Source organism: Sus scrofa, chromosome 17 (genome assembly GCF_054392235.1).
Source record: "Sus scrofa isolate SSC_HxYL_T2T_F1_AM1 chromosome 17, Sscrofa_HxYL_maternal_Yorkshire_Landrace_v2.0, whole genome shotgun sequence".
Lineage (NCBI taxonomy): Eukaryota > Metazoa > Chordata > Mammalia > Artiodactyla > Suidae > Sus > Sus scrofa.
The window spans coordinates 44,065,354-44,183,165 of record NC_139399.1 but is presented as its reverse complement, the minus strand read 5'-3'; the positions used below and the strand labels follow the sequence as shown (position 1 = coordinate 44,183,165).

The 117,812-nt window shown below is 48.9% G+C and overlaps 2 protein-coding genes across 24 annotated transcripts; both read right to left on the bottom strand.

Annotated features, from left to right (window-relative positions):
• Positions 1–20,335: 20,335 nt before the first annotated feature.
• Positions 20,336–78,767, bottom strand: EFCAB8 (EF-hand calcium binding domain 8). Of its 19 annotated transcripts, XM_085003551.1 has the most exons (28): positions 78,595–78,743; positions 73,700–73,808; positions 73,444–73,495; positions 70,208–70,376; positions 63,358–63,476; positions 61,853–61,956; positions 58,380–58,515; positions 56,387–56,492; positions 56,084–56,168; positions 55,428–55,552; positions 53,507–53,580; positions 51,570–51,700; positions 47,437–47,504; positions 46,976–47,127; positions 45,210–45,347; positions 43,556–43,669; positions 41,955–42,182; positions 40,861–40,931; positions 39,563–39,767; positions 38,277–38,486; positions 37,144–37,275; positions 33,147–33,368; positions 32,448–32,585; positions 28,728–28,896; positions 23,763–23,895; positions 22,105–22,309; positions 21,919–22,017; positions 20,336–20,962 (listed from the first exon to the last, which is right to left on the bottom strand). In XM_085003551.1, the coding sequence occupies exons 3-28, from the start codon at positions 73,483–73,485 to the stop codon at positions 20,627–20,629; spliced, it is 3,711 nt and encodes a 1,236-aa protein (XP_084859677.1). In that variant the 5' UTR covers positions 73,486–73,495; positions 73,700–73,808; positions 78,595–78,743; the 3' UTR covers positions 20,336–20,626. The 19 variants fall into 19 exon arrangements, 13 of the variants coding, with proteins under 13 accessions (XP_084859677.1, XP_084859676.1, XP_020933738.2 ...); XM_085003550.1 differs by lacking the exon at positions 73,700–73,808 and having other exon boundaries at positions 78,595–78,767; XR_014832173.1 differs by lacking the exons at positions 73,700–73,808; positions 78,595–78,743 and having other exon boundaries at positions 38,277–38,491; positions 73,444–73,692.
• A 6,848-nt stretch (positions 78,768–85,615) lies between these two features.
• On the bottom strand, positions 85,616–117,148 carry MAPRE1 (microtubule associated protein RP/EB family member 1). Of its 5 annotated transcripts, none has more exon segments than NM_001044613.1 (7): positions 85,616–87,379; positions 89,032–89,184; positions 95,000–95,121; positions 98,381–98,588; positions 101,635–101,780; positions 111,509–111,632; positions 117,073–117,146. In NM_001044613.1, coding segments are annotated over 6 exon segments (807 nt in total). In that variant the 5' UTR covers positions 111,630–111,632; positions 117,073–117,146; the 3' UTR covers positions 85,616–87,322.
• Positions 117,149–117,812: the final 664 nt, after the last annotated feature.

The following is a 117,812-nucleotide window of genomic DNA, read 5'->3' as shown; positions in this document are numbered from 1 at the left end:
CTGAAGAAGCAGACTCAGACACGTGGAGAACAGACTTGTGGTTGCCAAGGGGTGGGCGGGGAGGGAGGGGGATGGACTGGGAGTTTGGGGTTAGTAGACGCAAACTATTCCATTTAGAATGGATGAACAATAAGGGCCTACTATAGAGCACAGGGAACTACATCCAATCTCTTAGAAAATGATTGAAGATAATATGAGAAAGAGAAGAGATATATATAGATAGATAGATATCTCTATATATATGTATATACAAATATATCTATGTATCATGACTGGGTGACTTTGCTGTACAGCAGAAATTGACACAACACTGTAAATCAACCATACTTTAATTTTTAAAAATTAAAAAAAAAAACAGGCAAAGACTTTGAACAGATATTTCTCAAAAGATACACAAATGGGGAGTTCCCATCATGGCGCAGTAGTTAACGAATCTGACTAGGAACCATGAGGTTGCGGGTTCAATCCCTACCCTTGCTCACTGGGTTAACGATCCGGCACTGCCGTGAGCTGTGGTATAGGTTGCAGACGCGACTCGGATCCCGCATTGCTGTGGCTCTGGCGTAGGCTGGCAGCTACAGCTCCAGTTCAGCCCCTAGCCTGGGAACCTCCATATGCCATGGGAGCGGCCCAAGAAAAGGCAAAAAGACCAAAAAAAAAAAAAAAAAATACACAAATGGCCAATAAGCACATGAAAACTTTCTCAGAATCATTAATGATTAGGGAAATGAAAATTGAAACTACAATGAGATACCACTTCACACCCATTAGGATATCTAGTACCAAAAAAAAAAAAAACAAAAACAAAAAAAAACAGAAAATAGTGTGGATGAGGATGTGGAGAAACTGGAATCGCTGTGCCCTGTTCAGGGAGTGGGGTAATGTATGTACAGCCACCGTGGAAAACAGTACGGAAGTTCACCCAAAAATTAAAAATAGAATTACCATATGATCTAGCAATCCCACTTCCAGGTGTATACCCCAAGGAATTGAAAGCGGGGTCTCAAACAGGTATTTGTACACTCGTGTTCATTACAACAGCTGGAACCAACCCAAGTGTTCATTCACAACTGAATGGACAAAGCAGATGTGGTCTATATCAATGGAATATTATTCAGTCTTAAAAAGGAAGGAAATGCAGCACATCCATATGCCACAACATGGATGAACCTTGAGGACGTTATGCTAAATGAAATAAGCCAGTCACTTATCTTAAAAAAGACAAAAACTGTATGATTCCGTTTATATGAGATGTTTGTGAGTAGTCAAATTCCTAGAGACAGAAAGTAGGGGGGTGCTGGGGGAGGGGAGAATGGAGAGTCATTTTGTTTCATGGGTAGAGATTCAGTTTGTCAAGATGGAAAGATCTGCGAGGATGGATGGGGTGATGGCTGCACAGTATCATGAATGTGTTTAATACCACTGAACTGTACCCTTCAAAAGGGTTAAGATGATAAGTTTTATGTTATACATGTATTTTTTTATCACAATTTTAAAAATAGAAAAAAGTTTAAAATATCTTAAATCCTATCAGGGAGAAACTCTGAGATATTTTGGAAATGTCATAAATTAATCCCATAAGTTTTTTTTTTTTTTAGGTTTGCACCTGCATCATATGGAGGTTCCCAGGCTAGAGGTCAAACAGAGCTGCAGCTGCCAGCCACAGCCGCAGCAATGCGGGACCTACATCACAGCTCATGGCAACACCAGATCCTTAACCCACTGAGCAGGGCCAAGGATGGAACCCTTATCCTCAGGGATACTAGCTGGGTTGTTACCCCTGAGCCACAACGCGAACTCCCGCATAAGTTCTGTTCCATGTCAGCATTGCATACTCTTAAGAATGCAGATGTAATTTTTTTGCTCTCTTCCCTAAGCCAGTTTTTCACACTTTATGTGCATAATCTTTGTCATAGCTGAGTCCTACCTGTTCTAGTATTTACTTAAGAGCTTACAGAAGTGCTAAAGCCATAATCTACCCTCATTCCACTCACGAAGCTCTCAGCACAGAGCAAGGCACACAATAGGTCTGGATAAATGATGAATAAATGATCACTGGCAACCTCGGGCCCCAGGCAGGTGATCGGATGAGCAGTCCTCAGGGAGGGAGTGACGCTACCCCTAGGCAGGGCCCTACAGGGGGTAGGCTGGCCAGGCCAGAAAGGGCTCAGGGCTGAAGCCTGCAAGGCAGGGACTTCATCAGGCAGCGGCAGGCATGGGGAGAGGCTGGCAAGAGTTCAGCTGGGCATTAGAAGAGCAGATCAATACAAATAATCCTTGTCTCCTTGGAGAGCCCTCTGGACAGGCCCCTGCCCTGCCGCAGAGGCTGCCCCTCCGGCCATCTGCCAAGCTCTTCACCAGCCCCTGGGGACCCTCCCTCGGCCGCCCCAGGGCCTGTCCTCTGATGGTCTCCGTGGTGGGGAGGGCTCCAAGGGGTCACCATCCTCCTCACACTCCCTGTCCCCTCTCAGCAAGCAGTGGACATGGGAGCCACAAACATCCAACCTGGCATTATTCCCACAAGTTTTATGAGAACCATGCTTGTTAGCAACTGAGATTTGGTGCAAAAGGAACCGGGAGACGCCCCACCTCCTCCCACAAAATGCTTCTCCCAGTCTCACTCCTCCAGCTGTGCCAGTGTTTTCCCCTGGTCATTTGTCTTTTAGCTTTGGGTAAAGTGTCTTTTGTTGAACAGATTGTCTTTTTGAAAATAATGTGTACATGGTCCTGCACCTAGTGCCTTTATTGCTTCTAAGTTGTGTGTGTCGTCAGGAAGGTCCTGCCCAGTTCCAGGATTATAACAATATATTCCCATATTTTCTTGTACTAATTTTATAATTTATATATAATATAAATACACTATACACTATAGTATATACTGTACACTAAAGATATAGATATATGTTCTTTAAGAGAGCATTTGTGAGATTTAGATGTATCTGGAATTTATTTTTTGCATGGTGTGAGGTAGGGATTTTGTTTGATTTTTGCTAAATGGCTACCCAGAGGCCACAATATTGGTAGAGTCTTGTGGCTTGGAGACAGTGCACAGCTTCTGGTTTCCTTCGCTTTGTTGGGCCCCCTGCCTTGTCCTGAACCAACCCACACTCTTCACGTTCCTGTAGCTTTGGACCATGTGTTCATTTGTGCTGTACTGAGTCCCCTTCTCGTAATATCTGTTGTTCATGCACTTTCCCTTTCAGGCAAACTTTTTTTTTTTTTTTGGTCTTTTTGCCTTTTCTAGGGCCGCTCCTGTGGCATATGGAAGTTCCCAGGCTAGAGGTCCAATTGGAGCTGTAGCCACCTGCATTCATCACAGCCACAGCAACTCGGGATCCGAGCCACATCTGCAACCTACACCACAGCTCACGGCAACGCTGGATCCTTAACCCACTGAGCAAGGCCAGGGACCGAACCCGAAACCTCATGGTTCCTAGTCAGATTCGTTAACCACTGTGCCATGACAGGAGCTCCACAGGCAAACTTTAGAATCAGCTTGTCAAGTTGCGTTTTTGCTGTTCGCTAACCTCACCCAGGTTTCACGGATTCATATGGGGAGAACCCATGTCCTGGCCATGTCAGCCCCACTCTTCCTGGACCACAGGAGCGTCCCCCGCTGTCTTCCAGCTTTCCTTCAACACCCTTGGTAAAGTGTCGTTGCTTTCTTCACATGAACTCTGTGCTTTTCTGGTCAGATTGCGCTCTGGATGTTTTGATCCGTTGTCAGTGACGACACATGGGATCCTTACATTCAGGGACCTTCTCTGTGGTCAGAGCCACGGTGGTGGCAACTCGGGTGGCCTTGCCCCTCCGTGGTCCCCACCCTCTAGAGAGTTTAGGCACATTCTCTCCAGCGTTCTAGAGGGACGCATGTGTCACCCACAAGCTTTCTACTAGAGCGTTCACACCATCTCCTCCTCACTATGGGGGTGAAACTTCCCCACAGGTGAGGCAGCTGAGGCACGGAGAGGGGCAATGACTTCCTGAAGTCACACAATGGGTCATGGTGGGGCTGTGACACCAACCCAGACCTTCCAGGCCTGAAGCGCTTGCTGATCCCCCAAGCCTTCTCCCAGTCCTTTCAGATTCCAGTTGGTTCGGGTGGACCGACTATGGAACCACGAGGAAGGGCACAAGTGCTGGGTCTGTCCCCGCTGTGCCCGGGACAGCAGGGTAACTGCCCCACTTGAGGACCCTGAGACGTCACCCAGACCTACAGGAAGGGCACTGCCGGGAGGCGCTCCATCCACGGCGGTCCTGTCCACGAGGGGGCCCCAGTGTGTGTGGCTCACAGCCCCCTGGTTGGATCGTCAGGTCCTCCTTATCCCCCACAAGTCCCCTTTACTTGCCCCACACGCATCCCCCCACGACCCGCAGCCCCGGCCTTCCAAGATCCATAGGCCCTGCGCTGGGCACTGCAGTCCATGTGCTGTTGAATGACCCCTCTCTACGACAAAGAGATAGGCCCAAGAGGGACCCAGGGTCACCAAGGCCCACAGAAGAAACCTGTTCAGCCCAGCGTGGGCCAGGGCCCTCCTCCAGCCCAGAGGGGCTCCTCTGCAGTGCGGGTTCCTGCAGGGCATCCTGCCCTGGGCTGCGCACCACTGTCCCCCCTCCAAGCCCACAGGGCACAAGGCTGGCTGCCCGCCCACACACTTGACTGGAGCCAAGCAGTGGGCGGCCGGCCAGGGTGGGAGTCAGCTCTCTGCGCTGACCAAGGCCGACCGGAGGCACAAGGCGCCAAGCCACCCCTGCAGCCCCCAGAGTGGCGCCTCCAGTGAGCCTCGCTCCAGCCTCAGGGTTTTCATTAATCCCGCTAATCCCTGGACACCAGGCCAAGCAGGGCTGCGGCAACGGGCAAGACTCGGAGGAGGCCCCCTGGACCCGTGACGAGACAAAGCCCAGAGCCCCACCCCTGCCTGGGCTTCCTCACTGTATGACCAGGAGGGAGTCGCCCTCTCAGCCTCACTTGCTCCGTATGTGCCCAGGAGATGCCCGCCCTTCCTCCTCCCAGAGGCCAGAGGTGAGCTGAGGCCCCAGGAGCCTGGTGCGGAAGCGCTCGTCGCCTATGATGGGGTATGAGCCCCACGCCACAAAGTCAGGGAAGCATCACATTCTCTATTTCTCCAAATCAGACCCAGCTCTGAGGCCAGTGGGAAGCCCTACAGTGGTCGCAGAGCTTTTTCAGGTCACTGTCACTCTCCCAGGGCTCTGGAGGTGACTCAGCCCTGGAGAGGAGGGGTCAAGGCTGCTGGTCACCACATGTTTGGTCACAGCCTGGGAGCCTAAACTCGAGCACCCCGATCCACCCTCTTCTCCGCCATGGGACCTAAGGGCTTATGGAAGCTCTAGGAAGGTTGACTCAGACTTTGGGGCCCCTAGAGCCCCCTCCAACCTGGGTGTGTGGACACTCAAAGTTGCTCTTGGAGTTTCTGTTGTGGTTCAGCAGGTTACGCGCCCCACTAGTATCTGTGAGGATGCGGGATCAATCCCTGGCCTCACTCAGTGGCTTAAGGATCTGGTGTTGCCACGAGCTGCAGAGTGGGTCACAGATGTGGCTTGGATCCTGCATGGCTGTGGCTGTGGTGTAGGCCGGCAGCTACAGCTCTGGTTAGACCCCTAGCCTGGGAACCTCCATATGCTGTGGGGGCTGCCCTAAAAAGCAAAAAGGAAAAAGAAAGAAAGAAGCAGCTGCTCCTGCCCCTTACACTGGTAAAGTGCTTCCTGCTCTGTTTGATCCTCGGGCACTGGCCCTGGGGCAGTCTGCGCCCAACACACTTTGAGCCCCTCGGCTTTTGCAGCAGGTCTGGAGTGGGAAAATGGGGGAAGGGGATGCCTCGTCCACATACACCCCTGCCGGGGCTCAGAAGAACACAGCTCCCAGAGACACCTCCCTTCTTAAGCTGCCAGATTGTCTGCCACCAACTAGCCATATGGCATCAACTACAGAAGGTCCCTCTGTGACAGGAGGGATGTTTCCAGATGGCCCTTCCAATTAGCCCAGATATGTCATGTGTCATCCTAGGGCTCTCGAGACCCTGGGATTTGCAAAGGGATTGAGAAATAAAAATGGCAAACAATAAGCACCCTCTGTGGAGGGCTTACCCCGCTAGGCCTGGAGATGGGAGCTTGCTGTGTATCCCCAACGTCCTCCTCTTGCCAGCCCTCAGGGAACCCACAGGGCCTCAGGACAGAAACGCCTCCCTTCCTCACACTTCCGCTCTGGCACATCTGCATCCTGCCACCCTCAGCTCCTGAACATCCTCCTCAACCTCTGCCCTCTAAGAAGAGGTGGTACATATACACAATGGAATACTACTCAGCCATGGAAAAGAACAAAATAATGCCATTCGTAGCAACATGGATGCAACCAGAGATCCTTATACTGAGTGAAGTAAGTCAGAAAGAGAAAGACAAATGCCATATGATATCATTTATATGTGGAATCTAAAATATGACACAAATGAACCTATCTATGAAACAGAAACAGACTCACAGACGTGGAGAACAGACTTGTGGTTGCCAACGGGGAAGGGGTTGGAGGAGAGATGGACTGGGAGTTTGGGGTTAGCAGGTGCAAACTATTACATTTAGAATGAATAAGCAATGAGGTCCTGCTGTACAGCACAAGGAACTATATCCAGTCTCTTGGGATAGATTATGATGGACAATAATAGAAGAAAGGGAAGGTATATATATATGTATGACTGGGGCACTTTGCTGGATGGCAGAATTTGGCACAACATTGTAAATCAACCATACTTTAATTTTAAAAAATGACATTTAGGATTAAAAGGGGGGGGTACTTAGAGTTCCCGCTGTGGCACAGCAGAAAAGAACCCGGACTTGGATCCATAAGGATGCAGGTTCAATCCCTGGCCCCACTCAGTGGGTTAAGGATCCAGCATTGCCATGAGCTGTGATGTAGGTCTCAGATGGGGCTTGGATTCCTCCCGGCTGTGGCTGTGGCATAGGCAGGCAGCTGTAGCTCCGATTCAACCCCTAGTCTGGGAACCTCCATATGCCACGAGTACGGCCCTAAAAAGCAAAAAAAAAGGGGGGGGGGTGCCTGCTGAGAGTGGGATCTAGTGACAGGGCAGAGGGAGGGGGCTCTACCGCCCTTGCTCATGGCAGCCTCATCCTTGGCCCCGCTCTGATCAGACCGTGCTGCTGCCTGGCTCCGAATCCTTTTCAAGATCTGCAAGTCCCCGCCCGTCGGCTGACCTCCTCTCCTCTGCTGCTGCCCCAGCTCACAGGGCACCAGCCACCTCACTGCTCCCTAAACACTGGCCTCAGCCCCAGGTCAGGGTCATTGTCTCAGCTGTGCCCCTGCCTGGAACTCTTCCCCCGAATGGTCCCCCTGCTGGCTCTTCAGTCCTGCAAGTCTCTGCTCAGATGTCACCTCCTCGGAGAGTCCTTCCCTGATCACATGTGCTACTTAACTCCCTGTCACCCCGCCACCACTGTCTTGCCCACCCCCTGCTTGGTTAGCCCTCTCAGCACTAGGGGCTCTATGGACGTTATTCGATTTTTTTTACCCATCTCCCTCATTTGCTGCATGTGGGGTCCTTGAGGGTGGGCACCACAGCAGTCTCATCCCCACCATGTCCCCAGAGCCCAGTGCAGCGCCCGTCACACAGTAGGTGCTTCATCAAGACAAGCCAACAAATGAACAGCACATAGGAGGGGTGCTGACACCCTGAACCACCCAGCAGTGGGGACAGAACAGGCTCAGGCTCTCAGAATCAGGGAACAGACAAGGCTGCTTATGTGCAACATGGTCCAGATTAAGGGTGAGCAGGGGTCGGCACTGCCTGGCCTCCGTCAAGAATCTGGGGTCAGGGTCACATCAGCAGTGTTCCCTGGAAAATATGGTGGCTCACCCAAAAATGGACAGGACAGAGACAAGGGTTGGAAAGTGGGAGGCCTAAAGTCTCTCTTTAGGCCTCAGTTTTCTCATCTATACAATGGGTGTGCGGACTCCTGCCCTTCGGCCGCATCCGATTGATGAGAAGTAGGAAAGGTCTTTGGAGAAGCAGAATGCTGCCATTTCTCATCTGAGAAAACGGAGGCACCACAAGCCAGGGATTTGAGAGAGAGCCCGGAGCTCCTGCCTGCAGGCAGCCTGCGCCCTGGGGGCTTACCTGACCAATCTTCAAGCTAACATCAGCATCTTGATACCCAGGACTGTGGGCAGAGGGATCCCTGCACCAGGCAGCTCACAAAGGATGGGGGTTGGTGCCAGGCCCGCTCCCCAGCCTTGCTCCTGACAGCTTCGTCTCCACCAAGTCCCTCGCTTATTGAACAACCATCTCCGCCGCTCCATCAACCCTCCATCACCCGTGTCTGAACCAACACCTGCATGTTTGGATTTCAGCTGCCCTGTCAACACTTCCTGTCCCTAAGCCTGCTGGGATTACCCAATGTGTCTTCTCTAGCTGGGGGGTCAGGAGCAGACCGGGGGGAGAAGCCACAAGGACCCCTGGGCTCCCCCTGTTGAGAAAGAAGCATCAACCCTGTAAGTCCTACTGAAAGGCAGCGAGAGCAAAACCATGGGGACAGAAACTTAGAACCTGCTCCCACCACATCTGAGTCAGCCATGTCACCATGTCACCCCACTGACGCCCTAAACAGGGCACGCCACAGCTGAGCCGGTGAGATGGGAAGTGACAGGAGGGACAGGGTGACAATATCTGCAGAGACTTAGGGACAGGGGAAGGTAAAGTGATTTACCTGTAAATATCTCATCTGTTTTTAAATTGTATTATTAAGTAGAAGGCAAAATTACGCCGACTTTTAAGAGAACCAGAGCCCTGCGCTGAGCGTCTTTGGGCTACACCTCCAGGGTGGGGCGGTCCCTGCTGGCTGCCTGCAGGGAGGCTGGGGACAGCCTTGTCATCACCTGCTGCACATCCCTCCCTTGCCCTCATTGGCTGGGGGCTTTAGCCACCAGGGGCACCAGGCTCAGGTCCCACACTCGGTGTTTACACGGTCCAAGGCTCACTCATCTCTGAGCTGCCTCAGAACAGCCCAGGGCAGGGGTCCAACGCTCACCCCCACTCCAGCACCACCTGCTGTGTGACCTAGCATTAGTCTCAACCTCTCTGAGCCTCGGTTTCCACCAACAGGGCCAGAGGCGCAGGGAGCAAGGGGCAGGGGAGTTCTGGCCTTGCTAGGCTCACAGCCAGCCCCTCAGACCTCCAGGGACAAGGGACGGAGAGAAAGCATCTGACCAGTAACAACTGGTGACTGTGACAAGGCAAGCCTGTCACCTGCCTCATCCCCCTCCCCCCACCCTGGGAGGTCAGTGCCTCCGCTTTCCCCCCGTTTGACCGTTGAGGCCACTGAGGCCCTTAGAGGGGCAGCAACCTGCCCGTGTCACACTCAGGATTTGGACCCAGATCAGTCAATCACCAGAGTCTGTGCTCTTAAGCCAAGGAAGGACCCAAGGCACCTCCTCAAGCCCCCCCGAGTGGCATCAGGACGGGACCCTCCATCCCCAAGACGTCTATACCCTGAAGGGGTAAGGAGGGTCCCCCTTTCTCGGAAGGTTTGGGGGGACATTTGGCTCCTCCTAAGTCTTAGTTTCTGGGACTTGGGTGGTGAAAGGGCAGCTGGAGGTAGGGCTAGGGAGCAACACGCCCAAGGCCAACACTGCTCCCCCTCTGTGTCCACAGCGACCGTGAGTTTGGATCCATAAACCAGGAGCATGGTCCTGCAAAGGGTGGAGAGGAGGCAAAGGGGGGGCTCCCAGGAGTTGCCCCCCAACAGGGCCCTGGTCACCCCCAGCTCCCACTGGACTTTCCTGTGACCTACCTAAAGGTGCAGCTCCCAGCGGGCCTGCTGGCACCATCATCCAGCCACTAGCACCGTGTCCCTTTGGCCCCAAACTCTGTGCCTGCTCTGTGCTGCTCTCAGTTACTCACACCACAGTGGGGAAGAGTCCAGCAGAGACCTTCCTAAGAGCCACTGGCTCAGGGACCGTGACTGAAGGAACAGCAGGGCAGGGGTGCCCCTCACAGCCCTCACCACCTTGAGAATAAGCGGTGGGAACCACCTGCCATGGGGCCAATGAGGCAGCCAACTCCACGAGGGTGATGGACCAGCCCTCCTCCAGCAGCTCCAAGGGGCACCCTGGCACCAGGGTCACTGCGCAGGCACAAAGGGCACTAGAGGGCATCGGCTGCCATCCTCAACCTCTATGAGAACCCAGAGGCTCTGCTGCCAGGCCATGCCCGCATCCCCCAGGGAATTCAGGCACCAACCACTTATGCCCATTTTATAAACGTGGAAGCTGAGGCTCTAAGGGAGTTAGACACTTGCCCACAGCCATTCCTTTGAGCAAATCTGCAAGCTACCTCTTCTCTTAATAACTTAATAGTTTTCTCTAAATTGACTTTTTTTAAGTAAATTTGTTTTTGAAGGGAACCATATCCACCTAGTATGAGTGGAAAATTAGAATCATTCTTCAGAAATAAAAGGCAACTCTAGTGTTAATAAATTTCCTCCAAAATGTAATTAAATTATAATTGGACGCTAAAGGCCTGATCTGCACTTGCACCCTATCTCTCTCAAAAAGGGCAAGTAATGAATATCAGAGCTGTTTTTGAAGAATAGTCAGCACCAAACACAGATCTCTTCTTTATCTTTCAAGAAAAAGACTGAAGGAAGGAAAACTGAAAATTGATACTGGGAGATCCTGTTGTGGCTCGGCGGCTTAAGAACCCAATTAGTATCCATAAGGATATGTTCAAACCCATGTTCGATCCCTGGCCTTGCTCAGTGGGTTAGGGATCCAGCATTGCTGCAAGCAGTGGTGTAGGTCACAGATGCAGCTCAGATCCGGTGTTGTTGTGGCTGTGGTGTAGGCTGGCAGCTGCAGCTCCAACTCAACTCCTAGCCTGGGAACTTCCATATGCTGCAGTTTGGGCCCTAAAAAAAAAGAAGAGAAAAAAATATAAGTTCTTCCATCCATTCTCAAAATTGTTACAATTCAGATAATAAATTGTACAGTTGCCTACTTATAAATAAACATTTTTAAAAAAAGAAAATTGATACCTCTAGCTCTTTCGATCAAGACAAAAAGAAAGAGAAGATACAAATGATCAATATCAAAGTCAAATGGTCCATCACTACAGATCCCTACAGACATTAAAAGAAAATAAGGGAATATAATGAACAACTTTCAGCCAATAAATTCAACAGCCTAGATAAAAATGACAACTTTCTTAAAAACCGTAAGTGACCAAAAGTGACTTAAGAAGGAATAGAAAATGTGGTCATTTATTAAATTTCAATTGCTAATGTTTTCACTGGTGAAAGCTTTCAAACATTTAAGGGAGAAATACCAATTCTATGCAAATATTTTAAACAAGAAAACTAAAAATAGGAGTTCCCCCATTGTGGCACAGCGGAAACGAATCCAACTAGGAACCATAAGGTTGCAGGTTCAATCCCTGGCCTTGCTCAGTGGGTTAAGGATCCGGTGTTGCCGTGAGCTGTGGTGTAGGTCGCAGACTCGGCTCGGATCCCACGTTGCTGTGGCTGTGGTGTAGGCCGGTGGTGACAGCTCCGATTCGACCCCCTAGCCTGAGAACCTCCATATGCCATGGGTGCGGCCCTAGAAATGGCAAAAAGACCAAAAAGAAAAAAGAAAAAGAAAAAAAGAAAGAAAACTAAAAAGAAATACTTGTCATTGTCCATCAATTGTTATTTAACCCCATATCCACCTAAAATCACCTCATGTACCATGTTTGTTCAAGGAACTCACTTGGGGAAACACTGATCTAATTCAAGCCCCACACAGCAAACTGAGGCCCAGGAAGGGACAGGACTTCCCTGGGGATACTCAGCATGACTGTGGCAGAAATAGGCATGAAACCGGGCCTCCTTGGCCTTTTCTTCCTGTAAGTCTACCACTGGGACACGGATTTGGGAATTCTGAGCAGTGAACATGCCAGGCCCTAATAGTCAAACTCTCTCTGGGCCCCGATACTAACAGGTTCTACCAGAGGCAGAGTCTGACCTCTCTGTGCGCCCCAGGCGTGTGAAACCAGAGCAAGCGTGTCCCCGGTTGGTGTGTGTGAGCAGTCCAGCCTGGGGATGGAGGTTAGCACAGGGAGCTAGTGTGCCATCAGGCACGTCACAGCGCCCCTCCGAGCCTCAGCTTCCTAATCCATAAAATGAAGCCGTCGTTCTGCCTGGCAGGGGCCGTTCTGAGGCTCAGACAAGACTGCAGCTCTTAGACATGCGGGGCAGCTCCGTGTTCTTGGCAAACATCAGAAGGGCGTTAGCAGTCACCCTTTCATGACTGTGTCCGCATGTCAACTTCCTGCCCTCACGCCATAGCTCTGGCAGCGTCACATCTCTATTTATTCTCCCTATCTTGATGAAATTCTTTCCAAAAAGGATGTGGCTCCTCCAGGCACAGAGAGGAGCTCTTAACCCCTTCCCCACTGAGCCTCCGAACCATCTTCTGCCCACACACCTGAGTTCTGCTTTTCGTCTGTCCTGCCCGATAATCAACAGCTTGTCACCTCCAGCTTGCCACCTCTAGTAGCAATGACAATAATAATAGCTCATAATTATCACGCATTAGGTACCCTCAGAGAACACAGATAATGTGCTAATTGAAAATATAAACTATTTTAAAAGGAAGAAAAAATAGGCTCTGCATCCAGGCTACTTCTAGGTTTGAACCCCAGCCCACCATTAACCATCAAGACACTTCTCTGTGCCTCAGTTTCCTTACCTAGCAGATGGGATCATGCTAGTTAGTACCCAGGTCTCAGAACTGTGAGAATTAAAAGTAAAGACTTGGATTTCCCACTGTGGCACAGTGGGTAAAGAATCCAACTGCAGGGAGTGCCCGTCGTGGCTCAGTGGTTAACGAATCCGACTAGGAACCATGAGGTTGCAGGTTTGATCCCTGGCCTTGCTCAGTGGGTTAAGGATCCGGCATTGCTGTGAGCTGTGTGGTGTAGGTTGCAGACACGGCTTGGATCTGGCGTTGCTGTGGCTCTGGCGTAGGCCGGTGGCTACAGCTCCAATTGGACCCCTAACCTGGGAATCTCCATATGCTGCAGGAGCAGCCCTAGAAGAGGCAAAAAACCAAAAAGCCAAAAAAGAAAGAAACAAATCCGACTAGTATCCATGAGGATGCAGGTGTAATCCCTGGCCTCGCTCAGTGGGTTAAGGATCTGGCATTGCCATGAGCTGTGGTGTAGGTCGAAGACATGGCTTGGACCTGGCGTTTCTGTGGCTGTGGGGAAGGCTGACAGCCTTGATTCGACCCCTAGCCTGGGAACTTCCATATGCTGCAGGTGCGGCCATAAATAAATAAATAAATAAAATCCAACTGCAGCAGCTCAGGTCACTGCAGAGACACAGGATTGAGCCTGGCACAGTGTATTAAAGGATCTGGTGTTGCCACAGCTGTGACGTAGGTTGCAGCTGCAGCTTGGATTCAGTCCCTGGCCTGGGAACTTCCATATGCCGTGGACAGAGGAAAAAAAAAAAAAAAAAGTAAGCACTTTAAAACATATAAAATCTTTTGAACAGTACCCACACATAGTAAGTGCTCAATAAATGTCAGCCATTACTATTACTGCAGAGGTAGGATACTGGCCTGGCTAGGAGTATGGCTACTTCCTAGCTGTGTAACCTTAAGTCAGTCACCGAACCTCTCTGAGTCCCAAGGTTGTGAGGGTTAAATGGCACAAAATAACCACTCAACAAAAAGTTATTACTCTTCTATGTCAGGTACTGCAATGATCTCCGTGCATTTTCACAACATCTCATGAGCCCTATTCTACGAGGCCCCAGCGGGATTGAGCCCCAGTAGCCACCATGGTAAGGTGTTACTAATGAAGCTTTGTTGACTAAGTGGACTGACTTCCTGTCCCTCCTCTAAGTGGGGACACCCCTGAACTGACTTCAGAGCAGAGCTGGCCTCTCAGGGAGCAGGTGGCATGGATGGCCGCATTTAACCTCAAGTGTTCAGTGGCACTGACTAGAAGAGGATGCCTGGGAAAGGATTCTGAAGCCACCACATCCAAGTTTAGCAAGAAAGTGTTTAATCCATTAGTGATGTCTGCCATGGGCAAGAGGTGAGGCGATGGTACATCAGTCTGCCCACCCTTCATCTTGGAACAAATAAAATGTATAGGAGCATGTTGACTTTAATATTCCTTAATGCTGTGGTTAAGAAGTAGTGATTGAGCACTGAGAACTTTGTCTGGATACTCATGTTGCAACAGAACAAAGGGTGAGGGGAAAAATGTAATTGTAATGTATACATGTAAGGATAACTTGATCCCCTTGCTGTACAGTGGGGAAATTTTTTTTAAAATGTAAAAAAAAATCTAGATTATTTGAACAATAAAAAAAAAAAAAAGAAGAAGTAGTGATTGGCGAGTTCCCATTGTGGCTCAGTGGTAATGAACCCGACTAGTATCCATGAGGACACAGGTTCAATACCCGGCCTTGCTTAGTGAGTTAAGGATCCAGTGTTGCCGTGAGCTGTGGTGAGCGTCACAGACATGGCTCAGATCCCGCACTGCTGGGGCTGGGGCTGTGGTTGTGGTGCAGGCCGGCAGCTAGCCTGGGAACTTCTATATGCCACAGGTGCAGCCCTAAAAAAGAGCAAAAAAAAAAAAAAGAAGTAGCAATTGGGACAGCGTTGGGTGAAGAGGTTTCTGTCTAGTTCTCCGGGCTCCTGTGACTGAGTGAGTGAAGAGAAAACTGAGGTTGGAGGGTCCACACAGGACACGTGCTCCCTCCTCAATTCCTCAAATCCGAGGCCAGGCCTTGGAACCCAGAGGCTTGCTGCCATCTCTACAAAGGGAAAGAAGTCATGAGACGGCATCTCCAGGCACAAGACTTCCCCTCAACTGCCCACACAGGTCCCGAGTGCCCCAGGCCAGAGCTCAGGAGAATGGACGCCCTCTCAGAGAAAGTAAGTGACTGCCCAAGGTCACCCAGCTCTCCGGAAAGCTCGTCAACATTGTGACGGAGTTCCCATCGTGGCTCAGTGGAAACGAACCTGACTAGTATCCATGAGGATGAGGGTTAGATCCCTGGCTTCGCTCAGTGGGTTAAGAACACAGTGTTGCCATGAGCTGCAGTGTAGGTTGCAGACGCGACTCGGATCCCACATTGCTGTGGCTGTAGCTGTGGTGTAGGTCAGCAGCTGAAGCTGCACTTACACCCCTCCCCTAGGAACCTCCATATGCCATGGGTGTGGCCCTAAAAAGCAAAACAAACAAACAAGAACAAAAAATAAATAAATAAATAAAAGCCATTGTGAGGCAACAGGACACTTCCCTTTCCCTGGACCTTGACCTTGCCTGAACAAGAAGTGGGGGTCTCCTGTCACAAGGAATCTTCCCACACTCTTGTCTCCAGTATTCAAGGGATCCCCACCCTAATCCAGCACCCCCAAACCCTGAGCATCTCAGAACCATCTGATATCCCCGGTTAGAATCCTAGCTCTGACATTTCCTGGCTGGGCGACCCCAGGCAAGTCATCCCTCTGTCCAAGCCTCAGTTTTTTCATCCATAAAATGGGGATAGATGACGTACCTCATAGAAACTTTGTGAGAACGTGTGTGTGAAACATCTGGCAAACTGGAAGTTTGTGTAGCACCACCTTCTCCCCCTTCTCCCCAACAGGTTCCAGGGAGAACTTGAATCCCTGGAACCCTCAGTCCCCTCCACCAGCCCAGTTCCTCTCCCAGCAAAGGAATCCCCTCCTGCATCTTTAAAGGGGGCTGGGGTTGTGATGGAATCTCACTCCACAAGGGGGCGCTCCCTTTCCAGCAGGATTGACGGAACCACCCTGTCTACTCAAGGATACAGTGTCAGTGCAATACCAGCCCGTCAATCCTGGGACACATTCCAACTTTTGAAACCTTTTTATTTTTATTTTGTTTTCTTTTGCTTTTTAGGGCCGCGCCCACAGCATATGGAGGTTCCCAGACTAGGGGTCTCATCGGAGCTACAGCTGCCCACCTACACCACAGCCACAGCAACGCCAGATCCTAGCCGCATCTGCGACCTACACCACAGCTCACCGTAACACCAGATCCTCAACCCACTGAGCGAGGCCAAGGCTCAAACCCACAACCTCATGGTTCCTAGTCGGATTCGTTTCTGCTGCGCCACGATGAGAACTCCCTAAATTGTTTTAATACAGTTTTAAAATTATGCCTGAGAATTGAGAAAATCTGATCATGTTTAAAAGCTCTTAACTTTAAAAAAAAAAAAAAAGGTTTTGAAGGAAAATAGCCCAGAGCCACCCCGAACACCTCTCCTGCACACCTCAGAGCCACCCCCACCAAGGCCACCTCCTGGCCATCACTGTATGCATGTTCTGGTCCAGGGCACCCAAGTTTGCCCCTCCCCGACCCCAGCTCTCCAGGACCGCTCCTGCCTCCAGAGTCCACCAGCCAGAGGGAGGTTTTCACGACCCCAATGAGATTGTGCTGTGCCTTTATTAAATGTCCCCTGGAATTCCCAGAGAAAAACAGCCCAGCGTGATGTGTCTCCAGGCCTCTCCCCCGTCCCCTCCCTCTCTCTGTTCACTCCACTGAGCCACACTGGTCTCCTCGCCACTCTATGAAAATGCCAATTCATTCCACCACTGGGCTTCTTCCCTGGCTGTTCCTTCTGCTAGAAGACCCCCCCTACAGCCCCCCGCAAAGGCCTGGGGGCGCTGGTCTGGAAACAGCCATCACAAACCCAGGCACTGCTTACTGTTCACACAAAGGCCCCTGTGACCGTGGAAGAAGTCCCTACCCTCCCGGCCCCAGGCTGGCACTTCAGGGAATGTGGCCCATGTCCTGGGGGCAGGTGACACACTGTTCTGGACGTGCCCTCCTCTCTCAGAGCACAGGGTGCTAATGATGCTGTCCCCACAGTGAGCTCAGCCACACAATACCCAGCAGCCACCACATCCCCATGGCGGCTCCATGGTCAGACCCTCAGAACAAAGGGACTCCCGCCGGGCTGCCAGGCCCTCCTCATTGCCCCATCCTTACTCCCACCACCTGCCAAGCCAAGACCTGCCCACCCTTTCAGGCCCCAATCAAGACACACTCAGATGTGGGGGAATCCGAAAAGAAGCCCACTTACCTCAAGGCCCCCAAACACCTCCTCTCCCCAGGGGCTCCACCACGGGCGTGGGGCTCCGCTGGGGAAGGACACTCCAAAATCCAGCCAGGACTGGCAAAGAGAGGACAGACCTCCAGCCTCAGAGGAAGGAAAACCAGGGGAGATCCACCTCGGCTCTCCTGGGGGAGGGAGACTTTGAGCAAAGAATCATGGTTATTTCTCGCACAAGTGGTTTTCCAACACCTGTGATGTGTCAGGCATGGGAACCGTGAACAAGCAGACCTGGTCCTGCTCTGGGGAGGGGCACAGTGATAAACAGACACACAAAGAAATATCGTGATGAGAATGAAGGGAGGCGGGCATTAGAGAGCGCAGGGGTGCCGGGCACTGGGGGGATGTTTGAGCAGGGCGTGGAGGAAAGGCCCTGTGACCGGGAGAAGCCCTTCTCAAGCAGACTGGACAACAAAGGTCCTGGCTGGCTCTGGGCGTAAGGGCCCCCTCCTCCAGGAAGCCGCCTCAGATTTCTTCTCCAGGTCCCCACTGCATCTGACTCCCGTCTCGCCTACCTCCCTCTGCACGCCCGATGCTTGCACTCCGTGAGATGGCCTGTTGGATAAACCAATGAGAAGAGGCGTTCACACTACAGAGGGATACCGCTGTGTCCACAGCAGGAAAGGGTTGGGTGTTCCTCATTCTGGTGTCACCAGGGCCTGGGACAGTGCTCTGCATACAGCAGGTGCTAAGGGTTGAATACATGTGAAACATAGAAGTGGTGCCAGAAAATAAGGTCAACGATGGCTTCTCTCTGAAGACAAGCTTATCCCCAATTCCTCTTGGTCCCCCTGTGCCCCAACTCCTGGTAGAGGGCCGCCCTCCCTCTGTCCTAACCCCTCAGCCCAGCCGGGCCCAGGAAACCATTTTTGCACCACTGGAGATAAATGTCGCTCCCTTTCTCTGTTACCAGGACATTGTTGGGGCCAAACAGGAGGCGTGTGCCTTCATGCTCCTTTCAAGAGCAGCCTGGCTGTCCTCCAGCCTGGAGAAGGTGATACGGGGAGGGGCTGACCGCAGCCATCACGGGCAAGCTCTGCAGGAAACTGCAGTGGTGGCATCTGCTCATCACAGAAGTGCTGCGTTCAGGCTTGAATGTCAAGGGTATGGGTTGTGTGGTGTGAATGGATGAGAGAGTGAACGCGTGTCTGTGGGGCTGAGTGTAAGTGTGAAGGCATGGCTCTGCGTGTAAACGGGTGTATGCACATAAAGACAGGAAAATATCTAGATGATGACGCATCAAAATGATCTGTGAGAAGGAGAATCCAGATTTTTTTATTGGCTTTTATGCTTTTCTGTATTCTAACTCTCTATACTCAGCCTTTACTTTTAGTATCAGAAAAGAGCGAAAGAAGTTTTTTAAGTGATGCAAAAGGCAGAGAACAGATGGCGAGGAGACAGGTGTGGCTCCATGGGAAGCAGTGGGGAGGTGGGCTGCAGGTCTGCTTTTTGGGGGGGCCCGTTTAGGTAACTCTCTGTTCCCACAGGTCCTCTGGCCCAGCCCAGGGCTCCACCCCGAGGGGCAAATGTACAGCTTCTCATGTCTTCACCTCCACCTTCCTTCTCACTCAGGTGCAAGCCCTGCCTCCCTCTGCCCTCTGGCAGGGAACCCCCTGTGTCGCCAGGCCTCTTCCCTGGAGCCACCACATTCTCTCTGCTGTGGAGAAACTGGGGTCTGAGCCTCCCCAAGCCGTGGCTTTTGGGTTATGAGTCAGGGGGCACCCAGGAGCCTGGATAATCAGGGCCGAAAGACATTTGCCTATTACACCCAGCCTCACCCCTGCATCCTAGGCCATCCGTTTGCTGTGGTAACAAAGTGCCACAAGCTGGTGGCTTGAAGCTACAGGAATGTATTGTCTCACAGTTCTGGAGGCCAGAAATCTGGGTGTTGACAGGGCCATGCTCCCCCGAAACCTGGAGGGGAGAATCCTTGCTGGTCCCTCCCAGCTCCCGGTGGTTGCTGGCCATCCTCAGCGAACCTTGGCTTAGAGCACATCAGTCCCATCTCTGCCTCTGTCATCACGGGGCCTTCCCACCTGGGTGTCTGTGTCTTCACACAGTGGGCCTGTGTGTGTGTGTATGTGTCTCCCCCTCTTGTAAAGGGCACCAGTGATTGCATGAGCCCCCCCCGCCCAGTATGATGTCCTCTTAACTCATCACATATGCACTGACCCTGGTTCTGAATCCGGTCACAATCTGAGGTACTGGGGCTCAGGACTTCAGCATAAGTTTTTGGAGGATACAATTCAGTCCAACCTCCAATTTGTAGGTCCCCTCCAGGGGTGGGGAGGGTGCCATGAGCCACAGGGACCCACCGTGCAGGACTGAGGGTAGGTGTGAAGAGTGGCTCTTCTGAGAGCAGGTGCCGCGGGGGCCGGGGGCCTGGCAGGTTGGCCAGACTTGGGCGCTCAGTCTGAGCAAGAGGCTTGTGGCCAGCAGAGGCCTGGACAGGTGCCTCCTGGCCAGAAAGGGGCAATGAGCCCAGAGACCATGAAGGACTTGAAAGCCACACAGCGGCAGAACCAGGGTGGGCTGCCACCCATCACACTTGCGGGCCTCTCTCGTTCTAGACATAGAATGGTTTGGAAAAAAAGGGTTCCTTGCAGAGGAGTGCCTGATGGAAAAGGGGACAGAAGGCAGGGGCAGGAAAAAAACAGTCACTACTGGAGTTCCCATCGTAGCACAGCGGAAACAAATCTAAGAACCATGAGGTTGCAGGTTCAATCCCTGGCCTCGCTCAGTGGGTTAAGGATCCGGCATTGCTGTGAGCCGTGGTGTAGGTCACAGACATGGCTAGGATCTGGCATTGCTGTGGCTGTGGTGTAGGCTGGAAGCTGCAGCTCTGATTGGACCCCTAGCCTGGGAACCTCCATATGCCATGGGTGCAGCCCTAGAAAGCAATAAACAACAGTCACTACCCCCTCCAGGTGGCTGCTAGGCCTCACTTTTACTGTGAGGATGAACCAAGTTTCAGAACCAAATAGCTCACCCCAGTGGCACGACCCACCCGCGCCAGGCTTGGACCTGTCACCTGTCAGAAAGCCACACAGGTGTCCTGGGGGGGAGGGACTCTCCTCCCTGCACCCGCCCAGAGCCTTGCCAGGGGAGCAGGACCCCATCTCAGAGACACCGCCCGGTGCCGAAGGGACGAGGGACCCGATCTCAAGGCCGCTGGGACTCCAACATCTGAGAACATTTATTTTCTCCTCTGGGACTCTGGTGAAGAAGGCCGGCTTCACCAGACAGGCAGAGTGGGGACAACCAGGGCAAGGTCTGCACCCTCTGGGCCTGGCAGAGGGAAGCCAGGGACAGACAAAACCCGCGGGGCTGCTGGCCCTGCAGGAGGACAGGAGAGGCGGTGGGCCACCTTGGAGCCTGAGGTGGGAACCCTCCCCCACGGGACAGAAGGCGACCTTCAGAGGCCTGGGGAGCAGGCTGAGGGAAGGGACAATGTGCCTGGGGTTCACTGGCCTCTGCAGGATGTGCCTGGATACCTGGGACAGGACAGTGCGGGGGGACTGGGCACGGGGGCTGAGCAGGGCTGCGGCAAGGCCTGGAAGGGCTGGAGCTGCGGGGAGGTGGGCACACTGAGCTCCAGAAACCCAGAGCCTGAGGTTGATGGAGAGCTCGAGGTGGGAGAGGATGCCGTGGCAGCAGATGTGCTGGCTGTGTAGTTGGGCATGGTCCCCCGCAGAGTGAGCCGGCCCTGCTGGTCCAGGACCTTGTGCATCATGAAGTCAGGCTGCTGGGTGGGCGCCAGCTCCTTGAAGTGCAGGCTTTGGTAGATCTGAGGTGAGATCTGCAAGGAACAGAGCAGGAGAGTGTGGGGGACACCCAGGACCAAGAGCAGGTGCAGGGGCAGGATGGGCCCTGGGGGCTTCCCATGCAGAAGAAATCTCCAGAATGCCGAGCTGATGACCACACCCTGCCAAGCCCTTCAGCCCACTCTGTGCCAGGCCCCAGCACCCAGCCCTCCTCTAGTGCTGGCAACAGTCCCGTGAAGGCAGCACTAGATTGTCCCCAGCTTAGAATGAAGCCTCAAGCTGGACCCCAGTGAGGTTGCGATGCAAAAAGCTCCCCAGAGGTGCCCCCACCTCTGCCGTTAGTACTCGCCCTTTGCTGGAGATGAAGCCCATCTCCAGCAAAGGGCAGGGATGCTGAGCATTCCTTCTCTGCATCGACCTCTCCCCAGCCCAGGACCAGGGGTTAGCTCGCTCATTCTGAGTCCCCACCACAGAGCAAGGGGGCTCCTTAGAGCCCCTAAGCCAGATGAGGAGGGAGAGGCTGGGATCCGCCCAAACAAGAGGCAGGATGGGACACAATGCTGGTCTTTCCCAAGGCCCTGGCTCCTTTCTCTCCCAAAGGACAGGCCCCCTTCCATTCCCTCCGTCTCTTACTGACTCTGGCACCATGAGGCCCTGTGTCTGCTCAGGAGTAGCCTGCAGTATGGAGACAGAGTTGCTAACAAACAGATTCCGGAAAATGCTTTGAATACCCATGGATGACCTCCTCCCACAGGCTCAATGAGGTCAGTTCCAAGGACTGTGTCCTTGGCCTCAACCAAGGCCTTGGCAAACAAACCAGGCAGACCCGCTTCATCCCAGGACTGTGGGTGGCCCAGAAACCTGTTAAAGGATGGATGTGCACCTCACCCCCACCGGAGGGACAAATGGGCACAAGAGTGACCCCCGACGGAGGACGGATCCCCAGGCTCCAGCCCTAGCATCTCGGGGAGCTGGCCTCCCACTGGCTCACCTGTTGCTTCATCCAGCCAAACTGCACATTGGTCAGCAGGAGTCGGGGACTCCGTGACCGCTCCTTGCGCTGGTACACGGCTCCCAGGACCTTGCTCACCTGTGGGAGTCGTGGGCGAGGGCCAAGGCTTGGGACTGAGGGCCAAGGGCTCCCCTCCACCCGCTCCCTGTGCCCCCGCAACCTCACCTGCTTGCCCTTGGACTCCCACTTGTACCAGCTGTTCTCAATGTCTTCCGGGGAGCGCTCTCCAGCCCACGGGGATGTCAGGGTTATCTTCTGCAGCCTGGCCCAAGCCTCGGCCTCTGTGTCCGCCTTCCCATTCAGGAGAGCCATGAGGGCCACCTGCTCCCGCTGCTGGTACACCAGGACCTCGGCAAGATCCCGCTCCTCCCTGATGTGAGGGGCTTTCCTTCATAAGATGCCCTCTGCACCACGAGACGGGACAGCCCTCCCAGGAACAGCAAGATGGTTTCTCCCCTTCTGGGCCTGATCTTCTCCAACCTTCTCATCCCTCCCCTGAGGCCATACAGCCCAGGGCCCATCACTGAGAAAGTGTTCAATTAACACTAGCAGAGACCTGCTTATACTGGCCCCCCAAAAGCCCTGCAACCCTTCCTACCACCCTATGTCCTCTTCTGTGGGCCTGAAACCCCGTCCTCATCTTTCCTGGGCAGCCCCTGGTAGAACACTTAAATACCCTCACCAGCCCAGCCTCTGCCTGGTTTGATATCTCCCCAGAGAACTATAAAGATTCATGTCGATAGGAGCATGGGAGCCACAGGAGTCTATGTGTGCCTGGCCAACTCCTACTTACACGTCAAAACCCAACTCCAAAGCCTTTTCTCCTGTGAAGCCTTCCTTCCTTGCTCTATCCAATCAGATGATTAGTCTCTGAGCCACCCCTGTTCTTAGGAGTCTCTTCACTTATCACATTGAACTGCAGCCATAGGTTTGCATGTCCATCTCCCCAAGGGGACTGTGAGTTCTCTGGGGCAGGACCTGTGTCTGGATTACTGTGGATGTCTAGAACCTAGCACAGGGCCTGGTCGTCAGCAGGACCTCAGTAAATTTTTTTTTTTGTCTTTTTAGGGCCGCACATGCAGCATATAGAAGTTCCCGGGCTAAGGATCAAATCAGAGTTGCAGCTGCCGGCCTACACCACAGCCACAGCAACACTGGATCTTAGCCACATCTGTGACTTAGCCACAGCTCACGGCAACACTGGATTCTTAACCCACCGAGTGAGGCCAGGGAATCGAATCCGCAACCTCATGGATACCAGTCGGATTCTTAACCCACTAAGCCACAGTGGGAACTCCTCAGTAAATATTTTTTGAGCCCAGATTTATCTGAGACTTGGTCAGAAATAAGGGTAGAGCAGAAGTAAAGGAGGAATCTGTAAAGGAAAGAACAAGAAGCAAGCAAGCAGCCTGCGCCCCTGATCAGAGAAATAACACATGTCTCTTCAGGACTGGAGCCCTGGGCACTCCCCTGCCGGGGCCTCTGGCCACACAGAAAAGGCCTCTGCAGGGAAGCCAGCCCTGGCAAATCTGAACTTGGTTCTAGGGCAGGGTCCCATCTAAGAACTTGAGTTTTAATGTTTTCTGATTTGCACTGCTCAGTCTTGCAGCTGATCTGGGCTGGAACAGAGCCTCCGGCTCCTAGGCCATGGCCACCACCTGTGGAGTCAAGTTGCCTGCAATTCCTAAGCCTGTGGCCTTCTGCGGGCCCTACTCAAATATGCTCAGCACTACCCAAGTCAGGGGGGCCACCTGGGATCTGGAGAGCTCCCAGCATCCCCCCGCCAAAGCCTGAGCTGACCAGTGACCACTGTGATAACTCACTGAAGCTGGGGATGGAAGGCGTTCTCAGCAGGGTCTACGCGGTCACCCTCCTCCTTCAAGCTTTGTCTTAGTTCATGGTCACTAATCATCGGGGCATCCTGCAGCCTTTTCCAAACATTCAGGCCAAATGTCCCTGTGATATAACCAGACCCAGTTCAGTACCAAGGACTGGCCTCCCTCCTCTGAACATTCTGCCCCTCACCATCCACCCTCAAGAGGCAGCCGGCAATCCCGTATCCCTGGCCTACACCTTATTATGCCCATCGTGTGCCAGGCTTTATGCCGGCTACTCAGCAAGCATCTGGAGGAGTCAGACACCAACCCTAGGATGTACCTGGAGCTCAGGCCTAAAGCATCCTGCCCCACAGGTAGGCTGAGATGGAGAGAGTACTACGTACTGACGGAAGGATCCTCAGTCAGGCTTTAAGCAGTTCATGTGTAAAATGGTGAGGGCGCAAGATTCTCAGGCATCTACCAGATGTGAGATTAGGAGAGGGTCTGGAGAGGAAGGGGGCTGGAGTGGAAAGTAAGAAGTGAGAACAGCGAACCATGAGTTCTGCGTCCAGGCAGGTATAGGGAGTTGTAGGCCATTCTCCTGCTGCAGGATTATTTTTAATTAAGAAAAACAAGAGAGGTGTGTTATAAGGTCATCTTTTTAAAAAAATTACTGAGAAAAATGAGATATCACCTCACATGTGTCAGAAAGGCTATCATCAAAAAAAACCCCACAAATAGCAAATGGGCGAGGATATGAGAAAAAGCAGCCCTCATACACAGTTAGTAGGAATGTAAACTGGTGCAGCCATTGTGGAAAACAGTATGAAGTTTTCTCAGAAAACTGAAACTGGAACTACCATATGACCCAACAATTCCACTCCCAGGTATATATCCAAAGGAAACAAAAGTGTTCATTGAAGGAGTTCCCACTGTGGCTTAGTGGGTTAAGGACCCAGAGTAATCTCTGTGAGGATGTGGGTTCAATCCCTGGCCTCATTCAGTGGGTTAAGGATCTGGCATGGCTACAAGCTGTGATGTAGGTTGCCAGATACGGCTTGGATCTAGCGTTGCTCTGGCTGTGGTGTAGGCTGGCAGCTGCAGCTCCAATTAGACTTCTGGCCTGGGAAATTCCATATACTGCAGGTGCATCCATAAAGAGAAAAAATATATATATATATAAATTTAAAAAGATAAAGGCACCCAATGCTCATAGCAGCATTACTTACAATCGCCAAGATAGGGAAGCAACATAAGTGTCCATCAACAGATGAACAGATAAAGATATGGGCGTGTATGGGTGTGTGTGTGTGTGTATTACTCATCCATAAAAAAGAAAGAAACTGCCATTTGCAGCAATACGAATGGACTTGGAGAGCATTATGCTAAGTGAAATAGATCAGAGAAGGATAAATAGTATATAATACTATATAGGGAGTTCCCGTCGTGGCTAAGGGGAAACAAATCCAACTAGGAACAATGAGGTTGAGGGTTTGATCCCTGGCCTTGCTCAGTGGGTTAAGGATCCGGCCTTGCCATGAGCTATAGTGTAGGTCACAGACGCGGCTCGGATCCCGTGTTGCTTTGGCTCTGGCGTAGGCCAATGGCTACAGCTCTGATTCAACCCCTGCCAGGGAACCTCCATATGCCATAGGTGCAGCCCTAAAAAGACCAGATTCTTTCTTTCTGAGGCAGGAAAGAAAGAATCACAAAGAGATGAGTAGGAGGAGGGCGGGACTATAGCATAGTCAGGAAACACAACCCCAGCTGGGCGACCCCCAAGTGGAAGAAATACCACAATCACAGAGATCCTCCCCAAGGAGTGAAGGGTCTGAGTTCGACACCAGGCTCCCTAGCCTGGGGGTCCTACGCTGGGAAGAACATCTGGCTTTGAGGACCAGCAGGGCATGTGTTTGGGAGAGCTGGGAGGTGGGGGCCATAGGAAACAGATTCTGTTCTTAAAGGGCACAAGCAAAATCTCACACGCTCTGAGTCCCAGCTCTGAGGCAGTCGTTTTAAAGGAGCCCTGGGTCAGAACCAATTGCTAATCTTGGAAAGCCTCTCAGAGAGGCAGGCGGCAACTGGGATGCCCTCTGAGGACATAGGTGCGGATGGCAGCCACTTGGGGCAACTTGTCCTATCATGATAACACTGATGCTGGCAAGCACATTTTTTTTTAATGGCTGCCCCTGCGGCATATGGAAGTTCACGGGACAGGGACTGAATCTGAGCCACAGCTGCAGCAAAGCCAGATCCTTGTAACCCACTGCACCAGGGCTGAGCTGGGGAACCTGGGTCTCCAGAGCAAACCGAGCTGCTGCACTTGGAATCTTAACCTGCTGCACCACAGCAAGAACTCCTGGCAAGCACCATTTTTAAATCCTCCCTCTAACCGATTAACCCTGGAGGCTTAACCACTCTGCAGTGGGACAGCATCAGCCTTGAGGCCACCCCCATCCCCAGGACATACAGATATACAAGAACTCACCCTCACCTTCCAGGAAACTGGCAACAGCCTTGCATCCACGAAGGCTACCCAGCCAACTGCATGGGAAGCCTACCCTGCCCTCCAGAGAGAGCACAACTGCCCTGTGAGGCCTAGCTTTGCAGCCAACCAGCCAGGAGCCAGCCCCGCCTACCAGTGAACCCAGAGCAGTTGGCCCCCCACAAAAGAAGGGCACACGTAGCTCACACAGGGACTCACATAGCACACAGCACTGGTGACCAGAGGGGAGATCATACAATGTTTTCTTTCTCTGACTCATTTCACTTAGCATTATATCCTCTTGTTAGCACAAGTGGCAAGATTTCCTTCTTCTTATGGCTGAATAGTATGTCATTGTGTATTTGTATATGTGTAATTATACACACACATACACTACTATACATACATATATGTTATATATGACATTATGTGTCACATATAATTGATCACATATATATCAAAATTTCTTTTTTTTTTTTCCTTGTCTTTTGTCTTCATAGGGCTGCACCTGTGGCATAGAGAGGTTTCCAGGTTAGGGGTCGAATCAGAGCTGTAGCTGCCGGCCTACACCAGAGCCACAGCAGCACTAGATCTGAGCCACATCTACGACCTATAACACAGCTCACAGCAACACTGGATCCTTGACCCACTGGTAGAAGGAGACATCTATAAAACATACAACTGTAAAAGGACTCGTATTCATAAAATATAAATAACTCCTATAAATCCAAAAGAACAAAATAACTCAATAGAAAAATGGGCAAAATACCTGAACAAGCACTTAGAAAAGCAATACAGCCAAGTGATCAATAAATGTATAAAGAGATTTGCAGCCTCACTACTCTGCAAATCAAATTAAAACTACAGTGAAATGCCACTACTTATTCATCGAAATGGCTAAAATTTAAAGCACTGACAATACCAAGAGTTGGCATAATTACGGCACAATAGGAGTTACTGTATATTGCTGGTAAAGAGGGTAAACTGATAACCACTTTGAAAGATTATTCAGCAGCATTTACTGCGAGTGAATGTGTATGCTCTGTGGTTCAGGAATTCCATTCTTAGATATACATCCAATAGAAATGCACATATCTGGAGTTCCCTTCATGGCTCAGCAGTTAACGAACCCAACTAGGATCCATGAGGATGTGGGTTCTATCCCTGACCTCACTCAGTGGGTTAAGGATCTGGTGTTGCCATGAGCTGTGGTGTAGGTTGCAGATGCAGCTCAGATCCCACACTGCTATAGCTGTGGTGTAGGCCAGCAGCTGTGGCTCCAATTCGACCCCTAGCCAGGGAACTTCCACATGCCACGAATACAGCCCTAAAAACCAAAAAATTTAAAAAATTAAAAAATCTGTGTAAGAATATGGAATTCCCAATGTGGCAGTGGGTTAAGGATCTGGCATTGCCGCAGCTGTGGCATAGGTTGCAGCTTTGGCCCAGATTTGATCCCTGGCCCAGGAACTTCCATATGACGCAGGTGCAGCTGCAAAAAGAAAAAAGAAAAATGTTCACAGCAGTGCTACTTTTAATGGCCTGAAATAGCCCCGGTGCCCAGACAGATAAATGATGGTGTATCAACAACAGAATACTACTCAGCAAGGAGAATGAATGAACTACTTCAGCCAACAAATGGCTGAACTTCACAAACACAATGGTGTTTGAGACAAAGAACCCAGACACAAAGGAGAAACTATCAGATGATTCTATTTATACAAAGTTCAAAATCAGACAAACCTAATCTTTGGATTTAAAAATCAGATAGAGATGGTCGGATCAGGGGATGAGGAGAGCCCCCAAGAGCTGGTAATGTGCTGTTTCTTCACACGACAGTGGACATACAGGTAAATGTTTACCTTCTGAAAGTTCACCAAGCTGGACCCTCTTGGTTTGTGTGCTTTTCTTTATGTATGTTATACCTCAACGATTTTTATTTTTTTATTTTTTCTTTTTACGGCCGCACCTGCGGCATATGGAAGTTCTGAGGCTAAGGGTTAAATCAGAGTTACAGACACCGGCCTATGCCACAGCCACAGCAATGCTGGATCCCAGTTGCATCTGTGACTTATGCTGAGCTTGCGGCAACACTGGATCCTTAACCCACCAAGCAAAGCCAGGGATCAAACCTGCATCCTCACCTACACTATGTGGGATTCATAACCCACTGAGCCACAATGGGAACTCCCAAGTTTATTTTTAAAAAGAGAAGGTAATGTACCTTATCAGATACAGGACTAGATACACAAAGGTAAATGTTATTGGGTGGATGAGTGACTGGGTGGATGGACAGTTGAGGAATGAATGGACAGACTGCTGAATGGACAACTGGAAAGACCCAGAGCTTGTAACACGAACACAGACAGCTGCTGCAGCCTGGAACCCTGACCCCATAGGAGATAATGTTTATGCAGCTTATATTCTAACGGGCGCGGGGCCAGGAAGGGCCACGGGGCACAGCCCAAGTTTCAGCAGGATCATACCAATGGCGTCACCAGAGAGTTTCCAAGCTTTGACATTCCGGTCCTGGCCAGCACTGAGAACCAGCTGGAAGCTGTCCACATACAGGATGTCTGCCACACTATCCAAATGGCCCTTCCAGGTAATCAGAAGCTTGGGCGGAACCAGGGAAATGGTTTGACCAGCCACAACCTACAGGGGATGGTACAAGAGAATTAATTACACTAAGACACAGGCTCATCAGAGGGCACCCAGGACTGGAGGCAGCAGAGCCCTCTGGGAGGACCTGGGACACGGGCCAGGGTTCTAGTTCTAGATACATTCCCACATGAACTTTCTGGTGACCTCAGGTAAGTTCCAGCCCTTCTCTGGCCTTTACTGGTCCCTTTAGTAAAATCATAAAAAGCTCTGCATATGACTATATTGTTTACCAGCTGCTTGTATACAGCTTATCCCATTTGAACATCACAACGACCTTACAGGATGTGTGTGAGTCTCACCATCTCCGCAAAGGAGAGATCAGAGATGCTCAGTAACCGTCCCAGAGCCACACAGCTAGAAAGTGACAGAGCTAAACAAGAACCCAGGTCGTCTTCTCGAGTTATTCAGTTGAGCATCGGGTATAAAATAGGGTGAGTCGGGTGGTGATACATCACGCTGCACTAAGAGAGAATTAAACTACTTAACTGGAAAACAAGTGCAAATACCCAAGAACTTTCTGGGAGCTACACGCAATGCAGGCAAAAGTTCCCAGGCCAGGGATCAAACCCAAGTCACAGCAGTAACCAGAGCCACAACAGTGACAAAGATAGATTCCTAACCCACTGAGCCACTGGGGAAATCTCCCAAATCCATTTTTAAATAAAGCAAGATTAATAAAGGGCAACCTATTTTACCATAATCAAGTATGTTAAGTTACAATAATAAAAACTAAATAGAACAACAGAAGACAATAGCTCACAAACCAACCCAAATATATATTTAAAACACTGGTAGATGATGTGAATGGCAGAGAAAATGGTGGTGATAGAGACCAGGACTCAATCGACAGCCCTGGAATTCCTGAAAAACTAAGAAGTGAAACTTAAATCACTGTCCTATACCTTATAACCTTATAAACAAACACTAGAAGGGCTGGAGAATGCTTTTTCAGGAAACCACAGAACATCTAAAAGAAAATATAAGCGACCACTTATCTCTGAATAAGAAAGTGACAGGCAATGGGAAAAATCACAATGGGAATAAAAGATGACCACAAAAAAATTTTTGTAACTTAAAAACTCATCGTAAATAAAATAAAAAGGCATGGAGTTCCCATCGTGGTGCAGTGAAAATGAATCTGACTAGGAACCATGAGGTTGCGGGTTCGATCCCTGGCCTCGCTCAGTGGGTTAAGGATCCGGCATTGCCGTGAGCTGTGGTGTAGATCACAGACATGGCTAGGACCCCGCGGTGCTGTGGCTGTGGCGTAGGCCGGCGGCTATAGCTCCGATTAGACCCCCAGCCTGGGACCCTCCATATGCCGTGGGTATGGCCCTAAAAAGCAAAAAATAACAATAATAAATTAAAAATAATAAAATAAAAAGGCAAATGGCAAATTAGGGGGTAAATATCTGCATCGGGCAGGCAATGACTTAATATCTTTCAATATATATATTTTTGTTTTGTTTTGTTTTTGTTTTTTAGGGCTGCACCCACAGTGCATGGAAGTTTCCAGGCTAGGGGTCAAATCGAAGCTACAGCTGCCAGCCTACACCACAGTTACAGCAATATAGGATCTGAGCCGAGTCTGCAGCCTACAACCACAGCTCACGGCAATGCCAGATCCTTTACCCATTGAGTGAGGCCAGGGATCAAACCTGCAACCTCGTGGTTATAGGTCAGATTTGTTTCTGTGGCACCACAACAGGAACTCCCTTTATATTTTTAGATGATTATACATCATTTGTAAAAGATGGTTACCGCAATAGAAAAATGGGCCAAGGGCATGAAGACGTAATTCACAAAAGTATATATAGCCAATAAAATAAGGAAAGATATTTTATTTAAAGGCAAAAGAAACCATTTGTACCTAAAAATCAACCAAAAGGTTTTTTTCACTTTAAAATGTATGTATTGAATGCCTACTCTAAGCAAGGCACTCTAATAGACCCAGGGGACACTCACTCAGATAAATACTGCTAGTAATAAAAACCTTATGCTGTCAAGGATAAAGCAAGGCAGGCTAATAAAGTGCAAAATTGTATAAACTTTCTGGAATGGGGTTTGGCAGTACACATTAAAGGCCTTAAAGTTATGTTCTTTTAAATACTACTTCCTAGGGATAAATTGCCAGATGTGTACATAACAACTACAAAGATTTGTGGAAAAGAGTATTTGCAGTATCATTTCTATAGCTTTTTTAAGAGAAAAATAAGTCAGTTATTATTGTTGCAGATTATTGCCTATAGCTTTTAAACACAGCTTTATTGAGATTCAATTTGCATAAATTTGTCCATTTAAAGTGTTCAAGTGCTCACTTCCATGGTTTTCAGTATATTCAGAGAGTCTGCAACCAACACCATAACCAATTTTGGACCATTTCATCACCAGTTGACCTATATCCTTGCCAACATTTGGTATTACCTGTCCTTTTCAGTTTAGTCATTCTGGTAGATGTGTAGCAGTATCACATTGTGGTTTTAGTTTGCATTTTCCTGATAATTAAGGAAAGGTTGCACAATCTCATCAGCCCTCAGGGAAATACCAAGTGATTTTTCAACTATGAAAATACATTACCTTCTCAAGAAAAGACATAAATACGGGAGTTCCTCTTGCAGCTCAGTGGGTTAAGAACTGGACTATTATCCATGAGGATGCAGGTTTGATCTCCGGCCTTGCTCAGTGGGTTAAGGACCCAGTGTTGCTGCAAGCTGTGGTGTAAGTCACAGATGCAGCTCGGATCTGGCGTTGCTGTGGCTGTGGCGTAAGCCAGCAGCTGCTGCTCTGAGTCAACTGTAGCCTGGGAATTTCATATGCCTCAAGTGCAGCCCTAAAAACACACACCAAAAAAAAAAAAAAAAGAAAAGAAAAGAAAGAAAGAAAGAAAAGGAAAGAAAAATACACAAATATTTTCATGATTTTTTAAAAAAATTCATGACTTCAGGAGTTCCTGTCGTGGCTCAGTGATTAATGAATCTGACTAGGAACCATGAGGTCACGGGTTCGATCCCTGGCCTCTCTCAGTGGGTTAAGGATCCGGCATTGCCATGAGCTGTGGTGTAGGTCGAAGATTCGGCTCGGATCCCATGTTGCTATGGCTCTGGCGTAGGCCAGCGGCTACAGCTGCGATATGACCCCTAGCCTGGGAACCTCCACATGTCGAGGGAAGCAGCCCTAGAAAAGGCAAAGAAAAGTAAATAAATAAATAAATAAATAAAATAAAAATTCATGACTTCAGGACCTTCATTACAAAGATCAAAGTCCACGGAAGGTGTGTGTGTGTGTGTGTGTGTGCGCGCACGCGCACGCGCGTGTCTGCGAGTGCATGTGGGTATATCTGGTGTGTGCATATTTGGTGCGTTTCACTGGTTAATGGTGACTTCTGGTTAATAGAAACTTTTCCACATCAACCAGACAACCTTGAACAGAAAACATGAAAGATTAGAATGAAAGATTAGAATCACAGTAAGAGAACCATGGGCCCAGCTCATTAATGGGACTCAGAGGCACTTTTCTGAGCAATTGTCCAATAATCTTCCTACCTTTTTCTCCTCTAAGGGAGTGTAGTTTGGGAGGCTGATTTGAATCCGCTCAGGAATTAAGAACTGAAACTTGTTTATTCTACCAGGATGGGTCGGTGGCTTATCAGTAAATGTGCAGTAATCCTTGATGTCCCAGATCTAGGCACAAAGTGTGAATTAACAGCCCAGCACTCCTTGACCCCAACACCAGCTATGGCTCCATGGGCTCCTCCCAGACCCTTTCTCTTCACTTTTGGGGGACAGTTCTGTCTCGAACCTCTGAGATACCCAGACACTCAGGGCCAGAAGGGGCCCAAAGGTTCTTCTACGCCAGACCCTTAGCTGGCAGGTGGGGAGGGTAGGACTGAACTAAGAAGAGGACACTCTTGCTTCATGTCACCACAAAGCACAAAATCAATTCCTGAGACAGCTGGTCACAGACTGCATGGCCTGGGGCAGGGGGAGGGAATGGAGGAAGAGAATGACAGAGCACAGGACCCATCGGGGGATGCTTCTTAGGGCCTCCTGACCAAGGCCTCACTCATTTCCCTGGGCCCATGAGAGCAGGAGAGGCCTTTAAGGTAACCCCCTACAGCTTACTGTTTTACAAGTGAAACTAGTACCCAGAAGGTGTAGGGACTAGGTGAGGACCACATATGGCAAAGGTGGCCAGAGCTTGGCATATGCCAACCCTCAATCTCAATGCCGGTACTTCCTCACCTTGATGTGTCCTTTACAATCCCCGGTGACAAGAATCCAGTCATTTTCATCAGTGGCCATGGCACCCACAACCACGTCCCCTTTGTCTTCAATGTCCACGGGGAACTTTCCCAGCAGGCCTCCGCTGCCGTGGATGGACCAGGCATAGATGTAGCCATCCATGCAGCTGCTCAGCAGGGCAGCCGTGTGGGGCAGGCGAGGCCTGGTCTGTAAGAAGATGATCTGTTTGAGAGAGGTGAGCCGGCTCAGAGATGCTGGGAGTCCGGACAAGGAAACACCCCGCACCCATTGGTGCCCCCGTTTCCTAGACATCCAGAGAAAACTGGGACGGGACAGCAGTCATCCTACCTAGCTGGTGACCAGGAACATCTGGCTGGACTATGAGCTCCTTGAGGGCAGGGATTTGTCTCTTTTTTTGTTTGCTACTTTGCCCTCAGCAACTACAATGCTGCCTAACACATAGTAATGAACCCGTGAATGGTTATTGAATGAAAAAAGTGTGATTCAGCCTAGGCTCAAAGAAGATTTTGTAAGACCAACTCAACTCAAAGTGATTTGGAGAACGAACTCATTCCCCTTCATATAGATCTACAGTGAAATGCCGTATTTTCCAGCAAATTGCCCCCAAAACATATTTTAACCAAATTCTTCCTCAAGCCTTGTTTGGATCACGCCCTTTGCTAAATCCCAGCTCTGCTCACTTTCACCTTACCCAGCGTTCCTGTGGCCCCGACCTGCCTGGCTGGTGCAAGAACAGAGTTGTTTGCCAGGCCCCCACTGGGTGTGAGGCACAGTCAGGGTGGGGAGAATCAGGCCTGGCAGGAGAAATTGGAGGCTTCTCCACTCCTGCTAAGTCAAATATGACAGTTATGAGTCCCCAAAACCTGTTGCCAACAACAACAAATGTTTAATTGCCCTTGTTGTCACGGAGACCCAAACCAAAATGCTCAGCCTGCGTCCTGTTGGCCCAGGAGCCAGGGTCACAAAACCAGGAGTGTCTAAATCAAAGACGACGGGCACCTATTTTCCCACTTTACACAAGTTTACTTTGCACGTTGTACAAAATGTGGATGGCACAGGTGAGGAAAAATCAAAATTACCCACAGAATCCCAATACCAAGAAATAATCACCACAAATATGTGGGTGCAGCCAAACAAAGAAACAAAAAAAGCAAACAGCTGAACTACAGTCTCGGAACACCCCCAGTTTTATCTGAAAACCAGAATCATACCTGGTATATATATATATATATATATAGCATCTAGGCATATAAAAATACATCTCAAAGATATACACTTGGAGTTCCCGTCGTGGCGCAGTGGTTAACGAATCCGACTAGGAACCATGAGGTTGCGGGTTCGGTCCCTGCCCTTGCTCAGTGGGTTAATGATCCAGCATTGCCGTGAGCTGTGGTGTAGGTTGCAGACGCGGCTCGGATCCCACGCTGCTGTGGCTCTGGCGTAGGCCAGTGGCTACAGCTCCGACTGGACCCCTAGCCTGGGAACCTCCATATGCCATGGGAGCGGACCAAGAAATAGCAAAAAGACAAAAAAAAGATACACACTTAATTTTTATAGTAGTCATTATTTATCATAATTTAAGGAAATTTAAAATGTTTTGTCATAAGCATATTCCAGATCATCAAATGTTCTTCTAAAACATGATTCCTTATAGATGAACAGGATGCACCAAAAAGAAGTGCCATGAAGATTTCAGGGAATCATCTTAAAGAGTTTCACTCTATCCGCTGTCCAGGTCCCCAGAGGGAAAGGACTTTGCTGCTTAAGAAGCAGCAGTGCAGGTGGGAGGCAGACCCCTTAGAAGCCAGAAGTGAGGGTCAGCATCAGAGGGGGGCCAGCCTTCAACAGTTACAGCCAGTCACATATGCACACACCCCTCTGCCAGCCAAGGTGCCTGAAATCTCACCAACAGACATTCAGTCCTTTGTGTGCAACTCTCCAATCAAAAGCTCAGTCAAGATTCATGATAGAGATCCATATTACACCCAGACCACTTGGTAACAAAATATTAACAGGTACATATATATATATTCAAACATGTATGTGCACACGTATAGGCACAGGAAAAAAGGAAAGAGAGGCCACAACATGGGCCTTAAGTCATGAGACCTCTGGAGGTTGAGGAAAGAGACAGTCATTCTGTTAGTTCACACTTTCTGATAAGGCTTGAATTTTTCAGTTGTAATGAAGGACATATATCACTTTCTAATCAGAGAAAATGCTCTTTCTTAAACATTAAAAACAAACTCTCCTGTGAGGGCCTTTGAGCCTGCTATTCCCTGCTCTTCCTGGATAACCACAGCCTTCACGCTCTGTGCAGATGCCACCTCCTCTGTGAAGCCCTCCCTGACCACCCTGTTAAAACAGCAGCAGCCTCTCCAGCTTTCATGCCATTTTCTCTACCCGCCACCCAATTTTTTTGTTCTCCACGGAACTCGCTCGGCCTGTGTCCCACCATTTATTTCACTCACTGGTTAATTGTCTGTCTCACCCCAACCAGAATGTCAACTCCACGACGGCACATATTTTTGTCTCCTTTGCTCCCTGGTACCTCCCCAGTGCCTGGCATGTGGTAAATGCTCAGTGAACAACTGCCTTGCCCTGTGGGGACGAAGTCACCAACCCGAAAGGTCAGGCATTGAGTCAGTTACTTTTGGGGGGACTGAAAAGGATGGGGTCCACTGCTTCCAGAAATCCATCTTTTCAATACACTCACACAAGCACACAGCAATGTAGGTACAAGGATGTCCAGTGCCTGCTGCCCACAAAAGTTAAAAACTGGGACTAACCTACTTGTCTCAGTGAAAGACTGGCTTCCTAGTTCCTGATACAGCCAAACAGTGGGGCACTAGGCCATTATTTAGAAGAATTTTCGAACTTAATAAAAGAATAAGTTGCATCTAAATCACTAATGTGAAAATATACCCATAATATACAGTTAAATTTGAAAAGCAAGTAGACATGGCTATGATTTTACATTGCTTCCCTAAAAAAAAAAATATGAAAGGTAAACCAATCTGTTAGTAGCAATTGCAACTACTGCTGTGGCGGTGAGAGGGAATACACGGTGAGAAATAGGGCAGCTTTATATACATTTATTTTTTTCTCCAAACCAACCAGCATTGGGAGTTCCTATTGTGGCTCAGCAGTAAAGAACTCAACTAGCATCCATGAGGACACAGGTTTGATCCCTGGCCTCAACTCAGTGGGTTAAGGTATAGCCACAGACACAGCTCGGATCCCAAGTTGCTGTGGCTGTGGTGTAGGCTGGCAGCTGTAGCTCTGATTCGACCCCTAGCCTGGGAACTTCCATATGCTGCGGATGCGGCCCTAAAAAGACCAAAAAAAAAGAGAAAAGAACTTGGAGGAAAGAAGGTGCTCTCTGCTCTGCCCCAGGACCCAGCCCTGCAAGACACTGCTATCCTGTTCTTGAGCCCCACCCCCCACCCCCGCTGCCGCCCCAGGTCCCCTGGAGCTGCGTCCTGGGGCAATCCTGCTGTGCCCTATGGCTCTGAATTGTATTCTCGCTTGACTCGTGTAAGAATTTATGAAATACAGTCTCTGAATTACCCTATCTTTGAAGATTAAAGCTGGAAAGCGCCTAAGAGGTCACCTCACCCAGGGGAGACAGCACAGGGTGATGCGTCCGGGGTCAGAGGGCAAAGGACCAGAGGAAGGGAGAACAGATGGCCCAATCCCCGCTCACATGTCATGCAAAACTCAGGAGGGCTTTTAACAGGGGGTTCTGGAAATGCCGCCTTTCCTCACCTCCCTAAATGCCCCTACCCCCCGACCCCCGACCCTGGGGAGCTCCTCCCAGACACAGCAGCTCAGCAGCCAAGAGCCTGAGCAGTACCATCATCTCCAACGTGCCTCTCCGGGCCCTGGGGAGAACCAGGCTGGGCCCCGGCCCGCCGCCCCATCCCAGCTGTCCACCTCTGGTTCACAAGCCACACCCTGCCTGAGCCTGGCCAACCTTTTCCACCGATGCACTGGACTGCAGCAACAGCTTCTTGTGGAGCTCCCCCCTTCTTTCAGCCTCTCCCAAAACTGCCCGGTTGCCATGGGGTATTCTTGACGGACGGAGGTTGCCAGTGCTGAGAGGTTTCTGGAAAGCAAAATGGGCCTCCTAGGTCATCAGGAGAAGGTCCCCAGGGAACAGAGGGCTGCTGAAAGAGCGGCCACCCCAGCCCCACTCAGTAGATACACCCTCCAGTGGAAGGTAGATCCTGGGCGTAAAGACACTCAGACGTCGGGGGAAGCGGTGCTCTCTTGTTTTAAATTACCAGCAGCTTCCACTCTCAGGGCAGAGACTGGGGCTGGCCTTCGGGGAAGCTCCCTTCTCTGTCCTGGAAGAGACACGCTGGCTAGAAGGGCAGAGAGAGGAGGGTGCAGAGCCCTTGCTCTAGAAGAAAAGAACGCAGTGGTGCAACGCGGACCCTCCAAGGTGGTGCGAAAGCCTCAGAGTGACACAGGTGCATCCATCTCACAACAGGATGGGTCCGGCAGGTCGTGGAGGCCTAGATGCAGACCGCCCTGCGCCTCGTAAGCGTTGTGTACTTGGGGAAGGTGCGGTTTCTCACTCAAGCCCCAGCTCCCAGGAACAGGAGCCAGACTTTAGTTGCTGAGACAACGTGATTGGTCCCCAGGCCCCTCACAAGAGATCACTGTTTTTGTCTGCCAAGGGTCAGAGGCCAAAGTATCCTGTGTGAGCAGGGAGAGCATGGCTCCCCCTTCTTCTTTCCTCCTACCCTCAAAATAGGACCATCAGTCAAAACTGGAAAGGTTTCTTCTGGGGCAGAGGCCAGGGCTCACACAGGAGAGGGGTGGGGGCTGCCTCTGGGCCTCAGACCGCTGCAGCCTGTTCTCTAGGTACAGGAGGCTTGTTGGAGGAGGCGGGCCAGCGGCTCGTCTCTGCCAGGGTGACATGAGCCCTGCTTCAGAGAAAGGCTTTAACCCCTAGCTGTGATCTCTGGCTGGAATTCCCTCCAGGTCCTGCCCCCGAGCCCGCAGACATTAGGTCTGTACACTGGGAAGGCACTGGGCCCAGGCAGCCATGGGCCCAAGCAGGGAGGGACCCCACCCAGCCCAACCTCCTCAGCCAGCCACCTGCAGGGGCACAGGCCCCGCTGGCTCCTTGTCTCTCAGATGTCTCATCACCGGGGGCGCCGACATCAGGTTCCGCCTCAGGCTGGTATTGGCGGTGACCCTGGCGCTAGAGCCCAGGGGCTGCATGGGGGTTTTGTATGCCCACTTGTGCTCCACATAGGGCTTGCTGAGCCTGTGGCTCTCAGTCTCGCAGTTGGCCATGTCCTGCACCTGTGCTGGGGAGGGAGACACCCCTGAGACCACAGCTCTGAGAGACAGGGAAGCTTCCCCCTGCCCCACACCAACCCTCCTGGCCCTCTGGGGCCCAGAAACCCAGTGCCCTTATGGGCACTGAAGCAGGGCCTGTCCCTGGGCCACCACCAAGTACCAATGGGCGGGAGATGGTTCAAAGGAGGGACTCAGTTCCCCATCTGTAAAACAGATAGCGGTTTCCAAATTTTTTTTTTTTTTTTTTTTTTTTTGGCTTTTTAGGGCCCACCGGTGGCATGTGGAAGTTCCCAGGCTAGGGGTCCAATCAGAGCTACAGCTGCCGGCCTACACCACAGCCATAGCAATGCCAGCTCCAAGCCACATCTGCAACCTATACCACAACACTGGATCCTTAACCCACCAAGCAAGGACAAGGATCAAACCCGCATCCTCCTAGATCCTAGTCAGGTTCATTAACCACTGAGCTCCTCCAAGTCTTTTTGAATTTGTTTCTAATCTAAAGGGAAACTCCAAAGTGTAAAATAGAAAAAAAGTCTCAGGGGCTCCAGGAGAAGTCTCCAAGCATCTCTTCACAACATGTTCAGAAAACTACTGGATGGGGTGACCCCAAAGGCCCCTTCCAGCCTTAATCTCCAACAATGTGGTAATTCAGAGGCTGTATGGACTTCCTAAGTCTTACCCTGAGCCCAGCGAGCCCAGAGCGGTAATCGGTAGCAATGATGGATAAGATGCGAGCCACCCTCAAGGAGAGAGTAATCTCCTCAGGAGAAGAGGGCCAGCACCACTAGGCTCCAGCGTCGGACTGCCTGGATTTGCATCTATCACTTCTTGGCTGTGTGACCTCAGGCAAGATGCTTAACCTCTCTGTGCCTCTTTCCCTATCTACCAAATGAAAATAATTATTTTTAAAAAAACCTACCATCTCCCAACCTCCTCCAGAACTAGTCACCGTCATTCTGTCTACTTCCCAGGGTGCACCCCAACCTCCCCCACACCCCAACCCCAATCACTCCGAGAAGCCCCACGTGATTCTGGCCCAGAGCTGAGAGAGAAGAGTGTGTTCCTGCTGACCATACCCTCTTGGGCAGCAAGGGCAAGGGGCTCCGAGAGGCGTTGAAGTTGAAGATGGGCTTTAACATGCTGATGTTCCAGAAGAGGATGTCCCCGTTGTAGGAGGAGGTCCCGAGGAACTGGTTCTGGTACCTGGCCATGCTCAGGACGTCCTCCGTGTGGAAGGTCTGCCAGTGGTAGCACAAGAGCACCGGCTTGGTCTTGTGGAACCTGCACACCTGGCCGGAGGCAGGAGGGCTGAGAGCTCCGCCTTCAAGGTCTCCTGGGAGAACAGCAAGGCCTCTAGGATTCGGAGCGCTGACTCGGAGGAGGACGCCTCCGGAGGAGGTGAGGAGCAGGGCTGAAGCTCTGCCCTGCTGAGCTCATTTACTAAGCACCTACTATGCACCTCCCTGTCCCGGGGCTTTATAAACACTGATCTTACAGACGTGCCCCATCTCAACACCTGAGTGAGGATTCAGGTTGAAAGAAGGGGAAACCACAGTCCTAGAAAGGCCCTCTGAAGAGGCAGGGGCCGTGCATGTGTTGTCCTTTCTGCATGGAATGTCCCTCCTGCCCCTAGCCCGTCACTGCTTCCCTGAGACCCCCTCCTGCTCACTCTTCAGGCCCCACCCCCCAGGGGCATCTTCACAAGAGTCTTTTTTTTTTTTTTTTTTTTTTTGCTTTTTAGGGCCACACTCGCAGCATATAGAGGTTCCCACACTAGGGGTCAAATCAGAGCTACAGCTGCCGGCCTACACCACAGCCACAACCACAGCAACACGAGATTCAAGCTAAGTCTGTGACCTACACCACAGCTCATGGCAACACCGGATCCTTAACCCACTGAGCGAGGCCAGAGATTGAACACACATCCTCATGGATACTAGTCAGATACATAAATGGCTGAGCCACAGCAGGAGCTCCATGAGCCTTTTCTGATGGTCCCTGGGACTAGATGAGATTTCTGCCCCCTCCCCCTCGAAACCTGTATTTATTTTGCCATAGCACTCCACACACTATCATTACAACTGAAATTATCTGACTAGTGTCTGCCTCCCAGGAGCTCCGGGACGGAGAGGCGTTGCCATCATTCTTGTCCTTACTCATCCCCAGCGCTTAGCACAAAGCCTAGAACACACGGGCTTCAGGGAGCGATGAATAAATGGAGAGGTGAGGAGATGAAGCCACAGACACCACCCACCACTAACTTCCTGCTGGGTGCCCCACCCAGCAGCGAAGCCAGGCATGGAGGAAACTGCCTCGGGTGCAGCTCTCCCCCGTCAGCTGCCCTCCCCTCCCCGCGTGCGCCCCAGCTACGCACATGAAGTAAGTGATTCTCTTACTCCATCCCGTCACGTAGAATACTTTGTTCATGTGGACGATCCCACTAATCTGTTGAAGATGAAAGGAAACAGATCCCTAAGGTACCTCAGAGAAAACGGCTCTAGGCCCCAAACATCTCCCTAACTGGACCAAGAAGCCACAACTCTCCCTGATGGTGAGAAGCCCCTGAGGTCATGAATACCACCAGGGATTTTTCAATTTGCTCTCAGATCACATCATCCACTCAGTGAACTTAAGGAGGCAGACTGGGCAGGGAATTCAAGTCCATCATCTAAGGGGATAGCAGGGAAACAGACAGGGACTTGGCCAAGGTCAAATAACTGAGTGATAGGACCCTGGACCAGTCCTCTCATCCCTGGCTTCTGGCCAAGTGCCCCTTCTGAGTTACCTGAAGAACTAGGTCACACAGGGGTTAGTAATGGGCTCAAGGCCCAAAGCGAGACAGCTGGCTTTGCACGCCGCCACACCCACAGACTGTCCCCATAACCCTGGCAGGCATCTCCCAAAGAGGACTGAGCAGGGGTGGCTCTGAATCACATGACCCTGATGCCAGAAATGCCATCCACAGCTCTACTCTGTCAGGTGAGCAGTGCTCACATACTAAAAGAGCAGGGGTTGCTAATAGTTGTAGTACGCCTACCTAGGACAGGCCCTGTTAGAGTTCCCATTGTGGCGTAGTGGAAACAATCCCTACGAGGATCCATGAGGATGTGGATTCAGTCCCTGGCCCCGCTCACTGGGTTAAGGATCCGGCATTGCCGTGAGCTGTGGTGCAGGTGGCAGACAAGGCTCAGATCTGGCGTGGTTGTGGCTCTGGTGTAGGCTGGCGGCTTCAGCTCTGATTTGACCCCTAGCCTGGAAACCTCCTTATGCCACAAGTGCGACTGCAAAAAGCAAAAAAAAAAAAGGTCAGGCCCTATCTTCATTTATTTTATGCAAGAGAACACAAAGGCTCAAGGGAGGCATGAAGCCAGGCAGTCCATGTGCACAGGCTTTCAGGGAGGCGTGAAAAACAGTGCGTCTCAGGGTCACGGGAGCTGTGAGGGGCCCCAGCTGAGGGACCAGACTGACCTCCATCTGGTCCGGGTTGGGGAAGGTCAGCAGGCATTCGCCAGCGGCGTGGTTCCACATCTTCACGGTGCCGTCCCGCAGACCCGTGAGCAGGCACCCCTCTGACTCGTCCAGGGACATGGCGGTCAGCTCCACGTGCTGGTCACCAGTCACGGAGAACTCCATCCTCCTCCTGCCCGACACGACCTCCCACACACTCACCACGCCGCTCAGGCAGCCGCTCACCACCTGTGGGTGCACACAGCCGGGGGTCCCGGAGGAAAGAGGACCCCCACTCCCAAGGGCAGCCTCCAGCTGTCACGACTGGGGGCAGCCCAGCCACCACTCCACGCTGAGAAGACAGGTGTTTGGGGTCCTCCTGCTGCAGGATAAGCTTTTTTTTTTTTTTTTTTTTAAGCCTGCGCTTATGGTATTTGGTAGTTCTCAGGCTAGGGATCGAATTGGAGCTGCAGCTGCCAGCCTACACCACAGCCACAGCAACACCAGAACCGAGCGGCGTCTGTGACCTACACTGCAGCTCAGGGCAAGGCAGGATCCTTACCCCACTGAGCGAGGCCAGGGATCAAACCTGCATCTTCATGGACACTATGTTGGGTTCATTACCACTGAGCCACAAGGGAAACAGGCCTTCCTCTGCCCCGGGGCACCAGGCAGTACAAACTGACACCATTTTTTTGAAGGAAAGAGTTCAGGAAAATCCCCTTTAACTCAGAAATAGCATTTATGAGAATCTATCCAGAACAAATAATCTCTACTCCAGAAAAGATGTTTACCAAAAAAAAAATAATTAATCAAAATAAAAACTGACAGGAAATACACTAACTGCCCCCTAAGCAGGGAAAAGCTGAGCGTAAAGGTGGGTCATTCCACCTAAGGCAATATTACAACTGTGACAGTGCAACAGGAGCAGGCAAGGCTATCGCAGACCAACCCTGCTGCTAAGAACAGCTAGAAACACTGGGGAAGGAGGATTTTTAACTTTCTGAAGGCACCGAAGAGCCCTAAGGTATGAGGGGGGGGTGGTGTCAGGAGCCAGAACAAGAGGGAAGCCCGAGGAGGTGAGCTCTGGCCTCGCGAACTCCAGGTCACCACACAGCAGAGGCAGCCTGCCCTGCCAGCGCCCAGGCCGGGAAAGGGATCCAGGGGGAGAGGGCGGAGGCCCCAGGAGCCCTTTCTGTCCCCACACTTCAGAAACCATGTGCCCTGCAGCCCTGCCCACCAGAGATCTCTACACAAAACCAGGGGCTGCCCGCGGCCTGGGCCTCCCTCCCCTCCCTCACAGGACCAAGTCGAACCAGGGCTTCTCTGCAAATGGCCCCTGGGAACAGCACCTGCCCTGGCAACCTCGTGTTCCCTCTCCCACAGTGTGAAGAAGGCTGCCCCGCTAGAAGTGACCCAAGGCGGTAGCCAGCCGGCACCAGGCTCAGGGCAGTTTGGTGACCTTCTGACCATGTGGTGGAGCCCCCATCTCACCTGGGCCCGCCTTCTGCGGCCCTACACCACCATCCAAGCCGTGAGAATTCTGCCCGTTCCACCCTCTGCTCGCTCCCCATGTCACCGGCACTGATGCTGGCCTCAGAGACGAGCTGCTGCCCACTCACCTGCTTGAAAACCTTGCTGTAGAGGACGGCGCACAGCGGCGAGCTGTAAGTCGTGGTCTTCGCCTCTGCTCTCCCAGGGCCCTGTGTCTCCAAGTACCCTTTCAGGATGCCAATCTGCAGGTGGGGAGGCCGTCAGAAGGGAGAAACTTCCAGTGAGACATCAAGACATCTTTGACTGCATGCAGGCCTGCTGATACCTCTCGCCCCTACTTAATGGCCCCCACACTTCCCGAGGTCAGGGCTCCTAAGCCCTAGTGTTCCTACCATCTCAAAGTCCAAGTCCAAGGTCCCTTCTATAACTCCTGAGAAGCGTAAGACCTCGATCTGGTGTCTACTCGTCCAGGAAGCCTTCCCTGACTACCCTTGCCTCAGGCCAAGCTCAGGGTCTTCTCTGTGCTCCACGAAGCACCCAGCTCACATTTCCCTCATAACACACAGCTTCTGCTACTAAATGTATCTGTTCTCCTTCCACCCTATAGGTTCCTCAAGGGAAAGGAGAATGTCTAATTAATATATACTCCCCTCCTAACAAAAGGCAAAGGGTTGATAATGTTTGATGATTTGAAATGAACTTCAAAGGTCTAATTTTTTCTTTTATTTTTAGGGCTGCACCTGCAGCATATGGAAGTTCCCAGGCTGGGGATCAAATCAGAGCTGCAGCTGCTGGCCTGTGCCAGAGCCACAGCAACTCCAGATCTGAACAGCATCTGTGTCCTACATTGCAACTTATAGCAACACTGGATCCTTAACCCACTGAACAAGGCCAGGGATCAAACCCATATCGTCATGGATACTAGTCGGGTTCTTGACCCACTGGGCCACAATGGTTACTCCCCAAAGGTCTATTTAATTCAATAAATGCTGGCAGCCAGTCTGGCACTCAGCAGAGATGAAGGAAGCCACCAACTTCCTTCTCAAGAAAGCTGCCATCTGGGAGAGCCAGCCAAGAGCACAAGGACACATTATGTGTCCCCTGGCAAGATGGCCTGGACAGCAGAGAGAAGACCTCGGTGGGGCTACCACTTCCTCTCAACCACAAAGGGAGACACTCGCGTCTCCCTTTCTAGACAGAGCCTCCCCATCCGCTGACAGCCCCTAAGCTCCCCTCTTGTCACAGGCCCCCCTGCCACCCTAGACGGTCAGCCTCTTCTGCTTCTCCCAGACCATCCTGTCTTCCAGGGTCAGGACAGGCCTCACCTGGGCACCAGCTAAATCATGGCTCACAGACAGTCTTAACACTGGGTCTTGCCCTCAGAGGGGCTGCTTGGGTGTGGATCCCACCCTCCTGGGGTTTGAGATTTGGCAAGAAAGACAATCATGTGACCGTGACAGGGCAGAGTATCGAGAGGAAATGCAAGAGCTTGGAGCAGCCGGGGTGGGGGGTGGGGTTTCTAACCCAGCATGGGGGGCTTCCAGGAGGAGGGTCAGGAGGATGAATGGGTGGGGAGGAGAGCATCGCAGAGGAGGCTGGGGGCCTACAAACAGTCCTCTGGGGGATCCCAAGAGACAGGAGCTTCACGGGCCAGGCCACAGAGCCCAGCAGCTTTGTCCTCGTGGCACAAAGCAGTCTCAGGAGGGGCATGATGGGACCACCCTCAGTGTCCCACGGACTACAGGCCCCGGCTGTGGTGGCCACCCTCCACCTAACACTCACTGAACAGGTGCTGCAGACAAGGCTGTTGTCATCCTTGTGGAAGTAGGCGCTGGTGATAGGCCGGTGTCCCAGAGCAAAAAGCTTCCCGCAGAAGGACTGCAGACATTCGTAGTCCTGCATGTCCCACACGCGAATATTCTGCAGGTGTGAAGGGGCAGAGAGGCCAAGAATGGGTCTTTGGGGATGCAGCCGACACCTAAGGCCTGGGGTTGCTCCTGGAGCAGGGCCAGGGCCCCAGTGCAAGCACTTCCAGTGCATACCCACCTCGCTAAGGGCCTGCCGCCGATGGCCACTCTGCACCAGAGGTGCTGTGCTTATGCTCATATGAGGAGAGCAAGCACCGCCCTCCCCAGCCTCCCCCAGCGCCTTTATCCTGCTTGAGCAGCAGCGGCTCACCAACTGAGGAAGAAGACCATGCAAGGCAGCAAACGCCCCTGCAGACTCTCGCTCCCACTCCAGCCTCCCCAAAGTAAAGCCAGATGAGGCACAGAGAGAGCTGCCAACCTAACTGCCCAAAAGGCCAAAAGGCCAGCCTGTCCCCCTCGAGTTCCTCCGAAATGGAGGACATGTCCCCAGAGGGACAATATCTCCGAGGCATCGGCAGCAAGCTGGCCAGGGCATGGACTTTGAGTTGACCAGACTCCAAGGCCACATCCAGGGTCTGCCCATCATTGACCACGACGGTTTGGGCAAGTCTGTTCCCGTCCCCCTGCCCACCCCTCCAGCCTCAGATCCTTCATCAGAAGTGGTGATGCCCAGGAGTTCCCGTCGTGGCTCAGCAGAATTTGACTAGTATCCATGAGGACGCAAGTTCCATCCCTGGCCTCACTCAATGGGTTAAGGATTCGGCATTGCTGTGAGCTGTGGTGTAGGTCACAGATGTGGTTCGGATCTGCCATTGCTATGGCTGTGGTGTAGGCCGGCAGCTAGAGCTCCAATTAGACTCCTAGCCTGGGAACTTCCATATGCCATGAGTGTGGCCCTACAGGAAAAAAAAAAAGAAGAAGAAGAAGTGGTGATGTCCCCCTCCCAGCTGCCAGAATTCCAGACAATGGCGAGTGTGGGGATGTGTTGCGGGGCATGGCCTGGTGATCCAAGGACCCTGCCAGCTCCTGATCTACTGAGTCCCAGGAGACACAAATTTGTCCCTTGCAGGAGGGCACCTGGAACCGTTGGCCTGCATCCCCTGCAGCCCAGCAAGCAGGGTAAGACCCTGAACCCACAGCTCAGAGGAGCAAGGTAACGGGCCTGGGCAGGGAACTCCAGGCATTTAGGAAAGGACCAGTCAGGCCCTGACAGCCAGGGCAGCTGCTAAGGGGTCACCGGGAGAGCTGGGAGGAGCAGGTTTGGACCTGGGGGAGGGGGGACAAAGGCAGGGGAATGGCTCACATGTCTTATACACCTACTGCATGCCAGACATGACACTGCTTTGACCGCCAGCTCTCCTCTAAACCACACCACACCCATGCTCTGGATGAGGAGCCCCAGAAAAGGGAAGGGCCTCACCCAGGACCATAAAGTGAGAAGCCAGGCTGGACTCCATGGGAACTGGGCTCAGGCCTCTTTTGGGATGGTCAGAAACTCATGGCCTCCTCTTGGCAGTGCCACCTGGGGTGCCTCCTTCTAGGCCTTAGGCCATGGTGGAACAAAGGGCAGGGAGGTCACAGCACTGCCCTGGGCCTCGGGCTCCTGCCAACTGCCGGCATCTTTGCTGGGGAACTGAAACTAGTGGGGGGCATCAGAGCCAAGCTCCCCGAGGGCGAGACCTTATCCTTGGAGATGCTGAGCAGGATGCTGTTGTTGTTGCTGTTCACGAGGATGTGTGTCACCGAGGTCTGGTGCCCCTTCATCAGCCACAGGGGCTTCTTCGAGAAGAAGGGGTTCCACAGGCGGATGAGGGGGTCATAGCCACCAGTCACTGGAGTTGAAAAATGGGCATCAGCCACTGGAGACCCAGGTTGAGACCTTGTCTTGGGGCCAGGCCTTGGACTCCAGCCAGGTTTGGCAGGTGGCGGCATTGCTACCATCCATCCCTCTGCCCTTCCCGCCCCACCCCCATCTGCCACCATGTCAAGCAAGCCTGTGTCACCGCTCTACTCCAGGTGCCCAGGAGCAGGGACCAGAGCGGCCAGAGGCCAGACGCTGCAAGGCCTCCTCCTCAGCCTAGTGGTCCCCATGCCCCCAGCAGCCCTCACCCTAGTTCCGCCAGACCACAAAGCTCACTCACCCAGGACGTTCTTTTCTGGGCAATAATCGAAGCAAAGAATCCCTTTTCTTAAATTCAGCACTGAAAACCTACAACAGCAAAAGAGGAGGCTGTAACTGGCAGCCTTGGAGGATCTTCTGAGCCTGGGGTATGGAGGAGCTGGAGACAGGGCTGCTGGGAGACAGGTGCGGGGGGAAAGCCATTATCTCCCCACCCAAGGAGGGGTGCAACCCCCAAAACCCTACCCTAGGCTCGCCCTGCAGCCAAGGCAGGACTGAGCACTGCAGGCAGAGAAGCAGCCCCTACCAGGCCTGAAAGCAGCTGAGCATGGAGAAGACATGCACCTGTGGCCTGCAGGTAACAGCAGCCCCAGAGCAGGGGCAGGCACTGTGGCCATACCATGCTCACCTTGTTCCAGGGGAAACTTAACTGCACCTGCACCTTGGCTATATGGGGACAGATGTCCTCCCACTCCAACCAAAAGGGGAGGGGAGCAAAGAACAAAGATCCTGGGTGCTGTGTTCCTGTTCGGGGTGCTGTCTCGTGGGTCACCTGGACTCCTCACACCACCCTGAAGACTATCATCTGACGAGTGCCACAAGGAGGGCAGGGAAAGGAGAAGTTAAGGAGCTGGCCCAAGGGCACGTGCTTGGCAAGATGGGGGTCAGGATTCCAATTCCGGGTGAGCACAGCAGGAAGAGGCAGGAGGCTCAAGAACTGGAGCTCCAGGAAAGGAAGAGGTGTAGCAGGGCCAGGTAGGGCTCAGGAAGGCCAGGGGGACCCAGGCAGGGGTCCTGGGAAAGTCAGGGGGGAGGTCAGGCCAAGCGGCCCTCAAAGCCTGAGAACCCTGGAAGCTCTGGGCCTTTGCACATGCTGTTCCTTCGTATGCACACATCCTGCCTTGCCAGTCACTTTTACTCAAACTCTTCCTTCAAACTCAACAAAGGCCCCCACTGCAGGGCACTCCAGCCCTCTACCCAAGCACACCCTCACTGAACTTGCCTCTGCACTGCTCCTCTGTCACTGCCCAGGGGCCTAAGCCATTTGCCTGGCTGTCATCCTGGAGGCTCCTCTCCTGCCGTCCCTCCCTTTATTCAGCTGGGCTCCAAAGCCCTGTTACCCATGTCCCACCACAGCCCTAGCCTCTACTTAATTTAGGTCCCCTGCATGTCTGCATCGGCCTCCCAGTGTGGGGGTGGGGGGTGGGGGTGGGGTGGTGGTGTATCTCTCAACCTCCAGCCTTGCTCCCACTCCCCTGTGCTCGCCACTCCACAGCCAGAAGGATTCCTCTAAAAATCAAGATTTCAAAAAAAAATGTATCAAATACATGTATTGTCAAACCAGATACCCCCTCCCTCCATGCCTATATGTACAGAGAAACAGTCTGGAAGAATAGTCACAGAAAGTCACTAGAAATTATTTCAGGCTGATTCACCCATTTATTCAACCAAGATTTCCTGCCTCCTATACCCTTCCAGGATGACCAGAGGCACAGACGCGATGCCCCCGCCTGCACTGGGGCTTTCCTTCTTGAGGAAAACAGCAGGACCAAGTAAAGGAACAGAGGGACAGGGAGAAGGACATGTACACACCACGGCAAGTCCTGCAGGGAAATAAACAGGCGGTTTTGACACAAAGGCTGGAGAAGAGCAGGTGTGCAGGTGGCTGCTGTGCAGAGAAGGGATTGGAAGTTCAGAGGGGACACGGGGAAAAAGTCCCCAGCAAGCAGTTCAGGTTGGAGAGGGCAGTGGCTTCAACTAGGTGGTTGTGGCAGAAATGGGAAGAAAGCAGGGGAGATGCTGTGGGTCAGTCCACAAGCTCAGCACGGGCTCCCTCCACCCCCACCCTGGCTCCTCCTCCTTCAGATTCCCTGCTGATCTGAGCACCTGAAGAACTCAGCTCAGGCCAGCTGCCAGGAAGCCAGACCCTGAGGCCCACACTCCCTTGGAGGCTAAGGCCGATTCCAGAGGCAGGGTTGGCAGTGCCAGGTTCTCTCTGCAGAGGCCATGCTCTAAGAGGTCATCACCAGAGCAAGAGACTAGCCAGCATTCAATGGTGCCACCTACTGGCTAGTGTGTGGACTGCATTCAGACAAGAAGGAAGGGGGTTCAACCTACCCACAAAATACATCTTAAATCCCTCCATCTCCACTCGGGGCCACCATCACATGCAGCCTCAGTTATTACAATGGCGTCCTCACTGGTGTCCCATCTCCCCTCCTGCCCAAAAACTTGCATCATTACACTGTACACCTGAAACTAATACAATATTATATGTCACTCTACTTGCAACAGAGCAGTGACCCACAGACACTCTACTTGCAACTTATGTCCCCTCCTGCCCACATATATACAGTCTACTTGCAACAGAGCAGAGCCTCTGCTCAAAACTATCCTAGAACGTTGTCCATATCTGATTCCAAATTATTGTAAAAAGATATTTTTGGGACAACTGCGGTAAGATTAACTTGGAATGGGTACTAGTGATATTAAAGCATTATACTATTTCTCTACTTTTGTGTGTTTGAGGTCTTTCATAATAAAAATGTTTAAAAAACAAAAACAAACAAACAACAGGCAGAGAGGAGCAATGCAAAGGCCTGGGGGTGGGAACATGCCTGAACCACAAGGGGGCAGTGTGGCCAGAGTGGGAAGGTGGCAGGGCCAGACCGTGAGGGCCCTCCTGGCCAGGATGAGGTGATCCCCTTGATGTCCTCCTACCATTGAGACCCAATAAAACAAGAAGCTGAATGAAACGCACATCACAGACAAGAGGTAATACTCCCACCAAAGCAGAGAGACGGAGCTCAGCAAACCTGCTCTAAGCAAAATCCCACCATACCACCCCTACTCAAAGCACAAAAACCAAGACTGAAGCACCCCCAGCCTCACCTCCCACCTCCCGCACCCCTCCCACCCTCACTGCCTCAGGCCTATACTCCCCTCCCCCAACCCACAGTTAGTTTCAGGACTTGGATTGAATGGGAGGTAGGGATGACACAGATTCCATCTTTATTTATAATGTTGATTTTTTTAAGAGACAATGTATGCACATACACTTGTGTGACTGATAGCTGATTTTAAAAATAAAAAGAAGAGGAAAAGATTCACTCTGGCTAGAGGAATCTAGAATGAAGGAAATAAATTAGAACCACCTCCAAAGAATTCATGTGGCCAATCATTGACCACACACCATGTGCAGCACTCACTCAAGTCAGCCTTGGGTAAGTGAAGGGCTGTGAACACCCCTATTTTACAGAGGAGGAAATAGGGTTCACAGAGGTGAAGCAACTCACATTCATTCCTTCCCTCAGAAAACATTGTTCAGACTCTCCTCTTACACTGTGCCAGCTTCTGTGCTGAGTTTTGTGTATAAATTGGTGGATAAAAGAAGCCTCATATTTTTGCTGCTGGTGACAGTGCCAGAAGGATGATTACACCAGACTCCATAAAAATTCTCATCACAGAGGAAAAAAATATATGTAACTGTGTGGCTAAAGGATGTTAACTAGACCTACTGAGGTCATTTCACAATATATACAAATATTAAATCATTATACTGTATACCTAAAACTAATATGTCAATTTTCAAATTTTCAAAGTGGACAATCTCTTTTTTTTTTTTTTTTTTGCTTTTTAGGGCCACACCCACAGCATATGGAAGTTGCCAGACTAGGAGTCGAATCAGAGCTACAGCTGTCAGCCTGCACCACAGCCACAGCAATGTGGGATCCGAGCCACATCTGCAACCTACACCATAGCTCATGGCAACACAGTGACCTACCTAGTGAGGCCAGGGATCAAACCCACATCCTCATGGATCCTAGTCGGGTTTGTTAACCACTGAGCCATGAAGGGAACTTCAACAATCTCAATTTAAAAAAAAAAAACAACAGACTCAAGGGCCCATGTTCTAACCACCATACCCCACTGCTGGCCCATAGGACTCACAGGTCCTCCTCAAACCCAGTAGGACCCACAGGACACTGCACTGTCCACAGGAGATGCCACTGTCCCAGAGGCAGCCCTCTCTTCACAGGGATGGTCACATGTGGCTGAAGTGAAGCCAGACTCCCGGAGTGACTGTCACTACCCACCCCCTCCCAGCCCCCCCACCCCCTCCCCAACCTCAGCCTGGAGAGAGGTGCTCCTTACTTGAGGCTCTCAGGGGCTTTGGACGGCAATACTGTCAGCACCAGCGAGGACTTGTCAATGGCAGAACAGGAGGCCACCACATTCAGCTGGGGGATGAACTTGACCAGTTGACACCAGTTGGGATGGAGAGCCTGGGAAGAGAGTGGTGGTGACGGGAGATCCAACCCAAGGACAGTGATCCAGGCCCAGCCCCCTGACCATGACAGGTGTTGGGGACTAGAGGGGCCAAGAGATGACCAAGGCTGGTTCCCTTCTAGTGCTCACTGCTCTGACCAAGGGATTCGGCCCTGCAGGCCTAGTCCAGGTCATGTGACCAGGGGTGTGGCCTTCATTTGTCAGTGGAACAGGCTGAAAGCACTGGAGTCCTTAGTCACATGAACTCTTGTTTATAAGTTAGTGCACAGGCAAGATCAGGCACATACTAATACCATTGCTTGTCACCCCATCCCAAGCTGGGGGGAAGGATGGATCCAGGTCTGCCTAGTCCAGGTCCCTGTCATGCATGGGGAGCCCACCATGGATGAGTCCTGCTTCCCAGTGCCCCCCTGTCCTCTGGGTTTGTCAGGACATGGTATGCAGTGCATGAGGACGTTATCTGGTGCAACTCGAGCAACCAAGGACTAAGTCCCTCGGGTCAAGGACATGGCTGGACAGGCTCTGCGGTCTGGCCCAGTGCTTGGCCTCCCAATCCAGAGATTTTCCTCTCCAGGACAAGAATGCATGAGGTGAGCTGGAGGGGCTGTCAGGCGCTGAGCTGCATTTTGCATGCACTGTTTCCCCAAGCATCTGTCACGCTGAAGCCTGGAGGATGGTTTGATCACCAATGGCCAATGACATAATCAATCGTGCCTCTATAAAGAAGCCTCCATAAAAATGAAAAAGGGTGGGGCTCTGAGAGTTTCTGGGCTGGAGGACATATGGAGGCACAGGGAGAGCAGGGCACCCAGGGAGCGTGGGAGCTCCAGCCCCTTCTACATGCCTTCCCTACACATCTCTTCCATCTGCCTATTCCTAAGTTTTACCTTTTTATGATAAACCGGTAATCTGGTAAACTGTTTCTCTGAGTTCTGTGGGCTGTTCTAGCAAATTAATCAAACCCAAGGAGGGGGGCGTGAGAAGCTGTGATTTACAGCCAGTGGTGGGTCAGAAGCACAGATGATAACCTGAACTTGTGATAGGCATCTGGAGTGGAGGGCACTCTTGGGGGACCCTTAAGCTGTGGGATCTGACACTATCTTGGGGTGGACAGTGTCAGAATTGAGTTGAACTGTAGGATACCCAGCTCACGTCAGAGAATTATTTGGAGGTATGGGGAAAAAACACACTGTAAACAGTATCAGGGTGTTGGGGTAAAGGCAGAGGACTGTTCTAGGCTGGCTGGTTAGGGACCTGAAGGAAGTACGGGGGTAGGGTATAACATACGTGGGGCAGGACACGGCAGCCTGAAGGAACAGCATGTGTCGAGGCCCTGAGGTGAGCAAGAGCTTAGTGCTCAGAGAACAGCAAGGCTGCTGGCCTCTCTGTGGCAGAGTGAGAAGAAAGGTAGAAAGCAAGACTGGAGACAAGCCAGGGGCCAGATCCCCTTACAGCACTTGAGATCTTGTTCAAACAGGAGAGCTGCTGGGGGGTTTTGAGCAAAGGAGGGACATGACTGTATTTCTAGCTCATGATTCCTGAGGCTGCTGGAGAAAGCACAAGTGGAGAAAGGACTCAGAGAAGCACTGAGAAGCCACTGCAGCCACAGGAGAGGTGGTATCTGAGCAATGAAGGCAGTGGGAGCAGACGGGATCCAGCAGCTACCTCCATGGCTTGCCCAGAGACCAAGCCCCAAGGCCTAAGACCGTACCCAGGGGACAGATCCACTTGCTGCATTTATTTTCAGATGGTGCTTATATAGCTAATTACCATGGTAATAGCCTAGGACCAATCCCACCTACCTTCAGCCGGTAACTTCTATACATAGGAGACTTCTCATTTAAGAGCTTCTCTGTGGAAACGCTGGTCCAGTGATCTGAGAGGGGAGATAAGGCCCATGTCATCAGCTCTCCCAGTTTGTAGGACAAGCAAAACCTCAGAAGACCCCTTGAGTCGGTTTGCAGCTCCCATGGGTCTCAAAAGGCTTTTCCATCCAAACCCTCGCTCCAGCCTCACTATGCCCTGGTGAATTCAGGGGGGTGAATTCGGGACCCAGAAAACAGACCTGGGCCGATAAACACGGCTGCCCAGAGACCCCTGGCCAGTGTCTGGAACCAGATTTCCAGCCTCCTCACTCTCCCCAGCAGCTGAGTCTCCACTAGGGAGCTCCGATTTTGCTGGAGTAGAGAATGAACTGAGATCCTGAGTTCTTACTCACACTGAAAATAATCATTTGGGAGTTCATTATCATGCTTCAAACTACATGCACCCCACTTTGTCCAGCAAACACAAGTTCCAGGGAGAAGTAGCACGCATGCGTCTTCAGCATGTCTGGAGCAAACGCACAAGGCACAGCCCTGCCCTCCCACATTCCTCTCCTTCCACCTTAGAGCAAAGCCATGAAGTGTGCTCGTCCCCATTCGAGTAAGGGAGTGGTTAACATCTGGCTCCAGGTCACACAAAGCTGGTCTGTCCAGCCCCTCCCAGCCCCCATTCTGTTTGTCCCCAGTCCTCGGTCACCCTGTGATATGGAAGGACTCTCGTGCAACACTCCAGCTTCATGTGCCTCCCTTCCGATCTCCTGTCCACCGCTTGGCTCAAAGACCACCACAACCTCCTGAGCCAATTCCCAGGGTGGCACAGAGTAACCAGCATGGGATGGGTGAGGGCAGGGTGGGCACCCGAGGCAGAGGCTGACAAGGCAGGCACAGTGGGGTGCCAGCCCCCTGCTGTGTCCAGGGCAGGCTCCTTCTTCTGTCCAGTTAGTGGGTTGCTGCCCCAAACAAGCTGGGCAGGAGGTGTTGCCGAGGCCTGGCAGCTCCTGGACAGCGTCCTGCTCGGAAACTCTGACTAGAAGCCCAAGCAGCAGCTCTGGAGTCCTGGATGGAGGGAAGCTGGTGTCCCTGGGAGCTGGGGCCCTGGCAGCCTCCTCTAGCTGGATGTGGAGCAGCCTGGAGACCCAGCACTGCAGGTGGAAGGCTCCACCCCAGGCAGGGTCCAGTTCAGATGAGTCCCTGACAATCCCAGGCCCTCGGAGTCTCATGCCCTTTGGCAGAATGGCCCTAAACAGCATCAGCCAACACTTCGTCAGTGTGAGACACAGCTCAGCAAGCCATTAAAGTGCAGGCTCTGGAACAGATTGCCTGTCTCCGATCTCAGCACCATTTACCCACTGTAGGGTCTGTGCAAGCACTTCTCTCCCAAAAACCCTGCTCCGCCTCCCTTAATGGGCCGTGACAACAGCGCCCCTCCTGGCAGCAGGGAAGTACAGAGGTGAGGTGCCCTGGGCACTCAGTAAATGTCAGGCTTTTCTCCAGGCCCTGCAAGGTCCACCTGCAGGGCACCCTGTCCACCCCACCCACTCACAGGCAGCCCCCAGCCAAGGAGAGCAGAACCCTCCTCCTCACACCACGCAGGAAACTGGTGTTCTCTCCCCAAGACCCAGAGGCGGTCCTACAAGAGCCATGGGTTCTTTCTTCCTGGGACGAGGAGCATCTGGAAGCCCCCACCCCTACACAGACTCACATGCACAACCTCCCACCTTCAGAGAGACTGCCCCTCTGCCCAGCCCCCTCCCGTATCCTGCCGTCACCTGGCCACCCGTCTCCCACCAGCAGCTCTGAGCTGAGCATGTGCCTTCCCCAGGGCTCTGGAGCAGGGGGTGGGACAGAGAGGAGCACCCCAGGCAGGACCACCTCCCCCCTTTCCCCACGTCTCCGCTACCCCATTTGGAGGTCCTGGGGAGGACTTGGGGGTTGAACAGCCCGTTGGTCACATCGTCAGAGGTGAAGATGATGACACTGCCTTTGGTGTCCCCAAAGCAGAACACAGCTCTGCGACAGTCAGACCTGGGTAAAGAGGGAGGTGGAGGAGGCCCAGGAGTCGGCTGGGCGCGTCCAGCTGCAACCCTCTCCCCACCCCCGGCCTCTACCTTGGGAGCCAGGGCAGACCCCACACAACTTTCTAGCCTTGCCCTCAACAGCTGACACACATGTGCCCAGCTGCCCAGATCCAGAGCAGCGGTGAACCAGGACCAAGAGAAATCAGGATTTTTTTTAAGCCAAAATAAATGAAACCCTGAGCCTAGGCTGCTCTTTGTCAAGTCACCCTACTAACAGACCATGATGTTCCCGGAGCCCTCGGCCGTGGCAGGCAGGCCAGGTTTGACGGCTGACTTGGGGTGGAGGGAGGGAGAGGAAGCGGAGCCGATGATGATGACGCTGAGGTCTGAGTGACCATGACAGGGCACCCAAGAGAGAAGCAGCTCTGGGGCAGGGCAGGGGGGGAATCTTTCCGGTGATGCTTCCACAGAGGCCTATGGGGGTCCCCTGTGGTGGGTCTGGTGCCAAGACCCAGCACCAGTCTCCCAGGAGACACACCAGTAGTCCATGGTCAGGACGCAGCTGTCCAGATCGATGAAAGTGAAGGCCCGGACACATTTCTGGTGACTGATATCAAAGAACTCTGGGGAAGACACAGAGGGGAAGGCACATATGGACCCAAACCCACGTCCCAGGCCTCAGGGGTCTCTGGTGAGAGGGCAGCCTCACCGCTCACCACCAGGCAACACTCCCAGGGCACTCGAATCCACACTCACAGTTGGCTGGGCGACAGCCCTCTCCACATGCAAGTGCATGGCCTCCAGGGGCTGGGAGCAGTCCTGAAGAGCTGCGGGGACTCACCTATCTTCTGGTCAGTCGATGCAATCGCAACAAGATTCATGTTGTGCAGACACGCCATGTCAACGACCCACATCTGCTGGTGGTGGAGTGGCTGGATCTGGTAAAGCTGCCAGAGGGAGAGCAGAGGAGATCTGGGCTGGGGAGGCTGGTCAGGGAGAGCACACCAGAAGCGCAGCATCCCTTTGAACCTGAGGCCCTGGGGCCAGGCACAGACCCGGCATGGAGCCCACCAGAGCCCACCACCACTACCAACTACCAGTGGTGAGACCTTGGATAAAACCCCAACCTCTCCGAGCTTCAGTTTCCACATGTGTAAAATGGGCCTAAAGAACACACGTCATCAAAACCTCTCTTCAGAGCAGTTTGACAAGCTTGTCAAAGTCTGAAATGTGCATAGTTTGTGATGCCGGGACCATTTCCAAAGAGATGTGTTCTCACATACTTACAGAGACACACAGCAGGAATGGGAGCTGCTGCCCAGCTATGACAGCAAAAGACCAAGACTGCCTGGAAAGGATGCCTTACACAAACCCACACCTCCCACCACTGCCTGGACATTAAGAACAAGGGATTCTGCAGGAGTTTGCTCATGGCGCAGCGGGTTAAGGATCGGTCATTGTCTCTGCAGGGGCCCAAGTCACTGCTGTGGCTCGGATGCAATCTCTGGCCCAGAAACTTCCACATGCCATGCGCATGGCAAAAACAAAAAAACAAACAAAAAAAAAAACACACAAGAGAACTGTGTACATATAATACAGAAGAGTTGCCAAGATCTATTATTAATTGGAAAAGCAGCATTAGAATGTGTTACCATTTGCATATTTAAAAAGAAACGTGTGTGTATGTACAGGCCATCCATAGCAGGGTGCCTTCACCCTGGTCACAACAGTTGCCTCCAGCGAGAGGAATCAGAGTCTGGGAGAGGGAGACTGACTTTTCCACTCTGCCTGAATCTTTTGTCTCCGATTTTTATTGAGATATAATTGACCTCTGAGGGCCAAAGCCTGGGCGGGCCTAAGAGAAACCCCAGCCTCAGGAACACAGGTACCCCCTCGGTCCTGGGCTACCAAGTGCACATTAGAGAGTCACTGGAACTCCACAAGCCTTGATTCCCTCCCTCGGCAACGGGGCGGGGAGAGGGGGGATGACCCAGAATCCTCCTGCCCCAGGGGTGACCCCCCATGCAAGCAGGAAACGCTGTGCAGCCACACAGCACGCTCACCCAGCCTTCTCGCCAGAGCTGTGCCTGCCTCCGCTACTGGAGGATTCTGGACTGGCCCGGCGACACCAGGCCCACAGCAGGTTTTCCTAGTGTTTTATCATTTCCTGCACTTGGTCAGGAGCTGATGGCACAAAGACCATGACAATGTCAGCTTAGTTTATCGGGTGCATGCTTCAAGCCTTGCCCAGCTCCAAGCACGGTATACAGATTATGTCATTAAATCCCAACAGCCGTGTGAGGGGTACTATGACTGAGCCCACTTGACAGATGAGGAAACTGATACACAGAGAGCAATATGGTAACTTTCCAAGGTCCCAGAGCTGGAAGGTGGTGTCGTCAGGGTCCTGCCCCGGCAGCTGGGCTCCCAAGCCCACGTTCACAGTCACCATGACTTCCCCTCAGGTCAAGCAGAGGATCTGAACCAGTAGGACCTGGTGAGGGGTGGGTGCGAGAGGGAAGGAAAGAGAGTTAATCTCTAGCATGAGAACCTTGGGGACTGGAGATGCCATTCACTGGCCCAGGGGCACAGGAGGAGGAAGCCTGCTGGGCACGGGGCGGTGGGCCTACAGGAACACTCGGTTTGGACAAAGTGGGCTCAGGGTGTCTGTGGGACAGCCAAGTGCAATGAGCATCCAGGTGGAATCCTGCTTTCAGAAGAGAAATGTCAGGATCATGGTCCCATGGGGAGCCCAGAATTTCTGCCAGGAGCAAGTGCCCAAGTCCAGGAGCAAAGGCAGAGGCTCTGGGACCACCCGTGTGGGCCTCACTCACCCTGAAGGAGCTAGTCAGCGAGAAGGACCCCGACCAGAACTGCAGGATCCCGTCCTTGGTGACAGTCAGGAAATGCCCCATCTTTTTGAGCTGCTGGACTAAAAACTTCACCTTCACAATCTCACACCTGTGACTCCTGCAGAAGGTGATGAGAGAGGAGCCCAAATAAACCCAGAACAAAGAGCACAGGGGAGGAAGGACAAAGCCGGCAGGAGCTACCCGCACATGCCACGAGAACGGGGACGTGGGTTCTGCCTCCCTCCAAGGGGACTGTCACCATTAACAACAGTGGCCAGAAAGGAGACCCATGTATGATGCTGGGATGAGACGGGGCTCCCAAAGCAGAAGTTTATCCTATGAAATAGCCAGTCAGCTTCCTCATGATGGGCTGGGCCACAGGAGACAAGGAACAGACATCTCTTGCAAACATTATTTTATAGGAAAAACAGCCCACAGAAGGCAAGTGGAGCGGGGCTTGAGACAAGAACTGTACACCTACGGTGTTTCCAGCAACTACTCTACCCCTTGAGGTGGAGAGGGGAACAGGGCCCAAGAATGAGACAGAAGTAGAACAAAGGGACAGTGATAAACTGGGGCCTCGTGCACACAACTCTTCATCTCCAAAAACACGTCTGTGGAGTTCCCACTGTGGCGCAACGGGAACGGCAGCATCTTGGGAGCGATGGGACATAGGTTCCATCCCCGGCCCGGCACAGGGGGTTAAGGACCCAGCACTGCCCTAGTTGTGGCTTAAGTCTCAAGAGCAGGGATCTGATATCTGGCCTGGGAGCTCCGCCTGCATGCTGTGGGGCAGCCAAAAATGAAAACAAAGCAAAACATGCCTGAACAAAGCAAACAACCCCTGGGACAGGTCTGGCCTCTCAGGAAGCCGCCAAACAGCCTTCCCAGGGAACTTCAGTGCTTCCTCCCAGTGGCTTCTTTCCTGCCCCCACCTCAGCTAAGCCAGCTATCTGGCCATTAAAGGGCCAAGCACACTCTCTCCCGCTAGATGTTCCCACATTTCCTGATGGACCTCAGTAGGACAGGTGGTGTTGCCTCACCTTACAGGGACCCAGGGGACAACCATTTGCCTGGAACTATGTCCTGGTTCCTGGCAGGGCTGGAACTAGAGCCTAGATGTCTCCATTCCGACCCCTCCCAGACGTTGCCACAGATGTGATCTGGGCAGTGGTTTAAGGATAACCCTCGTCACGGGGAAAGTCTACCGTGTTACAATCTCTGCAGAAGAGAGGGCGAATCCGTAGCTCCCTCTGTCAGGGCCCAGGGACTGTGGTGAACAGACCCAGCAGTGAGAGCTCTGAAGTGAAAAGAGCCCCAGGGATCTGTCCCTTCCTGAGGTCTTGACTTCCTCATTCCCATGGTGACAGCATCTCCACCTCCCAGGACTGCGGCGGGATCACCCAGATGGCGGCTTGGGGGAGCCTGGCCCGCGCTCGGTCCAGGTGAGCCAACTTTTCAAAGTTACCCTTTCCTGATGGTGGTGAAATAATATTTGGCTCTCTCCTCCACCAAGCCAGAAACGGCCTCCAGATTAGGAGGATGAGCAAATAAATAGGAGAAAATTGGAACAAGCCTCCTGTTTCAGGCCCTTGAGATCACCCTGGGGAATCAAGTATCCCAAGGATAACGACACCCGGAAAAGTTTCCATGTCAACTTTTTTTTTCTTTTTTTGCTTTTTAGAGCCATACCCATGTGGCATATGGAAGCTCCCAAGCTAGGGGTGGAATTAGAACTGCAGCTACCAACCTACACCACAGCCACAGCAACTCGGGATCAGAGCCACGTCTGTGACCTATGCTGTATCTTGCAGCTATATCAGATTCTTTAACCCACTGAGCAAGGCCAGGGATCCAACCCACATCCTCAGTCAGGTTCATCACCACTGAGCTATAACAGAAATTCCTCCATATTGACTTTGCTTGCTTTTTAGGGCCACACCCATGGCATATGGAAGTTCCTGGGCTAGGGGTCAAATTGGAACTGCAGATGCCAGCCTACACCAGCCACAGCAATGTGGGATACAAGCTTCGTCTGCAACCTACATCACAGCTTGTGGCAACGCCAGATCCCTGACCCACTGAGCAAGGCCAAGGATCGAAACCACATCCTCATGGATACTAGTCGAGTTAACTGCTAAGCCACAATAGGCACTCCCTCCATGTTGACTTTTATGGTTATAAAATCTATCATCATTCCTATGTCTCGGCTATTCCTCAATTAAATCTTGACTAAATTGTGGGGTTTGTTCCTGGGTTTTTTGTTTTTTTTGTTTTGTTTTGTTTTTGCCGCATCCACGGCATTTGAAAGTTTTCAGGCCAGGAATCAAGCCCACACCACAGCAGGGACCTGAGTCACTGCAATGATGACACCGGATCCCTAACCCAATGAGCCACATGGGAACTCCCAAATTGTTTTAGAAGTTACCCTTGTGTGATTTTCATTATACCACCTTCTCTATTAATCTCCAGGTTGGAGTTCCAACTGTGGTACATCAGGTTAAGGATCCAGCGTTGTTACAGCTGTGGTGTAGGGCACAGATGCAGCTTAGATTCAACAGCTGGCCCAGGAACCTCTATATGATGTGGGCTCAGCAAAAAAGAAAGAAAAAAACAACTCCAGGTTGCCTGCAGGGAGAGATGGCTTGCTAGTCCACGGACTTCCCTGTGGCCTGCTCAGAGTGTGTCCCCCAGGACGGAGCCACCACAGTGCCTCCTAACCAGGCCTGAAATGGAGGTCACCACACCTGGTACCACAGGACCCAGTTCCCAGGCCCTGGTTGCCTGCATGGGGCATCTGGTGCCTGAACCACTATGGGCTCCAGGAAGGAAGCCAGGGACCTGCAACAGCCCGGCTCAGAAGCCTGGACCCGCAGGCCAGATCCATTAGAATGTTCCTCATTCTTAGGGAGTTTTGAGAGGCAGGGGCAGACAGGACCAGGGGACAGAGACAGAGAGAGGAGGAGGAGCCACAGGGAGGAATGAGCCTGCAGGGTCAGGCAGAGGCCAAGGCAGGGAGGAGCCATTCTCTGTCTCCTGCGGTGGCTCTCACTCCTGCCACCTCAGAGGAAAGCCCTGTTCCCGCCCTGTGAGCCACCAGTGCCCTGTGGATAAAACCAGAGACCCACGCAGCACTCGCCATAGCAGGAAGGAGGAGCCACAACCATGCTGCCAATGGGGACAGGAGGGTCCAACAGAGCAGCCCCACGACTGTCACTGACCTCTCTGAGCCTCAGTTTCCTGTCTGTAAAATGGGGACAAGTCACCTACCTGATGCTCACACCCACCTATGGGACTGTGAGGCTGAAACGAGCTAAAGGACCCTAAGCCGCAGGCCCGGTGCCAGGTCCGTGGTGGCCCGACAAAGGGGCTAGGGAACTTAGGAGGGGACCCCAGGAAGGACCAGCCCCCGCCTTGTCCCGAAGCACCCATCAATCCAGGGAGTGGCTCCTTACAGGGGAATGATCCGCATGGGAAGGTGGAAGCGTAGGCGGTCCTGGCTCCTCGTCATCTTCTCCTTCCCCTGGAAGTGGCTCATCACGTAATCCACGTACTCCTGCTGCCTCGGAGGGAACATCAGCAGGGAGCGCGCTGGTCGAGCCGCCTGAGCACTGACTTCTGGTGTCCTCCTCATCTCTCCCGGCCCCTCCCAAGGGGCCCTGGAAGCCCCCACAGCTCTGGCCAAGGGAAGCAGCCAAGCACCAGAGCTGTTCTTGGCTCTGGGTGGTGTGAAGGGGCCTCTTTGCAAGCATGTGTGCAGACAGCACAGAAGCCCCCCCGCTCCTGAAGGCGTTCCTGTAATGCCAGCTACTCCTCACATCTCTCCCTATCTGGCATCGCCTCTGAATCTCCTCATTCACCCCACTTTAGGAATAAGAAGACTGTGGCCTGTCTAAGTATACGTGAGTTGCCCCAGCGCTTCCATCAAGTCACTAGCACGGGAGGACCGGTACGTCAGGCCACGAGGGCAACTCTAGTCCCTGTTGACCAACCTCACGAAAACATGGCCAAGGCCGAGATGGGCCACCATGTGAAGCTGTAACAACAGGGAGTTATTAAGGAAGATCACTGTGTAAATGACAGTGCTGGGAATGTGTGTGTTACAGAATATTAAGGGAAATGAAAGCGAAAACCACATACAAAACAGAGTGTACGCTGAGGAGAAGGTGGGACAGAGCTGTTAACACGTAGGCTCTTGAGGCAAAATCCCCGGATCTGAGGACTGGCTGGGCTGCTAACTAGCTCTGTAACCCTGGGCCAGTTTATTCCTCTCTTGCCTCAGTTCCCCAATCTGTCAAAGAGAGGTAGGTTACCAGCACCTACCCCATCGGATTCCTGTGGGGTTGAAGTATAATCATATAAACTGCTCAGCACAATGCCTGCTGTAAGTGCTGGGTGTCACTGTCAGAATTGCTACCTCAATACATCAGACTGGTTTTTTGTACTTTACTCTCTTCTTCTATATTCTTAAATGCTATAGACGCTCATTGCAGAGTATTTAAAATCAGAAGAAAAAAGCATTATTAATATTCTCTAAAACCCTGACTTTTTAAATTTAACACCCCTCGAGTGACCACAAAGGGCCACAGGATGCTTGCGGCACCGGCTGGAATCCCCTCAGCCAAACAGGAGGCTGGTGTGCAGGAGAGCCACGTGGCAGGTGCGGAGTCCTTGCTGTGTGCTCAGGGTCACCTGCAGGGTCACTGGCATTTGTCATACACTCCCCTGGGCCCCGGGAGGGGAAGGAGATGCAACGAGCCCACTCACAGGTGTCTCAGGAGGGCCTCCTCAAAGACCCCAAGTGTCCTCTCTGCCCCGCAAGCCCCCCAGAATCCACAGGAGGCTTTCTGATGTTGTGACGGCCCCAACCTTCCACCCTCCAAGTGCTCCCCCGACCAGCCAAGGCCGGACCCTCCAGCCTCCCTCCAGCTACCTGAGGCAGCGGGGGCGCCCTCCTCACCCAGGTCACGAGGCCGTTACAGTCTGTGTCCACCTTCAAAAACAGCAGCTCCAGCATCTCATCTGTCACATGGCTCAGAATCTTCTTCACAGCCTTGACGAAAGCCTTCATGTCCAGGGCTTCAAGAGAGAGAACGAACACCGCCCCCTTCAACACACGTCCATCGACCCCACCACTGCTACAGTGTTCTTGGGTGTCTGGATGCTGAGGGGGCCCCAAGGAGGAACACGTTGCTGGGTTACCATTTACATCTCATCTGTTCAACACCCCATCACCCACAAATACCTGCTGCACACCTACCACAGGAGGGCGCAGTGTTGGCCCATCCCATTCCTGAGCAAATAGGGCAGACCAGGCATTGAAGCACAGAAAACAGATGAAAATTCAAAGATAAATGAATTTTAAAAACCATAAAGACAGAAAAAAGAAAAACTAAGTTAACAGTGGCAACAAAGAGACATAAATAAGTTCAAAACCCTAGAGGGAGAGGTGAAATACGTCTTTTAGAACCAATTAAAATACAAACTTGGTGAGTTCCCTGGCGGCCTAGTGGTTAAGGATTCAGCATTGTTACTGCTGTGGCTGGAATTCCACCCCTGGCCCAGGAACCTCTGCATGCTGTGGGCATGGCCAAAAAAAAAAAAAAAAAAAAAAAAACAAACTTGGGCTGGAGGGAAAGATGGGAGGGGAGAGGCAGAGAGGCAGGGATAAAATGTTTCTCCCCTTGCTGGGTTTTGTGGCTACAAGAGAATCTGTCTGCAAATGGGTCAATCACCCCTGTCTAGACTTTTCAAAAATAATCACAGTCTTGGAGTTCCCGTTGTGGTTCAGCAGGTTACAAACCAGACTAGTATCCATGAGGACGCAGGTTTGATCCTTGGCCTCGCTCAGTGGGTTAAGGATCCGGTGTTGCCGTGAGCTGTGGTGCAGGTCACAGACATGGCTTGTGTCCCACATTGCTGTGGCTGTGGTATAGGCCTGCAGCTGCAGCTCCGACTCGACCCCTAGTCTGAGAACTTCCATGTGCCACAGGTTCAGCCCTAAACAGCAAAAATAAAATAATCACAGTCTTTAAAAAGTGCTTCTAAAAGCCTCTACCATGTTTGGAACTCTTACCGAAGCCCGAAGGCTGTGCACGTGGGGTTTCTCCCGGACCTCACCTCCCACCGCCATCCCCTTCATTCTCTGCTCCAGTCCCTACGGCCCCACCCAGCTTCTCAACCTGCCACAAGGCCTTTGCACCTGCCAGCTCCTTCACAGGGAAGCCTTCCCAGGACGCTCTAAGGAGGCTGCCCTCCAACCTTCCTCGTTAGCACCCTGGCCATGAGCTCTGGGAATGCATGTCTGAGGCTGTTCTCTCTGTGACCAGGTCCCCAGCATGTAGCAAATGTTTGTTCCCTGAGGGTTTCTGCTGGCACTGGGACGTGAAAGCAATGGCTGGGTTCCAGAGTCACCTTTGTTTATTCATACTGACCACCTAATGGGGGTGGGGGTGCTTGCGAGGGAACCGGCATACGGAGGTGGGGTCACATGCCCAAGGTCACAGGGCTGGTGAGTGGTGGCCCCCAGCAATCTGGCTCCAGAGGTCATGCTCTTGGCCTCCTCCGTCCTCCTCCTAAAACACCTACACAGTGCTACAGCACCACAGAGGCCACTGTCAGCATTTACTGCCAGATGGGGGAGCAAATGGAAGCCTGAACCAGAGCTGCTCTGCTGAAAGAAGAATCTGTCTCGCTCATCTGAGGGGAGCTGTACACGTTGGAATGACCCGTAGCGGCCCTTCCATGTATGAGACGGATGTCAGGAGACAGTCCCCGAGCACAGAGCTGTCCCCTCAAGAAAGAGCTGGAAGTCAAAGAGTCTTTGTGTTGGTTTAGTGAACAAACTCCTCTTGACAGCACTCCAGGGAGGGTCCTTTCATCCGCGCTTAGGACTCTACATGCATTGTTCACAGCCATGTTATTCTAATCTTCTTCTTATAAACAGCTCACTAAAAAAAATCTTTAATATAACAATAGAATAGACACACAGGTGTTCTGTACACTGTGGAGGCCAGTCAGGTCCCCTGCTCACTGCCTCTAAAAGCAAGCACTCAGGAGTTCCCGTCGTGGCACAGTGCGTTCAGAATCCATGAGGATGCGGGTTTGATCCCTGGCCTTGATCAGTGGGTCCAGAAGCTGGTGTTGCCGTGAGCTGTGGTGTAGGACAGTGGCTGAGGCTCCGATTCGACCCCTAGCCTGGGAACTTCCTTACGCCCCAGGTGCAGCCCTAAAGACAAATAGTAATAATAATAATAATAAAGCAAGCGCTCATCCTCCTCACGCCAAATGGTTCATTAACAGCTCTCAAAGCCCAAAAGTGAAAATTTCACTACATTCCCTAGGATCAGGCAGGAAGCACTTTCTGGGCAGCCGCACCAACCAGTCAGGCCTCCCCCAGGCTCTGTCACCTGCTCTGTCCTGTCACTGGTTGTCAGCCTCAGCTCTTCTTACCACTGTCCCTTTCTTTTCTTCTGGACACTCTCCTTGAATGACCTCATCTCTTCACCCATCTCTACATCTCAGGAGAGAATTTCCCTCTGTGACCCCATTTCCAAGTGTCTCCCTGGCCCCTTCAACCCAACATGTTTAAAATCCAGTTTATTACCTTTAGCCCCAAACTCGCTCCCCTTTCCTCTGTCATCTGTACTAATGGCATTACCTCCACCTGTCACCCAGGATGTACCCCCGAGGCCCTAGAGAGAGGCGCTGTCCTTCTCCCCATCTTGCACATGAGTGCACAGAGGCACAAGAGGCACTGGGCTTGCCCGAGGACACACAGTGGAGCGGCAGGCATTTGGAACCAGAAGGCTTTCTCCTCTGTTATAACCTCCACCCTATGCAGGGCTGCCACAGGACAAGCTGGGCTCTTTCAAACCACTCCCGGCCTCCCACATCCAACCTGGCCTCCCAGCCACCACGATCCTCACCTCTCTCAAACAGGTCTAGATGTGTCGCCTCCCCGTTAGCCCCACTGCCAGAGTTCAGGTGCACCCACCTCCCCCCGGGGCTGCCTCCCTTCCAGCCTTGCCCTCCCTCTGGCCCAGCATCACCTCTCCTATGTTAGGCCCTGCCTGGACCTACCCTCCTCCCCATCTTCTGGAGAACTCCAACTTCCCCTTCTCTAGGCAGGTCCAAGACAGTCTCCTCTGGAGAAGAGGAAGGGGGTGGGGAGAGAGTGGAGGAGGAAGAGGAGGAAGGGGGGAAGGGGGGGAGGGGGAAGAGGGAGAAGGGAAGAGGGGGTAGGAGGTGGGGGAAAGGGGGAAAAGAGGGGAGGAGGAGAGGGGAGGAGGGAGGGAGAAGAGGGGCAGGGGAAGAGGAAGGGGGAGGGGGAGAGGGAGAAGGGGAAGAGAGCAGAGGGAAGGGGAGGAGGGAAGGGGGGGGAAGAGGAAGGGGGAGGGCACCTCTCGGTGCCAGCTGAATTTTCTACCTATACACACTTCCAGTGCCAAGTGCTCCCCAGCCTCCACCCCTTTCTCTTCCTTTCTTGGTAATGCCAAGAGGTAAGAGAATGGATTATTTACCTCTATTTTTTATATACCTACAAGCATTTTTTAAATATTTAAGAAAAATGTTGTTTCCTAGACTCTACTCTGCCCTCCAGGGAAAATAAGCACCTGCTCCCATGCTTGCCAGGAGGGCGTACCCGGCCTTGGCAGAACTCTGCCCATCAGGTCAGGACAAGGATGAGATGGTGTTGCCATCTGATCGGAAGGGGCCTCCCTGCATCTCCTAGGGCATTGGAGGTGCTACGCCACGTACAGTGGAGGTGCCCAAGCCAGCGCAGGCCTTGGTAGCAGAAGAGGGCCGCTCTGCCGGGGACTGCTGTGGATGCCTATCTGAGCAGAGGCCCCATTCGCCTCACGTGGACAGTCTGGACCCCTGCAGCAGGGCTCCAGGAGAACTGAATAAAATCCGACAGAGGCCTTTGTGGCCCATAAGGCCAGGCAGAGCTTGGTAAAAATGTGTGTTGGCATAAGTGGCTGTTGGGGAGAGGGGGAGCTCCGCATATATGCTACTCACATCCACTTGGCTGCAGGCTGGGCTGCAGGGCCCCCAGCTCAGTGGTTTTCCCATGCCCCCCAGCAGTTTGCAACCTCCCCTAGGCAGGCTTCCACTTTCAAGCCTAAAAAAACACTGCGGCACAAAAAAGGAACTTGCAGAACATGGAGGAGAACCCCGAATCTCCCCTTTTCCCTCCAAGGTAGACCCAAGTGCTCAGGTTTCTGGAGAGATGGCATCAAGCCCATACTCAGAATCCACCTCTTTTACAGACTTCTGAAAGAAAGAAAGGATCCTATTTTTCTCTACCCTCCATCAACTAAAGGAGAGTTTTCCTTTCCTCCATTTAAAACCGCAGCAAGTGTTTTGTTTTAATGAAGAAACTCTTTTGACGTTGATAGGAAAAGATTTCAAGACATACTAGATAAAAAGCAAGGGGGGGAACTTGCTAAAAAAATATTTTTTTAAAAAAGCAAGGAGTGGAATTCCCATTGTGATGCATCGGAAACAAATCCAACTAGTACTCATGAAGATGTGGGTTTGATCCCTGGCCTCACTCAGTGTGTCAGAAATCTGGAGTTGCTGTGAGCAGTGGTGTAGATCAAAGATGCAGCTCAGATCCTGCGTTGTTGTGGCTGTGGTGTAGGCTGGCAGCTGCAACTCTGATTCAACCCCTAGCCTAGGAACTTTCATATGCTGCAGGTGCAGACGGTAAAAAACCAAAAAAAAAAAAAAAGGGAGAGTAGTCAATTATACCTCAATAAAGCAGCAAGAAGAAAAAAAAATCAAGGAGGAGAACAGGCAGACAGCCAGAAGTGCACATAAAAACGAAGGGGAAGTGACTATATGCCCTCTGCGTTTTTGAGGGTCACAGGAAACTGAAAGCAGTAACCACCAGAGGGGACAGATGTGCTGGAACTGGGCAGCACCGTCCGGTTCAGGGAAGCATTTTCTCTGTACTCCAAGGACGCGTATCATGAGAAAGGCGCCTTCTGATTTTTTTTTTTTTTTAATGTCCATAATGCACCACTGTAAAAATACCACATTGTGGTCTGCTTCGAAAAGGGGGAGAGGGGAGAGATAAAGGCCCCTTCTGAATTTTGAACTGTGGGGATGTATTAACTATTCAGAACAAAACGCAAACACCCTAGAAATCATCGTGGCCGAGGCAGGGACCGTCGGGTCCTCCAAGACACTGTGGGCACCTCCTGGCTGCCAAACACCAACCTCCATAGAACTCTGGGGACCCTCTCGGTTTCAGGTCAGACAGAAACAGTCCCTCCCCGGCCTCACTTTGCTCTTTGTAACCTGGCCATTTTTCACCCTTTTCTGCCCACATGACAGTGTGGCTATAAAGCTCAAACTGATGCAGCAAGTTGCCACGGTCGCAGTGTCGGTGCTCAGGGTCTAGGGGATAGAAATAAAAGTGTCTTTAGGTATTCCAATAGGAGTAATAATTTAACTTTATATGTACCACCCCAAGGGGAAAAATCAAGCTCTAAAGAAAAAAAAAGTTTGATGCACAAAGGATGTATGTTATTTAAACTCAGTAAAACCTAAGTGTTCCCTTTAGAGAAATGGTTTAATCAGCACACTTGCATTCATTGGTAATGACAGATCAGAAGACCACATGGCAATAGGAAAAAATCTTTAAGGAATTAATAACATTAAGAGAAAAAGAAAGGCCTGAAATTACATGTAGAGTACACTTACAGGCGTGTGAAAACACACACAGACGCCTGGGGCGGAGAGGCTAAAGGCGGCCCTGCGATGTCCACCTCCTAGGGCTCATGTGATCCCCTCCCCTTGAACATGGCAGAGCCTGTGACTGGCTTGTGACCAACACGATACAGCAAAGCTGTGACAGGGTGCACGGTGTGTGTGAGGTTATAAGATTGTAGCACACATCTTGCTGTGTTTCTACCTCCCTGGCTGGCTCAAACCCTGAGATCAGCCATGGTGGTGAGTCCCACACGGCCAGGAACTGGGCAGCACCAGGAGCTAGAGACAGTCGCCCCCTCAGAGCCAGGAAGAAACGAAAGCCCTCAGTCCTGCAGCTTCGAGGAACTGAAATCTTCCAACCTGAGTGCACTTAGAAGTGGCTCCTTCCCAGCCAAGCCTCAGATGGTCCTGCATCCCCAGCTGACACCTTAACTGCAGCCTAGTGAGACCCTGAGTCCAGACTTCTGATCCACTGAAACAGTGAGATTATAAATATGTGTTGGTTTAAGCCACTAATTCTGTGAGAATATTGTTACAGAGCAATAGATAACAAACCGCACATATGAAGCTGTTTGGAAGAAAACATACTGAAATGCTGAGAGTGGTCACTCAAGTGTTCAGATTAGGGCTTTTTTCTCCTAGTCCCAAATAGCCTCCAGGGAGTTCCCCTTGTGGCTCAGTGGTAATGAACCTACTAGTATCCATGAGAATGAGGGTTGGATCCTTGGACCAGCTCAGTGAGTTAAAGATCCAGCACTGCTGTGAGCTGTGGTGTAGGGCACAGACATGGCTCGGATCTGGCATTGTTGTGGCTGTGGTGTAGGCCAGCAGCTGTAGCTCCAATTCAACCCCTAGCCTGGAAGCTTCCATGTGCCACAGGTGCAGCCCTAAAAAAATTTTTTAAAAATAGACAAAGACCAAATGGCCTCCAGTAGGCTTACAATATCTACATCATATTTACAATAAAAAGTTTTAAAGGAGATACTAGATGCAAAAATGTATGCCGAGTCTGTACCCCACACCCACCCCAGGTACCCGGGTCCCACCCTGTGCCCAAGCCAGAGACTGAGCGCACAACATCACCTCACCTCCAGTCGAGTTGACTTCATTTTGAAAGATTTTCTCCATCTCAGCCAGGTGTGGCTTGGTGAACAGCAGAGACTCGTGTTGGAAGTCGGAGGTCTGGCTAAGGGAGGCGGATGGGGTCTGGGAGCTAAGAACCTCCTTGTTCTTCCAGAATCCACCTGCAGAGGACACCTGGAACAAAGATGACTGCCAAAACCACGCACCGAGAGGGCTGATTTCCAGAGCTGAACATTTTAAGCACATCTCGTTGTAGCGTTATGGTGTGTCACTTACTGATGCAGATAAGTGATAAGTCCTTTCAGGCCTAGGAAGACTAAGGAAGATCTAGACTGCTTCTCCTGACTCTGGGGAGTTAACCATTGTTCTGCTTTTACAGGCTCAGCAACGTTAGCAGACACAGCCAAGTTCCCACTGCACACATCACAAGACTCTAATTTATAAGGTGCTTCGGTCCAGTAACCATATAGTTTCAAATCTTCAATGGTCAGAATTAAAGACCCCAAAGGATGCAGCTCCATCTTCCCCAGCCAATGTGATTTTTGTCCTGACCAGTGCAGAGTCCCCAGGTCAGCTCAGGTCACATGCACACACCCAAGCTCATGCCATCCCCTCCTCTGGGGGCTCTCCTGCTCACCTGCCCACGTCCCACACCCCACACTTAGCCTTCCCTGCCCCAGTCCGCAACACTTCCTCTTGACACGTAGCACCATGATTCAGGTCACTAAAGGTTCAGATCATCAAAGACTGCCTCCCCCGAAAGACCAGGGTGAACTATGTGATAACCAATGAGTGCTGCCCACTGAAATGCACTGCTTTGGGCCTTGGACAAGTCAGGAAGACTTGAGTTCAAAAAGTCAGAAGAGGCATTCCTGTCGTGGCTCAGTAGGTTAAGAACCTGACTAGTGTCCATGAAGATGCAGGTTCGATCCCTGATCTTGATCAGTGGGTTAAGGATCTGTTGCTGCCGTGAGCTGTGTTGTAGGTTGCAGATGCAGCTCAGACCTGGCGTGGCTGTGGCTGTGGAATAGGTCAGCAGCTAGAGCTCCGATTCAACCCCTAGCCTGGGAACCTCCATATGCTGTGGTTGTGGCCTTAAAAGACAAAAAAAAAAAAAAAAAAAAAAAGTCAGAGGACAAGTTGAGGTTGGTTCGCTCCTTCTCCCCACCCAAACCACAGCAAACGCCACGCCCATCCTCCTGTGAACCTTCTTCCCTAAGGTCCACCCACAGCGGTTGAGTGCCAGGCACTGTGGATACACCAGTGGACAGAGTCGAGACCTGCCTCATGGAGCCAAACAGATGGGCTAGTTAATGCTCTTGCCAGCCACGCAGGCCCTCAGATTAGAAATCTCAGCCCCATCTTCCCTCTGCTTCCCTTGCAGAATGCCTCCTATGTGCCTCCTATGATCCATCTCCTACATCTAAACCCTCCTCTCCCACATCCCTGCCCCACCCTAAACACCAGCCGCTTGCTGGTACAAATACGATGACCTTCAATGACCTTCCCCAAGTGGGCCCAGAGTTTGGCCTTCCCTTCTCATCTACCTCTCAATACTATCACCAATCACCTTTCTGGAAGACGAATTTGGTTTTTTTGGTTTTTTGGGTTTCTTTTTTTTTGTCTTTTTTGTCTTTTTAGGGCTGCTCCCACAGCATATGGAGGTTCCCAGGCTAGGGGTCAAATCAGAGCTGCAGCTGCTGGCCTACACCAGAGCCAAAGCAACGCAGCATCTGAGCCGCGTCTGTGACCTACACCACAGCTCACAGCAACGCCAGATCCTTAACCCACTGAGCAAGGCCAGGGGATCAAACCCGCAATCTCATGGTTCCTAGTAGGATTCGTTAACCACTGAGCCACGACGGGAACTCCTGGAAGACAAATTTAATAACGACTACCCCAGCTCACACTATCCAGGCAACACCCTGACCCCTCCGCCCGACTCCTGAGTGTAGCATTCAAAGCCTTTGCAATGCAGCCTTGACCTGTCTTTCTAGTTTCTTTTCTTTCTTTCTCTTTTTTTTTTTTCTTTTTTTTTTTCTTTTTTTTTTTTTTTAATGGCCACACCAGCAGCATAAGAAAATTCCCAGGCTAGGGGTCAAATCGGAGCTGCAGCTGCTGGCCTATGCCACAGCCACAACAATGCTGGATCTGAGCCGAATTTGCGATATACACCTCGGCTTACAGCAACACTGGATCCTTAACCTACTGATCAAGGCCAGCATCCTCACGGACACTATGTCAGGTTCTTAAACCCACTGAGCTGCAACGGGAACTCCACGTCTTTCTAGTTTCAATGCATACACCACGATCCAGGCACACCGACTGCTCTCCAGCACCCCACAAACATAGCAAGTGTCCCACTTCTACCCAAGCTGTTTCTTCTATGCAACTCAGACCACCACCCCCAGAGGTGAACGCCCACCAGTCTTCAAAGTCTAGCTCAGATGACACCTCCTCCAAGGAATAACTTTCAAGTGAGAGCTATCACTGCCACCTCCATGCTCCTGAACTTTGTTCCTATATGCCATGCATGCATGACACCTGTGTGTGTTCGTCCACCCACGCAGACAGGAGGTGTAATGGGCAACACACCACTGTAGAGTCCTAGAACCTCTGGGCTAGAATTTTGCCTCGCTCCCTACTTCCAAGCTAATTTATCATGGGCATATCACATCACTTCTCTGAGCCACAAGTTCCCTTATCTGCAAAATCTCTCCCCAGTACCCAGCTTCCAAGATTGGAGTGAGACAAGACAGCACCTGAACATATGTGAAGCCCCAGCAGATAGTAGTTATACAATCAATGATCGCTCCTGTTACTACTCCCCAGCTCATGTTGAGCTCTTTGAAGGCCAGGGTATTTAAAATTCCTATTAATTTAATCTAATTACCTCTACATTCCCCAGCCCCATGCACATAATAGACACTAAATACTTATCTGGCTTGAGGATCACTGATACAAGCCCACCCCACCATTATCACAACGTGGCTGGATAAAATTAAGTACAGCCCATGTAGGGACTGCAAATTGGTGGCCTCAGACTTGTTGCATGTGGCCCATGCAGTGCTTTAAAAGGGAACCCCAGCCTCCCGCAGCTTAGACTGAAGTTGCTTTGTAGATATCTAAGCTTGCAAGCCCTGGTGTCCAGCCTCAGAACTGAAAGGCTTCGATGCTCATGAGCAATGTCTGGTGGCTCTGGAATGCCCCCTCCTGTTATCAACTCTGATGGTTTTCTTACCTTTTGAGATGGAGGGCTCTCTCTTGCATCCTCGGAAGACATTGGTCTTGACCTAGAATAGGGAATCATAGTCACTTTAACTCCAGTCTTTGTGAGGACCATGTGGGAAGCTGACCTAGCTGGGTCACAGGAGAGTGGAAAAGTCAGGGTCAAAGCAAAGAGTGGCTGCCCTGTGCTCACGGACCCCCTGCCCACATCTGATGAGTACCCTTCTTTCCACAAGGCCTCCTCCAACAGGGAGATTTTCAGCACTTACACCTTCTTTCCTCTGATAGGAAGAGCTGTCCTACTGATGCCCTGGGCTTGCCAAGTTACCACACTCCTGGCTTAATGACAGAGGCTTCCTAAAGGGAGTCGCCCTTTGTCTGGAAGTAGAAAAAGGTTTAGGAGGCCAAGTAGGGATCCAACCGCAATTTACAGATTAGGGAAAAATGGTCCAGGACAAGCATATTTCCAAAGGGTCAAACACAAACCCCAGAGGTAGGGCAGGCGGGCCCCTGTCTTTCCACTGCAGGCATCCCACCCGCCCTCGATGGAGGCAGGACCTCTTTGGCAGCGCTGACGGAACTCTCCTCGCGGCACAGCGGCCACGTGGAATCAGGTGGGAGTGCTCAGAAGTCCAGCCCGTGGAACTCTGTTCTGAGAACCCAGAGGGCACACTTCCACTGGGTCAGCGGCCCCTCCATAGGATGGAAGACAGTGTTCTCTTAAGATCCCTGGGGCATCAATCCACCTCATCAGCAAGCCCCACCAGCAGGAATCGAGAGGGCACACTAAGATGGCACGGGAATGGCCAGGAAAGAGTCAAGCCCCGACAGGCTCAGGGGACAGAGCTTGGCTTGACAAAGTGCTCCTTGGCGGGAAGGAAGGGGGGATGTGAGGAGATTGGAGGAATAGTAGAAGAGGAAAAAGGAAGGAAAAATGGAAGCAGAATGCAGAATCCTAAACACCTCCGCCAGGGAGGCTGAACAGGATGAAAGGCAATTGTGAAAATTCATCAGCATGAGAGAGGAGGAGGAGGGAGGAGGAAGAAGACTGAAGACTGACCAATGGTGTCCTAACCGAACCTGTCTTGGTGACAGCTCAAATGTAAAGACCAAAGGAGAAAGAAGAACCAAAGGAAAGGAGACTTGGAAGCCAGGAGCCAGGGTAACTGAGGGAAAGGCCAGAAATATTTCCAGAAAAGGGAGAAACGAGGGAAAAGGCTTAACCCGTGTGATCCTGGGCTGTCCAACTAGAAAAACAAATACTTGGAAATAGGGGGACTGAAATTTGAGGAGCGGCTACATGTAAGAGATAGAGAAAGGAGAAGAAACACACACAAGACAGGATGAGTGAGCAGGAAGACTAGGGTGCTCCAGAGTGAGCCATGATGAGAAATGAAGGCCAGAAAACACAGCAATTAAACGTCATCAGCAATTAAAGGTCACCTCTGAGAAAGCTGCAGAGGTGTATTCTAAGCCCATTTCTGTTAAGGATAAATGCATGTATACGCTGGCACACACATGGAAAGGGAGCCTGGAAAAATAGACTCCAAATGTAATGGCAGTCATTTCTGGCAAGTGAGATTAGGGTTTCTATAGTCTAAAAGCATGCATTTCTCTGTTTTTTTTTTTTAATTCAGAAAAGGTTCATGGCAATCTTTAAGATTTCAAGGCAGTGAATGTTGGGTAGCAATTTATTCACCTGTGAAAGACCATTCTACAAGAATCGTTGCTGCAGCTAAAGTGGGTGACTATCAGCAGAGGAATGATTGAATAAATCAGTTCACCTGCACTCAAAACGCTACCCAAGCAATCAAAAGGATGCGCCTGACCTTCAGCAGATGACTAGGAGGGACTTTCATGAGATCCTATGAAGAGTACACAGTATGATGCCAATTTTTATAAAAGAACGACAAATAGGTATGTGCTTATATATATACATAAGAACATGTGGGAGTTCCCCTTGTGGCTCAGCAGAAACGAACTCAACCAGTATTCCTGAGGACTTGGGTTCGATCCCTGACCCCCCATTCAATGGGTTAAGGATCTGGCGTTCCTGTGAGCTGTGGTGTAGGCTGCAGATGCAGCTCGGATCTGGTGTGCCTATGGCTATGGCATAGGTTGAGAGTTGTAGTTCCGATTAGACCCCTAGCCTGGGAACTTCCATATGCTGTAGATTTAGCCCTAAAAATAAAAAATAAAAGAACAGGAGTTCCTGTTGTGGCACAGTGGAAACAAATCCAACTAGGGACCATGGGGTTTCGGGTTCAATCCCTGGTCTTGCTCAGTGGGTTAAGGATCCGGCACTGCCATGAGCTGTGGTGTAGGTCACAAATGCAGCTCGGATCTGGCGTTGATGTGGCTGTGGTTGGTGGAGGCCAGCAGCTGTAGCTCCGATTCAACCCCTAGCCTGGGAACTTCCATGTGTCTCGAGTGCAGCCATGGAAAGCAAAAAAATATGATAATAATAAAAAAATAAAAGAACATATGTGAACACATACACAAACACATCTGTAAACAGGACTATCCTTAATAATTATGGGGCTGAGGGCAAAAGAACAAATACTGGTTCACATAGTAAATCGTTACTTACAATGTTTAAAAACCAATATTCTAATAAATAAAATACATTCTATTCTCCTACCTTCACAAACACATTCATAACAACCTGGAAGGCCAGATTCATATTTAGAATTCTTGAATTCCTCAGCTCAGTGACAGTACTTGGTAGCGTGTGGAGAGCCCACCCCCACAGCCCTCTCTGTCCTGCTGAAGGGGCTTATGGATGATGGCACATGGATGGACAACCCAGCCCGTCACCCAGGCTGCACCACCCCCCACACCTCCACTAATCCATGGGCACTGCAAGCCTAGGTAGGACTGCCCTCAAAAATGATGCCCTGGGGAATAGGCCCCAAAGACTCTTGAATCAGGTTCAAAGTGATCTGGATAAGGAATTCCAGTACTGGGGCGGCGGTAGGGGTGGGAGGGCAGCACACTGACGGGGCCAGAGTGGCCATTCCCCTCAGCCCCTTGGACCTACCTCATCTGGTGGAGAGGGACATGGCCAGAGGGACAGGGTGGGGTGCTCTGAAGCTCAGCCCAGGGCAGGGGCCCTTCCTTCCTGGGTCTACAGGGTACTATTGTCAGTACAAATAAAATCATGAGTACAAACACTTAGGGTATTTGATACAGATTCTGGGGAGTTGGGTCTAAAAAGATGGGCCAAGAATAAAGGGATCCAGGAGTTCCTGCTGTGGCCTAACAAGATCTGCAGCATCTTGGGAGCTCTGGAACATGGGTTCAATTCCCAGACTGGCACAGTGGGTTAAGAATCCTGCATTGGTGCAGCTGCGGCTTAGGATGAAACTGCAGCTCAGATCTGATCCCTGGCTAGGGAACTCCATATGCCACGGGGCGGCCAAAAAAGAAAAAAAATAGGGATCCAAAAACTTTACACTAACAAAAAGGATGAATTATCATCGCATAGTTAAGTAGGGAAGCATGCGCACATGTGCCGAAAACAAGTATATTTTGTTTTGCCTTTAAGTCTTGGTTAACAAGTGACTAAAGTTAACCTCACCTGGAGTTCCCTTCATGGCACAGTGGAAACGAACCCAACAAAGAACCATGAGGTTGCAGGTTCGATTCCTGGCCTTGCTCAGTGGGTTAAGGACCTGGCGTTGCTGTGAGCTGTGGTGTAGGTCGCAGACTCAGCTTGGATCTGGCATTGCTGTGGCTGTGGCGTAGGCTGGCAGCAATAGCTCCAACTAGACCCCTAGCCTGGGAACATTCACATGCCACAGGTGCAGCCCTGAAAAGACAAAAAGACAAATAAATAAATAAATAAAGTTAACCTCACCGATGAGGGAGCCAGAAGCCATGTGCCTCCTGGGGTGCTGTGCTCAGACCTTCAGTAATATCCCCCCTGCCCCCCGACACATCTGTAACTTGACAACCCCAAATTGCAGGACAATCCACACTGGATTTTACTTTTATAATCTCAGTGTCATGAAAAACAAACGCTAAGGAACTGTTCCAGACTGCAAGTGACTGAAGAGAGGCATCGACTAAAGACAACTGTGATTCTGAACTGGATCCAAGACTTGGGGGAGAAACGAGCTTGTCTAAGGACCTTTTTAAGGGCCATTGATGAAATTTAACACCACTACATTCTTAGATAATATTGAATTAATGTTGCTTTCTGCACTTTTTTTTTTTTTTAGGGCCCCATCTGCAGCATATGGAGGTTCCCAGGCTAGGGGTCAAATCAGAGCCACAGCCACTGGCCTACACCACAGCCACAGTAACGCAGGATCTGAGCCCCATCTGTGACCTACACAACAGCTCACGCCAACACCAGATCCCCAACCCACTGAGTGAGGCCAGGGATCAAACCTGCGTCCTCACGGATGCCAGTCAGACACATTAACTGCTGAGCTACGACAGTAACTTGCTACATTTGACAATTTTACTGTTACACGAGAGAATGTCCTTGTTCTTGGGAAATACATATTTTGAGTATTTAAAGATAAAGGGGCACAGAGTATCTGTGATTTATTCCCAAATGCTTCAACAAATATGTGGCAAAACGTTCACCATGTTAATCCATCTGTGAGAAGAGGAGCTCTTTCTACCGGTCTATTTAAATCTTTTCAATTATTTCAAAACTACAAGTTTTATGAGAGAGGAATGAGCTCTGTGTGTAGGTTCATGGACTGAGGCCAAAAGGGGAAAAAATACAGCTTGAGGGCAACACCCAAGAGCAAAGCACAAAAGCAGCAGAGCGTTCTAGTCCTCTGATAATGGAGGGAAGGAAGAGAAGCTTGAGATAGACAGTTAAATTGTTATCTAGAATGAGAACAGGTAAGATCAGAGGAAGCACTAAGATCAGAGGAAGCGCACGAAGGGAGGGGAACCGGGGGGCGGTGGTGTTCAGTACAAACCTGGAAACGGGTGACAGCTTACAACTGCCACTAGGCGAGCATGAGAGGGATGGGAGAACTGGTTTGCGGAATTTGCAGGGGCACATGACTTAAGGCCAAATGCAGTTACAGCTGTCCTGGAAACAGATCTGAAAGAGGCTCGGCTCTCCCGTTCGGCCTTTAAATCTCAGGCAAATGGTGTCCAATCTTTTAGAGACCCTTTAACCCAAACCTTCACTCACCCTGACCCGATCTGCTCTCGATATATCTGACGGAGGCTTATTGGTTTTCAACCTTTTTCTCGACTGAGACAGCTTAGCGGCTGTCCCCAAGTCCAAGGTAGCTCCTCTGTGAAGTCGCTGTGGAACTCCAAGGGCCTCGACCTGACTGCAGTCAGCCGGCCACATTTAGAACCAGGAAAAAGAGAATTCCATATGCAGAACACAAAACGGAACATCAGAATCCATCCCACAAACCATAATCACATAGCCATTTTTCATCCCATTTGAGACATTCTTTTTCTTGATGCAATTGAACTTACGGCAGTGACAGGAGGAGCTACAGCACACAGCCAGGACAAATATGAGTAGGAAACAACCCACAGGACATCTACAGCACAGAGTGCCCACCTCTCATGGAAACTGTGGAAAATGCCAGGGAGTCTAGTAATAAAGCAGGGGCCACCAAAACAAAACCATCAACTAGCCCCCCGTTGTGACTCTCCCACATCGGCAAGAGGCGTGAGCTCCAATTCTTTGAAAAGAGCAAGCTATAAGAGCACTGTGTGTAAGATAGAGGTCTTATAAAGCCAGACTTCATGGCAGGCCTAGACGTGACACAGTCTTGTGCCACCTTGCCCTTGGCACAGCACACGCTGGCCAAAGGTAAGTCTCTTGGGGAGAATTCAACCAAGGGCATGGACTCCAGACTTACACACACCCAAGCTGAATCACATTTCATGATGACCTAAATGTTCGCAAATTTTAACCCATTTCCAAGCAGGACCCCTCCCCAGATCTTCATCACAAAGAGAACCCCCACATACAGAAAAAACTTCTGCTCCCATTTCATCAACAAAGGAGAAAAAAGATTTTGTCACATTGTAAAACACGAAAAGTAGAGTGTTCAATAAAATGTCATAAAAGGTCCCGGCCCTTTTTTTTTCCTTCATCTTTTTAGGGCCACATCCACAGCATATGGAAGTTCCCTTGCTAGGGGTAGAATTGAAGCTGTAGCCAGTGGCCTATGCCACAGTCACAGCCACACCATATCGGAGCTGCATCTGGAACTTACACCACAGCTCACAGCAACAATGGATCCTTAACCCACTGAGCAAGGCCAGGGATCAAACCTGGGTCCACGTGGTTACTATTCAGATTCATTTATGCTGAGCCATGATGGGAACTCCAGGTGCAGGTCTTTTTTTTTTTTTTGCTTTTTAGGGTGGCACTTGCGGGATATGAAGGTTCCCAGGCTAGGGGTCCAATCAGAGCCTACACCACAGCCAACATCAGATCCGAGCCACATCTGTGTCAGCTCACGGCAAGGCCACATCCTTCACCCACTGAGCGAGGCCAGGGATCAAACCCGAAACCTCATGGTTCCTAGTCAGATTTGTTTCCACTGCGCCACAATGGGAATTGCAGGTGCAGGTCTTTTAAATCAGTTTTATTAAACTAGGTATTAATAAACTACAAGGGTTTACTTTTATTATTGTTATTTTGGCTGCACCTATGCAAACGGAAGTTCCTGGGCCAGGGACTGAACTTGTGCCACAGCAGTGATGATGCCAGGTCCTTAAACCAGTGAGCCACCAGGGAACTCCAAGAAGTTTAAAAGGCTGATGGCACTACACTTGACCATCTCCCACTACCTTTCGGCTTGGTGCCAATCCAACATTATCATTTCTACTTACAGCAGTCCCTGCGTTTATCAACATTTTTGTAAGGGCCTAAAATATACTAACTTCTATCACAATAAATGTATTTTCCTTCCCAGGGAAAAAACATGAGAATAAAGAGGAAATAATAAGATGCATTCCAAAAAAAAAAAAAAAAAAGAGGCAGGAGGGAGGGTGTTTAGATGAAAAAAGTCTCCTAGACAAACCTCTGCACAAAATATCTCTGGAAAGGTATTCCCTAGCGGCTCAGCAGGTTAAGAATTTGGCGTTGCACTGCTGTGGTGTAGATTCAACCCTTGGCCTGGGAACTTCTACCTGCCACAGGTGCAACAACAACAAAAAAATCTGGAGAAATGTTCAAAGTTCTATTGAGACTTGTTCAGGCATCATTTGCCAATCCTAAGGAGATTTTACTCTGCTCCCTAAGAGTAGAGATGGTGCCAGGTGGTCAGGGCTTCAGCAACAGAGTTCACTGCCCCAGGGAAGGCACCTCCACTCCACTTGGCAGCAATGCCAACACTGTTGTCTCTAGCCACTGAGGGTCAAAAACTGTATCCTAATATACAGTGGGTCAACAATGATCTCTCAATAAAGGTGACAAAAACAAAAACTTGTATCCTTCTCAGCTTTATGAAATTTGTCAAGGAGTTCCTGCTGTGGTGCAATGGAATCAGCGGTATCGCTGCAGCATCAGGATGCAGGTTCAATCCTCAGCCCGGCACAGTGGGTTAAAGGATCCCGCTTAGGCCTCAACTGTGGCTCGGATCTGATCCCTGGTCCGGGAACTCCATATGCCACAGGATGGCCAAAAAAGAAAAAAAAAATTGTCAAAAATTTTAAGGTGCAACTTGATAGCTGAGAGGCTTTTTCCTTTACAAAACTGAATAAATAAGACAGAAGTCATTAACTGCTGGACCCAGAGGGGAACCTGATGATTAATCACACCTTCAGCTGAGGCCAACTCAGCCCACATGACCTTTAAAATCATGCTCTTCCTACCACACCACAATGACAATGAGAACTCCAGGTTCACATACCAGATTTCCAAACACCATGATTCAAGAAAGACAACAGAACCTGAGTGGTTCAGTACCTACTTACCCATCTCCTCTCCAAAAAACAAAGGAAAAAAAAAATTAAGTCAAAGAGTTGAAAATCCTTAGGAAATTTTTAAAAATAATTTTTATTTCATTCAACACTGAATTACTGTTTCTTCTCTCAGCCTTTAAAATTAATAGGGAAGGAGGTTCACACACAGGGACAAGCTGGGATTAGCCTACAGCTACCTATAAAAAACAGTTTATTCCATTCTTCCAGGCAGGGTTTAAATTTTCAAAGTAAAAACAGCAGTCATATATAATTACACATGTTTAACACTCACATTATTTTGTAGAAAAACATATAAAATACAAAAAAAAAAAAAAAAAAAAAAGGCAGTTATCAGGTTAGAAACCTTTACAATGCTAAGAGCCAGAAGACCCTGAGGTATGCTGGATCTTAAGATCACTACTACTTCACAATATATAAATGGGCCCCGTTATGAGAAATCTAAATACGACGTGATCAAACAACTGTGAGACAAGCAAGAGAGGAAAGAAATCTGAAAGTCACTCAAAGTTTAGACAAGGCTAAACTATAACAGATCCTGGGTACAACACAATTAGATTTCTTGCACTAAATGGTGGTTCAGGGGTGGGTTTATTAGCAAAGCTCTCCCTGTAGCTTGCAGCCTGTGGAGGGGAAAAATAGCCAAACACATGTGTTGAGCCACTTTTTACTTCATCTGTCAAAATCTTTGAGTCACAACTTTTATTAAAACACAAACGTTGTACACTTTACAAACCATTTCTTATCAGTGCAAATTTTTTTCAAAATTTCACATGCACAATGTATGTAGTTGATGCTGAGAAGCATTGGGCTTTTCTCTGAACCAAAACTGTTCCTCAGCTGATGAAAACTGGCCTCCAAAAGGTAACATTTGCTGGAAATGGGCACTCACTCTCCCATTCTTTCTGGTTCCGGTATCCCACTAGCTTCTAAAGACCTAAGTTAACTTTTTCCTGGCTCAGAAGGGATCCTGGGGGATGCATCCTCACTCATTTCCCCACTGAGCCAATGAAAGGCCACACTCTGCAGACCAGGGATGCAGGGCCTGGAAGAGGCCCTGGTCTCAACTGCTGGTCCTTGGCCTCCCGATCGCAGCACTTCTCCTTCCTTCATTCTAGTAAAGGTGACAGAAGGGCTCACCTATATATATATAAATACACTCCTTTTATATATTCAGGCTACCCACTTGCATGCTTGACCCTGGCTTAACTCTCATAGTCTGCCCTGCAATTTGTCACTCATCCATAAAGGCTGAATCTTATAAACTCATCTTTGTCCCCGCAGGAAACTAGTGTTAGGACTCACTCTGATGGACTCTCACTACCAGCTTCCCAAATCTCATTCCACCATGAAAACTGAAAAACTAAACACATCAGTAAAGGGAATAAACTGCTCTTCCTCCTGTTCCTCACACCTGCATCCAGCTTATCCTCACCAATGATTCCTGCAGACTGAAAAACATTCAAAGTAAACCAAGGTAAATTTAAGGGGAAAATTTTTTTTTCATTTTTAAAGTAAGACACCTTACAGAATTTCAAACTGCTAACAGATCACTTTGTAATCCTAAAGTGCTTTGAAATGATCACAGGACAAAGATTTGCCTCTCCAAATCCACAAAAACATGTCTGTGAAGGCTACTTTCACTTACATTTCAAAGCCTCAAGCCACCAACACAAAGGAGATACAGGTTACTTTAATTTTTAAACTATATATATTTTATATATATATACATACGCATATATATGGGGGGGCAGAGAGAGAGAGAGAGAGAGAGAGTGTGTGTGTGTGTGTGTGTGTGTGTATCCTGGAATAAGAGGCTTAGAACTCCAACTCGAAGACCAGACCTGCTTATACCTAGATAACCAAATTAATGAAGCAACCTGACTATAACCTCAACAGAAAGCTCTGTGCTCCCAAGACTAAGATAACATTATTTTCCAACTCAGATTAAGTCCAAGAAGAAAAAGCCCTTCACAAATTACAGCTGCATAACAACCTGGCTGAAGGCATCTATCTAGGGTGATGGCTCTAAGGATAGTCAAGTTCAAAGTAAAAACATAGAATCCCTCTGTGGGCTTTCTTACAAGGACTCTATGTACTCAGCTATATTTTCACATCTGAAAACTGAGAAGAAAGCGGCAAGTATCAGAAATAAACGTGAACTCATCTGGTTTTAAATTTTTATAGCTGGAATGTATGTATTCAAATAGTATTTGATGTACTCCCAGTTGACAGCAACAGTGCCAGACCAGCAAAATGACTGATGATTTACAAACACTGACCACAGGCTCAGGTTCAGCTTGGTTCAAAGCAATTACTTCCACTCTGTTGACAGCAGTCAGATTTGGGTCACCCACATACTAGCAAGCTAATCTGATTAGGCTCATCAGGCTCTAGAGCCTAGGTTTTGCCTGTAGACTATGGTGAACTAGGGTACACATCACAAAAGGAGTTGCTCATACCAAATCTCATAAAGCAATCCTTAAAGAAAAACTTCCCTAGAGTCATTTTGGTACAGCAAAAGAAAACTGCTTCCTTTCCAAAACTTACTATTCCAGAAAGCAAACCCTAAAGAAAATACCTGTTTTTAAATCAACAAATCTGAATTACTGCATCACTGAACCTTCACTTAAAAGAAAATGGTGGAAGGTGTGCTTGAGACCATAACTTCACTTGGGGAAAAAACAGGATCAAAATCAGTCTGAAAACTGAAAAGACCTGGACTCATCAATGCCAAAAAGCTGAAAAAGCAACATTAGAAGAACTTGTTATTTATTTTACAAAACACTCAAGGCATATCTTAAGGAACAACCTCCTGAATTCTCAGGATACACAAACCTTGTCCTAAACTGTTCTGATCTATAAACAATTTCAGTCTGGATTTGAAGAACCCAAGTGGGGCTTTCTAACAGGGTGGTCGCCTTTTCTGTTTCCCAACTCTGTCTGATCTCAACAAGCACCCAGTGAGGGAGACACTGCAGCCAAAATCACCATCCCTGCTTGCAGGTCAGAACGAGAAAAGAGATCAATTAATTAGCCCCAAAGTCGCAAAGCTGGACCTACAAGGACTCCACTCTGATGTCCCCCCTGCCAGAATCAGACTTGAACTTGTAGGCATAAATATAAGGCCAAAATACAGGTCTGAAGACTGCAATAAGCCCATATCACCCAAGATACGGAGTAAAATGCGGATTTCTAACCTCCTGACTCAGAATTTCTGAGACTGGACTTCAGAAGTATGCCCATCAAGTTCTACAGGTGATTCTGACGCCCATCAGCTTGAGGACCACCACGAGTGAGTCCTACATCTTAATCCAGCCAGAGAAGTCATCTGTATACCTATCCTGAATACAACACAGACCTCGCCAAGCAAACAAAGCAGCTTTTCAAGTTTACCGCACCAATGATCTAACCTGAATCGGTCATGTTATAAGACTCTGTGTTGCCTCAGCCTAAAGAGCCCGGCCAAGGGACTAATTAGGTCAGAGGTACATGCAGTATCAGCTTCACTCTTTCCAAGGGAACTTCTCAGCTGATATTACTCAACATAATCTTCACAAACCATGTACTCCTGGAGGTATCTTCTTGTAGATTACCAACACACACGGTATCCAGTTCCTTCTGAAGGTACCTAACATTTTAAGGAAGGTATCATAACGTTAACTCTAGAGGAATTAATGTGGTGTATAACCCTAGGCAACGTCATCATCAAGTGGGGTTTACAGAGCCCTATGTGGGTACCCTAAAGATCATACAGAAAACTTCCTTCTGCCCATTTAACTTTCACACTGGAAATGGCAGCATGTCTTCTTCTGAATTCATCTCTTATAGCACAGAATTTTAAAAGGGAAGAAAAAATGGTGATGATTTCAGGTTACATTATAGACTGACTGTGTTCACTGACTTTGAAATACACTTTCAGGGGGAAAAAAAAAAGCATTGCCCCATGGTATCCACCAAGCTCTGTCCTGTATTTCTCTGGAGCAAACAGCCTGAAAAGGTTTCATGGCAGCTAGGCTAAGCCTTGGACTTCTGAAAGATCTCTCACAGTAACAGGAGAGTGTGAAACAGCAGGAGACTGAGAAATGTACTGAGAAGAATGGAGAAAAAAGAAACAGGCTTAGAAATAAGCACATTTGAAAAAACAGCGAAGGATTTCAAAAGATTAGACCTAATTTAAGAAAGAAGCATGGGTACCTTAATCATTTGAACCTAAAAGAATATACCCAGGGCAAGACAAATTTCAGAAGACATGACACTCTTGAAATACAGAATTTTATTTAGAAACTGTTTAAAGTAGAAAAAAACCCTGTCAAGAAAGACCAGGTGGAAAATGGGTTCCCAATAAAATGGAATTTTAGGGCAACAAAAGTCTAAAAGGCCACAAAAGAGAAATGGCACCACTGTTATTTGAACAATGGCTAGTTACTTGCATTTTTTGGCATTGTTAATCACTGAATCTGGGTTTTCCTCTGAATTCCACACAGAGCATGCACTACACAACAATTTTATCATAAAATACCTGCTTGCTACACACATTTTAGGACAAGCTACCACCAGAAACAAATCAATACAAAAACATCAGGGGCCGAACAATCTCAGTAGTGGGTGACACACATTTTGCAGAATTCTGCCAAAACAGGGGAACTGAACAGGCTGTGGGCAAAGCAAATGAGGGAGAGTTAAGGAATGAAATATTTTAAATATTAATAATTAATTCAGACATGGTACTGTATTTTCTGCAAAAGAAAATTAACATTTAGTAACACGCTAACATTTTTATCTCCAAAGAGATTAGTGCACTGGCAAAGTATTCCAATAACAGTGGAGGGCTGTGGACAGCAGGTACCGAAAACACCCAGCCTTGCAGATCCCAAGATCGTGATGGCCTTCACTGATCACTCCCTTTGCCAGAGGTCCACAAAGAACTCGGCGGCATGATCACCTGCCTGCTGAACTTCCACTCTAAGCAGCAAACTTCAAGGAGCCAAAGAGGAGTCCCCAGTGGGCAAGGGGAGCAGAGAAGGAACATGTTTAATGTAAACTTAAAAGACAGTAAAACAGGACACAACCCCCATTCAAATCCCAGAGATGTGGGCAAGTCCCCAAAAGTAGCTGGTAGATTTAAAAACTGGACACACACCTCATTTCAAAAAAAAACCAAAATAAAAAACAAAAACACAATACATAGAAATTTCAGGAAAAACTGGAAAAATCACCAGAAAAATGCTCAATGAAAATCACGCTCTTCGCTTCAAACATCTCAGGGCTGAAACTCACCCTTTATTCATCCAGGCAACAATGCCTCTGGCTTCTGAGCAGGGATGCAATTGGTCAAGGACACTAAATAGCTTTACAGAGCAACTTTTTAAACTTTCCTTTGGGGCCAAGGTCTGGGCCTACGAGGATCAAGCAGCCCTGCAAGGGCTGTGAACTGCAGGTTCCAAAGGTTCCAGGTTCTGGCCCTTCTTTCCCAGATGCCATGCCAAACACATAAAATCTCCGTCATGTTACATTTTATATTTTGAAATATGGAAGCATCTTTTAAATACTCTTAAGGCATTTATTTACTAAACGTTCTCTGCCAAGATTTCACATTAGCTTAAAATTCAAATCAGTCTTTATATTTCTCTACTGAGGTCTCCACCTCAGTATATGACGCAAAAATCCCTTCTCCAGCATCAGTGTTACCAGCATCCACATGGTGAGCCCCATGGTCGGCCTCTTTGTTCCCTAGGTGAACCAACTAGATGTTAATACTGCTCTGCTATAAGGTAAAAGCTCCTAACTCAAACTTATTGGAAAAGGAGTGAAACTTCTGCAAAGTGCACTTTAAGAAGAGGTACTTTTTGCTTATGAAAAGAAACCAGTGAGTCCTCTAAGAATAATAAAAGGGAGTATTTTACAGTTAAGCACATGATTTGGAGTGAAGAATTCGGATGTTGCTCGGCTGGTCCAGGCTGTTAATACTCTTCTTGCTCCTCCTGTGGGCCCCCTTCATCGGGTATCACGAAGCCTTCCTGAAAATGGGAAAATGAGAGAGAGGAAAGCTATTATCCAACGCTGAATGATGGATCAGTTTCTACTGTGGGTTCACTTTCCTCATTTTTAAAGCCTCTCAAGGTCAACAGTTCCTGTTTCTTCTACACACTTGGCATTTAATGGCACAAGGTCAAGTGACTGTTATCAGTTAGGGAGTGGAATCACATGCCACAAAAGGCAAAAACTCAGCATAAATTTACCTTCAAACCTTTGTAGTGACGGATGTGTACAATTTTGATTACGGTGAAAATTTTTCACATCAATTGTGCTATTAAGTATGTACAGTTCATTGTGTCGACTGAACCTCAACAGAGTTAAGAAAATTTACCATCAAAAAATCCTAAATCACCCTAATAGTACCACACCATCTCCCCTCAATAAACTGTCCACCCAGTCGGCTGTTCCCTTATGCATTCCTTTGACCGCACTCAGTACCAGGCATCTTACTACAGGTGTCATGGGCATTTTGTTTACTCAAAACACCGCCAAAACTCGTTAAGAGCTGCTAACCCAACATTAGAGGCCTAGGAAAACATCAGCTACATGGCTCCCACCTCCAGGGCATCTGGAATGTATGAATGGCTACCTATCCTTCCATAAAATTTTAGACGTCCCCTTAAATTACTATCTTATTTTTTAAATTAAATCTCTATTTTAAGTATATTTACATAGAATATGACTCCACTAAAATAATAAAGACTGGATCAAGGACCCCTACATCTTCATCTTTGTTTTGATTTTCTTGCACAGAGCAAGCTCAAAATAAGGATTTATTGAACAATTATCAACTTTTCGGTCATCTGTCTTAATCCCCCCAAATTCACCTAATGTATTTAGAGGACAGTGTTAATGATAGCATTAATACTACCTTGTATTTTTATACTGTATTTATACTGTACTTTTATACAGTATATATTTGTACACTGTCACATACTACAAAACACTTAGACATATACTGTAGTTGGAACCTAAAGACCTTGCTAAGCAGGCAGAATTATAAATAATTACAGCCATTAAACAGTGGATACAGCAAGATACCAAATCCTAAATCAAGGGAAAATCAGTTTTCTCTATTCAGCTAACAAGGCACAATTAATATCAGAAGTAATACACATGGATCCCAAAAAACTTGACCACAAAGTACTTTGGGGAAATAGGAACCAGGCACACTCTAGGTGGGAGAAGCAAAGGTCCACTCTGTGGACAGTGGACTCTGAATAGGAACCATGTGCCTGGTTCTCCAAGGCAGGCCTGTGGCCCTAATTTAAAAGAAGGCAGCATCTTAGGCTGAGGAGCCCAAGCTAAAGGGGGTGGAGTGGGGATGGCGGGGTTAAGAGCACTTTGTGGCACTCATGACCCATCAGTGGCCACAAACTACAGAAGGAGGGCAAGCCAGCCACGTATCCGTGTCCTATGCCTGCCTCAAAGGTTCTTAGGCCTCAAGGCAGAGGCTGAACCTGGGCAGAGGTGCCCTCTGGCTGACTCTGAGGGTCAAAGACAAAGTCTTGTGATGAATGCTATGCTGAAACACAGCAAGTATCAGCAATGAGTTTGCCAAAACCAACCAGATAAAATGTATTTTCTCTTAGGTGACAAAATGGCAAGAAAATATCCTCATGTCAACACGTACATCTGTGGCATAGAGAATGTCCACAATCCTCTGCAATACAGGGTTGTTTTCCCCCTCATTCTCCTGGCAAATCAATTCAATGTTTCTCAGTTTTCCAAAGTAGAAATCTCTCTCTTTCTCCAAATCTTCAACGGTAAGTTTCAGTACGTTGACCTGCACAAGACATGAGAAAGCGTAAGTCACTTGGCATTCACACACCCAAGTGTATCAGCCAACCTTCAACACAAAAAGAGATGTAGTCTTTCATCAAACTCTCCAACACAGACAAAAATCTCACTTTAGCTTAATGTCAATTTCCTTCAGCCCCAGATAAATAACATTGGCTTGTTCATGGTGCCTCACTACAGAAATTCCCCAGGGAAGGACAGACTTCACCATGAAACATGAAGGAACTTCTCAGGGACTCAGACAAGATCAAGGAGAAAAAACCATAGGAGTCTGACACATACAGAAGCAGAACCCACAACCTGGCCCAGCAGAATAGATGACAATCATAGACTGAGTCTTCACCAGGACACTTGGTCAATTAGGTCCAGGTCTTTCTACAAACTGAAGTCAATGATAAGAGAATGTCTGGACCAAGGGAGCGGGTAGAGATAGTTAGCCAGGAGGGGAAGACCAGCTGAAGGTGAAGCGTACTGGCCAAGACAGCTAGGACTGGGGTGGGGGCGGGGCGGGGGGAGTGGGCCTGGGCATGGAAAACTCAAAGATTCGTTCCCCCCAGCACGTCGGGGCTAGGGCACAGTCCCTGAAAGAAAGGCACCCTCTGAAGACAGTGTCCTTGCACCACTCTCTCTCCCAAGAGAGTCTCAAAAGGGAGAGAAGATGGCAGAGGCAGGAGCAGACTCCACCACCACCACCACTAGCTCCCTTGGGCAACATCAACTCACCACCTGCACTGCAGGATCCTCCAGGAGCCCCACTGAGGGACTCTAACTTCCACAAAGAGGCAGTGAAGAAATAAACCTCAGTGCTTGGGCCAAAACTCTATCCAGCCAAGAGTAATAAAGTCATAATAATTCTTGTGGTCCTTGGTGTATTTTAAGCACAATGCATCTTCATTCAGAATTATGACATGTGAATTCAATTTAACTCTCAATGAATGCAAATTACAAGGCTCATGGTGCAGCATAAAATCCTCACAGCCCTTACAGGTTAGGGCTACATGGAAAGCCAAAGGGACAGCCTCTGAGCACAATTTGGGCAGCAGGGAATCCTGGGAGTCAGAAGGCACCACAGAAGTCCAGTCACCTTCTGCACTTCTAGCTGCAAAAACAGAAGGAAACAGCTTATCCAGCTGCCTTCCCCACAGCCTGATGAAGAAGCCAGACCCAACCGAAGGGATCAAGTCCCACCCCAGGGTGGAAGGAGGCTCCTCTTCATAACCTGCAGTCAAGAAACATCCAAATGAGGAGGTGATCAGAACCACCAGGACCTTTTTGTCAAAGACTTAACTTCAAAGTTCATCAAAGACCAAACCAAAATCGAGGTTCTAGACACACTTTCACTATTCCTTTAGCAACCAAGGAAATCACTTTTAAAAATAACTGAAAGTTTCAGAGTTCCCGTCGTGGCTCAGTGGTTAAAGAATCCAACTAGGAACCATGAGGTTGTGGGTTTGATCCCTGGCCTCACTCAGTGGGTTAAGGATCCGGCGTTGCCATGAGCTGTGGTATAAGTCGCAGATGCAGCTCAGATCCCAAGTTGCTGTGGCTGTAGCGTAGGCCAGCGGCTACAGTTCTGATTAGAGCCCTAGCCTGGAAATCTCCATATGCCACGGGAGTGGCCCTACAAAAGGCAAAAAGAGAAAAAAAATTAAAAAAATTTTTTAAATAAATAAATAAAAATAACTGAAAGTTTCAACAGGAGTTCCCACTGTGCTGCAACAGGATGGGCAGTGTCTTGGGAACACTGGGACACAGGTTCAATCCCTGGTCTGGCACAGTGGGTTAAGGATCCAGGACTGCCACAGCTGCTGCTTAGGTATTGACTGCGGCTCAAATCTGATCCCTGGCCTGGAAACTCCATATGCCAGCAGGGCGGCCAAAAAAGAAAAGGAAAAAAAAAAAAAAAAACAAAAGGAAGTTTCAATAAAGTACTACCATCATCTAGTAGCCAGTAAAATGAAATCATCCATCTGCTTCCACTCTCCCCAGCCCTGCTAGCTGCTTTTCCTTAAACTACCAGAAAGTGGAGAAGGGAATAAAAGGATAAGAGGTGACTAACTGGCAGTGGAAGCTGCCTTGGATCTTCAGTTCCAAGAGCCAGGGAAAAGGCCTTCTAATCTCAGGAGAAGGAAAGGGAAGTCAAAATAGCTCAGCAAGGCATAGTGGCTTGGAGTCCATCTGTCTATGCACATTTCACTAGTGCCTTCCTCACAAAGCCACCTTCTCTGGCCCGCACATCATCGAGGTCATCAAAACCCAGTTCCATAGGCCCCACCTACAAGGCCAAAGCAACAGTCCCCCTTGACATCACCCGATTAACTATGAATCCACAAGAAACACTCAATAATCACACACCAACTCACTAGCTTTCACACGGCACCCCTCTAACTGCTTATTTATAAAGTTATTCAAAGGCTATGGCTAATAATCAATGTCACTCCTTCGAACCTTTTTAAGGCTTTGGACCTGCACTGGCCAATGTGGCAGCTCTGAGCCATCTGTGGTGTTTTGAGCACTTGAAATGTGATCAATGCAACTGAGACAGGCTGGACTTCAAAGACCTAGTACAGTGTTCAAATGTAAAATATCTCATTGATAAGTGTTTCTATTGATCATGTTAGAATACTAATATTTAAGGTATGTAGGGTAACATGTTCCTGGAATTAATTTGTTTCTTTTTAGTTTTTCAGTGTGCCTACGAGAAAACTTTAAATTACATATGCTCCTCACATTTCTGGTTTGCATTCTATTTCTACTGAATAGCACTGTTCTATATGAAAATCAACTAAATTTCTCCAGGATGACTTAGAATACACTGCTCTTCTCTTATTAGCCTACTGAGCACACATGGCTCTACTTCACATATCGGTCACGTCCCTCAGACCTCCACACTTTATCAAGGCCACCCCTTCAAATACTTTGAGGATTAGCGAGATCATGAGAATGAGCCATGGTATGCTCAGGACTTCCACAACCTGGCAAGAATCTGAAACCTTCACATTAAAAAAAATAATAACAAAAATTGGAGTTCCCATCATGGAGCAGTGGAAACGAATCCGACAAGGAACCATGAGGTTGAGGGTTCAATCCTTGGCCTCGCTCAGTGGGTTAAAGATCCGGCTTTGCCGTGAGCTGTGGTGTAGGTCGCAAAGGAGGCTCGGATCTGGCATAGCTATGGCTATGGCGTAGGCGGGCAGCTACAGCTCCAATTAGACTCCTAGCCTGGGAACCTCCATATGCCATGGGTGCAGCCCTAAAAAAAAAAAAGACAAAAGACAAAAAATAAAAATTAAAAATAAAAATTAAAAAATAACAAAAATCAAAACCCTCTGCAGCCCAAACAAATTAATTCTGAGGGAGGGCTGGGTGTGAGCTGGGTCTATACCAGCTCAGGCTATTAACCTCTCCAAGCTGTCCTTCTCTATAACATCTCACAGGGCTGCTGCACCAGTGAAACCCAAGTGCTGTGTAGAGCAATGGCACACGCGCTCTAAAATGATAGCTTTGGGGAGTTTCCTTGGTGGCTCACCGGTAATAAACCCAACTAGTATCCTTGAGGACAAAGGTTCAATCCCTGGCCTCGCTCAGCGGGTTAAGGATCTGGCATTGCTGTGAACTGTGGTGAAGGTCGCAGACAATCCAGCAGCTACAGCTCCAATTCAACCGCTAGCCTGGCAACTTTCCTATACTGTGGAAGCAACCCTAAAAATTCAAAATAAATAAATAAAAATAAAAAATAAAAAAGGTGGTTTTGTGATTCCTGTAAACTGTTTAATTTTGGCCACACCCACAGCATAAGGAAATTCCCAGGCCAGGGACTGAACCCGCGCCACAGCAGGGACAACACCAGATCCTAAACCTGTTGAGCCACCAGGGAACTCCTCCGAGGACTTTAAAACACACTCCAGAACTTATTTCACTCTAAACAGACCACAGACAAAAACCATAATCATCACAACTATCTTTCATCTGCTGCCATTTACCCCATTTATCCCAAATATCCTTCCAGGCACCTGACAGAACATCAGCTCATGTGAGATCCAATCAACTATCCTAAGCAAAGCATTAGCCCCACTTCACAAGAGGCAGTGAGTTCACAGAAGTTAACTCACTTGCCCCAAGTGGAAGTTTAGCGGCAGAGCCAGGACAACCCCCAAATCCACCGAGCCCGAAGCCTGTGTTCCCACCACAGGACACCAGCAGAACAGCAGTCCCATGAAGCCCACTGCACTGCCTCCCAGACAGCACAGTGCCGGCTGCTGAGCCTGGGCACTGACAGCTCTTTACCCGATTTCACTCTGAGACTACTTCCTGTGTACACCTGTGCCTAGCGACCAGTTGTAGCAGGGAGGTCTCCTCATTCTCCAGGCCTTCTGTCCTCAAAGTGACAGTGCCCAAAGGGTGCTTGAGGCTGCCACAACAATAGGGATGGTGATGCAGTCACCTCCACACTCCAGAGGCACCTACAACCTTGGAGCACACACAAATCAAAGGATGAAAAAGACCAAATCTGATCTTTGAACAGGCTTTTATGTCTGATTTCCTAAGAGTATGGTCTGAGTCACAGGGGTCTGGATTAAAGTAAGGCCATTTCCCCCAGGCTTTAGGACTTGGTTTTTAGGAAAGCAAAAGGGTTCAATCTCAAACTCACAGCAATCAGAGAATCCTTGATTTTAAATCTGGAATTAAGCAAGAGCATCACCCAAAAGCAAACAAAAAAATGTAACTGTAAGAATTAGTGGGGGGTAGGGGGAGTTCCCACTGTGGCGCAGAGAAAACAAATCCAACTAGGAACCATGATGTTCCAGGTTCAATCCCTGGCCTCGCTCAGTGGGCTAAGGATCTGGTGTTGCGCAGACATGGCTCCAGTCTGATGCTGCTATGGTGGCATAAGGTGGCAGCTGTAGCTCCAATTCGACCCCTAGCCTGGGAATCTCCATATGCGCAAGCACGGCCCTAAAAAGCAAAAAAAAAAAAAAAAAAAAAAAAAAAAGAATTAGTGAGTGGGGAGGGATGGATTGGGAGTTTGGGACTGGCATATGCACACTGTTGTATATCACGTGGATGGTCAACAGGGACCTGCTGTATAGCACAGGGAACTCAATATTCTGTGATAACCTATATAGGGGAAAAATCTGAAAGAGAATGGATATGTGCACATGTGTAACCAAGTCACTCTGTGTGGTAAAAAGAAATTAACCTAAGACTGTAAATCAACTATGCTTTAATAAAATTTGAAAAAATGAAAAAGAATTAGTGAGAAAATGTCTAAAAGTCTATAATGTGCTCTGATCCACAGAGACCTCTACCAATTACCTAATCCTGAAGAAGACATTTCGAATCACTGACCTATTAAGAACAGAAACACCAGTTCCACTCTCAACTTGATTCTCTGGTGACCCAGATTTTAGCAGAAAGACTGTCAAATCATTTTTTTAAAATTATTATTTAGAAAGGAATTCTCTTTTATCTTTTGTCAGAGCCAAAATTCAAGAGACATTCTGAATCCCACAAAACCCTAACAGTGTTCCAGAGTTCCAGAGACTTTCAACAGGGTTCTACTGTACGGGATGAGTTCCAAACATACATGGGTTTTTGCCACACTAACAGACCTCAGAAATACCTGACACCCCTCTTCCATGCCCATGCTCACAGCTCCTGAAGTGCACATGTCACAAGGATAGCTTGTATGCAGACAAGGCAGGTCTTTCCACGAGCACATGGACAAGCCTGCCCTACTCGTGGTGGCGAGAGCCCTCTCCTCCAAAGTGCCTCCCGCCTCAGACACAGGAGGTGCCTACCTGCTGCATCAATTCGGCTGCTTCGTCATCCCCGTTCCCCACACCAGGATTCTTCCGCACCACACCTGGGCCAGCCTTAGGGGCTGCAGTAGTTCTGTGTGTTGCAATGGGCCTCTGTGGAGCTAAGAGAAGTTTTTTGGTTTTTTTTTTTAAGAGAAGAAAATTTAAAATAAAAAAAGAACCCACCAGACAACAAGAGGAAGCTGTAACCAACTGCCCTCCACGGCTGTGCAGTGAAGAGACCCAATGTAGAGAGCCCAGCATGCGAGACAGCACCCCCATGTTTGTCCAAAGTGGTTTTGCATCCTGGCAGCACAGTTAAGTACCAGTTTTAGCCATGATCCTTCGTGCTGGGAGTAAGTCCTTCTGTGTGGTCTTTTTTCCGCTGGGGTGGATAGGACTATCCTCTGAAATAGGCAAAGTCATGCTGGTACATACAGATGTACCTCAACCCAGCTCCAACCAAATCCATAAACAGGACAGCTTCATGAAGCAAAGGAAAACTTCACACCAGGAACTCACAGCCCCAGCTGCTGCGGGGTGCCCATGATTCCCCGCCTGGAAAGTAAGGTGCCTCCTAACTCAGAACCTCAGGTTCCTTGGAGCAGGAAGAGGAGGGGCAGACTGCTCTGACCACTAAACACTTTAAAACCTGTACCTTGCTTACCTTTTAGAAGATATTTAGAAAGGTGGAGAGAAAAGCAGCACAATGACTAGAATTCACAGACTTCACTCGGTAGGAGTGGCCAAAGCAGATGAACACTGCTGAAAAAGTGGTAAAGGGCCAATCCATCTACGAGTTAAACTAATCAAGAATGGGCTACCTCGGGGGAGGAGGGGGAGTGGCCTGGGGCTTTGGGACTGCCGTGTGCACACTGAGATATACAGAAACTGGCCAACAAGGACCTGCTGTATAGCACAGGGAACACTACCCAATATTCTGTGATAATCTATGTGGGAAAAGAATCTGAAAAATATATATATAACTGAATCACTTCGCTGTACAGGCGAAATTATCGCAACATTGTAAATCAAATATGCTTCAATAAAACTTTAAAAAATGAAGGAATTCCGTCGTGGCGCAGTGGTTAACGAATCCGACTAGGAACCATGAGGTTGTGGGTTCGGTCCCTGCCCTTGCTCAGTGGGTTAACGATCTGGCGCTTCCGTGAGCTGTGGTGTAGGTTGCTGACGCAGCTCAGATCCTGCGTTGCTGTGGCTCTGGCGTAGGCCGGTGGCTACAGCTCCGATTCGACCCCTAGCCTGGGAACCTCCATATGCCGCAGAAGCGGCCCAAGAAATAGCAAAAAGACCCCAAAAAAAAAAAAAAACAAAAAACTTTAAAAAATGAAGAAAAAATGGCTTTTCCTCAAGGCAAATTTATCTATCATCATTTTATTCATTCATTTAGCACTAACCTTGTAAAGCTTGTATATTATACAAGCTTAGAAATATCTGATCTGGACTTCCCATTGTGGCACAGCGGAAACAAATCCGACTAGATACCATGAGGTTGCGGGTTTGATCCCTGGCCTCGCTCAGTGGGTTAAGGATCCGGCTTTGCTATGAGCTGTGGTGTACATAGCAGACGCAGCTCGGATATGGCGATGCTGTGGCGGGCAGCTGTAGCTCTGATTCAACCCCTAGCCTGGGACCCTCCATGGCCTTGGGTGCAGCCCTAAAAAGCCAAAAAAAAAAAAAAAAAAAAAAAATCTTATCTTCCTGACACCCCAAACTATTCAACAACCATAAAGGCCTTTTCACCCCCAGAAACAAGCATCTCCTCTGGAGGATCTCTAGTATATCCTCAAGACTAAATGCTTAATGCAAGTCTGCACACGCTTGTTAGCAGCATGTGAAATAGGACATGCACAAGATTATCTGGTGCAGTTTCCCATTCTAAAAAGCTAAAGAATAAAAATACTCCACATTTGAAGAAATCTGAATTTTCATATATTCTGATGGGAATGTAAATGGTTTAGCCACTCTGGAAAACAGTCAGGTACTTCTGCCAAAGGCTAAAGAGAGTTACCAATGACCCAAGAATTCTGCTACAAGAGTACATATGAAAATATTACGCTAAATGAAAGAAGGCAGACACAAAAGACTACATATCCTATAATCCCATTCAGAAATGTTCAGAACTGGAGTTCCCTTGTGGCACAGTGGCTTAAGGATCTGGTGGTATTGCTGCAGGGGTTCAGGTCACTGCTGTGGCACAGTTTCCATCCCTGGCCTGGGAACTTCCACATGCCATGGGCAAGGCCCCCCCAAAGGGAAATGTTCAGAATCGACAGAGAGTGGATTAGTGGTTGCCTAGGGCTGGCAGAGAGGGAGTGTTAGGAGGAAATGAGAAGTGACTGTTACTTAGCACATAGGAAATTCCTCTTTTGGTCTAAAGAAAATATTTTAAAATTGCTTATGGTGATAGTTGAACACACCTATGAATAAACTAAAAACCATTCAGTTGTATACTTTAAATGGGTGAATTGTACGGTAAGTGAATCAGAGCTCTATAAAGCAATAAAAATTAAAAAACACTCAATGTCCCGCTCTAATACCAGATGATCAGCCTCTCTCTCAAGGTACTATGCAACTTTAAACTAATATTCTTGCCACCTCCTGGAAAGAAGTTAGCAACTGTAGAACATCTACTGTGCCCCCAAAGTATCCATATGTTCTCTGAGTACACTACTGCAAACATTTTGGGAAACCTCCCAGGCCAAGACTTTCAGAGAAGATCTCCAAAAACCGCCTCCCTTGCCTCCTAGATTTGCTGGCATGGTAGCAAGCCAATACCCTGTAGCAGCTAAAGCTCTACGGAAGGCAGGGAAGCCATGAATAAGCACAGTAAGCTGGTCTGCAGACAGAACAATGAAGCAGAGCCAGGAGCAGTCCTTAGGAGACCTAGAACGCTCCTCCAGTTCCAGGGAGTTCAAGTCTGGTTCCAACTTCCCATCCTAGGGTTCTAAGATGAAATGGCCTTGTGTTTGAACAAAAGATCTCTTTTACCTGAACTAGTCTGAGGGATTTCTAGTCCACACAACTAAAGAGTGTGGGCAAAGTCGAATGGAATACCTCACTCAGGCCTCAAGAACAGCCCTCTGGGGCAAGTACTGAAATTCCCCTTTTACAGAGGAAACAGTGGGGTAGAGGTGAAGTGCTTACACAGGGCTCCAGAGATCTAAGAACAGCATAGGGCCCTGATGCCACAATCCATGCTCCTGCCACTTGGCTGGGATTATACCTCTTAAGCTCCCTACCTATGGCTACACAAAAACTTCTGGGTGGATGATGAATGAATGAATGAATACCCAAAGTACTATTAATTGGAAATGGTGTGGGGTTTTATGCATGTGTGGGTTTTTTTGGGTTTTTTACCTGCACCGCTAGAGCTGAGAGGTTTCTTCGGTTTGTTCAGAGCTGGAGCAACAAGGGAAGGGGCCACCGCAGTTTCTTGACCTTGTCTGGCAGCTACAGGGTCATAGTCTTTCCCATCGTAGTTGGCATCAAAAAATTTCTTGAACCACTGAACAAATTCAAAATTATCCTGAAACTTTCCTTTTACTAATTTGTCCACAGGAATTATCTGCAAAGAAATATCAAGATTGTTTAGTCCAAAACAAGAGCCTTCTGGCAAGCATCAAATGTGTCCATTTATCAAATCAGTAAAAAGCCTTCCACAGAGAACTTACACCAGCCAACCTCCCTCCAAGTCCATCAAAAGAACTCAGAAATGCAAAATGGTAGTTCCTGTTGTGGCTCAGCAGTAAAAGAACCACACTAGCATCCATGAGGATGCAGATTTGATCCCTGGCCTCGCTCAGCAGGTTAAGGATCCAGCTTTGCCATGAGCTGTGGTGCAGGTTACAGATGCAGCTCACTCGAATTCCACATTGCTGTGTGTGGTACAGGCCGGCAGCTGCAGCTCTGATTCTACCGCTAGGCTGGGAATTTCCATATGCGGCCAAGAACGGCCCTAAAAAGCAAAAAAGAAGGAAAAGAAAAAGAAAGAAATACAAAAGGATCAAATATCATGTATAAGACACATATACATCCAAATACATTCTAAGATACGTCACTTCACAGTAAAGAGTAAACCTCCATATAACTTGCATGGCCACAGTGCCTGTCACAAGGTATGACATCCAGAGCACAAATTAACCACATGTATCCACAATGAACTGTGTTAAGAAAAAAAATATCTGGAGTTCCCATCATGGCTCAGTGGTTAAAGAATCCGACTAGGAACCATGAGCTTGAGGGTTCAATCCCAGACCTTGCTCACTGGGTTAAGGATCCAGCGTTGCCATGAGCTGTGGTGTGGGTCACAGACGTGGCTTGAATCCCCGAATTGCTGTGGCTTGGTGTAGGCTAGAGGCTATAACTCCGATTAGACCTCTAAGCCTGGGAATCTCCACATGCTGAGGGTGCAGCCCTAAAAGATGAAAAGAAAAAAAAAAGAAAAAAAAAAATCCATTTTAAAAATAAATCAAGGTACAGAATCAGCCCCTGGAATAGACTTCTGGAAAATGGTATGTTTTTCAAGTAATTCCAATTCTATTAAAACATACTTCAAAGGACCCTGTAAGATATTTATTGTATAAGAACTGGGTTATCAGGTACCACTTCAAATGGTTGGACTGTTGGCCAGAGCTTAACTCTCTTTTAACTCTTCAAAGATTCCAGGTACAACAGTATTTTTTTTACAATAGTATTTTTATAAAAAGTAACATATATATAACAATTTGAACTATATTCACCCCCCCCGAACAAAGAAATTTATAAAAGTTAAATAAAATGTTATATCTGGAATTCACTTCAAAATAATCCAGGAGTACAGGGGGTGGCATAGAGCTACATATGAAGCAAAAGTGACCACGAGCTGAAAAACACTTAGGTACATGGCGGGGGGGGGGGGCACTGCACTATTCTCTCTACTTCATGTATGTCAGAAATTTTCCTTATTCAAAGAAATTAATTCTAGGAGTTCCCAGAGTCCCCGTGGTGGCACAGCAGAAACCAGTCCGACTAGGAACCATGAGATTGGGGGTTCAATCCCTGGCCTGGCTCAGTGGGTTAAGGATATGGCATTGCTGTGAGCTGTGGTGTAGGTCACAGACTTGGCTCAGATCTGGCATTGCTGTGGCTGTGGCATAGGCCCACAGCTATAGCTCTGACTAGACCCCTAGCCTAGGAACCTTCATATGCCGAGAGTGTGGCCCTAAAAAAAAATTAATTCTATAAGAAGGAAAATTATAGTATATAGTAAGCTACATCTACTTTAAACCATGCCTGATAACTACATGATGGTCTTACAATACAAATGCATATTTTATATACTGTACAGACAAAACTAAAATAAGACTGATTTCAAAATAAATAAAATCTAGATATAGCAGCAAGATTAGGAGGTGATTACAAGCTTTACTAAAAAAAACTTTCCCCCCAGATATCTTCTAACGGGGGGAGAACTGCTTAACTTTGCAATAATCTACTACTTACTAAACAGAGATATCTGTCATAATGAAGCCTGGTGGACTGTGTTTCTGGTATTGTCAAATAACCTTGGGGGCAAAACTCTGCAGCACCTACCAGCGATCTTCTTTATACTTTTCTATAAAAATCAAGTAGTACTAGACTCTCCTCTATTAAAACTACTTATTCTACCATATGTTATGCTTTACAGAAGTAAATTCAGAGATTAAAAGAGTCAGATCTCAGATTAATAAACAGTAATTAAAAAAAAAAAAATCAGGAGTTACCGTCGTGGCGCAGTGGTTAACGAATCCGACTAGGAACCATAAGGTTGCGGGTTCGGTCCCTGCCCTTGCTAAGTGGGTTAATGATCCGGCATTGCCGTGAGCTGTGGTATAGGTTGCAGACGCGGCTCGGATCCCGCATTGCTGTAGCTCTGGCATAGGCTGGTGGCTACAGCTCCGATTCAACCCCTAGCCTGGGAACATCCATAGGCCACGGGAGCGGCCCAAGAAATGGCAAAAAGACAAAAAAAAAAAAAAAAAAAGTCAGGAGTTTCCATTGTGGAAACTTCCATATGCCATGAGTGCGGCCCTAAAAAAAAAAAATCATGGGTACAGATTTACAGGTTGATTCCTCCAGGCAGTTACCAACTTCAGATGAAAAAAGAAGACCATGAGGGAACTGAGAGTAGGAGAACAAGGGAAAATTCTCTGTTCCCAGTAAATTCTGTCACCTGGAGAAAAAAGATAAGTATATAACAGGAAAAGAAACAACAGAATGTCCAAAGCCTTGGATCAGCAGCTGTATCCTTAGTAATTATCACCAGTTCAGACACAACCTAGGAGTTCCCATTGTGGCTCAGTGGTTGACAAACCCCACTGGCATCCATGAGGACACCGATTCGATCCCTGGCCTCGCTCAGTGAGTTAAGAATCTGGCGTTGCCGTGAGCTGTGGTGTAGCTTGCAGATACGGCTCAGATCCTACATTGCTGAGGCTGTGGTGTAGGCCAGCAGCTACAGCTCTGATTAGACCCCTGGCCTGGGAACCTCCATATGCTGCGGGTGCAGCCTTAAAACAAACAAACAAAAAAAAAAAAACAAAAGACAAAAAAAGAAAAGAAACAACCTAAATGAAAGAATAAAGTTTACTTACTTTGTCAACACCCATCCTCTTAAAACCTGCCTGTAGTATTTTGAAGTTCTGGATGTATTCATGTTCTAGCTTAGCTTGGAATTTCACTTTCTTCAAGGCAATGGAGCCAGGGAACAGCATGTCCATAAACTGACAATAGGCAGCCCCTGAATGAATAACAACAGAAGAAAATACACACCAGGTCATTAAGTGCAGTAGCTATTAAAGAAGCAGGGCGAAAACTTACTCACACCCACATAACTTACAAACAATGTCGAAAGTTATAAAGTGGACCTACAAAACTCCGAAACTTCACTACCCTGGACTCTGAAATCCGCTAACAGGACTGTGGTTTTACCTGCTAAGTTCCACAACACATTTGCAACCTAAAACCCCATGACGAGGAGAAAAGGAATGTTCCTATGAAACTTTAAAATTATTCTTTATAAGAGTTCCTGTCGTGGCTCAGTAATTAAAGAATCCGACTAGGAATCATGAGGTTGCCAGTTCGATCCTGGACCTTGCTCAGTGGGTTAAGGATCCAGCGTTGCCGTGATCTGTGGTGTAGGTCACAGACGCGGCTTGGATCCCTCGTTGCTGTGGCTGTGACATAGGCCGGCAGCTGTAGCTCCAATTGGACCCCTAGCCTGGGAACCTCCATATGACATGGGGGTGGCCCTAAAAAGACCAAAAAAAAACACTATTCTTTATATAAGAAACCACACGACAATAAAATGGAAACTATAAAGAAAGATGAACGCCAGCAGGAGGAGGGATTTCGCCAGTATTTCAAAGATCCAGCCTCTGACCTAGGTTAAAAAAATGTTTTTTCTGGAGTTCCCGTCGTGGCTCAGTGGTTAACGAATCCGACTAGGAACCATGAGGTTGCGGGTTCGGTCCCTGCCCTTGCTCAGTGGGTTAACGATCCGGCGTTGCCGTGAGCTGTGGTGTAGGTTGCAGATGCGGCTCGGATCCCGCATTGCTGTGGCTCTGGCCGAAGGCCGGTGGCTACAGCTCCGATTCAACCCCTAGCCTGGGAATCTCCATATGCCGCGGGAGCGGCCCAAGAAATAACAACAACAACAAAAAGACAAAAAAAAAAAAAAAAAAAAAAATGTTTTTTCTAAGACATCTGCCTCCCTGAGCTTTTTACACCCCTAAATAAACTTAAGCTATCGTTTTATAAACAAAGTTGAACAGAAGACATTTTGTGTTCCTCCATTTATATTTTTTTTAATTTTAAAGGCCTCATAAAAAATTACTGTATATATTTCATCCTATTTGCTCCACAATTTCACTCCTTCCCCTACTTCCCATTTTTATCCATCACCACCCCCAAAAAGTGTTTTGTTGGCACCAAAAATTTTCAGGAATGTTGTTTCTCCAATGCCTACAAAATATGCACTCTCCTAATACAGGACAGGTTTCATGTGCTTAACTGCCCTTTCAAGAAAGGAGACAAGAAATCTAGCGACTAAGCAAAAGGTGTTCTGCAGAACAAGGCCACCGTAATATACATATTCAATTTACTTTACATCAGGCCAAACTGGCTCCCTGACAGTTCTGGCATAAAGAGTGCCATTATCATTATTTTTGGAAAGATGCAAATAGAGCAAAAGCACTTCAGTGACCAGGGTGACATTCTTAGTAAAAAAAGGAGCCTCAGAAAGTGAAAGCCTGATTCTTGAGGTGGCTGATCTACTTATTCATCCAACAAAAATATACTGTGGGAATCGTATGTACCAGGCAATGAATTAGCAATATTTATGTTTTTCAAAATGGAGACACTAATAGCTTCCTAAATTCTGAAGAACAACGACCCAGTCACTTTAACAAACTAAAAGCATGAAGGGTGATGACTATTAGATATTATTTTTATGTGAGGAAAAAAGTACTTTAATAAAAATCAATTGTTACATAGAAGCTGACTTACATTTTGAAGGAGATTTAAAAGTCCTAATTTACCAGTTGCAATGTATAGATCTGGTCTAGATTCGAATGCATACAAACCAATTTAAAACACACACACAGAAGATAACTTATTAAGCTACACCCACAGCACTGCTTTATAACTGAAAGATATTTTTCTGAACCAGCAAAATAATGTGCACATACTAAATGCACAGTATGAAACCACTTAAAAGCAGCAGTCAACTGCTTCTCAGGAAAAAACCTGGTCGAAGAACTTTAGGAGTTCCCACTGTGCAGCAGAAACAAATCCGACTAGGAACCATGAGGTTGCGGGTTCGATCCCTGGCCTTGCTCAGTGGGTTAAGGATCCGGTGTTGCCATGAGTTGTGGTGTAGCGCAAAGATGCGGCTAGGATCCTGCATTGTTGTGGCTGTGGCACAGGCCGGCAGCTGTAGCTCCAATTGGATCCCTACCCTGGGAACCTCCATATGCCACAGGAGCAGCCCTAAAAAGCCAAAAAAAAAGAAAAAGAAAAAAGAGCTTTCAGTTTTTATTTTAGAGCTAGTAGAATCCTTGCAGTCATTATAAATTAAAAAACTGAGGGCCAAAAACTGTGGCCCAAGACCAGAGAAGCCAGGGACTAAACTTGGAGCCAGACCCAGGTATCCTGACTCCACGTCCACTGTACTTGCCATATCATTACACATCATCTGAGAGAACACCTGACAGGGGAATAAAGAAGCATTTCCTGGATCAGAGATGAAAGACGTAAACCAGGCTGCTACACTCTGAAACAGAGTTAATGTATAAAGAAACTCCACTAAATGTATAATAGTGAGACCCCACTAAAAACAGACAAATCAATTAGACAATTCACACCAAAAAAATGTAAACAACTAATAAACAAAATATGCGGATCCAACCTAAGGAACTAATTTTTTTCCAATATGGCAAAAATTTACACATGAAATCTGTATCAGAACTTTACTCATGAGAGTAAAAAATGGAAGCAACCTGTATGTCCAATAGCAGGAGTAATCAATCACATTAATTCACACACCATCGCCTAAGAGAATATCATGCAAGCATTCAAAGCACATTTTTTTCTTTTAGGGGAAAACCTCAAGATTTAACATTAAAACAAAAAGCAAGATATAAAAACATATCTATAAAATGCCTTCATATATGAAAAATATTCATCTTAATATATACCCACAGAAAAAAGACTAGAAGAAAACAATTTTTAGATTAAAGCCTACGAAGTTATTTTGTAGATCAAAATATAACAGGATAGTGGCCATCTCTGGGGGGGTGGTACTAAATACATTCTATTTTTAAAATATTAATTATATACTACAATTAATATACTTTTGTAATCAGAACACAAAAAAAGAAGGTAAATGTTTAAAAGAAAAGTCTTTCAGCTGCTTTTTCACAAAAGGGCTCAAAACTCCTGGCCTATAAATGTCTCAGATGGGTTCAGAACAGGTTAAAAAGGGCCTTCCTTAAAATCTCTGCCTTAACAACAAAAGCTGGCAACATAGCAAGGCAAAAAGATCACCCCTCTTAGAAGGTCACTGTCCCAGTCATCTATGGCAGAAGAGGCCCATGTAACCTGTGGCTAAAAGATGCAAACGGACTTAGGGTAGGACCAGCTGGGTCATGGCATCAACCACCAGGTTTCCAATGACTGCTGCAGCCCTCTCCTACCAGGACCTGTACTACAAGCAGAGAACACACAAGGGCACAAGGTAGTCCTTGCTCCAAAAGCTTGCAATATCTCAAGAGCACTGGCTCTCAACCCTTTCCAGTCAAGGGTCCCTTGAAGAATCAGATGAAAGCTGAAGTCAACATTCTATACAGAATAGATGTCCTATCAGAAAACTCGAGGAGTTCCCGTCGCAGCGCAGTGGTTAATGAATCCGACTAGGAATCATGAGGTTGCGGGTTTGATCCCTGCCCTTGCTCAGTGGGTTAACGATCCGGCATTGCCGTGAGCTGTGGTGTAGGTTGCAGACGCGGCTCGGATCCTGCGTTGCTGTGGCTCTGGCGTAGGCTGACAGCTACAGCTCCGATTAGACCCCTAGCCTGGCAACCTCCATGTGCTGCGGGTTCAGCCCTTGAAAAGACAAAAAAAAAAAAAAAAAAATCAGCCTTGGAGTTCCTATCGTGGCACAGGGGAAATGAATCTGATTAGGAACCATGAGGTTTCAGGTTTGATCCCTGGCCTTGCTCAATGGGTTAAGGATCCGGCGTTGCCCGTGAGCTGTGGTGTAGGTCACAGACATAGCTTGGATCCCGAGCTGCTGTGGCTGTGGTGTAGGCCGGAAGCTGTAGCTCCGATTAGGCCCCTAGCCTGGGAACCTCCATATGCCTCAGCAGTGGCCCAAGGGATGGCAAACAAAAAGACAAAAAAAAAAAAAAATCAGCCTCAAGGAGTTCCTATTGTAGGTCAGAGGGTTAAGAACCCCACTAGTATCCATGAGGATGTGGGTTCGATCCCTGGCCTTGCTCAGTGAGTTAAAGATCAATTCAACCCCTAGCCTAGAAACTTCTATATGCCATGGGTGCAGCCCTAAAAAGACAAAAAAAAAAAAATCAGCTTCAAGATGTTTCAACATGCCAAAAATAATCCTATTTTAATTTTTTTTTTTTTTTTGGCTTTTTTTGCTATTTCTTTGGGCCGCTCCCGCGGCATATGGAGGTTCCCAGGCTAGGGGTCCAATCGGAGCTGTAGCCGCCAGCCTACGCCAGAGCCACAGCAACGCAGGATCCGAGCCGCGTCTGCAACCTACACCACAGCTCACGGCAACGCCAGATCCTTAACCCACTGAGCAAGGGCAGGGACCGAACCCGCAACCTTATGGTTCCTAGTCGGATTCGTTAACCACTGCGCCATGACAGGAACTCCCCTATTTTAATTTAAAAAGCGAGAAACAAAACTGTACAACCTTATATGCTTATATGTGTTACTTACTGGAGCAGTCTATATATAATAGCAACAGACTGGAAACACACTAATAAGGAACAGATCCAAGGAAATTATGTATGACACTACCATAAAGGAAAATAAAGTGGCACCTGCTGCATGGATATAGAACACACTACCACTTATGTAAAATGGTGGAAAGAGAACACAAACACAAAATATGGACAGGGAGTTCCCTGCTGGCCTAGTGGGTAAAGGACCCAGTATCGTTTCTGCTACGGCTGAGGTTACTGCTGTGGCACTGGTTTGATCCCTAGCCAGGAAACTTCCACATGCCATGGGCACAGCCAAAAAAAAAAAAAAAGAAAAAAGACAGATGGTTATTTCTGCTTATATAGGCTCACTCTCTCTGGAGACCACCCAGCTAGTAACACTGGTTACTTCTGGGTTAGGGAACTGGACAGCTAGTGGATGGGCTTACTTTTCAAAGACAGACTTTTTTTGTCCCTTTTGAATTTTAAGCCATTTTGAGACTTTCAGTTATTCAAAAAATACTGTATATACAGTATGTTAATGATTTTTGAAAATCACGGAAAATACTGAAGGTATAGCTAACACAGCAACCTTGGACAAGTTAACATCTCTGTCTCAGTTTCTCTCTCTACACGGGCATGACAGTCCTCACCTCACAGGTTATGTAGGCGAAACATGCTGGAAAGTGCCTGGCCTATGCTGAGAGCTCAGCAAAAAAGCCATAATTGGGAGGGGAATACAGCTAAAAGATAATAATGACTACAACTTATGACAATAGACTATGGTTTTCTTTTTAATACGTATCTATAAAGAATACTTAATTACTTATAGTCAGAGGAAAATAAGTTTCTTATCCTTTACTCTAATTAATGTAAAGAAAAATAATGGAAGTACTTGAAGAGTCAGGCAAAAAAATGTAAAGAGATACTTTTTGAGCAGAGGAGTAGCTCAATAAAAAATGGTCTCTTTGAAAGGCTGCAGACTACTGTGGTCAACGAGAGAAGCGGGGGCAGAGAACCTGGATGGAATGTAGGGCCTGGCTGGGAGGCCGCTGTGGCAGCAGCCTGCAAACTGAGATGGGACCAGAGCCAAAAGACCCTGCAGAATAGATACAGAACTTTGTGAATTAGCCTCAAAAGATGCTTCTCAGGCCTGCAACACTGGAAGAATGGTGGGAACCTGGCCCAAAATAGTGTGTCTGGAAAAGGGAGCCAACTTGAAGAGAAAACAAAGTTGGGGATGCCCGGTCAGGGGGTGTCCCAGCCTCAGAGTGGCTCTGGAAGCAAGACTGACATTCTGTTTTATATAAGGGCCAGCAGGGCCCACAATAAACTACAAAAAAAAAGGAAACAGCATTTGCCTAGGGGCATCTGAACACCTCTCCTATTCTGTACAACACAGGAACTGTGAAGGAGGGCAGGCTGGAGGGGAGAAGGCAGGAAGTGAGGGGGATCCAAGAACATTCAGTGAGGCCACGCTACACGCTCAGACTACCATGCTAGGCCCTTGGAAGGAGGGGGGGGGGGCGTGAATCCTGGCTGGAACCGAGGAAAGAGAGGAACAAAAAGCAACCAGCATCTCCCTTCTGACACAATCAACCCCTCATCAGAATGATCCTCTGTGATCAAGGTTTCTTCCTTGTTGACTATCTTTCCAAAATACTTGATGACTAACTCTCTAAAACAGAGAGACTACAGAATGTAATGAATCTTTAATCAACCAGCCAACCCTATCACTGAAAGTCACCCACACCTTTTCTTACTACAAGAGCCAAGCAAAGGCTCGTTTCACTGTTGGAGGAAGGACGCCTACGATGCTGACAAAACTCTGCCACTTCACAGGCAGCCAGCACATTAACAGTGTAGGACCTCAGAGCTTTGCCCTCTGAAGGGAAAGACCTATTCATTCCCACCTTTTAAAGCTTGTGTCTGGTAAGAGAATTCTGGTCTGCATGACCCTCTGCTCATCAGAGGTAAGATCAGAAGGGACCAGGCACCAGTGTTAAAGGCCAGTGGGATTCTCCTGGGGCCTCAATAAAGACAAGGACCTAAGGAGCCTGACTTTCTCCAGGGTGTGGCAAAGAATCAGTACCTGAGAGCTATTTTTACAGGTGATCCCCCAAACAGCCCAACATTTAAACCATACCCTACCACCCCAGTTTACACACAAGGAATGAGAACATTAAGGGACTCATCCAAAATCACATGGCTCAGAGCAGACGGAAGCTTCTTCACACCCAGTCCTGATGACGATAGCTCCCTGTCTGAAGGAGCTAAATCTGGAGCCAGATCAGCACATGTACAACATCTACACATGAAATTCTCATTTTGGAATTAACTAAGGGAAATACTGCTTGGAGTATATGTATAGAAGGAACTAAATTTTAGGGAGAAATTGCTGGTGAAAAGCGGCTCCAATGAAAACTAAGATGACTTCATCCCCACATTAGTCATTAATCACGGGGCAAACAAGTGCTTTAAAAGCCTCAAACAAATGGGGATGTGACAATGAAACTGAAGAAATGAACAGAAAGTAGGGGAAAAGCAGTGCCTCTGACTAACACAATAGCTGATATTTAATAAGCATGACTCTTAGGCACCTCTGTCTCAATGTACAACCTCCCATCACGCTCTCTCTGACCATCTACAAAACAGATTAAATCTCACAGGGGAAATAACAAGATAAGCAAATGAAACTAAGACCAAGGCTAAGACCCAGGTACAAAATAAAGAAGTACAAAAGCTGAATTCATTAAAAAGATTTCTTTTCATATAAAGGAAAACAGTAATTTTAAGTAGAACCAAAAGGCACTGGCTGGTAAAGGAAGTCTAGAAAGTGAGCACAGGACAGGGGCTTAAGAACATGGACTCTTGATGTCAACAAAGGTTCAAGCCTCAAATCTGTTCTTGTTGTATAACCTTGTACTTTTTACTCAATTTCTCTAAGCCCATTTCCCCATCTGGAAAATCGGGTTATAGCCATACCTCCCTCGAAGAGGTATAATGATAATTAAATGAAGAGATATTTGAAAAGTATTTGCATAACCCTGGCACACAAGCTTTCGCTTAAATAACTGTTGTTCTAATTACTAGGAGAAGCTGAAGTTAAAATTCTCTATCCCAAGAACAAGAATTTAAGTAGCAGCAGGATATACAGCTCATCCTTCTTCTGCCATATTCTTGACCTCACCTCCTACCTGTGATAAATCCAGTTCTAATAACCCTAACACATTATATTCCTTATATTATTGTTTGTTTGGTTTTTTTTTTTGTCTTTTTGCTATTTCTTGGGCAGCTCCCGCGGCATATGGAGTTTCCTAGGCTAGGGGTCTAATCGGAGCTGTAGCTGCCAGCCTACGCCACAGCCACAGCAACTCGGGATCCGAGCCGCGTCTGTGACCTACACCACAGCTCACGGCAACGCCGGATCGTTAACCCACTGAGCAAGGGCAGGGATCGAATCCGCAACCTCATGGTTCCTAGTCGGATTCGTTAACCACTGCGCCACGACGGGAACTCCTTATTGTTATTTTTTATATTCTTTATTATGCCAGGACAGTCAGGGGCAGTCAGCAGAACTCACAAAAGGTGAGACAGGAAGAAACTGATACTACTTTTATAAAAAATGATTACCTAGAGCCTAAAGTTTATATTCTTTGATCTGGTAATTTCATTTCTAAGAATCACTGGGAAATGGAGATAAAATTTATGTTAAAGGATACTAGGAGTTCCCATTGTGGCTCAGCAGAAAGGAATCTGACTAGCATCCATGAGGACATAGGTTCGATCCCTGGCCTCACTCAGTGGGTTAAGGGTCCGGCATTGCCGTGAGCTGTGGTGTACATCACAGATGTGGCTCGGATCCCGAATTGCTGTGCCTGTGGTGTGGGCCAGCAGCTACAGCTCCGATTCAACCCCTTGCCTGGGAACCTCCATATGCCTTGACTGTAGCCCTAAACAGACTTTTAAAAAAAAAAAAAAAAAAAAAAAAATGATACTAAACCCAGCCATTATTCACCATGGAAAAGCTAAGAAAAAATCCAAGTCCAAAAATTAGGACAATATTATACAACCCTACCATATCCACAAAAAGAAATAATATACAACCCTTAAGCATAAACATTTCCAAGACAGTGAGGCACACTGGACAATATCCACAACATAATGTTAAGTGAAAATAGCAGGGATACAAACACATACATGTGAAGAAAAGTGAGAAGAAAAAAAAAAAAAAATCCAAACGGTGGCTCTCTCTGAACAATAAAACAACCAGCATTTTTTTTTTTCCTTTCTGCTTTTTAGGGCCACACTTGCAGCATAGGGAAGTTCCCAGGCTAGGGGTTGAACTGGAGCTGCTGCTGCCAGCCTACGCCACAGCCACGCAGGATCAGAGCCGTGTCTGCGATTTACACCACAGCTCACAGCAATGCCAAATCCTTAACCCAGTGAGTGAGGCCAGGAAAGAACCCACATCCTCATGGATACTAGTCAGATTCGTTATCCCTGAGCCACAACAGGCCAGCATTTTTATTTTCTTCTCTCTGGTTTTTTAAGTTATACAATTAGTATAGACACAGAACATGATTTTTGTTTTAAATCATTACCTTCTTATTAAACAGTAGTTCAATAAAATTGTGACTGAATGGCACAACTTGCCCAACTTTGGTTTTGTGCTACTTGGAATTAAGAAATGCCATCGATTAAATAATATGGAACTAAAACAATTACAATTTTTATCCTCAAATAAAACATTTCAAATTTGGATATACATGAGTGCAGACAGAAAAGATGGCCTCAGAACGCAGCTTCTATAGCAGGAGGTGGTAGACTCACAGGCCGGAACAGCAGCATGCTCTTTTTAAGCACAGTTCCTTGCAGAAGTGGAACCAGGCAGGGCTGAAAGAGACAGGGCAGTCCCAACGCAGAACCTGAACCTGTGGTTTCTGCAGTCAGATAAAGGTCTGAGGATCCCTGAAGGACCTGCAGGCTTTCCTGGAAAAGGGGTCTCCTGGATTTTGCTTACCTGAGCACAACTGTTCAATCTTTGTTAGATTCAACTGCAGAGACTCATTGATCCAGGCCAGCATGTCATGTCGACTGAGGTTATCGCTGGTGACGGACGTTGAGTACACATTCACTGCCATCTTCTACAGCGTGCGAGAAAAAGAGAAGGGCTCATGTTATTACGCAGCAAGGAAGAACACGTGATTCCTGGAGTCACCAGAGTAGACCTGTGGGGGCTCTCAATTTATAAGCCTCATCTTCCTCCCCAACAGGCCAAATCCAAGACACTAGGATTCTTGCCATAAGCCTGGATTTCCATGCATAAATGTGGCCTGAAATAAACTGACCAATACCAGCCAGCCTAAAATTCAGGTCCAATTTAGTATGACTGGTATGAAGTTTTAAGCTACAAGACACACTAAGTAAAGGGATGATTAAGTGCTTTATGAAGGGAAGTTGATGCCCAAGCAAGAATGTTCTCCGCTTAGAAAATGTCAATCCAAGTTTATCTATTAACACATCAAAATGTTTACAGCAGTTTTCTTCAGATGGTGGGCTTTTATTAATTTCTCTTTACAGTTTACAAAGTTTTCCAAAGTGTCTTTAAAGACTATGTCCACTTTTATAATTAAAAAAAAAGAAAAGAAGCTTTGCAATAACCTAAGTACTACAGAGGTCGTGGTGAATGACTCCACAGTGAGGAGTTCTTGGCACCAACTCTCTGCTGAGCCTCCTGAGGAAAGGAGGGCACCTGAGGGCCTACTAAGCACACTTGCCACTTAACCCAAGTTGCAAAGCTCACTTCATTCACTTCATTTTACAGGTGAGGAAAGGGACTCAAGAGACAAGCCCTGGGCACTGGGAGCCAAGTCTGCCCAGCCCCATCACCCGCATTCTTTCCCCCAGCCCTAGAAAATGCTGCCCCTCTTTTACGCCAAGCTTTCAAATTTAAAACAACAAACATACAGAAATACATTAACGTAAAATGTTAACTATTCTAGGGACTGCGAAAGACAAGGTGCCTGTTCACAGGGAGCTCACTTTCTAATAGTGGAAGTCTGACACTGACCAAATACACAAACAAATGTCATTTCTTACCAACCACTTAGGCAACAAGGGTGGAGGGGAACATGAAGGAAAGCCTCTTGGAACTGATGTTTGAGCTTAAGAAATGGAAGGAGGAGTTCCCGTCGTGGCGCAGTGGTTAACGAATCCGACTAGGAACCATGAGGTTGCGGGTTCGGTCCCTGCCCTTGCTCAGTGGGTTAACGATCTGGCGTTGCCGTGAGCTGTGGTGTAGGTTGCAGACGCGGCTCGGATCCCGCGTTGCTGTGGCTCTGGCGTAGGCCGGTGGCTACAGCTCCGATTCAACCCCTAGCCTGGGAACCTCCATATGCCGCGGGAGCGGCCCAAGAACCAAGAGATAGCAACAATAACAACAACAACAACAAAAAAAAAAAAAAAAAAAAGAAATGGAAGGAAAGAGTTCCCGTGGTGGCGCAGCAGAAACGAATCTGACTAAGAACCATGAGCTTTCGGGTTTGATCCCTGGACTCGCTCAGTGGGTTAAGGATCTGGCATTGCCGTGAGCTGTGGCTATGGTGGAGGCTGGCAGCTGTAGCTTCGACTAGACCCCTAGCCTGGGAACCTCCATATGCCACGGGTGTGGCCCTAAAAAGCAAAAAGAAAAAGCAAAAAGAAACAGAAGGAAGCAGCCATGGGAAGACTGGGAGAAAGGGTGGCTAAAGCCCAGTGAGCAGTCGGGAGAGCAGGAAGAGGAGGAAGAGAAGGCCCCATTGCGTTAGGACTCTGCAGGCCGTGATGAGTTTACCTTTTATTCTCTGTTAAGGAAGTCACTGTGGGGATTTCAGTGGGGTAGAATCATACCATCATCTAAGTTTGCAAGAGATCACCCTGACTGCTGGTAGAGAACTGACAATGGGAAGACAAGACTCAAGCAATCTGAGATCAGGGCAGGCTTATTCCTGGGCAATTACATGATTGTAAACACTAAATTTCAGTGACCTTGACACTTGTGATTTTCCTCATTTCATGTGACATCAGTATTACCAATGCAGGGAAAAAAAAAAACCTCAAAGCAAATTTGGAACCCCCTTGGGACCCCACACTCTCCTGTGGCACTTCATTCCTCCACTGAGTCTTTCCACTTGTCTCCTACAAGCCACATGAATCGCATTGCTACAGAATGTGAGGGTCAGAAAAGATGGATATCTACCCATCCAATCCCATTTTTATGAACAGGGTGACTGAGGTCTGGAGAGATAAATGACTTATCAGGTCTGTGCCCTCACCCTTCACCCATCCCCCGAAACACTGGGCACAATGCCTTGACCACCACCCATTCAGTAAATGCTACTTGTTATTAGGTTGGTAAGATGATGTCAAAGAGAGAAAAATGTATCTGTATAAACTCTTTTCAGAAAGCAAACCATCAACACTCTTACTTAAACTCATATGATAAAACCATGTTACACAAGAAGCCAACACAATTTAGTTCCTGACTCCATTGGGAAATTAATCCCTATGTTCCCACAGCACTTCATTCAAACCTCTGCAACTGTCATTATCTCTTCATCTCTGAACTGTTCCCAAATGAGATGTGGACTAGTAGGCAATTTGCTCTTTTCAAAGAGTGAGGATTTCAAGCCTGGGTTTGAATATGAGGCTGTCACTCATTTGTTGTATGACCTTGAGTAAGTTACTTAACTTCAATACCCCTCAGTTATAAATTATTGCCACCTACTGAAAACAGTGAGGTGAGATTTAAATGAAATAAGGCACATAAAATGGTTTGATAGTAAATAAGGTCCAGGGCTGGGAGGGACCTTGTCTGGCTCATCCTCTTATCATCAGTAGCAAAAACAGTGCCTGGGACCTGTCTCCACCATCTCACTTCAACCCACTGCAAGAGCCGTCAAATTAGTCTCTGTCTCATTCTGTTTTTTCAGGGAGCCAGGGAGAATTTTCAGAATCAAAAATCAGGCCAAGTATCTCCCTTGCTTAAAATCCCTGAAAGAATGAATAAACAAAATGATTACTGTGTGCAAAATGCTATTATCTGGCACCAAGGAGAGACATAACCAAACAAAAACCACCATGATCCCAGACTGAGCTCTTGTAATCTATTTTGGCGACATTCACACATACATTGGGCATTGTGTGTGTCATGCTGCCATAAAATGTAAGCAGCTGGTTAAGCCACGTGTGTCTCCCGACCACACCCCAGCTCAGAAAACGTTAATGGCCTTTCATCATCATATAATTTAAAACTCTTTCATTAGCAGTACATTAATACCTGGCCCCATGTGCTCTGCAAACTCTGCAGCCACTAAATACATGGGGTTAGGCACCCCGTGGATGTGCAATAAACATCCACTGACTCAACCACTTAATTGGCTCTTTCAGGCAGTCAAAACAGAGCCTAGTTCTCAGAGCCTCAGCTACATACAGCTAACGACAGCTCACACTTCCTGCACAAGGATTCCACTGCTTGGCCTCAATGGAAGACCCGATAACCACCACACAAACCTCACCCTTAAAAAGGCTCCCTGATCCAGATTTCAACTGCCGTGAAAAAGCTCCCCCTTGCCTCTCCATGTGTCTCTCCTCCTTCAGCAGTTCCCCTAGCACAGCCCCAAACCCACTCAGATTCATTGCTGGCTGATGAGCACCTATTACTTTCAAGGCATCATACTGAGTCCTATGGAAAGAGCAGGAGGAAGGTGCCATCAAAAAATAGCAACTTGATCCTAAGCAAATACCTCACCTTTCCAGATCACAAACGGCTCTCCTGTAAAAGGTGGACAGCATCTTTTTCACTAGGTGGTGGTGGAGATTAAATGAGAATCTAAGTGAAAACACTCAGTGAAAAGCACAGCATGTCCTAAGCTTCCCTATGCGCCAGAAACTGCATCACACTTTGACACACCACCACAAAGAGCACACTAGATGAAACATGCTCCTAGATGTGGACCTCAGGGAGGCAACAAAATAGAGGTTAAGAGCCACAGACATAGGTTCAGCAACTTGCTAGACGACATAAACCAAATCACCTCTCAGTCTCCATCCCCTAATTTGTAAAACGAAGATACTATCTCTTAGAGACAGTGTAATATTAAATGACATAATGCCACATCAAGAACTTAAACACACCTGGCACATACCAAGTGACCAATTAGCGCATAGCTAAGATTATTACTACTCTTAGAGATACCTCATCAGAGAGGCAGACTGCAAGCCCTTAGTGTACCTTCCTTCAATGGGTCTTCAAGATTCTCTTGGAGTTCCCGTGGCTCAGTGGTTAACAATCCGACTAGGAACCATGAGATTGCAGGTTCAATCCCTGGCCTTGCTCAGTGGGTTAAGGATCCCGCGTTGCAGTGAGCTGTGGTGTAGGTCGCAGACATAGCTTGGATCCCAAGTTGCTATGACCGTGGTGTAGGCTGGCAGCTGTAGCTCCGATTAGACCCCTAGCCTGGGAACCTCCATATGCCGTGGGTACCGCCCTAGAAAAGGCAAAAAGACAAAAAAAAAAAATTCTCATTCCTGGAAGTCCCCTTGCAGAGTTAAGGATTGGGGTTGCCCCAGCTGAGGTGCAGGTCGAAACCACGGCGTGGAATCAATCCCAGTCCCGGGAAATTCCACAGGCCTCCAGTGAGGCAAAAAAAAAAAGGATTCTCATTCCCCCATTCCCAAAATGGGGAAGAGGCCAAGCTCTGTCCTGAAGCACTCCAGGTCAGCTACGAAAGGGGCTGGAAAAGCTGTTACACTCATATCACCCTGTCACACTCTTCCCAGTAATCATATGAAATTATCTTTTCCGTGTATTAATTTTCTTATTTACTATCTTCCCACCATAATGTGGAAGCCTGGAAAGCAAGCCTTTGCTCGCCTGCTCCTGGGTGAATAGCCAGCGCTTATCACAGTGCCTAGCACCTAGTGGACGTCCAACAAATACACACGAAGAAAGCAAGAAGTCCAATGAGCTGGCTTCCGAAGGCACCGCCACAAGAGCTTTCTGATATAGGACTCTCTCTCTCCTCCCCGTTTTACAGATGAGGAAACCTGAGGCCCGGAAGGTTACAGCACCTGCTCAAGGTAGCACAGCAGGGAATTCAACACAGGTTTGAACCCAAAACCTGAACTCTTAACCCTCAAATAGCACCGTTTCCTACAATGAAGGTCCTCAGAGATGCCAGCAGGACCCACATCAACCACATACACGCGCTCTTCCCGCTCCGGCCACCCCGGAACCTCTTGCCTCCGCAGTCCAGGTTCCACCGCTCGGCCTCGGCCGCGGCCCATAAGCCCCCACGCCGCCAACAGGCAGCCCCCACTTCCGGCCCGAGGCCCCGCCCCCCCGCGGCAGTGCGGAGAGCGCGCGCCCCTCAGCCCAGCTCGCGCGCGCCGGGTCACGGCCCCGCCCTTCCCCCACCCCGCCCGAACCGCACACCCGTGAGGGAGCGGCCCGGTCGCTGTCGGCACGGCCGGCCTGCGCCTGCCTGGCCCCAGGCCCACCCGACCGCCCCCCGGCCGCCGCCCCGTGCCCGCCAGCCGGCTCACCGGCTCTCCGCGGGACCACGTCCGCTGTCCGTACCCGGCTCCGGTTCCGTCTTCGTCTAGTTCAAACCGCCCGACCCCGCCCGCTCACCCGCGCGATGACCTCACACGCACCCCCCCCCGTTACGCGCCGACGTAAAGGCTCGTCATCGCCCGCTGCTCCTTTTATAGAAAGGGACTAAGCCGCGGTCGGGGGAGGAACCTGATCCTTGATCGACGGCTTAGGTGCCCAAGGGGCGGGGCGCCGGCTGCTGGGTAATGCAGCCGCGCGGTCTACCGCAACCAATGAGATTCCCACCTCGGACCAGTGTGACTCCGCCTAGAAGGCGGGATCCAGTTACAAATTCTCCACCCCAGTAGCCAAAAAAAAATTTTTACAATGAATTTCTAGAAAACCGGGTTATTGGGTAAAAAAGTAAATTGATAGACGCCTTGAGGAAAGACTTAAAAGTCACCTCAGAGACACATTCTGTGACTATTCTATGTAAAATGAACCTGAACCTCGTCCTTCTTTTTTCCACATGGTCATCTTGTTTGTTTATGCCTTTATTGTCTGCCTTTCCATGACTTTCACGGAAGCGAGGATCTACTCGGTCCTGTCCTCACTGTGTCCCTGAGCCTGATACATGGGTTCTTAGTAGAGAACTTGCTGGTTGAATTACACCCATTTTACAGAAGAGGAAACTGAGTGTCGGAGAGGTCAACTCCCCATTATCACAAAGGCTGATCCAGGTTTCGAGCTG

What these genes read in the sequence shown, in the direction of transcription:
- EFCAB8 (XM_021078077.2), bottom strand. Translation starts at nt 73,545, where the DNA reads ATGGTCCTCACAAAGACTGGAGTTAAAGTGACTATGATTCCCTATTCT. An exon ending in TGAAGTCAACTCGACTGGAG is followed by an intron (nt 63,477 to 70,207) that starts GTGAGGTGATGT and finishes TCTCTCTTGAAG; the next exon opens with CCCTGGACATGAAGGCTTTC. An exon ending in CTCCCTTAGAGGAGAAAAAG is followed by an intron (nt 28,897 to 32,447) that starts GTAGGAAGATTA and finishes CATCCCCTGTAG; the next exon opens with GTTGTGGCTGGTCAAACCAT.
- MAPRE1 (XM_085002897.1), bottom strand. Translation starts at nt 116,814, where the DNA reads ATGGGCCGCGGCCGAGGCCGAGCGGTGGAACCTGGACTGCGGAGGCAA. An exon ending in GATTGAACAGTTGTGCTCAG is followed by an intron (nt 101,781 to 111,508) that starts GTAAGCAAAATC and finishes TTATTCATTCAG; the next exon opens with GGGCTGCCTATTGTCAGTTT. An exon ending in CAGCCGAATTGATGCAGCAG is followed by an intron (nt 89,185 to 94,999) that starts GTAGGCACCTCC and finishes TGTCTTGTGCAG; the next exon opens with GTCAACGTACTGAAACTTAC.